This window comes from Lagenorhynchus albirostris, chromosome 9 (assembly GCF_949774975.1).
Source record: "Lagenorhynchus albirostris chromosome 9, mLagAlb1.1, whole genome shotgun sequence".
Classification (NCBI taxonomy): Eukaryota; Metazoa; Chordata; class Mammalia; order Artiodactyla; family Delphinidae; genus Lagenorhynchus; species Lagenorhynchus albirostris.
In genome coordinates, this window is record NC_083103.1 from 103,192,077 (window position 1) to 103,313,972 (window position 121,896).

The 121,896-nt window shown below is 49.4% G+C and overlaps 1 protein-coding gene across 1 annotated transcript; it reads left to right on the forward strand.

Moving 5' to 3' along the window:
- The first annotated feature begins 8,483 nt into the window (after positions 1 to 8,483).
- FLI1 (Fli-1 proto-oncogene, ETS transcription factor) lies at positions 8,484 to 121,591 on the forward strand. The gene is made up of 9 exons (XM_060160758.1): positions 8,484 to 8,817; positions 70,451 to 70,662; positions 79,630 to 79,784; positions 83,917 to 84,120; positions 92,312 to 92,377; positions 114,860 to 114,925; positions 116,569 to 116,628; positions 118,495 to 118,542; positions 119,607 to 121,591. Exons 1-9 carry the CDS (start codon positions 8,800 to 8,802, stop codon positions 120,134 to 120,136), a joined length of 1,359 nt encoding a protein of 452 aa, XP_060016741.1. The 5' UTR covers positions 8,484 to 8,799; the 3' UTR covers positions 120,137 to 121,591.
- Positions 121,592 to 121,896: the final 305 nt, after the last annotated feature.

Below are 121,896 nucleotides of genomic sequence, written 5' to 3' on the forward strand. Positions count from 1 at the left end.
CTGGGGGCAGAGGATTCACACCAAGAGCTTGAACGCCCTGGAGCTGTCGGAGTCCAGCCCCTGCTGGCGGAGCAGGAAGGGGTGTCTAAGGTGGGTGCTCGTTTGCGAGGGATCTCTGGGGGTGATGCAGGGTCACGGCTGCCTGCTTGAGGTGCAGCCTGGAGGCTTTCTGGGGCTCCTTCTCTCATTCTCTCCCAGGCTTTCTTTTCTGTCCTTTTTTCCCCCCTGCTCACTCTTCTTGCAAATTTCACTCCAACTTTCAAAGAAAATGGGGAGACTCTAGAGCAAGGGCACCAGGGGAGAACAGTGAATGGGAATCTAGGAGCCTGGAGAAACGTACCTGGTCCCTGAACTTGTGTGTCTGTTGTGGCTTCGGGAGCCAAAAAGCTGGAATTCGTTAGTGGGGAGAAAAGCGTTTTATCAGAAACACATTGGCTGCTGTGGAAGCTGTGCCCTGCCACGTGAGAGATGGCTTAAGAGAAGGAAGGGAAGGAAGAGGAGAGAGACAGCCTCCAGACTTGGCCAGGCGGGGAGAGACTCACGCAGAGGCACCTGGCCTCCTAGGGTAGCTTTTGCGCCCTCCAGTCCAAATAGTCAAACTTCAGGCCCCACCTCCCCTGCCACTAGAAATGAGGCCTCCTCATTCATTGCCTTTGTCTCTGCTGGGAAAACTCGATTTCTTCCAGAAGCGGTGGCGGTGAGGGGTGCGCTCTGGGAAAGGGGCCTCCATAGACCTCCAGAACCTTGAGCCAGGGGCCCTTCTAAGCGGTCCCCCAGCAGGGAAGAGCGAGACAGCTGGACGCTAGTGGAGCCCTGGCGGGTGGGGGTGGGTAGGGGAGTCAGGCAGAAGGTCTGTGCCCCGAGGGCCGCAGCGTGGGCAACTCTGTAAATATCTGTTTCCTGGAGCCTCGGGCTGCAAAGCTGAGGAGACCTACCTCTATCCTGGCCACCTTCTCTCCTCTGGCAAGGGAACACCCCTATCCCCACCCCTGCATCCCCAGGTATGAAACTACGCAGGCCCTGGGGGAGACGGGCGTCTCCGGCTGCCGATCGAGGGTTACAGGACTGTAGGCAAGAGGCCCAACGATGTGAGCTGGCTCTCACCACCACCCCTTAGCCTGGAGCCTGGGGGACAGAGGCGCAGGGAGGGTGACGGGGCCTGCACCCCACCCTCCCTCACTGGTCCAGGTGGATGGGAGCCTCCCAGCCCTCCTGTCGTCTCTCTTTTGCTCTCCCACTTCACCCTGCCCCCCACCGTCTCACCCTTGCTCCGCTCGCGGGTGACTGAGGTTTCTCCCACCCAGGTTGGTTCTTGGGCCTTCCCGACCCTTCCTCACCCACCCAGGATGTTTCAGACAGTCCCCGACACATCGTCTTACGTCAAGGTAAGACATGACAGCGTTTTTAAACAGGTAATGACCCCCCCCCAGCATCCCCCGACCCTCTCCCCGGACCTAGGGTTCCTTCCCCCTTTCCGCGGGAAAAGAGGCGGGTGGAGCGGACCACGCTCTTACCAGATGGGTGTGGAGCTGGGGCCACTAGCTAGACTGGATGAGGATGGCGCAGACCCTCGGGAATCCCTGGTTGAGGACCAAGCCTCTTGGCCGCTTCTCTTTGGGAGAATGGAGGTGGGCGAGCCTGGTGAGGGCCGTGCAGGAAAGCCCAGACGCCGGCACCAGGGCCCGCGGGCCAGCGTCCGGTCCCGATGGGTCATGCGCCCACGCCGCGCCGTGCACAGCAGGTTCCCCGAGTCAGGGGTCTGTGTGGACAAGAGTGTGAGGGTGTGAGCGCGTGCGTGTGGGTGCGGGCAAGTGATCGCGACGCGCTTCTCTTACGGGTTCGACACCCCCGGTCCTCAAGCCCACCTTCCTCGGCTCCACCGGCCCCTCAAAAGCGCAGATTCCTGTATTTGAAGGTATATCGAAGGGGGTGGGTTTTTTTTTTTTTTTCCTTTTCCACAGCAGTTCCCAAGAATGTAAACAAACCGAGGCCAGGACATCTGGGTTACACGTTTAATGAAAATCCGCCAGCGAGGCGGGCCGAAGGTGCGGAGCTGCCCGGGGTGGGGACCAAGGCGAGGTCCTCTCGCATCCCAAGCGCGACCTCCCGCCTTCCGGGTAGCAGCCCAGATCCTTCCCCAGCTCCGAAAAGGAAGGACCGCTGTGGCTCGGCAAACTAACTCCCACCTCCTTAGGTCTCGGCTCCGCCCCCTCCTTCCCGAAACCCCGCCCCGAGAGGCCCCCGCCCCTCCCTCCTGGCCCCCTCCGCTGCGTCCAGCATCCGCGAAAGCCGGGCGGAGTGACCGTCTGCGGGCACCGGGCACCTCGACGGCGTGGGGACTCTCGGGTCTTATCTGGGCGCGTCAATTATGCGTCCAGCCCTCCTCCTGTTTCTCTCAAGGGAAATCTGTGGACACCAAGTAGCATCTTCCCCGCCTGTGGTCTGAAGGAGGCCACATAGTCACTTTGGGGAAGCCAGGTTTTGGAGGCTTGGCCGGGAAGGGCTGTTTAATCTATCAGTGATGAATGAATGAAAAACGAGTCAATCAATGGACGGGTAATCAGTAAACGGATGGGTGGATGGATGCCTCCCAGGAGGTGGCAGAGCAGACACAGACTACAGCGAGCTCGGTTCGCGGCGTCCAGGTTTCCTGGGGGGTTATGGGCGCGGTAACCCCTCCCACCCCACCGCTCCCGGGACGCGTGGCGCAGCTGACCCGGCTCTTACTCCCGGCTCTGCCCCGAGGGCCGCGAAGGTCCCCGGGGCGGGGCGCTGCAGTCTCTCTCCCATCCACTGGGATCCCCGAGCCTGCACACACCCGGGGACCCAAAACCTTAAGGATGACCCAGAGGGGCAAGCGGGAGCCCGGGAGCCTGACCCAGGCCAAGAGTCAGAGAGAAAGCAAACGGGCCCCGGCGAGTGGAGGGAGCCGCTGGGGGAGGGGGAGAGGGGCGGCAGTCTATGAGCTCCGGCCGCCAGGGGAGCCGCTCGCCGCAGGAGCTCCTTTCAAGGGGAAAAAATGGATTTTTCGGCAGCCACAAAGTTTGTATTGTTGCACAAAGAGGTGCATTGATGAGGTCGGGAGGTCCGCGTGGCGGTGACAATCTTGGGTCTGTTCCGCAGACTCCCTACGCCTACCATTTGCCAGAGGGGCACAAACAGTCTCCGGCCGCCAAGCCCCGGCCATCCCGCCTCAGCACTCGGCTCCGATATTATTGGCAAACACGGCAGGTCCAGGCGCCCGGGGCCCCAGGAGCCAGGAGACGAGCCGGGCCCTGGGGAACCAAGGGTGCCCACTCCACCCGGGCAGCGATCTGGGTTCCAAGTGCTCAAGGAGGACCGCGCAGGAGAGAGCGTAGGGCGGATTTGAGGCTGGAAAGAGCAAGAGAAAGGTGAAAAGGGGGAGAGCATTGTATTTGTACTAACTTATTTAATATTAATAACAACCCTAGGAGGTGGTCCATTTTGCAGATGAGAAACTGAGGCATTGAGAGGTTAATGTAATCTAGCTTGCAAGGGGCAGAGCCAAGATACAAACAATAAGGGCGAAGTTGTGCTGACCGCCAGGCGAGTTCTAGACACTCACTCCATCTTTACAACAGCCCTTTGAGGTAGATCCTATTATAAAGCCAACGTACAGATGCCACATTGAAGCACAGAGAGGTTAAGGAACTTGTCCAAGGCCACAGAGCTGGTAAATGCAGAGCTAGAATATAAACCCAAGGAGCCCGGTTTCCCAATGCGAATGTTCGACCAGGACGTTCCACTTGCAGGTATCGATATCGGGGAGAGGCAGGAGACCCAGTGGAGGAACCCTGACCATGTCCTTGCGAGGTGCCCGCACTGGGCAAAGCACTTGGCAATTCCAGCGCCAGGAGCACATCCCCGAAGACCTCTCGCCGCCCCACTAGAGACTGACAGGGTCCCCCACTTTCCCTCTTTACGAGTCTCCCAGACTCCTTGTTCTCGCTCCCCCTCCAACCAGCGTGCTGGTTCAGCCCACGCTGCATTCTGGGGGAGACTCCCCCCAACCAGAGGAAAAGAGGCTGGTAGCCCCAGAATGTTCGCAACGGCACGGCCCAGGGGCAGCATCTGGCCGGCAGGTCCTGAAACGGCGTTTCAAGGACACAGGTCTGTACTTTGCATGCTGTTTGGGGCGGCTGGGAGGCAGGGCGGCTGGAGATTTGGAAAGGCTGAATTCTCCCTTCCCCCAAAGCCCCCGTCTAGGCGCCGCCACCGGGTGAGGGTCCCGGCACCTGGCTGGTCTCCACCTCTTGTCAGCCTGCGCTCTCTGGTCAGTCTCGGACTCCCTTGGGATTTCCTCCTCGACGCCGCGTGGTCTGGGGACCCGGCCCCGGAGCGCCAGGGGCTCGGGGCGCAAAGACCCTCCCCCTCCCGGGCCCTCCCGCCGCCGCGGCCTCCCACGTAGCGTTTTGAACCCTCTTGGCGCTAAGGCAAGAACGAGCGTGGGGAGCGGGCAGGGCCAGCAGAGGCTCTAAATCTTCCTTCAATCTGTGAGTCGATGAAGTCTGAGAAACAAATTCAAAGCAGGCGCGCCTGCAGAGCCTTCCTGCAGAAATATTCCCCGGCATTCAAGCGCATCCAGGGGCGGCTCGAGCTGCCTTGTTTGGCTAAGGTCAGACGAGACTCGAGTTCTCCAATAAAAATAAATCTCAAATTAATTATGGCCTCGAGCGAGGGGCCAGACACTTGAAGCTGCAGTTGTGCAGTCTGGAGTTTTGGCGCTCGTTCGCCCGTCCCTCCCCCGCGCGCCCTCCCCCACCCCCCTTGCCAGCTCGAATACCCGCCGAGGACGCCGGACCGGAGGGGCCGGGAGGAGGGAGGACGAAAGGGGAAGGACCCGCCCGAGACGCCCTGCCAAGCCTGGCATCTTTCGGGGTTTCAAGTGACCGGAGGTCCCGAGGTCTGGAGGCACCCCAGGGACCCGGCTCCGGTTGTCGCGTCCTCCCACCCCCAACCCGGGCTGGGACCGAAGAAGCCCGGGAAGCCGCGTCTGGAAAGTCTTGACCGGGTCAAAAGGGCTGACATTGAGCGAGCCAAGACACGTTTCACCCCGCCGCTCCCCTCCCGGGGGAAGCAGGACTTCCGCATCTTTGAAAATATTGTCAAGTGCGGATGGTGCGAGGCAAGTCGCCCCACCACAGTTGCAGTGAAAATGCTCCAGGTCCAAAGGTTCCCTGAGTGCTCGCCCCCGTGGGCATGCGTTCTGCAAGTGACCTTAGACTCAGAAACGTGTGGTGGGCTCTTTTGTTGGTTCCCCCCCCCAACCCCGACCCCCGGTTGCTGGCTTTTGTTTTCAGTGCGGGTTCGGCTGTGAGCTTCCCCTGACTTGAAAGCCAGCCGGGGCTGGTGGAGTGGGCAGGACGGTATTGGGCATCAGCTCCTGGTCACCAGCCCTGCCCAGTCTGGGAAAGGGAGAGGCAGGACAGTCTCTGGTGAGCCAGGAAAGAGGGTGTGAGCAAATGCGTGGGCTGGGGTAACCAGCCCCTAGCTGGGCCAGGAGAAGGAAGAGGAGGGGGAGGGGAGAGGGCCGAAGAGGGGTGAGGAGAGAGAAGGGGAAGGATTCCCCTCCCCAGCTCCAAGACCGTTTTCATCTGTAGCTGCTTCACCACAGGCTCTCTATCAATTTGTCTCAATGCAAACATTCGAAATATTCTCTCTGGCTGCTCGTGAAAACAATGTGAGCTGCCAGGATCAAACCATCTTTCCAGATGTCTGGTGGTTACCACATTAAACAGGGCAGGCTTGTTTACTGTTGTGTTTGGTTAGGGCTTTTTTCCCCCTTCAGGATTTAAAAAAGCAGCAGCAGCAGTGGAGTGGGACATCAAACCCAGAGTTACATAAGTGGGCAGCCCTGCCCACTGCCATGCCAGTGCGGGTCACAGGGAGACTCAGGTTCCCTCAGAGGGCTCTCCAGAGTTGGGGGGCTCTTCTTTCTGGGTGGAGGACCTTGTGAATAGACAGGAGCTTCTGACAGAGGGGCTGGTAAACACTAAAAGCCGCGGCCCCAGTGCCAGTCAGTGAGTCACTAAGGGGTGACATCTGTACCAGTGCCAGCCTCTTCCCCTCCCCACCATCTTCAAAATTACGAAATTGCCAGAAGCTTTGGTTTTACAGGCAGAAACGGAAAGTGCTGTTGAGTTCCACAGCTCAAACAGGAGGGCAAGTCCTCATTTTAATCTAGTTCCACACTGAGTTCTCCCTAGGGGAGAGGCAGCTCCTGCTAAAAGGAGTTGGGGGTACTAGAGATGTTGGGGTGACTTACTGATCAGGGCAGTGAAGCCAATCTGTTGTTTGCCAGGCTGGACAGGAGGTGGAAAGAGACACCTGGCCAATGTTTTGCCACAGAGGTGCCTTCTCACGTATTAGGGAGACCGGGTGTAGAGGGGGAGACGCTGGCTGGCCTGCGATGGCCTTTAACGGCCTGAGTGTTTGCCCAGCACCAGGAAGGGGGCCTCCGGCGGTAGACTGGAGTTCTCTCTGCCTGAAAGAGGGGGAATGTGGCCGGGGGTGCCGGGTTTCTGGTCAGGTCCGTGTGGGAAGCGGTTTCCCCGCTCCCTTCTGAAAGGCTTGTTGTCGTTTGAAGGTCGGCAGAGTCTGGGCTGAAAAGGAAACAATTTGGGGTTTGAAAGGATGTAATTCATTCTTCCTTTCCCTTTAACCTCTTTCCTCTCTGGAAAGCATGTGGAAACGCTGAAGGGAAGAGAGAGAGGGCGGGCGTCGGGGCCGAGGGGAGGAAAGGGTTAAGCCTGATTTCTTTTAATTGAACTCCAGAACTGGTGGCCCCAGGCAAAGGGGGGGACTGACCCCGCTAGCGGTAACCAGATGTGGCGGGCCCAGGGGAGCCCCCGAGCAGACCCCTGGATTGAGAAGCAGACAGGAGGTGGGGGGGGGCGGCCCGGCCCCCATCCCACCCCCACCCCATCCCCCCACCCCTCTCCCCCGTACGCACACCGAGTCACAATTGCTGGCAAGCTACACCCGCCACTCCAGGTCTGGTCACGTTCAGACCCGTGTCTGTATTCGAACCCAAAATTGGAGCTGAATTGATGAGACTAATTTCGAGAAGGGGGTGGGGGGAGGGAGGGAGGCCAGCGAGCTCTTGGGCTCAACTGCTCCTGAAGAAATAAAGAATTAATAAGTCACCTTTTTCGCCGCTGTGGACACCCTTTTGAAAATTTTTCTTTCCAATTGACTCGGATCTCCTCTGGATTTTTTTTCCTCTTTCTCCGGGTGGACTCTTAAATAAAAGTGAGAAAGTCCAAAGCGTGGTCTGGAGAGCGTGGACAAGGTAACCTGTTTCGGAGGAGGTCGGGGAGAAGCGAGTCAGGCCGAGAGCGCCCGGGGGTCCCCTCGCTGCGCCAACTGGAGCGGGCGGCGGCACTGCAGAGGGACCCGGGAGGTCTCCGGGTGGTGGGGCCCGACAAGGCGGGCCGAGGGGAGGTTGGCCTCACGGCGGGGTGGGGATGATGGTCTGGAGCCCCGGCCCCGGGGGTCTCACCCGGGAGAAGTCTGGGTCGGTGTGGGGATGTTGCCTGCTGTGCTTTGGAGACCCGCCGGCCAGCCTGGAGGGATCGTCTCTCCGCAGTGTAGGTTTCTTGGGGCCCAAGGTGGCATTGCATAGGCGGCTTTGACCCGAGTGCCAGGGCTTGGGCCATCGGGTTGGGGTATGTGCCAGGGAGTTGACCCTAGAAGGCGCGCAGCGGTGGTCTGGGGTGCCGCAGGTCCCGGCCCTCGGCGGGCGCCGGGACCTCCCCAGTAGCAGAGGGGCCGAGGTGCTCCTCCCCGCGTGCGTCCCTCCGCTCACAGCTCGCTGGGAGCCGAGTCCACGCCCCCGACTGCCGGGGTCCGTCCGAAACCGCCCCGAGTCCGCGTCGATGGGTGAGCCGCTCCGGGAGTCTGCGCGACTCCGCAGCCGAGGGCCCGAGTGGAAAAATTCCCATTGGATGCACTTTCTAATGGTTGGTCGGCTTCGGTCTGCGTCCGGATCTTCCCGGGCAGTAGGCTCCAGGTTATCCCCAGCCCGAGTAAACTCTCCTGCCCCCCGCCTCCCCCCCAACCCCAGAAAAAGTTTGACTCGGCTGGAAAAAACATTAATGAACGTATCTGTGGGAAGAAACGGAAAGTGAATGAGTCAGGAGGGCCACCTTCGGCCAACGGCCCCTGGAAAGGAAGGAGGCCAAAGGCGTTCGGTGTTGGACTTTGGGGGAAGGTGTGGGGGGGAGGCATGCAGACTGCGGGAATCAGGGCGCGGGCGCTGGGCGTGGACCCCGGCATTGTTCCCAGCTCGCTCTTATCTCCCGGGAGCAAGTATCCTGTGGGCGCAGCGCATGAATGTATCTGGGCATCTCCGCGTGTATTTATATAGTGTGTGTGATGCGAAAAGCAGGACCCGCGGAGGGGAGGAAGAGGGGGTGTGAGGGGGGGAGAGAGAAGACGAGGGAGAGCATAGGAGAGAGAAGAGAAGAGAGAGGAGAGCGAGAGACAGAGAGAGAGAGAGAGAGAGAGAGAGATAGGACTTCCTCCCCATTCGCAAAGTGAAGTCACTTCCCAAAATTAGCTGAAAAAAAGTTTCATCCGGTTAACTGTCTCTTTTTCGCTCCGCTACAACAACAAACGTGCACAGGGGAGCGAGGGCAGGGCGCTCGCGGGGGGCACGCAGGGAGGGCCCAGGGCGCCAGAGAGGCCGCGCCGGGCTAATCCGAAGGGGCTGCGAGGTCAGGCTGTAACCGGGTCAATGTGTGGAATATTGGGGGGCTCGGCTGCAGACTTGGCCAAATGGACGGGACTATTAAGGTAAGCGACCGGGCGGTGGGCGCGGAGCGCTGGGGTCTGCCGGGGCGGCGAGGCGGCGGGCAGGCTGGGCGCGGGGCGCCGGGGTCCCGGAAGACGTGGCCACGCTCCCTTCCTTCCGCGCCCCGGCTTCGCGCCGTCTCCTCCCGCGCTCGTGTGGCGAGTCTCGCAGGCGGGGGCGAGCCGCCGGGCTCCCCGCCGAGGGCGATCTCCTCCTCACCCCTTGCCCGGAGCGAAGCCCGGCCCCCTCCCACCGCGCTGCCGGCCGGGCTGCGGGCGGCGGCGGCGGCGTGAAACCCGGGGAGCCGGACGCCGATCGCAGCCGGGGGCCGGAGACCTCCGGGGCCACCACTCCCACCCGGCGAGCCGGGCACCCCGGCCCCGGCGCTGGGCACCCGCCCGGCGGCCGGCTTCCTCTCTCCCGAGGCCGAAGACGGCGGGGGCGGGCGGGCAGCCGCCAGCAGCCCGGGCCCCTGCCGGGAGGGCCCAGGGGCAGGCAAGTGGATTGCTTGCAGGCGGATCGGGGTGCGAGTGAGTGTGTCTGGGGCTCTGTGTGCGCGGGCTGCTCCAGATGGAAGCCCTGTTTACATGTCAGCGCGGGCCGGTTTCCCTTCCTCTTGGTACTTCTGTTGCCGGGCTTTCGGCGCTCGGGAGCTGCCGGCTCCTCGGGACTAACGGGCCGGCCTCGCCGCTCCTCCGCCGGGGCATCTTTTTCCCGGCCGGTCCGCGCCGCTCCGCACGCCCGACTCCCGCGCTCCGCGCCCGGGCTCCCACCGGCCTCTCGAAGAGGGTCCCGCGCCTGCGGAGCCGCTCCTCCTAAAGTGAGCGGCCCTGAGCCGGCGGCCCGGACGACTGCCTACTACCCCCCAGCCCCTAGCCTCACCCCGCGCCTCGCGCCTGGGTCCACGTTACCAAGTGCAGCCCAGAGGGACGGGTGAGGGTCCGGGTTTCACCGCAGACTTCACGAGGGTTGACTGCCTGCTCCCTCTGGAAGGGGGAAGTGGAGCCAGAAGCAGAGAGGAGGGACAGCCCCTAATGAGACTGGCCTTAAGAGGCCCGAGAGGAATGAATGGGACCAGCAGTTGGCTGCGAGGCTGTCCCCCAACACCAAGCCCGACTCGGTCTGGAAAAGCTATTAGGCTGGTGAGGTGGGGACTGGCAAAGCCCGCCATTCCCAGAACCCAGAGGAATCAAGTCTTTGCTCAGGGCTGAGGAAGAGGATGTTGGGCTTGGAGAATTCAGGAGATTTTTATCATTTGGGTGGGGTAGTGGTTTTTATTTTCTAAGTTTTTTTTTTCTCTCTCTCTCTGAAAGTTTGAAATATGCTGACTTAAGTAAAAGGCACCAACAGCAGGAACTTGAAAATGTGGAGATGAGATTACTGATTGTATTGGGTTGAAGGGAGCCTCTGTGAGCCTGGGTTCCTCCAGTTTAAAGTGCATGGGTGAGAGGGCATTCCTGTAGGGAGGTGGTCACCCACCGGTCATTTCATGCCAGTTTCTCTTCTCATTGGTGGGTGCGTGCAAGTGTCTCAGTATCCCTGGTTTAGTAATAAGATGCTCCGCTCTAGAAAACTTCCCTCACTAGGATGCTTGCCACTTACCCAGAAGGCCCCCAGCTGACCCGGAAGGGTGGTAAGATGGCTCCGGGGTCTTGATGTGGACACCCTAAGGAGAAGTGCAGCAATATCTCCCCGATGCTCAGACCCCTCGGCACAGGCCCTGAGGGTAAGGAGGAAGCTGTGGTCTGTGAACCCAGGATGTGCTAACCTCTGTAGCTGCAAATACAGGGATTGGCATGGCCGTCAATGAGAACAAGCTTAGACCAGGACCCTGGCACGTCATGCCAGGGTGGGAGTGACAGCATTCCTTCTCACCTGGGTGATGGGAGCCTGTGAGTCCTGTCCAGACCCTTCCCCGGAGCACCCTTGTCTCTGATCCAGGTCGCCTGGCTGCTCTTCTGGTGGGCAGAGCAGTGACTTTTCAAGCAGGCTTCTTCACTGCCCAGCGTTCTGAAGGATTGAGTGTTTAGTGTATATTTTGGTATTGAGACTGTGTGAAAGCCACAGTTTCCTGTTCACGGGTGACCTTCGGATCTCGGGGTTCCCAGACCCCAATCCCACATTCGTTCAAACGCTGTGTTTGGAGAAGACAGTGGACAAGGAGAGGCCGGGGACTTCTGGTCTCTGTGCGAGAATGCACAGTCCATTCAGCCAGTATGAGCTTCAGACTCTTTGTAAAAGTGAAATAGTGGGACTAAATTACATCTACAGTAGTGCCTTTCCAATCCTTTCAGTTCCTAAAATATCACGCTCACATGCTCTTGCAAGAACATGTACCTACATGTCCACGAAATCCAGTTCTAGGCTGAGAGAGGTCAGAAGACACCACATACCATGTCGTATTTGTAGACACAGATTCAGAATGTGTGTTCCCAGTTTGAATGGCCTTGACAAGTCATCTTTGACTAATTCTGGCATGTGATTTTTATGCACCTGCGTATTTCTTCCTTATACATGAAGCATACCTTATATTTCAAAATACCTCTGGGTCTCATCACTGGGGAGCTGTTTGGTCCAGAATGCCAGGGAAGTCTGGATTCCTTTGTAGAAGCTCTTTACTTTGTGTATAATTTGCACAACTTCGTGTGATTACAAAATCTTAACTTCATCACCCTTGTTATAGTAAGTCCTTCTGTATTACGCTCTCTTCTCCTCTCCAAGAATGTCTCCTGGGAAGGCTCCGAGCATCATGTTGGGAGCACCAAAGTTTGCAGGAGGCCTTCTACTGTTCTTCTGCCACAGATAAGTTAGCCTAAATATTAAACAACACCCTATACCACCCTGCTCCCCACGGTGATGGTATCACTTGTTGAAAAGCACGTGATACTGGTTGCTGCCTTAAGAATGACCTGGTTTCCAAAACTGCACCTTAGTTCTAGGCAGTCTTCAATTGAATCTACTTATTTCATCTAGGGAAGCTTGATTCAGTCAATGCACATTGTACCATTAAAGATGGGGAAACAGTCAGAGAAAATGCAGACCTGGTGAATGAAATAGGGAAATGAACTGGGGACTCCGAGTCAGAAAACCTGGGTTCATTCTCAGTTCTGCTGCTCAGTTGCTGCGTGTCCTATAGCAAGGCACTAAGCTCCTGGAGGCTCAGTTTTCTCATCTGTAAAATGGGGCCAGAGAACCTCCTTACCACAGGTCACAGTAAGGATTCAATAAAGTCTGGTACCTTCGTTGACTGTACATTAGTTGAATTTCTCCTTGGGGACAGGGCTTGTGGGGATTGATTGGCCAGAAAATTAGATCATAGGTATGGATTTATTATAATAGAGTATTTCATTAATGCTATGAATCTTAATTAGGGGTCTCTTATGTTCCAAGGCTCTGGTTTATGTGTTGAGGATAAAACGGGTCAAAACCCTGCTGGAATTTTACACTCTGGCGGAGGTGACAGACACATAAATAAATAATTCTATGTCCAGGGTGATACAACTTCTGAAGAACAGTAAAGCAGGTTAGGGAGTAGAAAGCGATGTGGTTGTATCAGCCAGAATGGTCAGGGAGGATGCTTGCAATGAAGTGGCAGTTGAGCAGAGATACTATCAGCTTTCACCCTTTACCTCAGCATCACACAACCAGTACATGTTGGGAGAGCAAAATGGGAAAGGAGGGTTGAGGTGACAGCTGGGCTTTGAAAACCAGCAGAGTCAATGAGCCAGACTGGCCCAGACTGCAGGTTACCACTGACAGTGCATGTCCAGACGGGAAACTTCAGGATGGGATCCCGGGAGAAAGCAGCAGAGAGATGGATACCCGGGAACAAAAGACTTTACTTCTGTCATTAGAAGTGGATGCTGCCTTCACTCTGAGAGTGAACCGCTCACCCACCTGCATCTTTTTTTTTTTTTTTTTTTAATCTTCGTATTGCCTAGATTCACGAGAACTCCAGGCAAAACAGGCTGTGTCTTTTTCTCTGTCCCGTGACCACATAGAATTGCCTCCCTCGGGGAATTACCCGACAATGAATCCTATTCGTTTGTGAATAATTTCTACCACTTAAGCTGCTGTGCAACTTCAAGTTTTCAGGTTTGCAACTTTAGAGCTTTAGAGATTATTTAGCTGCATATCCTCCCTTTATGAGAAGGGAAACTGAGGCCCAGAGTTTACTGAATTATCCAAGATCTCATGGTTGACTAGTGACAGAGTCAGGGTGAGAATGCAGGGCTCCTAACCCTCAGGCTAGTGTTCTTTCCACTATACCGTGAACATTTTATTTGCTTTCTTTACATTTTTATGAGTTATAGAACCCTGGAGGCAGTGTGTTTCTGTGTGTGTGCGTGTGTGTGTGCGAAAGAGAAACAGACAGAGGGACAGAAACAGAGGCGCACAGAGAGAGACAGAGAGATAAGGTTTTAAAAAATATCATGGAGAATCTGACTCTTTAGACTAAAGACACTTCTGTTATTTAATGAAAAATGTACTGCTACCATCTTGAATTATTTCCATAATTCATAAAAAAATCCCAAATTTCTGAATAGGATTTTTACATAATATTTTTTTTATTTTTCCAAAATAAACCCTTCTCTTTCTGTAGACAAACAAGGTCTCCATAATCAGGAGACAACAAAAAATAGAGTATTTTACTTAAATAGCCAATAGGCCGCTCTACAGACCAGGGACAGGTGGGCTGAATTCCTATTTCAATTCTTTTAATAATTGAATATTTGACTATTTAAATAAAATATATTCAGATGCATTAGAACATATCTTGTGGCCCAAGATATGTAGTCTGTGTATTAAGTAGGTCTTCAATAATAACCACATTATGTAAGATTTAAGATTTCGATATCTCTTTCTATTTGGGGTCAACCAGTTAATTTGGTATTGGTTTTGAAAGGTGGTTGATTTAAACCAAACCTCTTTTTTAGAAATGTAATATTAGACAAATGCTAGCACTGAGTTGCCCCAGCCAAAAAAAAAAAAAAAAAGAGTTGGGAAAATTTGATGATGATGAACCACCAGGCAGGATTTCGAATGGTCTGAGGCCTTTATCCTCCCTCAAACGTCAGAAAATATCCCCAAATTGTAAGTCAACACTCAGGCCATCGGCAAGGTCCTCGTCTTCTGTGGGAAAAGTCTCATTCTACCTGAAGCTTGATAGAAAGATTTTCAGATTAGGGTCCAACTGTCTAGAGTTAGAATGAAAAAAAAAACCCCTACTATTTTCATTCATTTTAGACATGCAGTTGCATTATGTAGGTATAGAATATTTTTTTTGTTTTGTTTAGTTTTGAATAACAAGACTTTCTTTTTTGGCCTGTCTTGAAACAGTCTTTTTATCTTTTGTTTGTTGTTTTGTGACAAACTGAGAAGACTAAAGGCCATTGGCCACTATCTACACACACACACACACACAAGCTCACAAAATCTTCAGCCAGCCATAATAGCATTTTTGGAAATCTCAGAGCTGCGCAGGTGTCTTTCTCTCTGCAGAAGACTACACACTGTTTCATTTTCTGTTGCTTTAATGATGTTTATCTATAGTGTGCATCCCATTCATGTGCTAATTCATCAGTGGGACAGTATTACTAAGTGATGTCACTCTAATTCTTCTACTGACCTGATAGACCCAACATCAGTAGCCCACGGACTTTGAGATGTTTCCCCAGAGGCAATGGATGGGGTGTGTCTATCCCCACATTATCACCCGTAGGACCAATATCTTGGACATTTGACAGAATTAGACAATTTATGGAATAACCCTTTTCCGTACAAAGCTAGCTGGCCTTATGGGAATTTGTCATCTTAACCCCATTGGCATCGTAAGCTGATGCCAGCTGTAGCAATGCAGGTCAGTAGGTCTGCTGCATGGCTGTTAGGCAGGAGCTGAACTAGGTATTAAATGCTATCAAGGGCTTCCCTGGTGGCGCAGTGGTTGAGAGTCCGCCTGCCGATGCAGGGGACGCGGGTTCGTGCCCCGGTCCGGGAAGATCCCACATGCCGCGGAGCGGCTGGGCCCGTGAGCCATGGCCGCTGAGCCTGCGCATCCAGAGCCTGTGCTCCGCAACGGGAGAGGCCACAACAGTGAGAGGACCGCGTACCGCAAAAAAAAAAAAAAAAAAAAAAATGCTATCAAGACACCAGGCTGGTGGCAAAAGGGCTGCTGCCCTCGAGACAGAGCAGGAGGAGAAGCCGTGTGTGTGTGTGTGTGTGTGTGTGTGTGTGTGTGTGTGTGTATTTGCACAGCAGAATGCAGTAGTGTTCTGCTAGCCTCAAGGAACGAATGAGCAATTTCAACTGGAGAGACACAGAAAGACTGAATAATGAGAGTTATGTGTTTAGTCCCTTCTGTTTACAAAGTATTTTCACATACACCCTTGCATTTAATCCTCAAAACAACCCTATGGGAAGTAATATCATCACAACTCTGTTTTATCGGGGAGAAATGAAGGTTCAGAGAGGTTAAGTAACTTGCCTAAGATGACAGCTAATAGGTGACAGATTTGGTTTTCAAGCCCAGGGTTTCTGTTTACAGAATACTTGTTTTTTTCTACACACCAGTCACACTGCCTCTTGGCTTTGAAGGATGGGTAGGACTTGCACAGGAAGATATGGTTCAGGGGCTTTCTAGGAAAGTGGAATACTTTTGTTGCGGGGGGGGGGCATATGAAGGAGAAGGTAAGAGTGGAAATATTGGGTGGAATTAGATTATGGACGACCTTAAATACCATAAGAAAGAATTTGGGTCTTACCAAATACATAGAAAGGAGGAATCACAAAATTTTTAATAGAGGGGTGATCTAGGTAATTGTACACATTTCAGAAGACTTCCTGTTCTCACCCTGCTCCTTAAGAAATGGAGATGGAAGCGGCTGCATCACTTATCAGAGGCCATAAGAAGTGAGCAGCAGAAAGGATTAGAAAACCAGTGATAAATTCAGGCCCCCAGACCATGCTATCAGCTGTGTTTAAAGATGTTTGTTTATTAAATATGGAGTCAAGAGAGGGAGGAGAAACTCTGTTTCACCAGATCTCATAAAAGTGTGATTATCCTTTCCCTCCTTTGACTGTGTGTTCTTTCGTAGTTGTTCTAGAGATTTCACCACAAGCTGTCTTTTCAACGGGGCCATCTATCCTGGGCTACCACTTTAGTTCCTTTTGAGAATGAGTCAGCAGAGAGTAAGTGAGAAGAGACAAAAGGAAAAGTTGTTTCCCTGAAACTCAAATCCCATTTCTATGGAAATTCAGACAGATCTGACAGACTTTCATCGGTTTGCTGGGCCCGTCACCGCACTTAGAAATACTGACATTTCACCCAAGCAAACCAAAAACTCAGAGAGTTAGCACCATCTTTCCAAGCAGGATCAGAGATTGTGTGTTCAGATGCACTTTCAGATAATTCAGATCAACTTTATAACAGCTTCAAAATGGCTTATACCCACAAAAATGAACCAAAATACTGAATATTTGAGACAGTTCTCATCTTTGGGGAGCAATGTGCCTGCCATTTAGATCATGATCAAAATTCCAGAGTATGTAATTTTTCAAGCCACTTCCAAGAGAATGCAGACTTGAAATGTGAAATGTGTTCCCCACGGCAGGGCCCATTTACTCAGACAGTGCCATGTGTCCCAGGTAACAAAAGACGGTATGTCACATCCCAGTGCACACTTGCAAGCGGCCAGCATTACAGGTGTCACGGGAACTTTAACTCTGCATTTCTAGACATATGTGGTTTTCTCGTGTCTACTGGAATCTAACATACCAGGAGCAGGGTTGGTAGGTCTGAATATATGGGAATTCACTGATTTTTCATGGGAAGAAGTCTGAGAGTGAACAATTTTGCAATATTGTTCATGTAGCAGAAATGTGAAAACAAACAGGTTAATATTATAAAATTACTCAGCTCGTGAGTCGTCAGTGCTTTTGCAATCTATATAGATGGATATACTTACATCAAAATTCTTATGCCTGAGAGTCCTTTTGTCTTCAGGTATTTATCACTTAATTCATATTCGTGCGTTTACTCATTCAACTAAGTGTTGAAAACTATTGCGAGGCGCCGTGCTCCACAGAACTCCACATAAACGAACAAGAGCCGGATGCCTTCAACTGTTTCTTCCAGGCTTCTAGAGAGTAGAAGTTTCTCTGCTTACTGATTTTAAGCTCTGACTATTGGAGTTTCCAAAAGAAGCAGTACTCACTGGGGGAATCTTTATTTGTGGCTTTTTATTATAAGGAAATGTAGGCACATTTTCCCAAGAGTAACACCCAGCTTATAATTTCCATTGACCCTTTATTCTTGGCGATACTAGTCCATTGTATGGACATTTTTGGAAGTCTGGGGCTTCAGCCAAGGAAACTCCTTATTATTATTATTCTCCCTTTCTCAGCTCTAATTCCTCTATATATTAATGTAAAGAAAAATGCCATAAGTCAAGTGAAAAGATAAGTGAGAAACTGAGAAAAAAGATTTCCCATACATCAAACAGAGGGCACGTGTCCTAAGATATAAAGGCCATTTACAAATCAATAAACAAAAGGTAGACCTCTTAGCAGAAAAATAGGCAAAAATGCTACAAATAACTGCTAGAAAAAGGAATGCAAATGGCCAAGAAGCATATGAAAAGAATCTCAAGCATGTATATATTCAAATGAAATTAATGAAGTTCCAACAGTTATTACCTATGAGGATAGCACAGATTAAAACAGCTTAATAATGCCTCATGTTAGAAAGAATAAGGGGAAATGTCGCTCTCTATCCCTGCTGGTGGAACTCTAACTTGCTACACTCATTCTGGAATGCAATTTGGAAACAATTATGGCGATGTTAAGTATTTATACAAATTTGATAATAATTCCAAATCTAAAAATGTATCACACAGACATGTTCACTCGGATACCAAAGATACACATACAAGATGTTTATTGTAGCATTGTTTGAAATGGCCAAAACTGGAAAGAATCTAAACGTCCATCAATACGGAACTAGATACATAAATTTTAGAAGACTCATATAAAAAAAATGATGCAATTGTTGAATGGAATAAAATCAATTGTCTATATACACTGACTTAGAAAGTTCTCCAAGGTATACTAATACATGGGAAAATGCAAATTACAAAAATGTGGTCCCATTTCTGTAAAAAAAATTGAAAATATTTATTTATTTATTTGTTTGTTTGTTTCTGGATAGACCCTTCCAGAAATTGTCTATGCATAAATAATCATACATATGTGTGCGTTTTCAGTGTTTTGCTTTGTTTTGGATTTTTGTTTTGGTTTTTTTTAAACAGTGGCTGCCTTTGGGCAGGAAAAAGTAGACTTTTACTTTTCACACTATAAACATGTGGTGTTTGGCTTTTTCAATCACTAGTATATATTACTTTTATAATTTCAAAAACTGATGTAAAAAATGAAGAGGGACAATTAGAAATAGATTTGTAAAAAGTAAGCTGAGCACCATCATTCTAGCCCCAATGTGCTGATCTCAGAGATTTGGGGAATCCCACTTTCACAGTAAAATATGGAGAAAAATTGTCCAGCCAAGAATCCGGGGACCTGAATTCTAGCTCCAGTTCTACCCCAAACGAGCTCTGAGATCTTAAACAAGTCACTTCACGCCATCAGCATTTGTGTAAATTTCCTCACGTTAAAGATGTTCTCATCTATAAATTGAAGGTATGATTTCGAAAGTTTCTTTTAGCTCCCGTGTTTATAAGACTCTGATCCCAGGCAGGCTTTAAAAGCATTTCTTATTTGGGGACGTGGCGACTGAACTTCTCACAGAAGTTCCATCTGGGCCCATGTGGCTCTTCTCCACAATCCCAAGGATAAGTCATAGAGTGTTCTTGCAGCCAGTTGGAGGCTGGGGGTCTTAGGAGGTGCTTCCTGAATTTCTGTGAGCTGGTGTTTTTATTACCAAGTGACACTGGAGCTGTGTTAATCCCTTTGCATTAATGTAAGCTAACAATGGGGCCTGACTCTGCTTTGGGGTCTTACACTCTTTCCCAAAATTTGGTCTCATTTAAAACCCAAAACACATTTGGTCCCAAGTGCCTTTTCCTTGGACTTTTTAAAAATTCTGTTTAATTGAAGGGAAATTGAATTCGTCTGGTTTTGATTCATTTACACTTACTCTTTAAAAAAAAAAAAAAATTTTTATTTTGAGGACATATTTGATGTCCAGAAAGAATTTTGAGCCTCTTAATGAGTTTTCTGGGAGGCTTTTTTTCTTCTTCTTCTTAAAACAGGAAGTAGTGCTAGGCTTTGGGCAGACACAGTCAACCCTGAAAGGCCCCAGTTCAGCTGGAAACCATATCGCCCACCATTTTGCATGAGCCCCAATGGCCCTTGCTGAGGCCATTTTTTCCTTACCCCTCACCTGAGAGTAAGAGATGCACTCACCTTCCATCTGAGGGGAATAGCGTTGAGGATGGGTAATCACAGTCAGAAGAAGAAAAAGAAGGAGCTGTTTATCGAGCTCTTACTATGTGCCAATATCTGTTTGCACCTTTATGGACATACTTTTTAAAAAATTTATTTAATTCAGATATAGTTGATTTACAATGTTGTGTTAGTTTCTGCTGTACAGCAAAGTGATTCAGTTATACATATACGTACGTTCATTTTCATATTCTTTTCCATTTTGGTCTATCACAGGATACTGAACATAGTTCCCTGAGCTATACGGTAGGACCTTGTTGTTTATCCATTCTACATATAATAGTTTGCATCTATTCAACCCAAATTCCCAATCCATTCTGCCTCCTTCCCCCCCTCCCCTTGGCAACCACAAGTCTGTTCTCTAGGACACATTCCCTTTTGATCCTTGTAACAATCCTATGCTGTATGTACTCTTTTCATTTTGGAGAGGTGAAGTGACTTACCCAAGGCCATCAAGATAGAAAGTGGAAAAGCAATGATTTGGACTTTATCCTGTTAGCCTCTGAAATTCATAGAGCTTAGCCACTGTGATCCGTAGCCAGTTTGCCACACACATGTCCAACCCATCTCTCGAGGACCTTGCAGGTGGCAGTGGTGTTTGTCTAAGAGACTCCCACCCTCAGTCCGCACTGGGCAGATTCGTGGCCTCGCTCCACCCTCCACACCCTCTCCTGAAGAAGGCCTCAGCCCTCTATTCCCCAGGTGAGCGTCGCTGCCTGACTTAGCTGGCAGGTATACTGGAGAGCAGGCAGGCAGGCGAGGAGGAAACCAACAGGTTCTGTTTTACTTTAATGAGCTACCAAGATGATTTAAAAAAAAAAAAAGTTTTGTAGCTCAGTAGAGAATAGCATATTCTGTGACTTGACAATACCTCCTTCTGTACCCTTCTGTGTTTTCTCCTCCTCTCTCCAGCTCTAACTCTTGTTGTCTTTTTCATTCTCTTTCACTCATATACACACACTAACTACACACACTAAAAGAAAGCCCTGGTTTTGGGGGGGTTCTATAAAACACAAAGAAAGGAATGTTTTGCAGGGTTAAAAGGAAATCATCGAGAAAGGCTAACTTCAGGCTCCAGTTTCTCCTGAATAGCATTTCTTGTTATTTCAAGGCTGATTGACTTATAACTGCATCCCCAGCCACCTCACATCAGTTCCTTTTATCAGCTCAAGTGAGACTTCCTGTGGACTGGCCCAGCTTCCTGATGTATTTCCTTTTTCCTTTGGCAGAACAAAGAAAACCATAGCTCCAAGGATCCTTGGAACCAAACATCATTTAGCACTGAAGAACCTATTATTTTAAACTTTTCATTCTCAATGCGGAGGCCCAGTGCCTGGCTTTGCGTTTTTTTCCTGGCACTCTGTATGGCATCATGGTGGACCCTGGGTGCAATGATGAGGGTCAAGGAGGCACTCAAACTCATCATAGTTGTAGTTCGATTTCTTTCAAAGTGGGAAAATTAACCCATTCTCCTCACTGACACTGCATGGGCCCCCCGACCCCGTACACACATACACCTTCAGGAGTCACATGGAATATCTCTGTGTATAGGGCTTGTGCTTTTGTTACCCTGATTCAACATAATCCTTCAGCAAAGAAACTCTCTTATTTAGAGATTTCAGCCTATTTGTGTTTGAAGTTCTAACTCTAGAAACATGCGTATAAGAAAAGAAGCTTCAAATTATATCCAAAGGGCCATTGACATCAACAGAAGAAGACATTCCAGAAATTGGAATAAAGGCTCTGCTTCCTTCTTTGGCCTGGAGGGTGCCGTATCACCCCTTACCACTTGGCCTTACCTCTTCCTCTACACGTTATTTCTGAAAGGCCTTGAGTGTAATCCCGGGGCGAGAAGAGAACACTAAGAGAGCCGCTCGTATCTCTGTCAAATTCCCTAATGCAAATATTGCAGGTTGCCAACTTGAGTACCCCTGAGATTGTTAGAACACAAGAGGCCATTGCACAGAAGAGGTAACTGAGTCTTCAAGGTGTGATGTGTCTAAAGATGAGAATTGGGCAGGAGACCCTGGCAGCAGAACTCAGGTATCCATTCCCCTAAACCACACATTCCACCATAAGGGTGTTTCCAGAAGCAAAGACAGCAAGACTTATCGAATCCACAGGCGTTCCTGCTTTCTTTGCCTTTCAGTCTTACTCCCTGGCCGTTGTGTAATTCTCCTGTGGGATCAAACACCGCACTTTCCATAGGAGCCACCCAGGCAGCTAAGCAGTCATGCAGCCACCCAAGTGCAGCTCTTCTCTTTACAAAGATCACTGATTTGAAATAAAAAACAATTGAAACTGAAATGTAGCTCCCCTGGCAAGAGAGGTATTTTTAAGACAAGAGGAATTATCATGGGGAATTCATATGGATTTTTCCCAGCCCAATCCTCAGCGTAATCATCTCTAAGTGTCAATGCGCCGAAGAGGTGATCTCCCAGAGGAAAATCACTCAGAAACTATATGGCGTGAGGGGAGTGTGTGAGGGCAGGTGCTAAGCCTCACATAACCTGCTTTGGAGATGCCAGGGGAAGAGGGTTAGCATGTCTGCACCTATACATAAAAGCAAGAGATCTTTCTTCTCCCAGCTCTGTACTCTGCTGCCAGCCCTGTACCTAAGTCCATGACTGGTCAGGAATCCTAGAAAAAAGATCCATGCGTTTTCTCTCCCAGCCCACAAAATGCTGTCTGTAGAAAATCATATAGGTACAGTTATCCCCCGGTATCCCCGGTGGGTTGGTTCCACCATGGATACCCAAATCCGCCGGTGCTCAAGTCCCTTACAGTCAGCCCTGCGTAGCTGCAGCTTCCCCGTCCACAGATTCAACCAACCGCCGGTCAGAAATACTACTGCCTCCGCGGTTGGTTACACCTGGGGGTGAGGAACCTGCCGAAAGAAGGGCCGACTGTGCTGACCTTGGCTTTCTCAACAGTAAGAGCATATTCGGTCAATGGGTATAGGTAATCGTGCTCAAATGGGGTCCATGGTGCAACACAGGACTTCCCCAGAGGTCAGGGACTTGAGGGGCACCTGTACTTGCTGCACTTTTCGAGAAAGGGGAGGGAGGAAGGGCAGACTACTTTTCTGGAAATGTGTTTCAGGAAACTGGCATGCGGAGAATTTTCCCAGGGTGCCTCAGGAAAGGCATCCAGACATGTGGATTTGCGGCTCTGGACCTTGGGGCCTCTAAGCTCTTCCTTCTGGAGATCTGTGGTTCCCTATGTACTTACTGGATCTGTAAGGCCAGAAAGGGAGACTGTGGTCCCCGCTCCCTGCCTTCCCAGAGTTTGCATGGGAAGATGTTGCAGAGCGGGGCTGGGTTTGGAGCACCTCGGAATTCGTGACTTCTTCCCATCAGTTTGGACTGTGTATAACCCAGATTTTGTTCTGCCCAGAGCACCCTTTATAAAAAAAATTTAAACCCTGTGTGTATTTCATGGGAAATTTCACCTGCCTGTTTCTGATTCATTTCCAATTAAAGGCTCAAAATGCTGGTTTTGTAAGAGCTCTTTGATGATTCAGATTCTTGTTGGTTCATCTTTTTTTTTTTCCTCCTAAAAGTCCACAGAAGTTTAATAAATGTTGCTCAGACATTTGCATGCTTAACTGTTCAAAATAATTGGAAACAGGAGAGAATGTTTACTGTATGTGCACAAAACGAGCACATTTACGAGGCGAAAGAGAGAGACAGATGCCTCGCTGAAGGTGGCTCTTGTGGGAAAATAAGGAATATGACCGAAGGTAGACACCTTGGTGTGCCCACCGCTGGGAGGGAGGGGTGCTCTGAGCTCAGTTCCTCTGGAAGGGTCAAGGGAGTGTTACGGGAAACACACGAGTCCCTCTTAAAGCAGCCAGCCAGCATCAACAAGCTGTCAGTGAGGCAGTCGGTCTCATCAGAGATGGACCGACCGGGTCGAGTGGCGTTTTCCACAGGCTGATGCTTCTTCCAGCTCCCTTCTGACCGGAGGGAGGCAGTTGTCTGCAGTGACAGCAAGCCTCATCCTCCACCCCTTCCTTCAATACTCGTTAGAAAGCCTTGATGGTGAACCTACCTGGGCACAACTCTGCACTAAATGCAGAAGAGACTGATGAAGCAGGTCCCCCAGGACACCTGGGAGAGGTCCCAGGTTCTCCGTTTGTACCAGTCCCCCTAAAGTGCTGAAGTGGGCACAGGGTGTGGGGTAATCTGACCTCCGCTCCTGGCTTTGCCTCAGGTTGGCTGGGTAACATTGGACAAGTTCCTCTCCTTTTCTTAACTTCAGCTTCTCCATCCACCCAAAAGGATGAAGAGGGGCCGCAGTACAAACCTCTTCTCCTGTGGCTTTCGTGAAAATCTGGATTGACGAGTTGCTTTGAATTTCTTGAAGAAAAGCATCAATTAATGACTACCATTTGACTAACAGTTGGGTGGCTCGTTACGTGGTTGTTGTCAATTGTAAATCATGGATCATTTCCATTCCTGAGCCTTGTATGGACATCTTACTGAAGAGAGATCACCCTTCTCTCTTTATTGTTAGGGGCTGGTTAGCCCTCTTTAGCCAGAGTTACAAAATGTGACTTTGTGTTCACACAGTGTAATGCAGGGATGCTGTGTGCTGGCTGGTGCTTCTTGCCTAAGAAAGGTGACACAAGACTTTTATTCGGGTGGGCAGTGAGGTGCTGTAATGTTTTGCAAATTATCGTGACGGTGGCAGAATGGCTCTGGGAAAGCCCTGTGCAATTCGAAGTGTGAAAAATCTAGGTTTCAAATTGGTTGTATGATCTCGGGCCAGATATTAACTTCTCTAATCTCCTCCCTTCCTAACTGTAAAATAAGACTAGTAATGATCGTAATAAGTAATATTAAGTTTTCCACCTGCCTTACGGACCAATGATAAGAATCAAAATAAGTGTGGAAGGAAAACCACTTTGTAAAGAGCTTATGTAAATACTGGTTATTCTTATCATAGATATGACTCTAAGGTCGACATTTGAACATAACAGATAATAAATGTTGCTTAACTTGAGTCCACTGGGCTGCTTTTTTCTGGCTTTCACGGTTCCCAAGACTGACTTGCATTTGGTAAAATTTGTCAATTAGCTATTTCATATCTTTGCCAGTATAGACATTCTCCCCTATGAATGCACCAGTACAGACCAAACATCACCTATTCCTCTCCCCTCCCTCACATCCGGTCATTGTTCTCCTCATGAAACTCCCAACCCCATCAATGGGAGTTTTACGTAAAGCCCCGATGGCAGGATATGAGTGCAGCTTCAGGAATTCCAGGCTTGTGCTGCTGATAAAAAGAGCTGTGGACACTGAAAACACCAGAGAAACAAAATTCTCCTGTCCAACCTATGCTACTCAGTTTTTTTTGTTTTTGTTTTTACTTTTGTCTCTGCCTATAAAGAGTGAAGAGCCCTCCTAGAATGTAAACCACGTATCTTGTACCACGTCCCCTTGTGAATGGTTTTTAGATGCCCATCTAGCGAGCCAGACACCTGCTGCCCCGTTCCCAGTTGTCCACTTAGGCCACCTCCTCTGTCTTCTCTGTGTCCCTGTGGTCATGGGTTACGGGGATGTAGGGCAAGGCCTGACGTGGGTTGATTCAGAGGGAGCTAACATTTCAGTCCTTCTATGTGCTCTGCTTTACCATCCCCTTCCAGAAAGAAGAGTTTTCCAACCTAGGAGGGACTGTAGGACTGAATGGTCCTGATCAAGGAATGTGATTGTTTAAGTGTGGAAGGAACTGAAAGATTTAACCTACTTGAGTGTGAGTGAAGGGGCAACAGTGTGAAAGAAGTCATCTGCCTTGAAGGTGGTCCTCTGCTGGGGCAGAGGGCAGGAATGATGGTGTCTCTTCCCCCATGTATGGAGACTCGACAGGCGAGCTTTGTCTTTGTTCTCATCCCGCATCAGTAATATTTTAGGAAAGCTTGTATCTCTGTCTTCCATGTGACACTACACAACCAGTATGACTGTGTGACCAGAGGTGGAGTGAAGGGGAAGAACATTTGCCCCTGTTCTACCCACACTGAAGTAGCTAAGTGATGATGAGATTTAAAAACTGGAAAATGAAGTTGACTCTTTTCATTTTAAACTGCTGATCCAGACATTTAAGATTGAGATTAAGAGCTTCTCCTGACATCCTTTTTCTGAATGTGTTGAATTAGGGATTAGGGTTTTCTTCTTAGCCAACAGAATTGGGATTTCAAAGTCCATGCGGAGGGCATTGAGCTGCTCAGACACTGATCTATCAGCTCTTTAGGAACCTCAGTCCAGCTAAGATCACCCTACTGCTTCTTTCTCCGTGAAAACAAATGACCTCCAAGATCTGTACGCTGTATTGAAGGAGCATTCTGTGTTTTTCTACACCAAAAGCACCGAGTGGAGGTAAAGAGATTAGAGAGCGTCTCAAATATATATTTCAAACTATGAGGAGCATCTCGCTCATGGAAATTAATTCAGCCTTGCAGAAAATTCATTTTGTTTGACAAATGGTCTCCATCTTTGGAAGACTGGATTGTATAAAGGTTCTGGACACCCATCCTACCATCTTAACCACAGCCAATGTCTTGCCTAAATTTATTACAGATTTGGAAATAGCTAATGTAACACTTTCTCATCTTCTTCATATAGCACTAAATTTCTGGTTTTAAATTGTTATGGGTGGAAGGGAGAGCGATATTTTCTTGGGCTGCAGAAGGCTCAAACATCTCTCTTTGGAAAGTATTGATGTATAGGAAACCTCATGAGAGATGTAGCTCTTGTACAGTTTTTAGGATAAGAGATTTGGAAAACTTCATCAGTACTTCTCAACTTACTTAACCTGATCTTAAAGGCAAAGCAAAGTGGAAGATTAAGAAAACTGTCATTATCTGGGCTGTCCAATAGAACTTTCTGCAAAGGTGGAAATGTCCTGTTCTGTGCCGTCTAATATGTAGCCGCTAGCCTAGCTATTCAAGCAGCTGCTGGGCACTTGAAATGTGGCTGGTGCAAAGAGGAACTAAATTTTTAATTTCATTCTATTTCCTCTTAGTTATTCTACATTTAAATAGCCACAAGTGGCTAGTGGCTCCCGTATTAGACAATAAAAGTCTATATATTTCAGGTCAAAAACGTCTTAAAATCTGCATTCAGTTGGAAGGTATATTTATGTGGATTATTTTTATCTGAGTCAGCAATGTGTGGTCCACATGGAGACTAACACTTCCACTGACTCTTATGACTGATATTAAAGCAAAAACAGATGAAGGGTGGATGTCCAGCGTTACCCAGGTACTACCAGTGCTGGCCTGGAGCTGGAACCAAGGTAACCATCTAGTCTCTCGGCTTCATCACCAATTCTACACTGACCTTTACGAATATAATGCTTTCTTTTCCCATTTATAAAATGGGTGCACTTGGAATCTGCCACAGGGATATTCACAAATTATGATTAAACGTATACTGGGCTTGTCAAAGAAAGGTGTGGGCTTTTCCTGTAGATCTTTTCATTGAAAATGACCTCAGCCAGAGGGAATCCTCTACAGCATGGTGATTTCAGTTTCCTCATTTGTAGAATACTGGCATTGTGCTCAACTGTTTTTAAGGTCGTTTTCAGCTCTAATGCTTTGTCCTGCCGTGAATATATGATTTCCTTTTACAGAGGATTCCATGCTATTAACAGAGACTTGGCTTTTCTAGTTCCAAGATCCTTATTCTTTGTAGGTAGATTTCTCCTTAAGTATAAAGGTGAGCAAAGCAACTTACTTAGCAAACAAGTAGCTGGAGTGGTGACTTTGAACCTGTTTCCCTCCAGTGAGTGTTCCCTGGGCTTGCGTTGCTCTGTGGTGCTCTAAGTCACTGAGACCCGTGTGCTTGGCATGTCCAAGGCATGGAGCAATTTCTCTCCTTCCTTCCTGGCCCTCACCAGTGGACAATCAAATGTATGACGTGGTCTACCTGCTGTGGCTTTGGAATGCCCGTGAGGAATAAACACCCAGTCCTTCTCTGGGGAGATCTGACCTCCTTCCTAAGGCCTCTCTAACGAGCAGAGCTTTGGTGGCTTTTGCTTTGGAAGTCTTCAGTTGGATGTCACTGGGAAGGTCCATCCTATGTATATCACTGAATCAGTGGCACGCATTTCTGAGTTGAATTGTTTAAAATCAAGATGGACAGATGCCACAGAGGAAATAGGGCAGAGGTCCCTGCAGTCTAACTGTCCATGATGGTTTTAGGGGTGATGAGCCATTGTGGTCCTGCTTCTCGCTCACACTTGCCCTCCAGAAAGGAGAAAATATGGATCAACCCTCAGGCCCCTGTGAATGCCCAGTTCGAGTCTTTGATCACCTCATGCTGATTACGTATAAAATCCATCATTAGTCCCATATTTCTAGGGCTTATGCATTTGCAGAAAGATCTCTCTGCAGTTTGAAATCTTCCACCTTTGTTCTTTTCAGATTGCATCTGGAAAAAGGGGAGGAAGTGTGTGTAGAATACGATTCTGTGACCATGACAATTCTGTCACTCCTGGTACATTGTGGCGAGCATCAATGTGTGGGTTTCTGTGGTTTGCTGTCAGCTCCTTGCGGGCAGGCACTCTACCAGTTCGCCTTTGACACCTTAGCACCTAGCACATATTTGTGTGTTTATTGAGCACCTTCTGTGTGCAGGTGCTGGGGTACAGTGGTAAAAAAAAAAAAAGACAGGCAAGGCTTTTGCTGTGACAGAAATTGTAGTGAAAGAGATATTGAGCCAGTTATAAGTGCAAAGAGCTCGGTGAAAATGGAAGTAGAAGATGCTTCAGGAGAGTATACTATGGGGACCTAACCTAGTCTCAGAGGTTTCAGGCTTCCCCAAGGAAGTGACATTTGGGCTGAACGCTGAGTGGTAAGCTGGGGTAGGCATGGAGGAGAGCAGGCCTTCGAGAAGTGTTTGCTGAATGAGTGAAATGCAGTTTTCCTACAGCTCTGCTAAATGGAGTGTCACAAACCTGTGACTCTGACTGTAGTCCCTCTAGGCATTGTCTGTGGGTCCCTAAGCCATTTTCTTCAGTGAAGGCAAGTAAAGTGGAATAATGAACATCGTGAGAGGACAGTAACTTTCAAAGTTTCAAAGACGCTATCAGACTAGTGTTTGAGCACATAGAGTACCTTTGCATCGGTTGGCATGCGTTGAATATGCAGCGCATCCAGAAAGGTCAAGGGCAGGAAGAGTCCAGAAAGCTTACTTCCATCTTTGAAGACTTCAGCCGTGTTTGGGACGGAACTGTCCTCAGCTTGGTGGACCTCCTGACTGGCAGAGTGAGGCAGCTCTTGGGCACACAGAGCTCTGGAAGCTGTGCTTGCTGGCTTTGGTATGAGCTGCTCTCTGCTCTTCAGCAGGTCCTGGATCTCCTCATGCTTTGATTTCCTCAACTGCAGAGCAGGGAGATTCTGCCAATGATAATTTTACCTCGAAGCAATGTTGTAATAAAGATGGCCATAAATGCATTTTGCAAGTTCAAAAAAAGAACTAAAAAAAAAAAAAAACGCCCACTGAAGAGGCATGCTGTCTATATGTGGTGTTTGCTAGAATTTCAGAGGAAGCTGTCTGATCTAAGACAGTATAGAGGATAAGAACGGGGATTGGCCTTCAAGATCTTTTCTGGAGTGGCTGCGTCCTTTACCTTATTATTACTTGGAAACAATTTTCACAGGAGATATCAGTAATGTCAATAATAATATTATTATTAATATTATTTATTGAGTAGTTACAGATGAACCAGGCCCTGTCCTGAGCACTTCAGTGCATGTTAGCACTTCATTTCCACCACAGCCTGTGGGATACATCTATCATTAGACTTTACCAGTGAGAGGAACCCAGGCACAGAAAACTCAAGTTTCTCATCAAAAGTTATGCAGCTCGTAGGGTCTGTCTGATCCCAGAGACTTTATTCCCTACATATGTGAAATATTTTGAACTTTTCAGAATAAGAGCTCAGGGTTGCTAAGTGACTAAACATATACAATTAATGATTCCTGCCCCAGAATACAAGCGTGTTAACATTAGTAGTTGTTTTTACAATTCCTTTGGCCTTCTGGTGTTCCACGTGCCTCTTCCTGACTGGACAGGCAGACCTCCGAGGTGTCGCGGGTTCGGTTCCAGGCCGCAACAATGAAGTGAGTATCACGGTAAAGCAAGTCACAAAATATTTCGATTTCCCAGTGTGTAGAAAAGTGACATTTACACTATCCTGGAGTCTATTAAGTGTATAGCACTGTGTCTGAGAATCTTTGTTAGAAAATACTTTATTGCTAAAAAATGCTAACCAGGATCTGAGCCTGCAACAAGTCGTAGAAGAAACATTGAAGATCACTGATCACAGATCCCCGTGACAAATAGGACAATAATGAAAACGTTTGAAATATTGCAAGAATTGCCAATGTGACACAGACACAAAGTGGGCAAATGCTGTGGGGAAAATGGCGCTGACAGACGCGCCTGATGCAGCGTGGCCACAAGCCTTCAATTTGTAAAAAATGCAGCATCTACGAAGGTCAGTAAACAAGGTGCGCCTGTGTTGCTCTCCTGTTGTTTAAAGCGGGGAAAAAAAAATCTTTTTCAAACTTGTCCAAATACAAATGAATTGCATTAAAACCAGTGAAAGCCAGCCCTGAAGGACCGAAGTTGAGGTGTCAATCACGTTTGATGAGAACAGATTGTGTAAATGGAAAGAGAATGGGAGGATCTAGGCTACGTTTTATTACCAAGACCTTAAACTAGTTTTAAGGGTCCTTTTATTACCTCCTCTGTCCCCCATCCCACCTCATTTAGTTGGACGCTCTAGGGAGAAGACAACATTTCTACCTTCTTGAAATGGAAACAATAGACTTTGCCTGTGCTACTTTTATTTCCCCACTGGGGAATCTGAGCGATGACCTGATTGAATTCCACCCGTAAAGGTCAGGCTTTGAATTCAAGGCAGAGGAAAAAGCGAAGAAAACATTTTGCAATGATACCCCCCGGGGCCCGAGCCCGCAGGGGCCTTTGCTCACTGCACTGTGGTCTGCTGATAAGGATAACTTGGATGACAAGTGGAACATTTCCAGGACAAAGGAAATTCCCTGTTTCATTGTTCAAAGGAAGCCCCCCCCCCGCCCCCCCAGCCCCCCCACCCGTCCACTCGGGAGAGCAAGGTTTGGGGCACATGTCGGCGGACAGGAGAGGCAGAGAGAAGCCAGGGGTGCAGTGAGACCAGGGAGCCCCGACGGGGTGGGAAGTCAAGAAGGGGTCACTGCGGTTTATGGCATTCATCGAAGTCCAGAGCCAGACTGTTAGTGACGGGGCGCATGGGCTGGGAGGGTTAAAAGCCTGAATCGTACAATGTGGCCCATTGAGGAATTGCAGAAAAAGCACCAGGAGATTTAGAGAAGTTGATCTGGTTTTGAGTTTAAATTTTGGACCTCCGTCTCTCCCCACCCCCTCCAAGCCAAAATGTCAGCAAAGGGCCTGGTTTCCCTTTATGGAGTGCAGAATAAACAGATCTACAGCGGCAGGAGAGGGGCCCAGTTCCCCAGCCCGTAATGCCAGAGCTGGGGGTGGAGGGCTGTGGGGAAAAGCAGTTATTCTTCTGTCTGGTTAGTATTTGGCACTGACTTTCATTTTCTCCAACCTCTGTTTTCTAGAAGCTTGCCTGTACGGGAAGTACAGGAATAAAAAAGCAGCTGATCTGAGGGGGTTTTCTTTCCAGACTTCAAAGGAGGTAGACTTTTGGGTTTTGATAGTTTGGGGAGGCATTTGCAAAATGAACACTGCTTTGGGGAATTGAACCCAGAGACCAAGCTCTCAGCCACTGGCACGTCGGAGCGCACGGCTCTTGCCCTGGTGGATCCCAGTGCTCTCTCCTCCCTGCTGTCCTCTCCCAGCCCCCGGGAGTGCGCCGAGCCCCGACACGGCGGGGTCAGCTGTGGTTAGCCTGGCCGCAGGACTCTGCATTCCTTCTGGGCTTTGCTTGGTTTGGGTGGGTGTGACCACGAGTTTACTCTGGAGAAAACTGAGACAAAGGTCTAAATTGGGTAGGATCTCGAATCTAATGACTTGTTTACAGATGCTGTACTTTTTCCAGGGCAGGGAAGAGGACAGGGCGAGCTGGTCACTGCAGGCATATTGTTGTTTTTGATTCTAAGGAGGTGGGATCGTTTTGGAAAGCAGCAGGGCATCTCCTGGCAGCCAGTGGGCAGAGTGGCACTCTGTGTAATTTTCCAAGGTGGGGAGGAAGCAGCAGAGGCCGCGGCCTCTGCCCACCAGCCTGACTTCCGGGGCACAAACTGCTCTGGGGAGAGTGCGCGCTCCTGCCACATGAAAGGCCCTGTGTCCTCCTCCTGCAGCTTCCAGTGATGGGGAAGCTAACCCTCTTCATCCTGCTTCAAGTGCACCCCAAGCCAGGGTACCCAGCAAAGGATGTGCACCTGCTACGCAGCCAGGGAAACAGGGCAGGACCTGTGTAAGGAGAGAGGGGATGCCCACAAGGCCCTCTCTAGTAGTAAAGCAGGTTTATTAAGGTTGTGCTCTAAGGTGGCATTTAATGATTGCTAAGCGTAGGAAATTCCTCCCCCTAAAAAGTGCACCGCAGGGCTTCCCTGGTGGCGCAGTGGTTGAGCGTCTGCCTGCCGATGCAGGGGACACAGGTTCGTGCCCCAGTCCAGGAAGATCCCACATGCCGCGGAGTGGCTGGGCCCGTGAGCCGTGGCCGCTGAGCCTGCGCGTCCGGAGCCTGTGCTCCGCAGCGGGAGAGGCCACAACAGTGAGAGGCCCGCGTACCGCAAAAAAAAAAGTGCACTGCAGATTGGAGGCCTTCTGCTTCCAGATTCTGGCAGTTCTAGAGCACGGAAGGGCTGCTTCCAAGACACTTAGGCCCCCAGGGTTTACCCCAAAGGGTGGGGTTGGACCGCAGGGCAGGCAGGAAGTGCCCACGCCCACGGGTGCCCTGGGGACTTGATTGGGCCCACACCCACCCACGAGATGGATATTGCACTTAGCATTTTATGAGGAGGAAACTGAGGCCCAGAGATGTTCAGTGATTCACTCAAGGCCACACAGCGGCTACATTTGCTACCCTGCCCCTCCTCTGCACCCAGTTTGCACAGATTCACAAGGCGAGGCAGGGACCCACGTGTGCCTGAGCTCCTCAAACTGAAAATGGGGTGAAGTGGGTGGCTCTAAGGTGGGGTCTGCCCCTCTCCTTCAGTTGGGTGTGGCTGATTCAAAATTGCACTTCAAGAGCGCGTGCGCCAGTCCGTGAGGAGAGGAGAGGAGAGGAGGCCAGACCACAGGGCACTGAGGATTCTTGCTCTGCAGAAGTCCTCCAGATGTTGCCCTGGGGGCATCTAAAGTGGTGTGGGGGTGGTGAGGGTAGGTGTCCCTGGGAGCCTCTGAACCCTCCAGCAGGGAAGTCTCAGAGATACTGGCATCCCCAGGAGACTCTGGAATGGAAGGGGACTCCAATTAAAAATAGCATCAGCTGCGATAACCACCCACTATATAAATACTATAACAGCTAATGTTCCCTTTATCCTCTGTCCCTTAAAAACTCTGTGATGCTGTTCGCTCATTCGAATGCTGAGAGGTGGCCAGGGCAGCTAGTATAGCTGGAAAGAGAGGCAGCCTGAAGCCCTCCACCCGGGTTCTAATCCCAGCTCCTGCCGTCAACTAGTTGGGATACAGAAACGATTCTCCCCATCTCCTGAGGCTTCCCCAAAGCTGGTGACCCAGACCCGCTGCTGAGCCCACCACCTTCCCGTCCTTTCCCACCCCGGCTGGGGTCTGACCCGTGGCGAGGCCAGGTCCAGGTCTGCGGGAAGGAGTAGGTGGCAGGATTCCTCTCCACTTGTTTCCTGCACCTGGAAACAAGCACAGCCGCCATTATTTGGATGCCTTATTGTTTAGAGCTTTTGTTTGTTTTAGTTTGGCTTTTTAAAAAATTTACAGAAAGAAACGTGCAGATTTTTCAAATTTCAGTTGCTCCCCTCTACTGCCTGTCCCAGCTCACCACCTTGCCACTGGCCAATCGCTGGATAAATCTTAGTTCATAGCCACAGACTGTGTTATTTATCTGTGCCCCCCGTAGGTGGAGAGTCAGTGAAGTGGGAGAAGCGGCAGAGCAGCTGAAGTTGGACTCAGTGGAAAATCCAGCAGTGCAGATGTGGATCCAAATTGGGCTGAAAAAATCTCATGAGATCAGGCTTTCTTGGACTTCCTGCTTTTAACCCAAGCAGTATGTTCAACATAAACGAACTTTCGGTATTTTGAAACTTCCGTTTCTGGTCTCAGAACCTGGAAGTAAAGAGCTGTTGTGAACATTTCCACAAATTTTGTCATGGTTATTCTGGAGGCCGAGTCCAACCCAGTAATTATGGAGCTTTCGGGCTCACTGGGACCACAGCAGCCTGCCAGGATGGCGATAGAGGAGGGGAAAAGGCTCTCTGCTGAAGGGTCTGGGATCGGGAGACACAGGGCTGTGTTCAACTTCTAGCCCTGCCACTTCCGGCTGTGTGACTTAATCTCTTAGACACTTGGTTTCCTCATCAGTTAGATGAAGAAAATATACCATTTCATAATGTTGTGAGGACAAAATTGTGTGTGTGTGCACGCGTGTGTGCAAACCTGCACGCTCAAGTTCTCTCCTCTTTGCTCACATATTTGTGTATGATGTGTGCATATATGGCTGTATGGTACATACATGTCTACGTGTACACGTATACTAAATAGAGGTATGTGTGCCTGTGTGTCTATGTATTATTTATTTATACCTGGAATAAGTTCCCCCAGGGGTCTAAGGCAGCCAGTTTCTGATAGATGGGGCATTCGGAGGTCACTGAGGTCTGCCTAATTCACTGTCCAGTGTCCCTCCACACCCAGGCACTGATGGCTCTGGATGCAAAATGCATGAGAGCTCTGAGGGCCTGGAAGGATCTCAGGCAGTTTGGAGTAACAAGTGAGACTTACTCTGGACTTTGGAAGCTGAGTTAGCTTCATCACATGTGCGTTTGCTTCTAGGGCCTCTTGTTTCCTGGAACAAGCTAACAGGAGTGTCAGGCAGGCAGGTGCAGTAGGAAAGCAAGGTGCTGTCGGAGCCCTGCCCAGGCATTGGCTGGAAGGAGCAGAGCTGGGTAGGGGTGAGAAAGGAGGGGAGAGCGAGCGAGAGAGAGTCAGGGACAGGAAGGTAAAGTGCGTTAAATCCACCCAACGCTGACCAATCAGCTGCCTTAGCAAGTCTGTGCTGCATAGGCTGCTACTTCTTTCCTTCTCTGCTTTTTGGCTTAAATTTTTCTTTTACTCATGAAATGTATTGCTTATTTTTATGTATTTTTTAAAACAATAATTTCCAAAGCAATACACATCATCTTTGTATAAAATTTAGAAAATACAGAAAAATCACAATTGAAAAATACCAAAGCGCACCCCCAGTCTAACAACCCAGAAAACAACCTATTAATATTTGGTGCCTTCCCTTCCAGTCTTTTTAATACAAATATATAGACACACATGTCTTGCTTTTATATAACCAGAATCGTACTGTTTTGTAATCTCCTTTCATTCTCTTCGTATTCAATTATGGCCATTTTCCGGTATCTTTAGGTATTACTGTAGATCACTGTGTCTAATGGATGTACAGTTAAACCATGCATAAATGTTAAGTGCTGGGCTTTTCGATAGTATGTGTCACCTTGTTGCTCTCCAACTTCTGGACCTGGGATGGCATTTGGTAACAGGGCTAGACTTCTTTCTTTTTATTTTAATAAAATATTCTTGATGGGCTTGAGAAATGAGCCCATGTGAAATGCTGAAAATGGGATGTTAAAGCAGACGCAGGATCCCCCTTGAGTCAGAAAATAGGGGCTGGGCTCAGCTCCTTGCGTCGCCCAGATGGAAGCTGGCCCAGCCCAGGGCCCGATCTGATAGCGCCAGGACACCCACAACTCTGAGTTTCCTGCTACCATGAGGCCTCTTTTTTGCATAGGCTGTTTGACTTACACATACGTGGAAAGCAGCCACTAATAATAGAAGAGCTGCCTCTTTCCTTCCATCGTCAGGCCCCGCCGCGACTGCTCAGCGACTCCGCGTCTGGGGCAGCTGTCTGCCACACCTCTGCCCTCCCAGCAGTAGGGTCAGCCGGGCTGCTTGTCAGAAGGAGGCCAGGCCCTCCCCGCCCGCTCCATGTGTGCTGGAGGCTGGGAAGGTAGCTTTCTGAGGGCTCTTTGTCTAGTGAGGGAGCGGGACCTCTCTGCAGCAGGAGGCCCTCTGGCCACCCCCCTGCCTGTCCCCCTCCACCCAGCCAATGATCGTTCTCCTCCAACCTGAGCTCACTCAGCCAGCCTTGAGGAGCTTGAACCTTCCGGCAGCTTCCGGAGACTCAGTCCTCCCTGGCTGGGTGCTGGGAGGCTGTGAGGGAGCACCAGCAGCTGTGCCACTTCGCCCAGGCATGGTGCCTCGCAGAGCTGGGCCAGCCAAGCCCTTCGTCAGAGCCTGGACTCAGCTGGTGCTGCTTTGTCCATCATTCATCCATTCCACCAATAAGTACTTTTTTATTATTATTATTTTTTTGTGTGGTACGCGGGCCTCTCACTGTTGTGGCCTCTCCCGTTGTGGAGCACAGGCTCCGGACGCGCAGGCTCAGCGGCCATGGCTCACGGGCCCAGCCGCTCCGCGGCATGTGGGATCTTCCCGGACCGGGGCACGAACCCGCGTCCCCTGCATCGGCAGGCGGACTCTCAACCACTGCTCCACCAGGAAAGCCCTACCAATAAGTATTTAGTGCCTCCTGTTACAGGAACTGTGCTGACAGTATCGACAGGATGGAGGATGAAAGAGGCCAGACCCCTGCTCTCATGGAAGACACAAAGAATATAAAGGGAAGCAACTAGAGTTGACGAGTTTATGGGGGGGGGGCTCTCAGGGGAGACACCTGCCAAGTTACAAAAGACCCTTGATACCCCTCTGTCTTAGGGTTCACACTGGGAGCCTGCCCTTAGCCGGCTGCACAGCCTCTCCTGAGCGCACAGCTCTTCCAGCCGCTGAGCTGCAGAGACACCATCTCTTTGTGCAAGATCAGTTATTGGCTCAAGCGCACAGCCCCACAGACCCTTGTGGTCAGGGAGTTCCTAAATGAACTCGAACTTTGGGGGCTGGGATCTGTTTACTCTTGGCACACTGGGATTTCCTGTTTCTAAGAAAATGGGCTTAGATGCTCAGCTGCATTAACCAAACAACATGTTGACGCAAATGGATCTGAAGCTTGCCAGCTCCAGATTCTCTAGAAGGTCGGACTTGGGAATGAGGCATTCGGGTGACTTTCCAAACCCTGAGTTCCAAACCAGAAGACTCAGGCTAGGTATCAATTGGGGAGACCTCCTTTCCTACCTTTCCAGACTGAACTCCCCCCAAGTGACCTTAAAGTCAGAGACTCCCTGGTCATCTTGAGGCAGGGATGGGGTGTGGGGACCTTGCCCCTGTCCACAGCTGGCCCTAGATACAGGCATCCCAGTAGCTGTGCTGGGCGGCTCTGAACGATCCATTCCCTAAAAGTCTCCCTCCCCAGTATCCCATCTGCCTGAAATGATCACCATGAGCTGATTCCTCTGAGCCTCAGGAAGCTCATGTCAAAATGCAACTTACTCATTGACGTGACTGTCTGAGCTGATCTTAGCAAGGTCCTTTGACTGTGGCAAACCTGGCAAATTCTGACTGGGTGTGGGGAGGGAGAGAACAGGAGACGTTGTCAAGGGATGCTTTTCAGAGAGGCCCAAGCCAGAGAAGGGAGCACAGGAGGGGGATGTTCAGACCACGAACAGGACAGGCTGGGGACACCTTGGTTGAGTGTAGACTCCAGAAAACCACCTGACCTACTTGGCTACAGGTGGCCCTCACATGGGGCATTCCCTCTCTTTCCTGTGGCCTCGGGGTCCCGGCACACTCTGCAGGGCCGTACCAGATCAAGGTCCAGGGAGAACAGCTCTCTCTGCTGGGGAAGATTCTACAATGTTTATCGGTATTTGAACCGAGGGACTAAGTAATATGGCTTCCACAGGAAAGCGCAACTATGTGAGTCAAAAACGTGCCAATTATTGGAGAATTTTTCCACCGCAGGACTTAGAGTCATTGAGATGTTGCTGATTACTATTGCCTGACCAGGGGCTGGTCGGACCACGTAAAGTTCCCTTGGGAAAACCCACCATCTGAGGAACGTGAACGTCAAGGCACAAAGTCAGCGGAGGAGCATCTACCGCAGTCGCTCATTTTGTATTCTGATCGTGCATCAAGTATTGTGAAGTGTGCTGGGGGGACTCTCCAAAGAATCGGGAGAAAAGAAATATCCGTTGACAACTGCATGCAAGTCCAAAATAACAGTGGAACGGTGAAAGGGAAGGATCGGGCAGTATAAGCGGATAAGCCAAAAACAGATCAGAAGAAAAGGAAAGTCCCTGTGGGTTTGGACTAGTGTGGGAGGGCTTCCTGGAGGAGGTGTGCTGTGATTCAGAAAAGCTCATCTTCACGGGAGTCTATACCATTGGGTAATAAAGGGCCAGAATCAACATCTTTACAGACATGGGCGGCCCGTGAGCAGTGGTGAGCAGCAACGGCTGTGGGTGATTCTGTGGAGCTTGTGCACAAGGATAGAGACATTTCAGAAGTGGAAATCAAAGAATTGTGTCCCTGGTGCCATCTGTGTGCTGAGCGCCAGGAGGTGGCCACATGTGGGAAAGAGAAGGAAAGGAGAACAGGTGCAGGAAGACCCTGCTGGGGTTTCCAAGGAACAGATGGATGGAGCCCATTCTTTCTTTCATTAATTTCATCGTCAGACATTTATTGAGCATCTGCTATTTCCCAGCACCTTGCAACATTGAGAATGCAATGATGCGTAAGTCGTGGTCCTTGTCTTTGCTGAGTTCAGAGTCTCCCGATGGACACAGGCGGACTTGAATACTCACTCTAAAGAAGGGTAAGTGCTTTCACAATACTGTGTACTCAATGTCACAAGAGACCAACTGAAGAAACAACCAACTCTGCTGGGAAGAGCTGGGCTTCGCAGAGGGCAGCTCACGATGGAGTTTTTTGTTGTTGTTGTTGTTGTTGTTGTTTTGCGGTACGCGGGCCTCTCACCGTTGTGGCCTCTCCCGTTGTGGAGCACAGGCTCCGGACGTGCAGGCTCAGCGGCCATGGCTCACGGGCCCAGCCGCTCCACGGCATGTGAGATCTTCCCGGACCGGGGCACGAACCCGCGTCCCCTGCATCGGCAGGCGGACTCTCAACCACTGCGCCACCAGGGAAGCCCTGGAGTTGGTTTTTTAAGTGACTTGGAATTTACCTGGCAGGGTATTCCAGGGAGAGGGAGCGAGAACGGAGGAAAGAATGCCAGTAAGAGCACCGTACGCATGGCAGAGCTGATAGGGAAGCTGGAACATAGCTAGGGCTTGTGCCTAAAAACTGTAACTTTTATATCAGGCTCTAGAGAATTTGGATTTTATGTTGTAGACAACAAGAACCTCAGTACATGTTTTTGTAAGAGAGTATGACCAGCAATATGCTCTTCAATTCTGTTAAATAAGCATTTATAGAGCGCCTACTACACTCACTCGCTGTGCTGGATAGCTTTATGGGTCACTCAAAGAAAACATATTCCAAGCCTTCAAGGGACCCCGAATAATTGTGGAGAGGAGCGATGGAGAGGGTGAGGAGAAACGAGCGCAAATAACTTAGATGCAAGGTTGTTCCACAGGGGACACAGGTCTACGGAGGCAGAGATTCGCAGCAGCCCCATGTGTCCCTGCCTGCTCAGACCTGACCTCGAGGCCCAACCACTTCCCATTTCCTTTCCTCGGTAATAGCCCCAGGATTCTCCCTCTTCCCTCCAGCAAAAGCGCTTTTATCAGCCCCCCAGAGAACTGTGGGGTTCAGGTCGGACTGCCAGCAAAGAGGGGACGCCCCAAAGCCACCCAGAATAAGCCTGACAGCTCCGTGCCCTGACTGGCCTCCACGCCCAGCCCAGGGCTGTGACTTGAGGCTGGGACTCTAGGTGTTCGGTTTAGATAAAGACTATAATTAGCTGCCCCAAACACCCGTGAATGTGAGAGGGGGAGGGGGAGACCTGAACGTGAATAGCTGTTTCTGGAGTTGTTTATTTCTGGCTCTCCTTCTTGCCTGGAGTCTGTGTGTTCAGCTAAATCCTTCTGTTTGCCTATGCAAAGGAACCCACTAGGTGGGCCTGAATTGGACTGGGAAACTCAATCAGGGTCTTCCTGTGTCTCCCCCCTCCTCCCCCTTCTCATCCCAGCCTGCACACCTCGCTGTCCCTACATGCACGCACCTTTGAGCAGAGCCAGGGAGCTGGCAGGTCCCCTTCGGATCCTAACCGAAAGTCTTGGCCTGTCACAACTCACCTGTGACCACAGGCAGCCAGGGGCCGGGGATCCAGGGCCCACTTCCTCAAATCCACCCTGCCCGCGGACCCCCTAAGAGCCTGTCCCCAACAGAAGCCTGCAGAGCTGGCCAAGCAAGGCCGAGACGGCTGCACAGACCTTGTGCGTGTAGTGCATGGGTTATAGCAAGACAGCTTGTCCTCCCTTTCTGTATTCTCTCTCCTTTTCTTTCTTTTCTCTTCTTGCTCTCTTTTTGACTGAGTTGCCTCAGGGCTGGTGGTTTCAAAACTAGCAGCTGCAAACTTAGGAAGGAAAAAACCCAAACCACAAAAACCCGTCTTGTGAAAACTGTGTACCAGTCTAAAAGCGGCAGGCCGTGCGGGAGGAGAGCCTGCTCACGCGCCAGGAGCACAGAGCGTGAGGGCCACGGCTGGGGGAGGAGAGCCTGCTCACGCGTCAGGAGCACAGAGCGTGAGGGCCACGGCTGGGTCTTGACAGTGGCAGGGACTGTAATGTGTCCAGGGCCCGGGGGAGTCAGGGGCAAGGCAGGAGAGGCCTCTGGAGGAGGGCAGAGTCCTAACCGGCCAGGGAGGCTCTCAAGAATGGCTGTCTGCATCGGATGAGCTGTCTGAAACAGTCTGGCTTCCCAAATGCAAATCAGACCAGCTGTCACCACCACGTTACTGGCATCTTCCGCCAGGAGACCTGAGGCCCGGCTTCTACCCTAAGTCCACTCAGAAGCTTTTGAAGCACCTGTACGTGTGTCCTAAGGCCTGTCTCAGTCCCATCGTCCCCAGCTAACACCCACTCACACTCACCTATGTGTTCACACCTTTTGGAACACCCTGATTAAACAGAAAGGTACCTCCCCAAACCCAGCCCCAAACTCCTACCCTAGTTGCTAGTTTCAACCTACCACTCAAGGTAAAGGTGTAGGAAGGACCTGACAGGAAATCCTAAGACCGTTTCAGAGAGAATCAAGTCCTTTTCTGGCCCAAGATTGGAAAGAGTAGTCCTCAGAAGTTTCACTGAATGTTTAGGCTGGACAGGGGAGCTCCTGAGTGACATTGACTGACCTGGGCTACTTCTTCTGACCTCCCTCCCAAACGCCACACCAGTATCACCTTTGGCCAGAATGAAGGGGGTGCTCGCATCCTTTGGCCAGATCACTGGGAGATGTGCTACGGACAGCAAGAGCAGGCCATCCGTACACCCACACACAGAGACCACCGAGGCCAACCCCGAGAGGCCCCCGTGGACCACACTCATTGCCAGGCCCTGTGGGAAAAGACAAAAGACAGGGGGCAAAGCACAGCTCAGTGCAGAAGAGCCCGGTGGACTCCAGCTGTAAAACAAGGCCAAAGAAATCTAGGCTAAGTGTATCAGTATTTGAGGAGAAGCGAAGTTGGTGAAGTGATCAACGCTGGGTGGGGTTAATGACAAAAGGCTTCAAGGAGGAAGTAAGTTCTGAGTAGAGGTTGAAGGAGGGGAGGGACAACGGCCCCGGGTAGAGGAGGGAGAAGAGGAAGTGTGTCCTGTGGGGGGAGGGGGCTGGTTTGGGAAGGGCGAACGCTGCTTGCCTGGTGGCCCTGGGAGCTGGGCCACGCTTGGTGGTTCCACCTAGAGTTAGTATCATTTGCGTATATTTTCAGGGCAGGAAGAACGATTTATTGACAGTAGCCCTGCTATGTAGTGGCAAGAACATAGACTTTGGAAGGAGCACATTTTAGCATCAGCCATCTGGGTTCACATCTTAGCTCTGCCACTGGTAAGCCGGGGAACCTCGCAAGCCTCACCTTCCCGAACTATAAAATGAGGGGATTATTTCATACGGCTATGGTGAGAATGAGATGCAGTGAAATAACTTACGCAAAGTGCTTGGTCCTGTACCTGGCAAAGAGCAGCTCTTAAATCAATAGTGACCCGTCGTGTCGATTGTATAGCTTACAGATTAGAAAGGCAGCCACAGAAAACTGCTTGAAGTCCCCAAGGGAGAGAGTGTAAGCAATTGGACTCACGCTCATCTCAGCAAGTCAGCCCTGTGTCAGCCTTTCGGTGGGATTAAGTTAGCCAAGGTTTGAGTCAATCTGAGTGCTGGGTCCACAGCAGTGAATGTGAACAGGGCCGACACATCAGCTTCAAACGCTGGCCTGTTGCAGCCAGAGGCCCCGGGGCAAGGGTTCAAGCCCCGTCTGATGGAGAAGCAGGCGCCCGCACCCACATGTGCTGATAAATGTTTAACAACCAGCTCTCCAGGGTGTGTAACCTGTTTCCATGGTGTCAACACTCCCACCGTGGCCGCCTTCAAGCTGCCAGCAATGACACTGAACCTGGGGCTGGGAAGAGACACGCGCGGTGAGGTCTCCCGATGGGAACCCGGTCCAGCATCTATGCCTCCCGCGTCCCCATCCAGGTGCTGGGAAGGGTGCCCGTCCCCTGGGCCGGCCTGGTTTTGCTTCTTGTTTGTTAAGCAGAGGGTGAGGCGTTGAAGGGGGAGAGTGGTATCCCTGCCGTCTCCTCTGTCCTCCACTGGGTAGAAGTAGAGTTTCCCTCCCAGGACCAACTTCCCCTCAGGCCACTTCCATCCTGACTAGCAAGTTCATTTTCCTCACAAGCTAAAACAGAACAAAACAAAACAAGTGCTCTCTCCAGGAGGCCTTCAGCTCTGCTTTAAGAGGGGTCAGCAGGTGCAGGCCCCAGAGTCACCACCCTTGTTCTGGGAGCTAATGTCCCCCCTGCTTCGTGCTCCCTGAGCTGGAGTGGCCGCTCAGGGAGTGATGAGGCTTCATGTCCTTTGCGGAGTGGCCGCAGCGTCTGACCTCGTCCTCTGTGAATTATCCGGCGGCCGCCGGCACAGGTTCCCGGGACGCCAGAGCTGGGAGTGGCTTAGGGATGGTCTGTGTGCCTACCTGCTGCCAGGTGAGGGGATGGACGGGGTCAACCCCCTCAGCTGGGGCGGGTCTACACCCAGACCTCCTTTTCTTGCCCGTGTTTTCCTCAACCATTTCTTCCTTCATTCCTGTGGCCCCTGCAGGTGTGAACTCCCTTGGGGAAGCCTCCTCTTTCTTGTGTGTTCCCCACAGGCACCCAGCACAGCCCTGGGCAGACTCGTGGACTAGCTGATGAGCAGATCTGCTTCTGTTTGCAGTAAAGGAAGTGACAGGAGTGGTGGGAAAAGGAGCAGAATCGGGGCAGACCCCCCAGCAAATTCCGTCTTGGGATTCCTTCCTTCAGTTACCGGAAGTATCTTGTTTCCACTCCCCATATACCCCAGCGGGCATCACCAACTTTACCTGAACACCTGGTGTGCTTGCTTCACCCACACCATGCTGAGGGATGCAATAAACCATGTAAGACTAACCACAGTCCATTAGCACCCTAGCTGGGGGGTGGGCTGAGGGAAAAACCTACGACTCCCCGAACCTGTACTCCAACCACCGGAGCCACGCCTTCTGCCTGGGGTTCTCTTATTCCTCGTTGGGCTCCACGGTGATGGTACAGCTACCGGTGCCTGTCTCGGTCCACGAGGAGGTGGCTGGGCTCCTGTGTGAATCCTAAGGCGCTAGAGATGGGCAGCCTCGTAGTGTCACGCAGGGAGCATCTGCCTTGCACCGGCATCTCACTCCGTGACCCGGTGTGGATAAGGACACGAAGGACGCTCGGCCAGGCTTTGCCAAGAGACCTTGTTAGGCTCCGTGTTTAAAAGAAAAGAGGTAGGGGGAGGGATTAATAGAGCGACAGGAAGTGAGCTTATTATATTTATAAACAATGAGCCCATGTTCGCATTTCAGGTGTCCTGATTCATCTCGCAGGTGGGTGGGAGGAACCGCTGGCAACCTTTCACTCAGGGGTCCGGGTTTTGGAACAGGATTTCCTCTGCAAGTTGTCAAAGATCAGATAAAAGTCTTAATCTCAGGCACACACAGCCATAGGCCTTGGCCCCTGCCACCGTGTGCTTGACTTTCAGTAATGAGACTGAACAATGGTTCAGGACTCAGGACGATTAAAGAGGTGGGAAAAGAACCGGGGGAGGCTTGGGGGATCTGGGGCTTTCCATGAGAGATGCAGGCCCACTTAGTAGGAACCCCGGCTGCATCCAGCTCAGGTCTTTTACTCACTTTGCCTCCATGCACCGAGGAGAAAGTAAGCAAAGGAGACACACATACCTCCCACCATTTTTTAAAGGATGGAAACGAGAGGCATTCACTTCTGCTTCTTGAGCTGGGTTCTTTTGAACCTGCTTGGAGAGCACGTCCCAGCGTCGGCTGGGGGACTGTGAGATGGGGAAAACTTGTAAACTGTTCTCCAGAATCCTTGTGCTAAAGGGATGCCTAGTTTTTCAAAATGCATCTGTAACTTCAACGTCTTTTCAGAGTAGAAAGAACCAAAACTTTCAGGAACCCCCTTTACTGAGTGGCACGCTGCTAGGGAGAGCTCTGCGATGCTATACTGAACCACACCTGACCTCCCAAGCTGTTCTCATCTCCCAACACAGAGTTTATCTGTGTTGGCTGAGCCAACTGACTCAGAGCAAGAAGTTGTGGGTCCTAGAAACGTTGAAGAACTTGAAATCAGGGTCTGTACGCTGCAGTATTCCTCCCGCTCTGAAGTCCCATTTTGATTTCTGTTCTCACCGCCTCCATTCTGCCTGCCGTGTATGTCTTTGGTTGTATGGGTCCCATGCTGAAAACTTCACCCATCCTCTCTCACCGCCTCGTGATCCCCATTTTACAGATGAAAACCTGGTCTCAGAGAGGTTTCCTAACTTGCCCAAGGTCCCCCGGTGCACATTTTAGACCAAAGCATTTCCATCCATGCTTCACGGGACCAGTGTTTCAATAGCTCCACTGTCCCAATACTCGTCCCGTGTTCATTCAGCGGGGAGAGGAACATGGTGAAGGGCGGACCTCTGCTGCTAAACCCATGGCCCAGCTCAAGAACGTGCATTTCAGTCCAGATGGTTGATAAATAAGCTGGTACTCCCAGGAAGCCACTTCCAGAGCGCTGAAGGGGGCTCTGCTCAGAGGACGGACCTGGGCTGAGAGGTCTTTCTCCTTCCCTTTGACTGCTCTTGTGTGAGATCAGAGGGGACCCCCCAAGTCTTGACACCGCGACTACCCTGTCAGCCCTGCCTCTGCTAGGATTCTGTGGACTAGACCAAGGCTGTGTGATGAACACACCACAAAGGGGTGTGCTTAGTTATTTGCCAGGAGGCTGTGATGGGGAGGAAACAAAGCCTAATTAGTGAGTTTCAATCTGTGGAATGAATGATTTTCCCAGATGGGCTGTGTTTAGAGGCTCCTGGAAATCCTGCATTTTTCCACTGCTGTTTCCCACCCTTTCTGAGCCTCAGCTGAATGGATCCGGAAATCCTCTGGAAAAGAAAATGCACGGGTCTGTTCACCTTGAAAATGAAGAAACCAAAGAGGCGAAATGCCCCTCTTCCTTCTCAGGTGGAGCAATTACTTTTACAAGCACCTAGGAGGCCCCGAGGAAAAGGCGAATGCCATGTCCTCTCCCGGTGAAAAAGCGCACAAGAATCTGTGCAAAACAGCACCTTTGGATAAACACAATGTGGCTATATATATACCGCGGCCGTTTCCTGTTGCTCTGCAGCTCGCACAGCAAAGGTGGGGTGAGGCCGTGGCCATAAGCCACACGGTGACATGTACATTAGCCGTGCCCTCTGCTTCCTGTACTGCTGACTGCCCGGGTGGACCAGCTCAGCACTGTTCAGAGCTGCCCAGCGGCAGGGAGCCCCCAAGACCTGACTTGGGGTGTCTATGGGTGTGTGCGAGGTGCACTCCCATCCTCCCCGTTACCGACTGCCTCACTGCAGATTGATGTCAATGCGAAAAACACCAAAAAGCCAGCAGCCAACATGCGTGTCTAACGGTCTGCTTGTGTAACTCCTGCACCACAGAACGAGAGGTCAAGTAAGAAAGGGTGGTAACAGATGGAGCGGCCCCTGTTCTGTTAAAGGGGCAGCTTCAGTAAAAACGTCCTTAGTGAGGTTGTATTAAAAATCATTTGGCGAAACCCAAGGGTCACAGCCACGTGCTAGAAACCCACAATGCCAGGAACGGCAGCCATGATTGGACTCTCAGAGTGGCCTCTCAGCTTAGGATTCCAAATGCTTGAGTAGACATCTCACAGTGTCATTTTGGAGCTGCAGACAAGACTCCCCCTTTACTAAGCAGGGAAACGTAGGCACCAAAAATGCAGAGACCTGCCCCAAACCTAGAGCAAGTCAGGAGAAGAGACCGGCAAAGGATTCACCAGGACCCACCGTTCTCCATCTCCTAGGCCAGCGATTGCCACCTCACTCCTGGGCACTGCCCCCCTCCTCATGCAGGAGGTCTGGGGTGGAACCTGGCATTTATTTAAAAGCTTTTCAGGAAGTTTTGTTGTGCAGACAGAATCACTGTAGCTCTCAATCACTTCGCCTGACATGTTCTCCATGAATTGCTAAATTAAAACGCTGTAATTTACCAAGGCAACAAGTAAATACTGAATGCTTACTGTCTGCCGGGCTTGGTGCTAAGGCCTGGGTGCAGGAGTAAACAGACTAGACCAGCGATTCTGCCTTCAAAGAGTTCTGTGTAGTGGGGGAGAGACCTTAATCCCACTTTTGCACAAATGAGTGTTAAATTCTAAATGTGGTTCCTGTGATGACAGAAGGGTAGAGAGAAATAACTCAAGGCTGGATGTAAGTTAGTTTGAGGAGTCACAGCAAGGCCCTCTGAAGATAGGATATTTACATGTAAATGACAAAGAAGGACCATGGAAGGAAGGACCATGCATCACTGCTTTTTCAACACAAAACCAAAGCAAGTTATGATTCTAAGAAGCAACTACTTACCAAAAAAAGAGAAATGATTGCTCTCTCTCTTTTTTTTTTTTATAACTAGCTCATCTCAATTTTTTTCTATTTATTTATTTTAGGTATCTATTTTGGCTGCGTTGGGTCTTCATTGCTGTGTGTAGGGTTTCTCTAGTTGCGGCTAGTTCGTTGCGGTGCGCGGGCTTCTCATTGCGGTGGCTTCTCCCGTTGCGGAGCACGGGCTCTAGAGCACAGGCTCATCAGTTGTGGCGTACGGGCACAGTTGCTCCACGGCATGTGGGATGTCCCCAGACCAGGGCCCGAACCCGTGTCCCCCGCATCGGCAGGCAGATTCCCAACCACTGCGCCACCAGGGAAGCCCGAAATGATTGCTCTCTTGAGTTCAAGTGCATTTGTCTTTACCGAGGGAACCATGCCTCCTTCTCCCAATAGTGGAGGTGGTTTATGGCCGGAAAAGAGGGGAAAAATGAGACGCAAGGAGGTAGGGTCCGCCGATGACTTGTGATAAAAGTCCTATTAGGGCACATCATTGCTGGGAGGGAGTGAGTGAGTCTGCGAGGTGTTCACAGGTGCTTTATGCAAACAGGATTCTGTGTTCAAATTAGTGTGGGAAGTACTGGCTTATACACACATACAGAGGCCTAGGTCTCAGGACTTATCAGAACCTTGCCTGTGTTTCAGGACTTATCAGAACCTTGCGCACGCTGATATAGATCATGAATCTCTAAGGGAAGGAGAGGGGCAATACCTTCTGCAGTGTTTTCCAAAAATACGTGATGGTGAACATTTTTTTTCAATGAGCACTTAACCTAAATTTGCTTCTGCCTGAGACCCACTTGGGGAGAATAATAAATGCTGATAAATAAAGGCTGATTCACTCCATCTAGAACGGTCCCGGCAAGCTTCCTTTTTAATCAACACCTCAAGTGATTTTGAGGCAGCAAATCCGGGAACCACACTTGGAGAAAAACTAATAGGACTAGAATTCCGCGGGGCATCTCAGCAGCTCGGCTTACTTCCGTGACCAGCCTTCCTGGCTCCCTGCACTCCTTTAAATCTGGTTTATGCTGGGTGAACACAGCTACGTTATTGGGCCAGGACAGACTTTTTTAAAAGTAATAATAATAAGCAAAATAAGTCAGAGACAGCAAATTTGCCCTTGGTCTAGAATCTGTTGGGTGTCACACGTGGAGCTACAAAGACCACCTTTGTCATTTGGACTCGGTTGGCAGGAACACGTGTGCGGTATACAGCGTGTGGTATACGTACGGTGCTGCGCCTCGAAAATTCCTGAAGCCGTGCAAATACGGGGTCCAGCAAAACTGTTTCTGCAGGATGCGCCCGGCCTGTCTTTGTATAATTAGCCCTGCTCTCTAGCCACCTCCCTTGCTTTCAGATGGAACAAAAGTGCTCAGAAAGACACTTCTTGATGCATTCATATGCAAAGAAGTTTGTGGGTTTTATTTTCTCTCCCTCCTGTCCTGGCCAACAGAAGGAAAAAGGGTGGAGAAAGGGGCTCTTTGCGGGGGGGGGGTGGGGGGTGGGGGGTGGGTGGGGGGGGTGGGGGTGGGGGTGGACTCTCCAGGCCCCTCCTATCTGGGTTGCAATCAGCATCCCGAGGAGGGGGGACCGAGCACGTGACCGGACAGGGCTTGCTGCTAAGAGGCAAGGTTCAGATTACTCACCTGGGCCCCAGCAACCCCCCAGAGCTCCAAGGACTCCGCAGCTGCAGACAGAAAACACGGTCGGTGTCATTCCTAAGCCCAATTTGCCAGAGATTTGAGTTGGTTAAAAGAGAGACCGGAGGTGGGAAGAGGAGACACAGAAAGAAAAATGTGAGGAAAAATAGTGTTTTCTTGCACATTCAACAGCCCTGCCTTGTTGAATTTTTTCAGGACAGTCAGCCAAAAAATTGAGGGAAGGCTGTACTTGTGTGTTTGCCAGAGACCGAGATTTTTGTGCAAGGCAGGTCTAAAGATGAGTTTTGTGTAAGAACACATACATAGAACCTGGTTAAAAGTTCAGGGTGATTGTGACCCAAACCATGGTGACAGAAGAAGTGAAGTACCTTTCCTCAAAGATAACTGCACATTGAATGTGTTTGTCTTTCTGACCCGCACGGTCTGCATCTTGCTGTGTTTTGCTTGGTTTGCACTAATGCTCTAGCTGGTGGTCATTTGCTCTTGGTGGCCAGTTTCGCTTCCTGGTTTTGAGAAAATGGCAGTGAGGCCTGTCGCTTGGGCATACTGTGTCACTGCAGGAAGTGTGCAGTTTTAAAATGTCAAAGCCAGCAGCCTCCTGTCCGGTGCATGCCATCCATCAGCAAGTGTCTCTGGACCCCCGAGGAGCCCACTGCCAGTTAAAATGGTAACTGAGAGATAAAGATCTCGCCTCAAGACTGCCTACCATCTAACCAAGGGCGCGAGATCAAAAGGGAAGGAGAAATGGCATTAACAGAAAAATAATAAATGTACTCATTGCTACAGTGTTTTGGGGCACAGCATGCATCAGAGAAAGGGTGGCCCCATGGGAAGGGCTGGGTTCCTGGGGTTCAGAAGGTGGGCTCACATTCTTCTCTGACCAGAAATGAGGTCTCAGTCTTTCTGTACCTTCCTTTCTTCATCAGCAAAATGGGGGAGGGGAATAATACTACCTACTTCTTTAGTTTATTATGGTGATTAAATACGATTATAGGTGTGGGAAGGCTTCTATTCGGATAAATGCGTTACACTATAAAATAGTCTAAAAGTTTAGTTATTATTAATGCTATAGTAACAGCATGGAGGGAAATCAGTCTAGAAGATGCATCTTCTGCTATTTCCACTAAAAAGAGAGAGAGGCAGAGACTGAGCTGAGTACAGGAATTAAACCAGCCCAGGACTCTGTTCTAGCCCCTCACTCTTTGCTGAATTCCTCTGTAATAACTTAAAGGTAATCATGGTTATCATTTGTATTGAAAGATTTAGGATGAACTTATCATGTCTAAGATTTGGAGAAGATAACAAGAAGATAACATACTTCCTAAGACACCATTTGGTTTTAATTTTCAGGGAGCTGACCTTCAATTTAGTAGAACTTTGTGACCGTGTAGTTGGTGTAATTCCTTAAGAGATCAGTTTGATGATCAAGAAATGATCATAGTGATTATCAGTATTATTAGGTGTCTAGATAAGAGAGGCGAATATAAGGTAACTTTATGACATCTGTGTGATTATGATTTCCTAGGTAGCTAGATGAACCAGGAGTCTGAATTTGGCTGTAGTTGGAGAATAAATTGTGAAATGTTAATGAATTTCATAGGCCTTCCCAAGCCTTCACCACCCTTATGTGCTGGACCCCCTTGGAAATTCATCTGATTCCCACAAGCAGAAAATAGGATTAAGAATAAGATTTTTTTTTTTTAATTTTCCTTCAAGGATCTCATGTGCTGGTCTGAGGAATTATTTAATTCCACTTTAACGGGAAGACAGAGGCCAGTCGAAACAAGCAGCTAGAATTGGGGACGGGTTGATCCTGAAGATTCCTAACACTAAAACTTGCATCTGGTATCAGAGGCCAAATCTGTTCCTTGGGCATCACCAAGGAGGCCATCTATCTGCTTGAGCACTGAGACTTTCCTATTTCAATCGTTCACCCAACCCCACTAAACAGGAAGTGCAAGCTGCTCGAGCTGAACAAGCAACCGCCCCCCAGGGCCCCCCTCCCACCCCACCCAGCATAAGTACATTGTTCTTTGCTTTCCATTCATTATGATGAGCTGTGTACATTCATTTCATAGATGCAAGGCAATCAGAAGTTGTTAGAAACAGAAGACCCGGTGATAATTCTTATCCTCAGGAATTTTACTCTCAGGAGACTTCCAACAAAAGGAGTCATACGAATTGATAAACTACAGCTTTTGATGGTGATATTAGCAATTCTTAGATATTACGAATTCTTAGGCTACGTACTTGTAGCAGGCGCATCAGATCTAAGATTCCGATTGTTGGCTTGATACCCTGAATCGGTTTGTCACTTGACCAACTGTGGAGAGGCGAGAACCTGGAGAGAGTTCCTGAGACACACTCATTTCAGACACTCCCGAAACGTGCCAGGTACAGATAAAGATCTCCACTCAAGCTATGTCATCTAAAAACAGAAGCCTATGGCTAATAGGACACCAATAAAGTGTGTTGTTTAATGGCTTTCCAGGGCAAATGTCCAGTAAATACTGTACGATCAGAAGAAAACTAGAAAGAATGGTTATTTTTTTGATTCTAGAAGAGATAGATGACTGCCACTTTGTCTATGTGCATTCTTTCTGCTGTAATACTATTTGCATACGTTAAATATTTATAGCTCAATTTTTAGTAGTTTCAAAATGCATTGTAATTTGTGGGTATCTGTGCGTGTGTGTGTGTGTGTGTGTGTGCGCGAGCGCAGGTGTGGGGAGGGCAGTGAAAAAGATTAAGGCCTCTTGTCGTTGGTGGGAGAGTCTGACTCAGCACGCTAGACCAGTCCAGCCCAGTTTCCAAAGGACGATACTAACCAGATGAGTCTCCCTCCCCAAACTCCAAGCAAACATATTCTAAAGGATCAGTGTATGTATAAGATTATGGGTGTCTGAGTTCTAGAGGCATATTTCTGCAGTAGATTTAACTCTTATAATGACAGGGACTTCTGAAAACCCTTAACTGAACTTGTTGAATCCAGCCAGCTACGCAGTGATGATGGTGTGGGCTCTCGGTGGGAGCAGGAGATAGAGACCAAGGGAAGGAAAGGACCTGGGGCCAGCATAGCTCCATCCCCACATCTGTAGAGGGGAGGGGAGCCTCTCTGACCACCTCCCAGCATTATCTTCCGGTCTGTCTTCAACTGGGAGCTGAAAAACTAGACTAGGAAGCACAAAGTCAGGTATTCATGAGTGAGACTGGTAGGACAGACACAAATGGGGCACATTTGCATCTCTCCAGACGGCCTCCACCGTACCTGCACACTGGCCCCTCTGCAACACCGGGCTTCTCTCCAGGTTCAGCAATCTTGACCCAGTCCTAAGTGGGGATCTCATCCAGCCCCACCCCCTCCACCTACTCTCCAAACCATGAATTCAGCCATGAACAAGATGTTCCTTTTTCTACCCTTCTTTTCAATTTGATTTTTAATTAAATAAATAACACGAATACATTCCTGTAAAAAAAAAAAATCAACTAAAGGCAGAACCCCCTGAGTCTGGGGTGAGACCACACCCCAGTCTCACTTCCCATCCTAGAAGTGGCCATGGAGGGTTTATTGAGGGGCCTAAGACACATTGTACAAACGGTATATCACTTTTTCCCTTAGGAAACTTTCTTTTTGGCTGAGTTCCAGTTACTCTTGCTGTAATGTGACTTGTGAGGTTTTTGTGGAGTTTACTTTCTATCCAACTGCAGATGGTCAATAGTACGTATAATACTGAGGCTTGACAGTCAGGTGCAGAATTGCTTAATTAAAGTTTGTGTGGAAATAACTCGTTATCTTTACGGATATAAATAGCCATCTGTGGTTCCTTGAGCTAAAGACTTCTACATCGTCACCCTAGAACTTGGGAGCTGGGAGGGATAGCCAGGTTCTACCGCTGAGCTTTCCGTCTTAGTCTTGGCAAATCTTGTCAACATTTTACCCTAGTATTGCCTTTGTGGTTGCATAATTTTTAAGAGAATGTGCTCATGGGGAGAAAACGCTCTCCGTGCTATCCTCACTCTCCCCCACCCTTCTGCATTAGGTACCATCTTGTCCCACTCTTTCATTTTACGAAGGAGAAGTGGAAAATCAGAGAAGCAACCTTTGCTTAGGACCCCAAATCAGGCATCACCAATACATTGAAACCTAGGACAGCCAAGGCTCTGCCCTTTTTGCATTACTCAGGTGCTGCAAAGCTCAGAGCTCCCCTCCACCCTGGTTCATCCACCGCCACCCAAGCTTTCCAGATCCTTCCAGATGCCATGCCCAGGCTCAAGGCCATTCTGATTTCTGAGTATCTTCTAGCTACTGAGCCACTGCATGGGATAGAATGAACAGAACCCAGCTTTATAGCCAGAAAAATCTGGGCTTTCCTTCTGCCACCCCACTTCATGCTGTGTGGCATTGGATAAGTCATACCGCCAAGCCCAGGCTCACTTTCTTCCCTTGTAAACCATCTGTCCTCCTTAGAGGGTTGTCATGAGGGCCAGATAACACAACGCCTGTAAAAGCACTTGGGAAAAGAAAATGTTGGAGATAGATAATCATTGTTATCAACGTTTGACTCATCCTTTTATGTACAGGACTGAAAATATTTCTTCCATTGATGTCAGAACAAAAACGTTGAACAAAGCAAAGACCCAGGGCTGCATTTCTGCTCTGGAGTCCCCTGTGTTACAGCATCCGTGTTGGGCTTTCCAGTGTGTAGACTGAAACCAAACAAAACAAAACAAAAAAGAAGAAGAAAAAGCAGCAGCAAATACTGCTTGGTTTTGCATTTTCCCTTCTGTTTTCTGATTAGAGTCTCTACGGCCTGTGAGTGCAGAGAGAACCTCAAAAGATTGTGCTCGCTGCGGATAAGCACCCAACCCGATGTTTATCAGCACTTATCTCCTGCAAACTCACTCTCTGGAGGCTTCAAAGACGGGGGAGATCTCTCAGCCTCGTTCTGAGGAGGGGCAGGCCCCTGCAGGGCTTCGGCTGCAGGTGTGGTCCCAGAGCCCTTGCTCCATCTTTCGGAACATGGCGCTTTTGTTCCTCCTCGTGCAAAAGAAGGAAGCAGAAGGTTTACCCCATGTTCAGGGATGGGTACTGGGGTAGAGGGAGCTGTGGAAGGAAAGGAATATTTTGAAACAAGCTCTGAAATGCTGAAAAAGTAGGTGAAGCTGGGGAGGGGAAAGCAGACTAGCCCCCCACCTTCCCTCCATCCCACCCGCCCCCCCAGTCCTTAATCTGCCGAACAACCCATCGCACCTTCCAAAGGTGTTTGAACTCCCTTCATTTGCTCCCAGCTCACCTTCCCACACCTCCTCGGGGGCACCCACAGCTCGCAATGCAGAGCAGTCGTCAGCCCAGTGGGACCCTGGGAGGGAGGGAGGGAGGGAATGGGGTGGGGGGAGGGGGGAGCCAGCGTTTTATTAGGCTGTTGAATTTGATTTATTAGGGGGGAAAAAAACCCTTCGCTCGCTTGCCACACAGGTTATTCTCAAAGTGAAAACTCTATTTTACTTTGAAAAAAAAAATGGTGAAACTGCCTACAGTTATGAATGGAGCTCTTTGTTACCTTCCAGATCGACAAGACAGACTGTTTGGTTCATGTCTGTGAACTAGCAAAGAAGTGCGGGGGCCTGGGAGACAGATGTGGCCTTAATTGCATGGAAATATTAGAAGATCTTTAAGCCGTTTTGACAGGATTTTCCTCCTGCCGCAAGAGCAAAGGGCCACGTCTGAGCTGCATCAGGTCTGGCCAGACCCTCTGGCTACGCCTCGTGTCCCCACGTGTGCGGGACACATGGTCTTGATTCACGTGCTCTGGTGTTAGAGGGAAACAGAGGCCTCCTGGCCGTCAACTTCTATGTATGGCTGTGCTCCATGAGTGCAGAGAGTAATCTCCCAAGAAACCCTCTGACCCAAAGTGGGAAGGGCAGCTGTATATTGAAATAACTACTCGGGATATGTGTACACACGTGTACAGGGAGGGTGGTGGTCAGATGGTCTCTATCGGAAAGGTGTGCTCGGAAAGCTCTCGAGGGACCCACACGGGGTCTGAAAGAGTAAATGTGCGATCACAGCAAATAACGGTACCTAAAGACAGCATCTTTCCTATCCTTTCCCCTTGGCGCTTACATTTGGTGTTTATAGAAGGACTGGCCCATTGGGAGTCCTGACATTAAGCCAGAGAAATCCTTGAACACTGTTGGGCTGTCAAAGACCAAGACCCCATGAATGTGGTCAACTTGATTTCCTGTCAGCCGGCCTGACCATGGGCCCACCATGCTCTTACCCCCTCCTCTTCCCCTAATCGTCCCAGTTAGTTTTCTGTGTGCTTAGAGGATGCATTTAAAAAAAAAATGTGCCTCTATTAAAAACAATTAAGAGGATTTATCTGCAGGGAGGGAAGGGGAAACCCCTCTAAAACTGTAGCGGTCTCTTTGGAATATAAGAGTGAATATTTCAGATTAACTCTTTCTCAATGAGCTCAGACCATCAAATGTTGACAGGTGGGACCTGGAGTGGGTCCGTGCCGTAGGGGCCTCCCTTCAGAGGCTTAGGTGAGCTGAGGCATCCTAATGGTCGGGTCACCTCTCAGAGGTGAGTTGGGGTAGAGTGTGGTTTGGTCGCTTAGTTGATGTTGGGCCACGGCCTGGGAAGGATGGGGACAGGGTGGCCAGAAAGGAAGGGAGAGAAGGTGCAGCGGCAAAGATCCTGTTTGCATGCAAACGTTGATGTTATGGGAAGAAGGGTTTCCAGGCAGAGCTGGCACCCAGAGCCCTGGGCTGCGCCCTTCAGAGTTGCCGGTCTCCTAGGGGCTAAGCCTTCCAGAAGCACCCGTGATGTGTCACGGGGCCAAGAGTGCAAAGGCTGAAGCTCTGGTTTAAAGCACAGTCGCCACGCACTGGGACTTGGGCTCTGGGGCTGAGCAGCCTGCCAGGGTGCAGGGAGTCTTACTGTGGGGTCCTCCCACCGTGCCTCCGGATCGCTCAACATCCGGGTGTTGTTTGAAGGCCCTGCAGTGAGAGCCACAACCTTTTTCTAAAGGGAGAAGGTGCCCTTCCAAATCCCTTAGGAAGAAGCCTCCGGAGGTCGGGGCGCTGTGTCTAGGCCCCCTTCTCCCTGCTCTGTGCTCTTTAGATAGGGGATGCAATGTTTCCGTGAGGTCCCAGCTGAATATTTGTGACCAGGAAGGTCCCTGCCGTACATTTATTGACAGGCAATAGAGTGTTAACACCCTCCCCTCCCCTCATTCCTGCTCAGTTCACTGCTCTCCCCTCCTCTGAAATCCCCCTGCCTTGGCAGTTGTCTTCTGTCTACTTCACGCCCTGCCTCTTTCTCGGGACGCACTGCTCAGCTGCTTTATCGCTTTCGGAGATGCTACACCAGGGTATCTGGGAAAGCCGTCGGCCCGGATTGTTGCATGAGCTCACGGTAGCATTAAAAGGCAGCGCCTTACACTTTCCAGAGTTCTTTTGCAGACCTCGCTCTTCTTTAATTTGGTCCTCACAACATACCGTAATTCCTACCGTATTTAATTCAGGATGTTCCCCCATCTCCCTCTCCCAGCATCACCTCCCCCCGCCCTGGGCACAGTCGTGATTGCACAGCAGACTTGGAGAGGCTGCTCACTTCTCAGGGGACCCTCTATTCACAAAATCACTTGCAGGCATTTACTTCACTACGCAGACACAGCCAGATCAGCAGGAGGGAAAGTTTCTACAAATCTCCTAATTCCATTGCAATCAACAAATGCTATTAAAACTCTCTGATGTCATTTTCCACAGACACATTCTTGACTTTTTATCACAGTGCCTGGAACAAGGCACATGTCCAACCAATATGAATGAATGCCTCAGAGAAGGAATGCTTTTTGTGACAAATATGTTTCACGATCCCATAATGAGACAGGACGTGTTCAAGAAATATCCAAAGTGACCGTCACACATTTTGAGTAGTACGTAGACCGGCCACCAAGCACGAGTGTCTAGAGCCCATGCTGGTTAACGTGGCAATCCCTAGCAAATGTGGCTATTTCAATTTAAATTAACTAAAATTTAAAAATTCAGCTCCTCAGTCACACGGCCCACATTTCAAATGCTTGTAGCCACCAGGACTAGTGCCTTCTGCGTTGCACAGTGCAGACTGGAGAACGGTTCCTGTCGAAGAAAGTTCTACTGGACAGCGCTGGTCTGAAGGACCAAATTCAAGAGTTTAGTTTCTTTCTATGTAAAGGGATCATAGGTTTATGTAAACAGTTTTTGTGTCTTAATTCCGAGTTTATCACAAGACTGAGGTTGAAGAGGATACAAACCCTCGTTCCTCCTTTCCACAATCTCTAACACTTTTTTAAGTCGTTCAGGATGGGAGACCTGAAACCTTTCTTGGTTTGGGATTAGAGAGAGCAAGGTGACGACGGGTTCCAAGAAGCGCGGGGTTGGGAAGGTTGACATTGTTGGCTGTGGCCTTCTCGTGAAAATCACCAAGGCCTACAGAACGTGGGAGATCCCAACCGTGAAGAAACCCAAGCAGAAGTAGCAGCATGAGAATTGACGGTCATCGACAGTGGATCCTGAAGTAAAGGGAACCAAGCAGGGAAAGGAGCTGAGAGGCTTTTTTGATGAGGTTTTGGACACCTCCTCGTGGCTTTCCCACCTAGGAGAGCGGTTTCCCATTTCCCATAAGTTTTTGGAACGTCAAGGATTAAGCCTTACTGCCATCATGACTCCTGTCCTTGGGACAGACAGACAGGCGTGGCTTCTACGCGGCAAGGCCGGTCCTTCCAGAAGCTTCCAAGAGTCAAACACTAAGTACGCTTTATAGAGAGAGTAACCAAATCAGTCCCAAGTCCCTAGGAACTGTCAGGGGGCTTCAGCTGGGTTTTCTGCTCAACCAGCTTTACTGAGAGTGACAAAGAAAATACCTCCATGTAATCCCACTGAGATGTTTTCATTGGAAGCCCTTGGCAGGACTTGTTCACAAAATATCTGCTTTTCCTTATAGATGGATGCCGAGAGACAGGAGGCCCAATGCCAGAATGCCTAGGCTTGGCACTCAAGTCAAACGAGTATGAAGGCCAACCCAGTGGGTGAGTGCTTTGAGGGTGGCTGCCAGCCGAGAGACCAGCTGTGTACCAGAGGCAGAGTCTGAGCTCCAAGAGGAGCGATGCCTGGCTTCTTGTGTGGAGACCAGGCTGTCCTCGTTTCCCCTTACCTCTTCCCTGGAAGGGGGAGGGCAAGGAGCTGAGGCACACTGCGATCTCTGAGTTACCATAGATGGGGCAGCCCCATAGCGCATCAGACAAACCAGGATAATTTTGAGAGTGAAAGGAGGCATTATTAAGCATTTTCTGGCTCAAAAGGCATCAGTTGGGACCGTCGCAGGCAAATGAGGCTATAGGATCGATCTGCTAATCGATGATAGGACTGAAGCACTGGCTCAGAACTGGCTCTCGCCTAATTCGGTCTTTCGTGTTTTGGTAAAGAAATAGGCCCGGAGAAATGAAGTGCTTTTCCTATCTTAAAACCCGTGGATTAGAATAAGAAGGTTAAGCTTAAGGAGTGCTTTACTGTATGACAGGCATGAGTTAGCATGCTAATATCATCATCGCTATTTTACCAAAAAGGAAACTGTGGCACAGAGAGATGAAAGAATTTGCCTAAAGTCACAGAACTAACAAGAGGTACCAGAAGCAACATCTCTAAGGGGCCAGCACTGCGCCGTTCAGAGCAAGGACACAGTGGGGAGCCCTTCGCCTCACCCCATCCCCACATTAACCCTTTGCAGTAGGTTCTGTCATTGTGCCCATTTTAGGGATGAGGAAACCAAGGTATTCGTAAGTGTTAATAACGTCTGTGGGAAACCACAAAGAAAATCCATCTGTGCGGGATTTACTTTCTGGAGAGACAGAGCATCAACCTGTGAAAAACTACAGTATCCAGAAGGAGTTAAATACAAATAAAAGCAACGTGACACGGCAGTCTAGAATAAAGTGCTGAATCAGCGATGAGATGGAAAGTACTACAGACTTCAGCAGACTGAGAGGTTACTGCGGTGAGCTGCAGGGTGGCAAAGCTTCCTGGAAGACGTGGTGGAACTCCAGGTGTTCTAGAAGGTCCCTTCCACCCCCCTCAGGCTCTACTTCCTCCAGGAGGCCAACCCCCAAGGCCCTCACTCACTGCCCTCCCATCCCCCCCACATAAGTCCCCTACATAAGTCAACCTTCTCTCCAGATTGAGCACCTTGGGGCGCATTTGTCTTTGCATCCCCTGTACTGAATGCCTGACATGTAGAAGGTCCTCCATAAAGGTTTGGTGAAAAGCTGAGATTTCATGAGGCAGAGGGGATGAGGAAGGGTCTATGCAGGGATGTCTGGATAGAGCAAAGGGAGAAGAAAGCTGGTGTCCACATAGGTGTTTGCAGACACGCAAAGGGCAATCAGAAATCTGTATTATAGAGATGTCTACAGGCCAAGCGTGCTGGGGAGAAAGGGGTGGCAGGTCTTATATAACAAAGGGAGAAACTATTGAAAATAGGACATTAAGTCCATCAACAGAGGAACGGATAAAGAAGATGTGGTACATATACACAATGGAATATTGCTCAGCCATAAAAAGGAACGAAATTGTGCCATTTGCAGAGACGTGGATGGACCTAGAGACTGTCATACAGAGTGAAGTAACTCTGAAAGAGAAAAACAAGTAACGTATAGTATCACTTATATGTGGAATCTAGAAAAATGGTATAGGTGAACTTATTTGCAAAGCAGAAGTAGAGACACAGATGTAGAGAACAAATATATGGATATCAAGGGGGGAAGGGGGCCGTGGGATGAATTGGGAGATTGGGATTGACATATACGCACTACTATGTATTATATAAAATAGATAACTAATGAGAACCTGCTGTACAGCACAGGGAACTCTACTCAGTGCTCTCTGGTGATCTAAATGGGAAGGAAATCCAAAAAAGAGGGGATATATGTATCTGTATAGCTGATTCACTTTGCTGTACAGGAGAAACTAGCACAGCATTGTAAAGCAACTATACTCCAATAAAAATGAATTAAAAAAAATAGGACATTAAAATTCAAGAGAAGGAACAAGAAAGGGGGAAACGAACAGAAGGTACAAATGGAGTAGAGGAGCAGAGTACAGTAAACCCAGGAGGTGGGCAGAGACGGGACCAGGGTGGCTGAGCCAGCCCAGAAGACGGACCTCTGTGGGCACCTCCTCTGGTCACTCCCATCCTTGTGTTGCTGCAGCAATCTGGTAACCATATGCCCTGGGGCCACAGAAGAACTAAACACCTTGGCTAGAAGAGCTGTGAATTTCCAGATGTGAAAGTTGGAAATCCCGCACACTCGGGACTAGCTGGGCCTGAGGTCACCCAGCGTGGCTCCTTGGGCATGAATCACAGAAAGGAAACAGCTATTAAGCACTGGGAAATGGATTCGGGATCCTCTCTGCCCAACGCCCTGGAGAAAGTGAAGTCAAACGGAGTCACTCGTGCTGGGCCCCGGGTGTCCATCAAGGTGAAGTGGACTCTCCCTTCTCCCTGGCCAGGGCCAGCAGGGCTCACAGATATGGACACCCTGCTTCTTGAGGCTGGTTTTGCTTTTGCCCCCCTGCCAGGGTGCTCCCTGGGTGTAGCTGGAAGAATAGATCGAAGGGCCCCTACGTGCTTGTTTCCTGCCGGGCTTCCTGTGATTATGAGGGCACCCGTTGCCACGGAAACCATCACATGAGGAAATCAGCAGATAAGATCACAGCTTCTAGGAAAAGGACCTCGAGTGCTTTTTTGGTGGGGGGGTGCGGAGTAGTCGGTGGCTTCGTGTTTAAATTTGAACAAGAAACGGTCACTGGGTGCGGCGGGTTAAAAAAATGGACAAGCCTGGGTGCAAGGCTTAATGTCTCGTGGCCGAGAGTGAGCCGGAGGTCTGGCTGGCAGCAGAGGTGCTGGCGGGAGAGGGACGCTCTCGGTGTTTCCCATCATGCTCTGGGGTTCTTAGCCGTCAAAAAAATCTGTTGCACACCTGCTAGGTGCCAGGAACTGTGCAAGCTGCTGGATGCAGACAGTGACTAAGATTGACGTGGTCCCTTTCTTTGGGCTGCTTCTAGCAGCAAAACTGGTCTTTGAGACAAAGGATGGGAAAGTTCCCAGGACCCGTGGCGTTGGAGAAGCACCCAAGGATACATGCCATCTACATTTCCTCCTTTCCCAGATGCTTGCAAAAGATGTCAGAAGGCGTCATCAAGACTGGTAGACCAATGTCTGCTTCCCCTGGGGTAGCCCATCGTTTCAGACCTGAACTGCCTCCGCCCCCTTCTTCCCTTCATCACTCTCTTGTCACCACTGAGCTCGCCTTGGTCCAGCTAGCAGGCCAGAGCCATAAAGGTCAAGCCTCAAGGGAAACTGTTAGAGCCCCCCACTCCACTCCCCAGTCTCAGGAACTGCATCCCATCCCCCGGCCCGTCCCATCAGGCCACGATGGGGGAAATTCAGACTCTGTGAGGACGCACTGCGGCCACTCCCCACCAGGATGCTTCTTCCAAGCTTTCAGCTCTCCGTGATCAGGGCAGTGAGGCCATTCATCATCGTCAAAGAGCATTAAACGTTCAGTAGAAGACGGTTAAAATTTGCCAGGAACCAAGAGGTTAGGTAATTTGCCCAAAGTTGCACAGCCAATAAAGCCCCGCATTGACCCAGCTGGCAGCCTGTGCCTTTTATTGGAACGGATTTTACAACGGCACCCAATGGAGTGAAGAGAGCGGAGAAGTGGTTTGCTTCCTTTGTACCCTTTGTCTTTGACCCCTCCTGCAGCAGACATGCTCGGGGACCCTCTGGGGGACAAGGCGGCTCCCAGCCCGTCTCATGCCACCACTTCCGCAATCGGAAAAACAGGGCAAGGACAACATTCTGATGTATAACCACTCACGTGGTGCCTCGGGGGCACCAGGGCACCAACTCCTGGTCTTGGAGCAGAGTCCCAGAGGACCCGCGGTGCCAATCTTCGACCCTTTAGTCATCATCATCCCGGGGCAGAGAAGGGCAGGAGGGGGCTCAGAGCAACAGCACTGAGCCACCAGTGTGGAAGCATCCTGTATTTTTAATGACTGGTACAGCCACTGCTGTGCAACCAGGCAGAATACAGTCCCAGTGCAAGGGACGAAATCCATTGGGAACTACGGCTGGTCCGGTGTCCAGGACGGCCGCCTTGCCCGCCTGCTTCTCCCCATGGCATCTGGGGGTGTGTTTCGATGGTTGACAGTTCTCTCTTCATCATCACCCCTTTGCACCTGGCAGGGCTTTATTTAACCCTTCCAGCCAATCAGAACTGGCAGGAGAATATGGGCTTGATTTCACAGAAGAGAACATCTAAGCTTGCCAGTTACAGCGAGGCCGCACATCCCACTCTCTTGCCACCCTGTCCCTTGGGAACCTCGGGGTCCACCTTTGTGGTCAGGTCACTCCTTATTATTAGAGAGGGGCTTGGTCCCCGGAGTGTCAAATGTAACAGGTTATACACAACAGATCATGGCTGGCCTTTTCACACTCCCCATCGTCATTGAGGGAAAGCAGCTTGAAGAGTGGTCAGCCCCATTGTAAAGAAACAGAAAGGGCAACACACTGTAAAATGTTCCCTTCTTGGAGCTCAGACTAACCTTCTATCTGCCTTCCTGTTAGTATCCACATTCAGCACTTTTCTTCTTTTCAGCATTAAAGTCATTCTCTGTGGGAGGAGAATGTAACTTTGATCTTTAGAGATCCCTTTAAATGTGGTTAGGGTCAAAAAAGTGACTGTGAAAACTCAATGTCAACAGGCAAAGGCAAATACCCATGGGAGACGTGGAGAAGCATCTAATGGGAGACGGTGATTAACAGGGGCCTCCGGCTCTGGATTCTGTTACATGGCCATCTTTATGGAACGCCAAGACCCTCTCCTCTGAACTCATTTAGGCTCATTCCCTTAATTTATTAAACTCCATTAAATAAAGTACTTTCATCTGCAAAGGATTCCCATTCCATCTTCTAGGGACTTGGCTGGCTGCCTTTCTCTTGGGCGGGCCACAGCAGAAGCCCCCTCCCCAGTCAGTGAAGATCTAAGTGACAAGCAGTGGGCATGGAGGCCTGGGGGCGGGGCGGGGATGAGGTTAGAAATTTCAATAAGCTGCTTTAGAAATCAGCCAAACACGCTGAGTTTCCAGGGCCGATTTGGCCGTGCGGCAGAGCCCAGGATAGGATTAGACAGAGTTAGCAAACGGGGGACAGTTTGGGGGCAAGAGTATAAGCGTTGCAGTCAGGCTACGGGTTGGAGAGTCACTAGTTCAGGTTTCTCTACAGTAATAGGAGAATCCTAACTCACATCCTAAAAGGCTAAATGAGGTGATGGTTGTGAAAGTTCCTTGAAAGCTCATGTTATCACATTATACTTGTTCTGTTTGTTCTAATTTAAAAAGTGGTCCCTGCTTGTTGTTTGTTTTCTCACTGTTGTTTGTCTGGGGTGTTTCCCCTACATGGTTCTCAGAGGAGTCAGGCCTTATGGCTCAGTCTGACCCTCCCTCACTGTACGAACCTGGAGAGGTTAGGCTTTGGGCCTCCGCTTCCCCACGGAGTCTGTCCTGGTGCTGACTGCTGCCAGCCCCTGCCAGGAACCATAGTGAGAAGGTTACTCACACGATCCTCCTCTACCTCCTTTGAATATGGATCTCTTGTTGCTGATTAAAGTGATAGGAGATGCTCCCGTCGCTACATGAGAAATCACCGCCAAATCTAGTGGCACAAAACAATTATTAATGCTTATGAGTTCTGTCAACCTTCACTGAAGGTTCCTCACTCCCAGGCCTGGAGGCTGATGCTGGCTGGTGGCTGGTGGTCTCAGCTGCTCTGTGTGTGGGCCTCTCCATGTAGTTTCTCTGCTCGGGCTGGTGTGGGCTCCCTCACGGGGTGGTGGCTGGTTTCCAAGGGCTAGAGGCCCAAGAGAGAACGAGAAGCAGGTGGAAGTCGCAATGCGTCTATCACCTGCCCTTGGAAGTCCTGCAAGGCCACTTCTGCCACCTTCCACTTGCTGAGGCGTCATAAAATCTCCTCTGGGTTCAAGGGGAGGGAAATAGACGCAGCCTCTCGGTGGGGAGTGGCAAAGGTTGGAAATACTGATGTGGCTGTTTTGGGGGCAAAGGCAACCTTCCCGACCTGAGCAGGGTACCTGCGCAGAAGAGCTTTCAGTTAAAGTTGGGTGACTGATCAATGTTTCCACCGTCTTCCTTATCCAACTTTGCAGAACATTTACCTCCTCTTCCCTTTGGCACCTGCCCTCTGTGGGATGGAAATAACGGGCAATATTTGGGCACAGGGCTGGCAATTAGAAGGGAGGGAGAGACCACAGTTTTGAGCAAACTCACAGGAGCCACCTCTCCTGACACTTCAGATGAGAATGTGCTGACCAACCCCCCAGCACACACACACACACACACACACACACACACACGCACGCGCGCGCGCGCTGCTGCAGAGCCTGCTGGTTTCCCAAAACAGAGAAGACAGAGGACTTTGCTCCCTAGAATCCTGTCTGCATTTTGTATGCTCTCCGGCTGCCAGGAGAAGGGACTTCACGTCATTATGCAAAGGATGTAATCAAAAGCCACAGCTCGCGGGCTCCCTGCGGTGACCCAGGGATGAGCTTTCCAGAGGCCTGGTCTGGGAGTCGTGGACCCACTGAGCAGGGGCAGAGGCAGGGAACTCAGTCTGGTCGCTTTTGACATCTTTTTCACTTGCTCCAGCAGAGTTCCTGAGCCACTGAGAGCTGTCCTTACAAGTTTCGGGGCAGGACGGGGGAGAGGAGGGGAAGGAAACAACGTAGGGTCAGTTCTTCTCAGGCCCATCTTTTGGGTCATTCCCTGTGCTAGAAATAAATACTCAGCCTCATTGTAAGAATCAGGAAAGGGTGGGGGGAAATTGGGTCTTTTCCTTCTCTAACTCCATTTGGCCCGTCACCGTGGCCTGTGTGTGTCCTTGCTGCACAAGGACGACGGCAGACATTTCTTCCATGCACTCCTGCAGAGAATGGGGAGATCCTCACGGCACCCTCTCCAGCATTTTCCCCCTCTGCCTGCATCTCTGCTAAGGTCTTTGGAGATGCAGTTGTTGGCTCACCCCTGATGTCAGCCCGGCCATCATGTGGCCATGCTCTGACCACATCCCCCATCACTCAACTGATGTGAACATGGAAAATATCCTTTGCTTAATCTAAGGGAAACAAATGGTGGAAGACACATCTGCTGGTATTTTTTAAAAAAAGGAAAAGCGAGGGGAAAAAAAGTATATATGGCAAATTCCAAACTAAGGGAAGTTTATTTATTAGTGAGTTCACAGTTATGCACGTGGCATTCTTCTGATATTTACTACATGCCTGATGTAGGATGAGTGGGTGCTGGCCACCTCCTCCCCTCGTTTGCAGGATTATTTCAGTGCCTTATCTGTGCCTCCTAGAGGCCTGAATTCAGAAGCTAGAAAGAGAGAGAAGGCTGAAGCTGCAATGGAGCAATCTGATGGTTTGCAAGGAGAAGGAGAAACATAGATTAGGAAGTAGGTTCTCTTTTCTAGAAGCCCATGGAATCTGCATTTCAAATCCAACTATTATCTTCAAACCCTTTCATTTTGAACCTTGGGCAACCTTGGTTACTTTTAAGTAACCAACACAGTTGAGAAGAAGGAATCTCTCAGGCTTTATCTGTCTCCCCTCGCCCTGCCCCCATCTCCAACCCAAAGGGTCCCAAGGCATCTCTCAGCATTGTGCTTCTTTAAAAAAAAAACTTTTTTTTTTTTGTTTTTTTTTTGTTTTAGTGTTTGCTGTGTCCTAAGAACTTTAGGCTCTTGATTTAGGGAGTTCACTTACCTCGTTTTATATTTATTCAAAATCTGCCAGATTAGGTACTGTTATTATCACCATTCTACAGACGAGGAAATGAAGTTTGTAAAGTATAAATAAATTGCACTAGGTGGTGCATTGATGACTAACTGATGGAACTTGGACTGGAACTCAAATATTTCTGACTCCAAAGATTGTGCTCTGTGTACATCTCAACAGACATAAAGAGTTACCCTCAAAGAAGTTATAGTCTAACTGGGAGGTGGATGGTAATGGTTAAGTGCCCAGACAGCAGATCTGAATTGGAATCCCAGGTCACACTCACTTGCTACATCACCTGAGCTAGTGAGTTCACTTCTCTGAATATCCATTTCCTTATCTGAAAAATAGAGATGATAACAGTACATCCCTCGGAGAATTGCAGGGAGGATTAAATTAGATCGCTCAGGGAAACTGGATTGGCACTAAATAAATGCTATGATAATCGTCTGCTACTTTGATCTGTTTTCTATAATGATGACAGGGATGTATTATAAGTGATGTGTTAAAGGCACCTTAACACAAATTGGGTAAGAAGCACCGAGACTAGTGCCCTCTGGCCGTGTCCATCTGCTGGCTCCCTGGGCCAGCAGGGCATCCTGGGAAGGAACGCTGACACAGTTTGGTCAGCATTTCTGCGACCAGTATGACTATCCGCTTAGCTCGGAAGTCAAGCTGCCATTCCAAGTAGTTGCCCTTGCCTGAGTTCTCTGGTAAACGGGTCAAGTGGGATACTGTTGTGCTGGACCACTTCCCTGCTTGGAGTCAAGGGGCCCTGTGCCTCCCTCTGGGTCTAGGTCTCAGTGGCTGAGGGACCAGAGCATCCTAAGTGACAGGCCTTTCCTTCCCAGCACTCAGCAGAGCAAAGGGATGTGCTTCGCAGAATCCAGTTACTAAGCAAGTCAGGGCTGGCTTCCCAGGGACAGCGACAAGGGCCGAGAGAGACCCCAGCCTGAGCACCACACGGGATTAGGGCCACGCCCTCTGTCCTTCCCAACGAAGTCAGTTTCCCTGCCATGTGCTCTGCAGCAACCCGGACTCAGCAAGGCTTTAAAGGATCATTTGACTTCCTCTGAATGAAGGGATCAGTGTCAGGTCCAAAGTCAAAAGGAGAAGTGAAGGAACCCAGCCACCCCGAGAACAGTGTGTGAACGTTTATGCTGACGTTCTCTCTGTCTTCAGCCCATCATCCTGGAGGTAAACACCCAGCAACCATCCCTCTTGAACCCCAACTGTGTACTCATTCCTATAAAGAGTTTTAAGTACAAGTAACAGTTTCATGTTGAAACTTTTATAAGTTTTAAGAATTTAAGTAAAAGTAAACAGCTTCTAAGACATGGGGAAAATAACAAGAGGCACAAGTGTGTAACAGGCTACAGGCACGTTGTTGATCTGACGGCCAGCTGACAGCTCCTCAGCTGGGCAAAGCAGCTCCTTGGTGCCGACGCCCCCATCAACTCTCCCCCAGGGACTTCCGGGACCCCCAGTGGGGACAAGGTTCTGTCACACAAGCACGACGGCCACACTCACCTCAGGCCGTGCTCCCGTCGGCCTCTTCCTGCCCCACGCCCGTCTTCCTACAATGCGCCGCTGCCCCAAAAGCAGCTTGGAAAAGGCTCGCCACTGCCCGTTGGGAACGTGCCGTGGGCTTGGTCTCGGGACACCCCCAAAGCTCCAGCCTTGAATGGCAAAACGCCGTTGTTTCCTTTCAGAGCCAGTGTGAATCTTCTCCCCAGCTCTCACGCTCCACCAGGTCCCTGAAGCAGCTTGTCTGGGGCCTGGTCTCCCCAAATCTACGATCCCCACTTCATGGTCCTCATCTCCTTCCCCTGCTCGTGTTAGGTTTTCTGATCCAGTCCAGGAGGCCAGACAAGGAACCGTTCTCTAGCATCTTCTCTCTCCCCAGCTTCTCCCAGCCACCAACTCTTTTCTCCACCACGTGATGAAATTTTTTAAGAAAGCCTTTTCCCTATCAATGGCTGCAAACAGAAAAGTGTGTGTGTGTGTGTGTGTGTGTGTGTGTGTGTACGTGTATGTTTACCCAAGCAGTAGTCTCACTTGACCTTTCAAAGCTCAAATGAGTCACAGGGCATCATTATCAGGGAAGGTTTCATGGAGCAAGGAAGATTTCATTTACCTACAAAATGGGAAGAATCGGATGTGTGTCCGGAGCAGGGGGCAAAGAAAGGATGCTCCCAGCGCACGGGCTCACAAAGTCTAAGACACAGGAGGGCACTTGAAGGCCTGTTTAGTGGAGCAGTGGAAACAGCGAGCCTGGGGCAGGAGGTGCAGCCTGGGCGTCGTGAACGGGGAACGTGGACGGTGGGCCGCCGGGGCGAAGCTGAGTTCTTGGAAAACAGGCAGATGAGAATAGATTTGCGATGGATGAAACCGAGGATGCTCTCGGAGGGAGCTGAGCCGGGGTTGTGGCAGATGACGGTATTTACAGCTTTCAAGGGAGCTGGCGGGGGGAACGTGCAGGGTGGGCTGGGTGAGGGACTGGGTGCTCGCTCACGGAGGAAAGAGCCTGAAAAACACAGCAGGGGGAGCCGAGGACAGGACTGGACAGAAAGGGGAAGGAGAGGTGTTCTGGAGTAAACCAGGGTCCTCTCCTCCTGAGACGTGGCCCCTTTGACTGGAGTTTCCTTTGATTGTGAACTGAAGGAAACTTTTTTCCAAAATGAGTTCAAACCGGTTTTGTACCATTTACCACACTGCACTTTGTCCTGTAAAGCATTTTTTCTCATCTACTTAAGAAGTCTCTCCTTGGTCAGCCTCCAGAAATCCCAGCTTGGTCTTATCTGGCCTCTGTTGCAACCTCTTTGCTGTGAACCCTGGTTTCACCATCTGCTTGGTCCCTCTGACTTGACTACCCTGCTTCTCTGCTCCCTGACCTGCCATCTCGGGGGATAATGATGGTAGGGAACTTTGCCCGAGTATCACTATCCCCGGTCCTGCCTCCCAGGCCTCCTGGCCTCCGTTATTCCATCATCCTCTCCCCCAACCCAGAGGAAAGGAGATGGAAGAAATACTTTAACTGGAAACGCCAAGATTTGCGCATGATCAAGCAAGCATGTCAGCCGCTCTCCACGGCGGAAGATGATACCTGATTCCTTAGGTGTAGTCTGTTTTTGTAGCAGAACTGGTGACTGTTATCCGTCACCAAAAGGGCATTCGTGAGTCCTAGTTGGTAATGCATCTCCGCTCCTAGTGTAGAACCCCAGGAAGTTCATGGGCTCAGATTCAGGCCTCTGGAAGATGACAGTGACTTTTCAAGTTGACTTTTCAACTTGGAACCACTGTGTTCCTGGAGGACAGTTCAGATCCCTGGTTCGGGGTGTGGAGCCAGCGTGGATCCCCAGTTGAAATGGACGATGGATATCATAACCAACAGACAAATGGTTCCAAGAAGCACAACTTTCCTCTGAGTATGACACAGGGCAGCAGGTGGAAAGTGAAGGGCCCCAGTAGATTTTAGGTCTGAATCAAGGGACCCGCCCTGTCCTTTCCATACTGTGCAGGCAGCTCAGCTTTGAAACTGCCGTCTCCGGCCATGTCTATACTCTGCAAAGCCTTCTGGTGTAGGAGCAGACTTCCCGGTCTATGTTCCAGTTATTCTTTCCTGATCCCAGCCGGAAACAGCTGCAGAAGAGCCTCTTCCTTTGAAGTATGGCTGTCCTCCTGCTGGGGTTGAGAACAGCCGTGGGAGAAAGGGCGACACTTAGCTGGTAGAGCAGATTGTAATTTTATGGGTATGGGAGCGGGGGCTAAAGTAAAGGTGCCACAGTAGGGCTGCGATAGCAAAATACCACCGACAGTGTGGCTCAGGCAACAGAAATGCATTTTCTCCCAGCTCTGAGAGCCGGAAATCCAACATGGGGTGCTGGCGGGTCCTGAGGCCTCTTCTTGGCTTGCAGATAAGCTGCCCCCTTGCTGCTTCCCCACATGGTGGTCCCTCTGTGCCCACCACCCCTGGTGTCTCTCCACGTTTCCAAATATCCTCCTCTTATAAGGACATCAGTCATGTTGGATTAGGACCTACCCAAAAGGCCTCATTTCAACTTAAGCATCTCTTTAAAAATCTTATCTCAAAATACAGTCAGATTCTGAGGAACTGGGGTTAGGGCTTCAACATATGAATTTTAAGGGAACGAGTCAGACCATAGCAGGTGGCCTAAGAGAATCTTTACTGGAAGCTAATAACCATCAAAGCTAACTTTACTGGGTGTCACTCTGCGCCAGAGACTGTGCTAGACATTTCTTCTGTATTATTACGTCACTTCTCCACGATTACAGATTGTGTAATTATACTTAGATTATATTGATTATAATTAATTCTAGATGGTGAATTACTACCTTTTCTGAAACGTGGTCAACTTAATTTGGTGGAATTGTGTGATCTAGTGACGATCACACCCCAGTCCGCGACCTGGGTTGCTGTGATCTGCCATGAGCTGGATGATGAGGGGATCTCACTACCCTGCTTTGGTCGGTAGACCTCCGGAAAGGGCAATGCTGCCGCCTTTCTTCGTCCGCCGTCTCCACCTGTCCCGGCAGGTGATGGGACAGTAGGCATGGGAAGATCAGCCCTGACTCCTCCATCCACATAGCTGGGATTCCGCCCTCTTTCCTGGGCAGGCTGAATCCTCACAATCAGGGCTGGAAACTGTCATCTGAAGGAATCAGGCAGGAAAGGATGAAGGAGCACTGTGTCCCGGGGAGGCAGGCAGCCTCCCATCTGCATCTCAGATGTGTAAGATGCCCCAGCACATCCTAGAGCACCTCTAAGCAAACAAGCTAGACACCTGTACCTAGGTCTTCTCATTCAATCACCTATCAACTCTGAAAAAGCTATTCTTATTCCTGTTTGCAGAGAAGAAAACTGAAACTGGAGGGGACCACAACCCTGGGCCTCACCCTTCTTCCCTGGTGTGGCCTTGAGCCACATACTTAACCTCTTCGGGTGTGTCTCACTGGCCTCACCTGTAAAAAAAATGTCCCCACTCCTATGCCCCATAGCTTGACTGCTTCCCCAGCTAGTAAGGGGCACTTCTGTTTATCCCGAGAGAGCCCAGGGTTCAACCACCACCCCAACCCGCGCGTGTGCTCTGTGTGACCATTCTTCCTGGCCTTCCACTCCCCACACTCCTTTCTGGGGGTCCCAGCCTATAGACCCAACAGATGGACACACTCCCGGCGGTCTGCATCCCCGCTCCACTCCCCAGACTGCCTCATCACCCAGGGTACCCTGCAGAGAACCCATCAAATTCGTGCAACTGGGCAGCCCTGGGCCAGCCTGCCGGTTCCCAGGGAGGGTGGGTGGGGAGTGGTGCTGGCTGAAGAGTGACACCGGGCTTCTGTCTCCTCTCTGCCCTCCAGGAGGCTCTGTCGGTGGTGAGCGACGACCAGTCCCTCTTCGACTCCGCCTACGGACCGGCGGCCCATCTCCCCAAGGCCGACATGACCGCCTCCGGGAGTCCCGACTACGGCCAGCCCCACAAGATCAACCCCCTGCCCCCGCAGCAGGAGTGGATGAATCAGCCCGTGAGGGTCAGTGTCAAGCGGGAGTACGACCACATGAACGGGTCCAGGTAAGCCCTCCAGGCCTGTGCTGCCCAGGGTCGGGGGCTGGGGGAGGCTGGGCCCCCTCCCCTCCCCACCCCCGGCTTGCTCCTCTGGGGCTGGGTCAGCAGATTTGGCACTGAGGGGTGTCTGCAGCAGATGGGGCTCTGGTGCTGGGCCGGGGAGCCCAAGCCAGTCCCCAGAGAGCTGGGGTGAGAGGCCGGAAGCCCCCCTGCTCTCTGGGCTCCGAGGCAGCCTTCAGGCCCGCGACACTAACGGGCACTTTTGGAGCATCTACGTTACGCCAGGCCCAGGTGCAGCCCCTCTTAGGGATAATGAAGCAATAAGATACTCTTCCGTGTCTTGTTCCAGATACTTGGCCTCTCTGGGTGGGTGTCACCAGAGCAAAGATGACCAAACCATTCTTGGAGTAGAAGTCCAGGATGATGAGGAGGGTGAACACATCTGAGGGCTCCCCGTGCGAGGGAGGACACGTCACACTTGGAAAGTGTGTTGGGAGTTAGTGCCGCCCTGGGCCGGGAAGACTTTGCAGATAGAGATGGACAGGAGAGGACTGAGGAGAAGAAAATCATAGCGACGAGGGAGAGCACACCTGGGGGACGGGTGGCCCAGGGTCCAGTCCTGCCTCTGAACGTGGGCCAGTTACGGGTCCTTCTGAGCACCAGCGGCCTCCTTTCTGCACGGCTGGAGCATTTACTCTTCCATAGGCTTGTTACAAGGGTCGACAGTGATGCTGTAGGAGAAAGGACCCAGGACAGGGCCCTGGACTAGGAAAGTGCTGGATATCCCAATAGTGACCGTCATGAGCCAAGGTCGAAAATAGAGAAAATGGCACCTCGTTCATGAAACGTCAGGGAAGCCAAGGGGCCTACAGCACAGGGAGATAAAAACGGAAATTGAGAGAGAGCCCTGGGGCTTCCCTGGTGGCGCAGTGGTTGAGAGTCCGCCTGCCGATGCAGGGGACGTGGGTTCGTGTCCCGGTCTGGGAGGATCCCACATGCCGCGGAGCGGCTGGGCCCGTGAGCCATGGCCGCTGAGCCTGCGCGTCCGGAGCCTGTGCTCCGCAACGGGAGAGGCCACAGCAGGGAGAGGCCCGCGTACCGCAAAAAAAAAAAAAAAAAAATAGGGAATGTATTCCACATGCAAACGCCCACTTGAAACATAGACGTGACATCTGAACATCATCAGATCTGTGACTTGAAAGCTAAGGATCATTGTACACAGAGAGTGGGGAGGGGAGAGTCGGAAAGATAAATAAAGAAGTTAGTGAAATATCCCAGGTAGGAAATTAGATGGTTCTGAACTAGAGTGATGGCACTGATTGTGGAAATAAAAGCGGAAAGACACGTGAGGGACATATCCGGGTTATAATTCACGGGGCTTAGGTGGATAAATATTGCACTGGGGGGAGGGGCTTGTGAGAGGAAAGAATGGAAGATTGGCAAAGCTTGGATGTTTCCAAGAAGGACAGTGCCAGCAGCAGCCACGGGGGCAGGAGGAGGACGCGCTCTGAGTAGGGCTGTCAACGTTGCCCATCAGATACGTCGGGAGCAATCAGTAGGACATCCAGATAAAAACATCTACGAGGCCCCGGGAACCGAAGCTTAGATACTACTGGGGTTTGGAAGCTAGGCTTGGGCATCATCGTGGAAGAGTTCTAACTGTGCTGGTGGATGAGGTCACGGAGGAAACAAGTCTAGAGAGAGCAGGAGGGGTGCACGGGTGGTGGGGAGGCCCCCCCCGATGGCCCTGGTCTCGGACCTGCATGTGGAAACGCCCGGCCCCAACACACTCCAACCCCACTGACCCAAACCAGCCACTGGGACCCCAGCCAGTTCCCCAGCCTCTAGGATTTCAGGGAGGCTCAGGGGGTCCGAGCCAGGAACCCCTCCGGTGAGTGAGAATGAGGGTAACGACCTGCCCCCAGCGCAGGGAGGACGGAGTGTGTCAAACATCTTTCCACGTTACCATTTGCTCCCACCACTCTCCCGTGAGGTCCATATTGTAATTGCATCTTGACATACAGAGGAAAAGTGGGCTTTACGGTGCTAAATGACTTGCCTAAGGATTCAGAGGAGGCGGTGCTGGCCCCGGAGCCCAGGCTCTCGGATCCCGGCCCCCCGCGGCCCACCTTTCCGCCCCCTCTGCCTGCGTGTTGTGCCTTTGCCACCGTCTCACGTCTGCCGACACCCACCCCGCAGCATGGAGGGCCGTGCAGCAAGGCCTCCCAAACCGGCCTGAACACAGGCACTCCCGATGCTTGCCGGCAATCCAGATCCACCCTTGGACAGGCTTTGGTCTGTTGTAGCCTGAATCCAACCCCCACTCCCCTCCACTGCCCTTGCCCCATCCTAGCACCTATCCTTCTAAGCCACCTGGGAGCACCCTTCTTCCTCCCACTTCCTCTTGCCTTCCTGAAATCTCTTCATCAGACGGCAGCCAGAGTCCTCCTTTCAAAATATTTAACTTTCTTGCTCAAAATCCTTTAACGGCTTATGACAAAAATCCAAAGTCCTTCAGCAGCCCTCTGACACCCTCTTCACCCTCCACCCCCGTCTCTCTCCTTCCGTCCACACCGGCCACACAAGGCTCTAGCTGCTTCTGCATGCAAGCACGTGTGTTCCTTCCTTCTGGAACATTCCTACTCCATCTGGTCTTCTGACTCTCTCCTTCACTTGTTTTACGTCTCTGCCAGAATGTCCCCTTCTCAGAGGCCTTCTCTGACCACCAGATCTAAAACAGCACCCGCCAGTATTCACCCTGCTTGGGTCCTTCCCGGCTCTCGGCACGCCCCTCACTAAAGCGTGGGCAGGGCTTCGATGGTTTACCGGACAGCACCTGGCACGTGATCGTTGGCTGTTCAACACACGGTTGGTAAATATGTGAACGAACGCGTGGCTAACGCGAATCAAAGGTGAAGATGTTCCTCTACAGTCATGTAGGTCATCCGTGTACGAGCTGGGACAGAGACCCAAGTGAGCTGGCAGCGCCTCAGACCAGCCTGTGTCTGTGCTCAGGTGAGCCTGCATTCGTGAGCTGACTGCTCCCTCCCCTACTGCCAGGGAAGCCTCAAGCACTGCAAGATACTAATCCTGGGCAAAGAGGGTCCCCCAAGGAAATCAGTTTTCAGAACCCCCTTGCCAGCTCGTCCCTGGCTCCGGTCACACCAGAAGCCAGCTGGAGACGAGTTGTGTGAAGACCCCAGGGACCAGACGTGATATCTACCTGGCCCTGGTTACACAGAGCAGCCCCTGCTTTTGATCTGCCCGTCTTGACCAGAGTAGGTTGAGACTGATATAGTCTCACCCCTCCTGGGAAACAAAGAAGATCCAGTGGACTCTCAGAGCCAGGCAGGCGAGGCACAGCCATCACTGGCACCTCATAAATATCCTCTAAGTGCCCACATGGAAACTGGACTGGTGGGCAGCAGGGAGCAAGGATTTTCAGAAAAGATGTCTTTTCTTAAGATGGAACCACGTCAGATCCCATTATTTGAAAACTCAAAAAGAAACAGTGTGTTGAAACAGATGCCAGCCTATTCAAATCTCTCACCTGCCACTCTGTGCTTCTGTCCTCCAAGTAACACTGATGATGGTACTTTTAATGCAAAAGATAATTCCTAACTTCAGATGAAAAAACCAGCGTGTAAAATTTGGGATCTCTTGGCTAACAGACTGAATCTGTGCTTTTCAAGGCAGTAGCCACTGGTCATGTGTTGCTTTGGAGCACCTGAACTATGGCTTATGCAAAATGGACAGGTGCTTGAAATATATTTTAACATACTGGCTTTAGAAGACTTAGTGTAGAAAAGAAGTGAAATATCTCATTAATTTTTTATATTGTTTTTATTGAAATGATCATCTTTGGGTGGTATTGAATTAATATATGAATTCATTTTAATATATTATTAAAATTCATATTACCTTGTTTTTTTATTTTAAAAATGTGGCTACTAGAAAATTTTAAATTATATATGTGGCCCCTTCCATTGGACAGTGCTGGGCTAGAATGTTTTGGACCGTCCCGTGATTCACTGTGAATTCTCTCCATGTTCTTTGTTAACTTGGGATTCTGAGTTAGTTGATGCTTATCAGAGACCCCACAGCTACATGTGTCACTGGAGGAGGTATCCTGTGCACCTAAAGCTACAAGACCCTTCTTGCTTCCTATGCCGCTGGCAAGTCACAGGGCCTGGTGGAGAGACGGAGGTCTGAGGAGCGCATCGAAATTCGAGCTTGCCCGCGTTGAGGAAGGTTCGCTCTCTTTCTCTGTACCTTCCCCTTGTTGAATCTGTTAGCATGAGTTGCTCTTCAAACAGTGTGGCACACGGGCTCTGTGCTGGATGTAGACTTCAACATCTCGATCCAAGCTGTGGTCTGCAATTAACTCTCAGCTTCATCCTGTCCCAACCACGGGTTTTGGGGATAACATCCCATGAAGGAAGAAAATATATATCAACTTATAGAGGGGGAACGCAAAGACCCGCTTGCCTGACCTGCTGGACCAGAGTTTAGCATTAGTCTGCCCCGACGCTCCCTAGACCGGCCAGCAGGATCCAGATGCCCTTATTCAACACCTACAGACTTCAGTTCTACATACAGGAAGACGAGCCTCACACACCCGGTCACTTCTGCCTCCAGATGCAGAGTCCCTTCCTAAGGTGCTTCCTAAAGTTCTGAACCGCACAATATGAAGCATGTCACACATAAGCTGGTGGGAGGCGTACTCAGGGTTCTGGAGAAGCTGAGCATCTGCTACGTACGAGTTAGGGTGATGGCTTCACTACAGGTGATTTCTTGTCTTGAAATTTGCTTTTAACATATTGCATCTCCTTTTCAAAAACAAAAAAGACATATGCACACATCTCCGCATGGCTCCTACGGAAATCCTAAAGACAGCACAGATTTGCTTAATTTCCGTACAGTGTACACATGTTGTGGAAGACACACATGATGTGGAAGACACGCCTGATAGTCCTCGTGCAACCACAGGGCTCCAGTAGCCCTTGGGACCTCACGTTAACTGTCAATGGATATCGCGTATCCATTGACAGTAAGCCTGGGCTGCAGATCTGTGGGTCTGGGTGACACACCCTGAGTTAAGTTGCTCTGAGTTGAAAGGGAAGGTAGAGAAGATGTTTGCATAGTCTGAAGGGGTTATCTTTGGGCAAAGTCTTTGAAATCTCCTTTTATCCGAATATTCAAGACTTCTCATCTTGTTTTAAATCACTTGACAGTTTGCAAGGCACTTCTGGAAACCAGCAGTAGGCTTTTTAAAGCAATGTTCCCTGAACACACACAAGTAAAACCAGAGGAGTAAAGAGGGTATGTCCAGTGGTGAAAAGAAAGGACAAGATTGCAGGGTCACGACTCCTTTGCTGTGGCCTCCGCTGCGTGGCTTTCTGAGCCACGGCTGAACGGGAGATGCTCTGAGTTACACTCTCAGAGCCACCACCTCCTCCCCGCTCTATTGTGGCAGCCCCAGGCCCTCCTGTCACCTGTCCCAGTGCTATCAGCTGCCTGTGGGCCCTGACCCCATGCTAGCTGTAAGTACAGGTCTCAATACAAATCAGCAACATTATGGGCAAGCTGAATGGCAAAAACCTCTCTCCCTCCGTGCGTGCCCCCCCTTGTTGTCATCGGGCCTCTTCACGGGCACCAGCTGCCTCATTAAAGAGCAGCCTTTATGCTAGCCCACTAACGCCCCCACCCCCTCCTCGCAGTAGCTGGGGAGGCCTCGAGAGAGGCCTGTGCTGCCTGCAGAGTCACAGAGCCGAGAGCCCCAGCGTGGAGGGGAGCGCGGCAGGTGGGTGGTGAGGGCATGGCTTTCCCTCCTTCTCTCCCAGAGGTCGGAGGAGGGCCAGCTTGCGCAAGGGCGGAGTCCAGGGTGGTGGCCAGGGCTTCTCCCTTAGGGCGCCCCTTTGCGGATCTTAGCGTCTGGGACCAAGGACAGGGCCTTGTTCCCGGAGGAGAAGCAGCCAGGCGGGCGAGAGGGCAAGCAGATCACCTTGCCCCGCTGGGGAGCAGGTGCGAACACGGGGCGGGGGAGGGGTTGGACCCTGAAATATGGCCGCTTCTTTGCGATAGGAAACGAGAAGGTTCCCATTACTGGCCGGCCCCCGTGGTCACCCTAGCAGGAGAACCCGGGGCCTGACCCTGTTCAGATGTCCTCCCCGGGGATCTGGCCTGGCCACGTACCCCACCCCCCCAAGAAGGTGCCTCTCTCACCGCAGTGCTCAGACTCCTTACCAGGTGACATACCAGGCAGCTTTTACCAAACAATTCCTCTTTCCAAATTTATTTTTCTCTCCTCCTGGCCCCAGGGACTGGCCCTGCCCCAGGCACCTATGGCATAAGGGGTCATTTCATTGCGATGCTTTCTGAGGTCTGACTTTTCACCACTGCATGGCAAGGGGTCCGTTCTGGGCACAGAAATCCCCAGAGGCCCAGCTGACGTGGAAAAGAATTTTCACAACTTGTCTCCCCGATGTTCCCAAAGTGGGGCACAGCCCGCTGAAGGCAAGTTCCCTTCCGCCACGCCCGCCCCCACCCGACACCGCCCCCTCGCAGAAAGTTCTCTGGCCCCGCCCCCTCGCAGAAAGTTCTCTGGCCCCGCCAGGGGAAGTGTGTGCTCTGGCAACCTCACCCTCTGCACTGCGTTCCCAGCCAATGAAAACGTTGCTCTCTTGGTTAAAGGCCAACTTAATCCTCCAAACTTCTGCTGCACTCGGGTTGTTTCACCATGGACAAGTATGCTGGGAAAGGCTGCCAGGCCGTGGTGGTGTGTGTACGTGTGCGTGCATGCATGCATGTGCGTGCATGCGTGCATCTGTGCGTGGGCCTGCATGGGTGGCCTATGCGCCTGTGTGCGCATGCGCCCACTTGCGGTTAGCCTTGAGGAGGGTGAAGGAGACCCCGCCAGCTCCGCAAGTGCTGTGCTCAGACGCAGCACCAGGGTCTTTCTGGGACTGCTTCATCTCAGGCCAAGTCTTTCTCCAGCAGAAGCCAAAGGGCCAAACTCTGGTGCAAAGCCCCGATGTGCTACTGCCTCCTCTCAGACTGCTATGGGGACATTAAACCTTTAACAATCTGGGGCTCTGACGGCTGGTTCTTGGTTCTCTGCCTGGAAAAACAGTAGGCGAATAGTAAAACCTTAAATTCTAACATGTGTAAGTTATACATCTTATTTTCATTTTCAGCCCATGTTCCCCTCTGTAAGACATCAGGAAAAAATTACCATCTGACTTCTAATATCTCAGTGGGGCATTTATCTCCCAGCTATGATAAGTGATCTTCAATATTTTTTTCCTTTCAGATTAAGAAACAAATTCATTTAATTTTCTTTATTGAATGTGCTCTGGCCTCCCCCACCCTGCCGAGTCCCCGCCCTCCCAAGCCGTTACTCCCTTCTCCCGGCTCAGCGACTGCTCTCCTGCCCGCGGGGCTTCGGCCTTTGCAGGACAGGCGGGTCGACCTGGCACAACCCTGGTCCTTAAGCCTCGGGATGGTCTGTTCCTGCCCACAGCAGAGTGAGGGAGGGCAGCGGCCAGGCCTCTGGAAAGCCCTGTGAGGTTCTGAGGCCCGGAGTTGGCTGGCGGTAATCTGAACCTTATCTGAACTCCCGGGTCTGAAAGCCTGGCTTGGAGCTCTTGCAAGGACTGGCTGTCTCCCAGGTTGCCAGAGCTGATGCTCCCTGCTCCAGACAGGGCCGCAGCCTTTCCTTGGCCTCCAGTCACCTCCCTCAGTCCTGCTGCTGCTGGAGGGGCTGAGGGGAAGCGAGGGCAGGGTAGGAAGGCACTGCCTGGGCGTGCCTGATGGGGGCAGTTCCATGGCCCTGGGCTCAGGGTAGGCAGAGTGTTCTGCCAGGCTGCTGTGGGCACCAGGTGGCCACAACTGAGATGTCAGCTCAGTCACCGGACAGATGCTCGTCGCTGAGCTGAAGCCCTCTGCTCCCACACTGCAAAGTATCAGGGGCTAACCTGGCCGTGTACTTCTCTGGTTTCCTTAACCATAGAAAGGAGATATTAACCCTTCCCATGCCTATCCTGGCGGGTGATTGGGAAGTTCAAGTAGAACATTGTATGAGAAACGCTTTAAAATGATATGCATGCAACAGAAATAATTCACTCCAAAAACAGTGATGGCTCACCCCCTCTGTAAGGCACTATAGAGAGGGTTTAAAAAGGTGTATTTGTCTAAAACCCACTTATACGGGGTGCCTAGAATAGTCAAATTCATAAAGTCAGAAAGTACACTGGTGGCTGCCAGGGGCCGGGGGATGGGGGCGGGGAAGGGGAATGGGGAGGCAGTGTTTGCTGGGGACAGGGTTTCAGTTTGGGAAGGTAAAACGTTCTGGAGATGGATGACGGTGAGAGTCGCACAGCCACGTGAATGTACTTAGTGCCACTGAACTGTCCAGTTGAATATGGGTAAAATAGTATGTTTTATGAGACTTTTACCATAATTTAAAAAAACTTAAAAAAAAAAAAAGTCATGGCACCATCAGGAACCTCCCAGTCCAGCCAGGGGAAGGGCACCTGCCAGGCTAACCATCACATCATGTGACAAGTCCTAGAGCCATGGCAGAAACAGGGTGCTCTGGAGCGGGGAAAGGCCTGTCTGGGAGCGAGGTCGAGTGCACGCGCCTCGGGACCATAGGTCGCCTGGCCACAAGGCTAAAAGTGTCAGCTGCAGGCAGAGCGGGAGGGCAGCAGCGCCGAGCTCAGAGGCCCAGACTCCAGTCTGAGGGCAGCGAGGGGCTGCCAGAAAGTGTTTAAGTACCGTAATTATAGGACTGGGCTGGGATTTGGAGAAAACTCTGGTGGCCGCGTGGATAGAAATAAAGCAGCGTCAGCAGCGTCCTCGTCCTCGTCATTCCACCAAATGGGGCTGGGCAGCGGCCCCACGGGTGTGCTGGTGGCAGCGGTGGCAGTGACGCTGATCACTTCCTCTGGGCTTTGTCTTTTCTTACTCCAGGGAGTCTCCGGTGGACTGCAGTGTTAGCAAGTGCGGCAAGCTAGTGGGCGGAGGCGAGTCCAACGCCATGAGCTACAACAGCTACATGGACGAGAAGAACGGCCCCCCTCCCCCCAACATGACCACCAACGAGAGGAGGGTCATCGTCCCCGCAGGTACTTTGGGACCCAGTTCGCTGGCTGCCACCCGCGTCCTCAGTCTTCTGGGCTAGTCGTCCCAGTGGGCACCTACACCTTCACCTGGTACCCTGTTCTCTATGGACATGCTTCCTTGGGAAAGCTGCACTTCCCACTTTCTTCCCTGGCTGCCCTCCAAGACAGTTTCCCAAATGTCACCAGAGCCCCGAAGCGCAGATTCTGGAAGCCCTGCCCTCTAACAGGTCACATCACAGAGTCTAGCCTTGGCGCCTGGTTCCACAGGACGAGGCCAAAAGGAATCCCGGGGACACCCAGATGTGCCCACCCTTGCCTTTAAGGAGAAGAGCGGCTACAGAGGTCTGTCCCGTCCATCAGGCAGGCGCTTCCGGGCAGCTGCAGGGTCTCACCTCTCCAAAACTGCAGGCAGCTCTTCCAGATTCAAAACAGAAGTAACTGTATTTAACAGAAGGAGAGGCTGAGCATGTGTGCGGCGAGGTACGTCATGAGGTAAAAAGAGGCGATTTTTCCGAGGTATTGGTGCTTTGGGTTACAGAAGATAAAATCATTGTTCAAGCCTTCCGTGCATTGGCTGGACCCTCCGCCTCGGCTGGTGAACTCAGCTGCCTGGTTGAAAAGGGAGGAAAAACTACCATGTGTAGAGTCCATGCCAGGTAGAAGGAGCCAGGGTGTCCAAATCTGAAGCAAAGTGAATGACGTACCAAAATCAGTTTACCAAGGAGGCCAACCCCTTCCATTTGGAAAAGTGTAAATGCAGTTGTGTCTGAGCGCCAAGGATTAGGTGTCTCTTTGAGGTAAATCCAAAGGAATCCGCGGCTCGGTCTGGAAGGTGTGGTTTTGTAACGGGCCGCTCCGTCCTAGGCTCTTTGTACGTTTCCCTTCCATGGGAAGTGGTGTGTCACCGTCTCCTAGGAACACAGCCACATGCTTGTATTCTGGGCTAGACTCAAGGTGGCAGGCGCGGGAGGTGTGGGAACAGGTGAGGCAGGAGAGGGGTGGACCAGCGGGAACTTTTCTGTGCCCGGCAGGACTTGCAAACCGCCCAGAAAGCATGTTTATTTCCTTTCTCCACAAGCGCGTGACCTCACAGAGGAAGGGGAAGAATAGCTCCGTATACTGAGTGCCTCTCGGTGCCAGGCGCTGTGCAGATGGCCTCATCCCTGTGATGCCACTTCTATCTTGTAACGTCCGATCTCCCCTCCCCGGGAACACCAGCTAGGCGTGTGTAGCTCGGGTGCATTTGTGAGAGGCAAGAAAATGGTGCCTTCTCCTTTATTATAGAAAGAAGGCAGAAATGACGCTGAGCTAAAGCTGGCCTGGAGGGACACTTCTGGACTCCCTGCATCGGAGCCGAACCTCTCCAGGCCTTTGCTGACTTGGAATCAAACCCCACCCTCCCACCTGCCCACTGCTCCTCTAAACAGCGGCCAGCATGGGGAGGAAATCTTGAGGACAGAAGAGTTAAGAGGCCAGAGGTTGTCTCTGAACCAAATGTTGACACCATTTCATTTCCATAGTCACTTTTGGGCGGGGGTAGGGAAGGGGTGGGGGGGAAATGACCAGACTGTTTGGTTGACCCTTCAACTCTGAAGTGGTGTTGAAATACTTTCAAAAGGAGTATCAGGATGGCAGTCTTAGGGGGCGAGAGTAACCCCAGCAGTAATAATGAAAATAGCATAAATTCCTATCAAAGGGTTTCCAAAGCACTTGGTGTCATGAATTCCCTACCTAGGGATTCACTTCATTGTTTCACCTCTGGCTGGGTCCAGAGGTGAAGCGTTATCCTCACACATGTTGGTCAGCCTCCTGGACATAACAGAAAGTCTCCTTTGGGCAAGTCCACACATCAAGGCAATAAAGCATCAGTGGAACAACCAGCTGAATTTATGGTGGGATTTTAAGACGAGTATAAACGAGGTCCCTAGTTCACCACCAGTTCCAAGTTCCGATGGGAAGAAACTAGGACTCAATCATCCAGGAAATATATTTGGAAGAGCTTAGCATGCTCCACAGCGGAAAATTTATAATTCAGTGTGCTGTAAAAGGAAGAGAAAGAATATTGTGACGGAGCCCAAAGCAAGGGAGGAAATAAGAAAATAAATAAAATCTACAGTGTAAAATTGTATTTGAGGCCTCGGATACTCAAAGTGAGGAATTAGGAGAGGCAGAGGCAAAGCTGATGAAAAAAAATTAATATGCTACGTAATGCAAGTTCCCCCAGGACACTTTTCTTTAGAATTCTGAAATGGTGCAAAATTATTTCCATTTACCAATGGTCTGTGCCTGATTGTTCCTGGAGAGCAAGAGTAAGACAGAGCAAGAAATTTATCTGAGAGACAGAGAGAGAGAGATACAGACTTGTACAATGAAGCCCCGAGTAGCTCCGCTTTTTGGGGTGATGGCAGAGGACCTCCTCGGGGGAGCTAAGGCAGGATGGTGAGAGGGGGGAGGAGAGGAGGCTTGGGGTGGGGGACCCTCAACTAAGTGCAGTCCTGGGAGGATTTTGACTGGAATTCCAGCTCAGACTGGGACTGAAGGTTGAGCTGGGGACTTAAGCCTTCAAGGCGCCACTTCCCAACTGCAAAACGAAGAGAAAAGCCACCTTGCAGGCTTTTCTTGATGAGTGAAAAATGGCACACGTGGAGCAGCGGGCATCTAGGAGGCGTTCAGAATCTGGAGTGTCATGAGTTACCGGGCTCTGGGTGGTTGGCATAAACCTTGTTTCTTTCCCCACAACCCCTCCTAATCATTCAGACCTGCTCCCATTTTTGCCAAGAGCCTTCATAGACCCTTAGAATGAGAGGTGAGGTGGTTGAGAGGTAGCACAGATATTCCTACCAAATGAGCAGTCCAATAAGACAGGCCCAGTAGAAGTTGGGGACCATCAAATCTCCCCTCCTCCAGGAAGCCTTCCATGACTCCAAATCCACAGTGACCCCTTCTGCCCACGAGTTCTCGAACTGCCACAAGAAAAATCTGCTGCTTAATTCCGCGCTTTCCTGCCCTAGTGTTTTGTGTGGATTCTCTTCCATGAGCGCAAGACCCATGTAGTTTTCTTCTGTGATAAGCATATTTAACTGCATATTGGACTCTAATAATTGGGGGCCAAGGAAAGACATGGTGATACATGATAAGATATAAGGGCTCTGCCTAGCGTGGAACCTGCTAGAACTCATCACCAGCACTCAAAGTACACATGCTCCCCATATACACACACCTGGCTGGGGAGGAGTCTGAGGGTCCCAAGTGGAGACCTTAACAACCTCAGTCCTTACATTATGTATGTTCACTTGAGAGCTAAAATGTTTTCTCCCTCCAACACCATTTCCCATCTTTTTTTTTTTTTTGCTGTGCTGGGTCTTCATTGCTGCACGAGGGCTTCGTTGCCCCGCAGCATGTGGGATCTTAGTTCCAAGACCAGGGATCGAACCCGTGACCCCTGCATTGGAAGGCGGACTCTTAACCACTGGACCACCAGGGAATTCCCCATTTCCCATCTTTGGGGATTTAAATATCCTAAAAACTTTGTCAGGATGATTTTAAAGAAATTTCAACACAGCTGTCTCCAAAGGGAGAAAATCCAGATTGGGGTTAAGTTGTTAAGACTAACACCACTGGGTTTTCCAACTGCACACATGGAATTGTGGTCCAAGTGTCCACGTACATCTTCTTTTCTGCAGCCATCGGAGAGATCACTGTTCCTCCGTGAAATCACTGATGTTCTTAAGATACAGATGGTGGCCCTGGGTGTTGGAAACTGTGCTTGTTTTCATTTTGATGCCACCATTTCTCAGGCAGAGGTTTCGGTTGCCCTCCAAAGGCTTTAAAGAGAACGTCCTGTCCAGATGCGTAGTGAGGCGTCTAAGAACCTTTCCAGAGCGCTAAGTGGTTCAGGCAGCGCCAGATGTGACGGGCCGGATGGGCATTCTGGGAGGACCATCTGGGAGGGAACCACTTTCTCACTGGGGGGAGGGGGGATTGAGGGGGGGAACGGAGGGGAAGAGGAAGGGAGGGGAGAGAGTTGGAGATGGGGAGAGAGGGAGAGAGGAAAAGACAGAGGAGAGAGGCAGAGACAGAGAAGGGGTAGAACCCTGCGTCCTGCAGCCTTGCTAACAGCCCATCTCCCCTGCAGACCCCACGCTGTGGACGCAGGAGCACGTGAGGCAGTGGCTGGAGTGGGCGATAAAGGAGTACGGCTTGATGGAGATCGACACATCTTTCTTCCAGAACATGGACGGCAAGGAACTGTGTAAACTGAACAAGGAGGATTTCCTCCGAGCCACCTCCCTCTACAACACGGAAGTGCTATTGTCACACCTCAGCTACCTCAGGGAAAGTAAGTACCTGGTCCTTTTCCTTACACCCCAGGGGCTGCAGCCCAAGCCCCCAGGGCTGGGAGAGAATTCCGCCCAGCCGCTCAGGATGAAGACTGGGTCCCACGGAGCCAGCCCAGGGAAAGGAGATAGGGTCCCGGGCTGTCGGTTTATGCTGGGCGGTTGCTATAGGAGCAGCCCATCTGGGTGTCAAGTTGCCAAGGTCGCACTGGCTCCCAGAGACCCTGCGAGGGGACTGACCCAGTCCTGCCATGACAAGGGAAGGAAAACGAGGAATGGAGAAAAAGTAGGGAGCTGCAGCCCCGTGGGGTCTGCCAGAGGCGAGTCACACTCTTCCCATGAGAACAACTTTCCAGAAACTACTTTGCCCCAAACTATAAATAGATGGACACCCTGGCTGGTACTGTCTGGAGCGATGATTTAAAGTTCCTACAGTAAACTCTAGATTTACGTTTTGGAATATTTACACGTTAAGTTCCTCTTATTCTTGGGGTCACTCTGGTACCCCCTAACCCACCTGTACCCGCTGTTACCTACACACCCTTCCCAACTAAACAGGAGGTGTAGCAGATGCTACAGCGGGGTTAGGATCTGTTGGAAGCTTTCTCCTGGCAGAGTCAGAAGGCAAAGAGCTTTGGAAAGGGAGAGTTGATGAAAGAAAGTGTGCGGTTGTTCAAAGGATTTATCCGATACGAGGCTTCTCTATTGCCAAGTCCCATCAATTTGATATGAATTTCATCTGATACGAAACATACACATCAGAGCAGAATTTTGATAAACGTGCTAATACCCTCAGCCTTAACTCTTTACCAGAAATACAGGTGGTATATCGGTGACCCCAAGTACCGAAGGACTGTTCTGTGGCCAGAAAAGATGGTCCTAAGATGGGGAAGTTGAAGCTACAGGAAAACAGTTGTGGATTCATTCTACAAGGGGGCTTTCTAACAGTCAGCCCTGCCCAAAGATCCACTGGCAGCCTCAGGGTGCAGTGTTTGCTGTCCGTGGCTGCTGGGAAGCTTGCAGGAGTTCAGCTTCGGAAAGAATGAGGTTGATAATTTTAAAGCCCCTTTAACGCTGAGATCCTTGGACACTGCCCACGGGCCGCTTTCCCTGGTCTCCTGGGCTCTGGGTTAGTTAGTTCTTCATCCGTGTTCCGTTGTCCAGTGGGTCTTCAGCTCACCGTTCCTGTAATCTTCTATCTCCTGCAACAGTGTACTCTGTGGGGTAGGGGCAACACACCCTGGGTGTAAAAATGAAAGAATTTGAAAATGCCTTCGGAAGTTTCCACTGATGCCTCTGGGCTCCCCAGTCACCCTCCGAGGCGTCTGGTAAGCAGTGGGATTGTGTGGGTGATGCCGTGTATGTTAACACCAGAGGAATGACCTCATGTCTGAGTCTTGCTGCAGCATGAGGTCAGCCCAAGAAATGACAATTTCAAAAACGGGGGCAGTTTTCCACCCAGTTTTTCTGAGCTTTGGAGAATGAGCATTTTCTAACAATCTGTATTTCTTTCAGTGTTTATAGAATTTTTTTAGAAAGGATCTTTGCACAGAGTCCTGCAGTAATGCTAGCTGGGCAGGGCAGGAGGTGGAAGTGGGCACACAGAAGCTGGGCATGAGAAGGAGAGACCAGCAAAGCCAAAACGCTGACCGATTCTGCCTTTCTGCCCCTCCTGGTGTCATACGGCGGGAGGTCTGGGAATCACTTTGTGGGAGAAGAGATGGACGGCAGTGTGGACAGAGAGCTTGGAGCACTTAAAGGGCCCAGTTATCAGATGCCCTTGTTGAGGGCATGTTCAAACACGTTCTGACTGATGTGGGGAGAGCCCATTCAGACCGTGTGATTCCAGGCCCTGCTTTCTGGCGGGTCCATAAACAACTGAAGTCCCTGCTGGGACTTCCTCTCACAGAAGAACCCAAGCCACAGACCCTGAAGCAAGACCAACCTATGCTCAGAAGGCCAAGGAATTTCATAAGGTGGTCGTGGGTAACTGTTGAGGAGGCTTTCTATCGGAGGAGAACAGATAAGAAAGAGCAAAGCAATAAGCAGGCTGGGAAGAAGTGGACGCCAGAGGGTTGGGTTTCTGGGTGTATGTAGCAGGGCATGAAAAAGGGTGGATTTCTTCTCTTCGTTCTTTCTAAGAGTATTTGTAGAATTAAGGAAGATGCCCCCAAAGCAATAATAATATGAAGTTTCCAGAAAGGAGCTTATTAGCGGAGCAAATTTCCAGAGTTGAGTGGAGATGAACAAAGCACATATATGAGACAAAGTTGAGTGCAACAGCAAAATATAAAGGGGTCTGAGCAACGACGCAAAACCATGTCTGCCTGCAAAAACAAAAATTAAAATACTTGTATTAAGGTTCAAAAAAACTTGCCCCAGCATAGTGTTGTACTGCTCTAGAGGCCTTTTGAGGAACCTAGACTTAAAATGATCTGCTATCATGGAAACAATTTTTGATTCATGCCTCTTGTTAATTGGGGTCCACTTTCAGCTGCAGCCTCTGGGACCCCTGGTTGTGGGGGGATCCACTGAGACGCCTGCAGGAGGTCACGTGCATGGTGGCTGTCTGCTCTCAGGACTGCTGGGAACCCCGCAAGGCCCACCGACTTGCCTTCAAACACTGTATTGTTTTTCCAGACTTACTTGCAGTGGATGTTTTGTGTGGAGGCAGGGAGGCCAGGGCTCTGGGGAGAGGCTGGGGCAGCTGAGTTGAGGCCGGGAGAAGGGTGCTAATGCCTCGTGCATTGTCATATGTCCTTTCGTGGAGGAGGGGGTGGCGTTCAAACAGTTCCACTTTGGCAAGAGGTGGAAGGAAAAGAGCTGAGCTCCTCAGCACAGAGGGCGGAAGTGCAGTGGGGCTAAGGAGAGTGGATAGAAGAGAACTGGAGCCCTTCTAACTTAGCCCCGGGTCAGAAGACTGCAAGGCAGCTGCGCCTCTCCAGAGGCGTCTGAGCTTTCTGGACTTTAGTAGAAAAAAGGACATGGTAGGATTGAGAAGCTCTGACACCAGATTTACACTTTCACCAAATGTGCTCGAGTATTTATTCGGGTTGTCAGAACAGGAGCTATACTTTCAAATTTTAAAAACCAAACTTCAAATTGAAAATGTATTTTCCAGGGTGGAGAAGAAATAACAAGTGTCCTGAGCCCCCCTGTCTCGTGCTAGGATTTACCTGGCCTGCCTGGAGGTTCCTGTTCTCCATACCCTGGCTTTTCACTGTCCCAGACGGAGTGACTGTACCTTATACCATCCCTCTGTAATGTCACCCGCACTTGAAATGGGAGGAGGACAGTGGGGGCCGGGTCTGGGGAGATGCCCACAGTTCTTGGGAATCATTCCGGAGTCTCCTGGGGACACCCGGGCGCAGGCTGCATCTGCCCAGGTGTCATTCACTTTACGGGACAGACAGGGTGCCCCCTTGTGGACACCATGGACAACTAATTATAAATCCCCATTTTAAAGCCAAAGCAAATGAGGCCTGGAGCGCTTCGGAAATTGGTTCAGACGTGCCCAGCCCCTGGAGAGCAGCCTGGTGTCCGACCCAGGCCTCCTAAGGCCCGGGGTGCAGCTATGCCCACAGCCTCACGCTCTGAGGGCAGAGGCCCGGCTGCACAGACAGCGCCCGCTCACCTGGGCCACCCGGTCTTTCCCTCCCCTGCTGTGGAATTAGCCTCACGCCCCTGGGGCTCCCGTGTGGAGGGCCAGGCCGCTTTCCCCACAGCATTTTCTGTTTTCTTTTGTACCCAGAGATAAATGCTTTCCGAAAACTTCCCTGTGGCCTCCTGGAATGAGACCGATTAAGCCAAACCTATCTGCACGCCAACTCTGCCCGTCTCTCTTCCGCGCGGCGCCCCACACTCTGGACCTGACGGGCAGCCCCTTCAGTATCTCATGCAGGCAGAGGCCGTATTTACAGTCTCGGGCTGTGGGAAATGAGATTGGGTGTCACAAGGCAAGATTGGGACGGACCTCAAAGGAAGTGGGAGCTGTCCCCAAACGGCAGTTCAGACCCAGGGCCGCTGGGGGGAGTTTGGGGTTTCTGGGAGTCCAAAAGGTCCTGGGTGGGGCGGCCAGAGGCAGAAGGAAAGAGCCTTTGTTCATTTTACAGAAAGTTGTGTTCCGTCTGTCTGTCTGAGTCTGACCCATGAAAAATGCTAAGAAAATGCGTTTGGAAATAGTGGCAGCGCTAGAGAGATGAAATATATGGGGTGACAGGGAGACCACAGCAAAGGTATCTATCTTGATTCCCATTTTTAATTTAAACATAATGGAAAACACATTTTGCGTTTTGTGGTGTCCCCACCGGCTGCCTCAGATGTTCCGGCAAAGGTGATGGCTCTGGGCAATTAAGCCAGTGAAGTATTATCCCTTCCAGGCCGGGTCTGACCGGTGAAGGAGAACAAAAGGCCAGATTTCCCGGGACTCAGTCGTCAGCCAGGCCTGTTGTTCAGGACACAGAGCCTCAGGAGGGAGGAGATATGGGAACATATGTATATGTATAACGGATTCACTTTGTTATAAAGCAGAAACTAACACGCCATTGTAAAGCAATTATACTCCAATAAAGATGTTAAAAAATTTTAAAAGAAAGAACACAGAGCCTCCTCCCTGCCCGCCTCCACCCTCCAGCCAGAGCCATTGATGGCAGTGCAGAAAAAAGGAAGCCCGGTTTCCAGAGGCTGGCAGTGGGGCGCGCAAGGTGTCTGCAAGGCGGGAGACAAAGGCTTTGGCGCTCAGACGGCCGTTGTCTCGTCTGCAGGTGCCCCAGAGGAAGGCCAGGTCGGCTCGTGGGAATGTGGAGCTGGAGAAAGCCCGATTGCTGGGCTCCACCCACACCTGCAAGCTTCACTCTTCATTTCCATCCTCTCTCAGATCCCAAATACTGTACCAGTGATGGATGGACGCGACAACGGGAAATTATTTTGTCCTTGTGCTTTCCCATTGGGGAGCCTATTCCGTTCTCAGCAGCAGCTGCTCCGTGCTTTGCGGGGCCCCAAATACATAGATACACATAGAAGCCCTCATGTGTATGTAAATACGTAAACAAATAAGGCAACAAACGTTTTAATTAAAGTATCACAGAGAGAGAGGTGCAAAAACCATAAAGGCACATGTCAAGGAATTATCACAAAGTGAATCCACTCACTCGTATGAGTCCCTCCAGGTCAAGGGGGAGACTAGAAGCCCCCGTGTGCCCCACTCCATCACCCCCACTTCCTCCCCAAAGGCAGCCACTGTCTTGATTCCAACACCATAGGTGAGTGTTGTCTGTTTCTTCGATTTAGCCTGGAGGCTGCAGGGTCTGCTGGGCTGAGAGCAGATTTTGTAGATAGACCAGAATGGGCATCCTGCCTCCTGGGCTTTCTGGCTACGTGATCCTGGGCAAATTACTTGACTTCTCTGAATGTTGATTTCATCATCTGTGTGAGAATTAAGTGAGAGAATAGACAGAAAGCATCCGGCGCACCACGACAAGCATCCCGAGAGTGTTGGCTCCCCTCCTAGCATCACAGCCTGTTTCCTCTGACAAGGTGGTGTTCGCCCCACGCAGAAGGTGACTCAAAGGAGGAGAGAGAGATATCCAAAGCCACAGAGTGAGAGGTCAGGCTCCAGGGAGGACCTTCTTGCATCTGAACAAATTCCCTTAAGGAAAGAGTGTGCCTTGCCACTCTCTGTAGCCTGAGGAACTGGTTAAGTAAAAAATGGGAGGAGAGAAGGGAAAGTTGGTCCCTTGGGAAGGAGGTCAGACACCCCAAATCAGCCCCTCCACAGGGAAGGCAGCCTCTCCTTCTAGGAGTGAAATTTGAACCAAGAACAGTCTTCAGGGCAAAATCCTTCTCCTAGGTTACCATGAAATATGTATTTCATGCAAGCTTTGCAGAGGTCAAACGACCCTTCCTCTTGGCTTTCTGGGAGTTTCCTCTGGAATTCACGTGTGCCCAAGGAAGAACTTTCACCGAGGGGGAAATTTAATAAGTGCGGTTTATCTAAGCTTCGTGCTCTCAGCTACATCTGCACTAATGACTCAGGCAGTTCGGTCCTCCGAGACCATCATTTTTCTTTATTTGCTCCAGCCGTGAGGTTTCCGCCTGAGGCCGAGAATGTCAGGGACAGAGAGGCAGACATTCTTGGTCTTACTCCAGAGACTGTTTTCTCTTCCCTTGGAACACTTGTTTCCATTTCTTAACCTCCTTCCAGTCATGGAGGATTATTTCTCATTGCAGCAGAACCCATTCATAACTCTAATTCCAGAGAACAAGGCAAATGCCCAGCAAACTCTTTTATAAAGAGTTTATTGTGTGTCATTGTTGTGTCTGTGGGAGAAAAGATACAAAAATAGTCTTGATAATACCTAGCATGTATTGAACATTCATTCTGAGCCAAGGTCTGTTCCGAGCAGTTGTGTGTATTATTTTATTGACTCTTCATAAGAACCTTATCAGGTAGGTGTTATTATTAGCCTGTTTTATATAGGAGGACCCTATGGCTTAGAGAGATTGGGTAAATTGATGGAGGTCACCAAGCTAGTAAGTGGTAAGAAGCAGGTCTAATTCTAAACTCTCATGTGCATAAAAATTTATATTAAACGAAGTGCAAGAAATCACTTTGTCCTTGATATTTTTGAGAATGGAAGAACCAAACTCATCTGATTCTCGGCTATTCCAAGCGCATGACCGCCTCCTTTCTAAAGGTGTCTCCACACAGCCACACTTTGGCATGGAGTTCTCTCAGTACCATCACCACCCCTCTGCTTTTTTTGTCTGGAGCTGTTGCAGAGCTGAAAGGAATAGTTGCTCAAGCCCAAAGTCAGAGGTTCTAGGCAGTTGGATGACTCTTCCAAAATTCTCTCTTCGTCATCTGGCCTGGAAGGGCGCACAGCTTCTCTGAGGCACGCAACCAAACGCCCACAGCTGGGTGAGGCAGCCACTCCACTCCCGTGTCCCTTCCGGGACTTGAGACTAAAAATAGGAGTGTCTGACAGCCCATTCCCTGTTCCAAGCCCTGGCACCCGAGTCCGTCCACTCGGTCCCAGGGAGCAGGCAAAGGATGGTTTAGAAGGATGTTTTAGCTCCCAGCACCCATGTCAAAAGCTTCTAAAAGCAGATCCCAGCCCACTTGATGGTGCTTCAGAGGTTCCACGGGAGAGCCTCAAGGAGGACAACAAAAATGCCTACGTTTCCAAAATAAAGCTCTTGGATTTGCTGGAAACAAAGGCACACGTCTAGTTTTAGGAAAGAAGGGAGACGTTTTTTACATGCAACAACAATAAAAAAAAGAAAATGCCCAGACTAAATCTACTAGAAAATGCCCAGACTAGAACTACTTTCAGTGCTTGCTAAAAGTAGCTCTGCATGAACATTTAATTCTAAAAGATTGTATATCAGCACCCTGTGATGACAGAAAATTCAGCGGCTTACGCCACACGTTGAGTTGTATTCTCTTAGCTGTGCATAAAGGGAGACAAAAGTTACTCCAGGGAGCGCTGCCAGCCCCACCCCTTTCCCAGCTCCTAGCACCCCCTTCACCAAGCGTGATGATCCAAGCATCTTGCCCACCTGTAAACCCAGAGGACATCACAGTGGGAAGAGAGTGGCCGGGCTTCTCCTCCGGGGCGTGGCGATACAAGCTGCTGTCCAATCTGGCCAGCGCTGGCCCATGGACAAGACAAAACAAAAACAAAGAGGAATGTGCAACAGAGGCCATCTTCAGTCCGCAGAGACTAAAATACTTACTATCTGGTCTGTATAAAAAGTTTGCCACCCCCTTTTGTCGTTCAAGGCGAAGAAATCAAGATCCAGACACGTAAAGTCCCTCATTCACGGTCACACGGGAAGTCGGTCGAAGGACCAGGACATGGTGCCCAGCCCCGTGTTTCTGCTGTGACAGTGTGGACCCCAAGAACTCCAGAACCTTAAACGTGGCTGCTGGGAGGGCTGTGTGTGTCCCGCCCACGAGCATTCTGTCCTACCTTCCTCAGACCCTAACTCCAGGAAGCTATTACAGTCCTGCGTGATTGGCCCCCCAAATGGGTGACATTAACTGTTTCTTTCTCTCAAGGACTCAGTCATCTGTCCTTCCATCCTTCTCCCTGTCTCCTGCCCTCCCCACTCACTTCTCATCCCATCTCCTAGTCTTGATCTCGGAAGAGTGTCTCGGTTATAACCTGATGCTTTTGCTTCACCTTTCAGGTTCACTGTTGGCCTATAACACAACCTCCCACACGGACCCGTCCTCACGACTGAATGTCAAAGAAGGTGAGTCTGTTGTCTCACATGTGGAATTGTCCTCATTACCAGCCCAGCACAGTTCACGATGGTAAGACTGCGGTGGGGGAACCTCAGGTGGGTGTCCCAACTCTCTTGTCCACTCAGCTTTTCTAGAAGCCTAAGCTGATCCCCCTTACGCTGCTCATTGCAAAAACATGACAAGGTTGTAAAATATCTTGTGATAATTCCATAAAGATGCGACTTGAGGTCGTTACTCCATGAACGAAAGCGTGTTGCTCTTGGAAGGAAACGGATGCTGCTCACTTTCAAAACCAAAAGGCGGGGGATTTCTTTGTTGAAGGAAACAAAATGAAGATTTCAAGGATTCTTGCAATGTCATATTTTCAGGGGGGTGTTGGTAAGAAATTTAAGTGATATCAATTCATTTTTAAAGTGGTGATTTGGAGATTTGGTCTAGTTGCTTTGCTTTGGTTGAAAGAGAAAGAAAATGGTCTCAGCCAATGCTTTTCGCCAGTGAGGGTTTTAGCAAACATTACAATACATTTCTCAGCATCTTTATTCATGAAACAACGTTGTGGAGATTTCCTGCTCCAGACACTGTTAGATTCCAGGCATTTAAACAAGTGAATGATTCATGGTACCTGGTTTAAGGGAGAAAAAATGGGAGTGAAAAAATTCTGCCTGAGGCAGAAGAAAAATTCCATGGAAGAGGGGCATTTTGAGTGGGGCCTTGAAGGATGAGTAGGAGTATGAGGGGCACTCTCTTCCTTGGCTCTCTCTCTTTCAATACTTTTTCTTTAAGGCACACCTGCTGCATAGAATGAATGAAGGCAGAAGTTTTCAGTATTGGTTGCATGGAGTTAGCACAGCATAATATTTCAGAGAAACATAAAGCTCTTCTAAGAGAAGAATCTTAGAGACATTTGGTTCAAAACTGTCTTGGGTTATGGAGGAAACAGAGACCCAGTGAGCCTGGGTGTCTTGACCAAGTTCACACCTTCGATCACATTAGACTTCCTGTTTCCTGTTAACAATTTATAATCAGATGATGACCAGACAATTCTGTGGAGGAAAAATTCAACATAATGAATATGTTTGTAAACTTTCCTGGTTTTCTGTGACTTTCTTCACCTCTTACCCCAACTTGGGCCAGTCCCTGCTACTGTTTTCTTTCAAAGTCAGAGTTATTGGCTTTTGCCATAAAAAATCTGAAGTCATATTGACTCATCATACAGTCCAAGCCACATTTTATTAGGTGACCCATTTACCATCATGTTGCAAACGTCCATAAGAGACAGAATATATTACAGTGTCAAACATATTAGATTGAGGTCGGAGCACCTCTGGTTTACTTTGGGGAAATCACTTCATGCCCTGAACCTCAGTTTCCTGTCAAATAAAAGGGCCAAACTAAACCAGTAAGAGTCACCCCTGACTGTCGAGCTCCTGGCTGCTGCAAGTGAGGGTCTGCTTTCGTCCAGGGCCCCTCTGCTCTGATCTGGTTCACTTACTGAACTTCGTTTCGTCTGCAGATAGGGATCCATGTCTTGGAAGGAAGGAGGGAGAGAAGGAAGAAGGAAAGGAAAGAAGGGAGGAAGGGAGGCAGGAGATCCCTGAAAACTCCTCCAGTTCTGCAGGCTGGGACCTGCTAACACCACCAGGATTAACCAGGGAGACTCTGGGGGCAGAGCCAATGAGGCAATATCTGATATTGGACGTAAAATACAGATTTTCGTTAAGAAGCAAGTTTTTCTGGGTTGAACTGCGCTGATAAACGCTTCATTACTCCTCCAGGGGTCCTAGCTTTCAGCCTCTCCCCTACCTGCGCTGCTGTTCCTTCCCTCGGTCCTTTTGTGAGTTTGTAATGCCACGCTGGGCTCTTTGGGGCTTTTGCAGGAGCTGCCTCTCTTCTGAAATGAATGAACTGCAGTATCCAGGCAAGTGCGCACTGCAAAGCCCTCAGTCAGGTGGTGCTGGGCATTTATCTCCCAGCATCGGCCCTGGCCTCCAGAAACGGTTATGTCTGCGCTTTGCAGGTGCAGCTTTTGTCCCCAGTAAAGCTTTCCACTTGAGCTGTCTTACTGCTCTGTCGCCTTCCCCCTCCTGAGGTGGTCTGGATCTGTCTAAACGGCCCATCGTCCACCAAACAAAGTACATTAGCAAGACAAAGCTAGCCACGCTCCTCTCTCCCTGCTTTTCACCCTCCTCCCCACCTCTCTCTTCTGCTTTTCTCTAATAGCTATCTTGGGTTCTTAAAATATTAAATGGAAAAATAAAGAGAAGACGTCATGCAACCTTAGCTCCGTCTTGTTTGAATAAGGCACACACACAGCCCCAAACAAACCGAGTCCAACAAGAGGACCAGAGCTCTGTGTGTGTGTGTGTGTGTGTGTGTGTGTGTGCATGAGTGTACGTGTTTATTTCACAAAGGACAGGTGCTGGCATCAAGCACAAAAGAAAGAAGTTGAAGAGGTAAATGCTTCTATGAATGCTTCTTCAATGTGCTTATCAAATGAGTATGTCTTTTTACTTTAAAATGGGATAATCATCCTTCCAGCTTGTCTCTTGAAAACAATTGCACTCTCTAAGGGTTATTGGTGCCCAAGAAGTAAGGCTAGATTTTAAAAATTAATTTGTAGCAGTTTTTAAGCTTTTTCCAAAATTAAATATTCTATGGTCACAGATTGGACCGAGCTAGAACAATTATGCTCTCTCTACCGGATACCAAGGCTAATGCACTTAAGAAAATAAATGAGAATGGAAGCAACTGCTACCCATTTTCAATGCAGCCGCCACTGTCATATGTATAGGATTCTGCAATGCCTCAGACACTTTCACGTGCTTTGCCTCTGCTTTTAAGCCCGGCAACATCCCCGAGAGGTAGATTGAATTAGCCCCATTTTTCAGACAGAGAAAGTGAGGTTCAGGACTATTAAATGGCTCCCTGAAGGGCACACAGCTATTCAACAGCAGAACAAGGATTCAAACCCAGGGTGTAGGATTCAAAATCCCTTACTTCAGATAGTCTCCCTGACAAACACAGCCTTTCCCTTCTAGCTGGCTTTTCATGAAAGCAATACCTTGCCTAAATGTCGTGTGGGTGGAGATGTGAATTTTTTCCATTATTTTTCTCTGTCCCTGCAGTTTTTCTACTATCATCTCCATCCACATCCCTGCACTATCCTCTCCTCCCAAAGATGAATTCATACATAACCCCTGCTTGGCACTACCCTCTATTCCTAACTGCACAGAGAATGAGCGGGAGAACTTTTTAAAATACTGATGCCCTAGGAAAATATTGTGTGACTCCACTCATAGGAGGGACCGTAAATGGGCAGATTCACCAGAATCACCAGAAAAGTAGAATGATGGTTGCCAGGGGCTGGAAGGAGGGAAGAATGGGGAGTTATTGTTTAATGGGCCCAGCGTTTCAGTTTGGAAAGATGAAAGAGTACTGATGGTGATGGCTGTGCAACGTGAATTATTTAATGCCACTGAAATGTACACTGGAAGATGGTCAAAATGGTAAATTCTATGTGATATATGTTTTACCACAATAAAAACTGCAAAAGCACATGAAAAGATCTCAACACCACTAATTATTAGAGAAATGCAAATCAAAACTACAATGAGGCATCACCTCACAGCAGTCTGAATGGCTGTCATCAAAAAGCCTACAAATCATAAATGCTGGAGAGGGTGTGGAGGAAAAGGAACCCTCCTATACGGCTGGTGGGAATGCAAATTGATGCAGCCACTGTGGAAAACGGGATGGAGATTCCTTAAAAAACTAAAAATAGAGTTACCATATGATCCAGCAACCCACTCCCGGGCATATATCCAGTAAAGACAAAAATGCTAATTTGAAAAGATACATGCACCCCAATGTTCATAGCAGCACTAGCTATAGTAGCCAAGACAGGGAAGCACCCCAGGGGTCCATCAACAGATGAATGGATGAAGAAGATGTGGTACATACATACAATGGAATATTACTCAGCCATAAAAAAGAATGAAATAATGTCATTTGAAGCAACATGGATGGACCTAGAGATTATCAAGCTAAGTGAGGTAAATCAAAGAAAGACAAATATTATATGATACCACTTATATGTAGAATCTAAAAAGTAATACAAATGAATCTATTTACAAAACAGAAACAGATTCAGACACAGAAAACAAACTTATGGTCACCAAAGGGGAAAAGGGTGGGGGAGGGGATAAATTAGGAGTATGGGATTAACAGATACACACCACTATGTATAAAATAGCAACAAGGATTTACTGTATAATACAGGGGGAAAATATATATATATATCTCTCTGAAAAAAATACAACAGAAGTAAAAATAAAAAATGTTTTAAAATACTGATGCCAAGGTCCCAGACACAACCAACTGATTCAGAATCTCTAGGAGTGACAGCTGGGCATTGGGAATTGTTTCAAGCTCTCCCCGTTACTCTTAAACCTGCAGCCAAGATTGAGCAGTGCTGACCTACACGGCAGACAGGAACCAGAAAGAGGAAAGGGAGACCCGTCTCAGAGCCACCCAGGTTGTCTTGGAGACACACTGGGAGGTTGATCTTTATCTTTCCTGGCCCCAAATTGACCTAGAAAAGACAGAGGAGGACCTCATGTTATACTAATGGAAGAGCAGGTTGAACTGACCACTGGATTATTAGTTCTTTTTCATCCTTGTCATTGATGAGGTTATAATTTTTATTGATACTGATTCCAACAGCTTTACATGAGTCCATCACTTCAGCTCTCAGAAATCCCATTCTTATATGTTCTCATCGTGTGTATCTAAGTAGTCATTGGGATTGGTGTTGGTTACCTGATCTTATCCGGAGAGCACTGGGGTTCTAGAAGTTAAATGGCCATTCCAAGTATTGGGTTGGCCAAAAAGCTCGTTCTGTTAATGAATACATTGTTCAATGAAGTTCTTGGTGAAAATGAAAGATGTGTCTTATTTTTGCTTAAAACTGAACGAACTTTTTGGCCAACCCAATACGTGGGAGTCCCGGGGCCCGGACTGAGGATTCTCTAAACCTCGAGCTCCGACCTCCATGCCCAGGGATGAGTGTGTCCGCCCGGGATGCAGGTCAGAGCTCCACCGTGTTTCCAGGCAGCCTTGCCCTGGGCCCTGCCAGTGCATCCCCTGGACGGGCAGCAGCGCTCTGCTTCAGAGCTGCTTTGCATCCTAAACCCTCATTTCCTTAGCTCCTTGTGCTGGATCTGTTTAAATACCTCTGAGTCTCCAAAAGTCAGAGGATACTGAACTCCTTGTTTATTAACTCCTGGAACTCATAAACCGGCCCGTGGAGGCTGAGCCTCTAGCCCCCGCCCGGGAAGCCTTTCAGGACCCGCTGTGAAATGCAAACCCACGCAGGTCACCTGCGGCCGGGGGTACAGCCCTGGCCTGCAGTCACCTGGGCTAATGGATAAAAAGTCTGTCTTCTTGCACGCTGAGTGTGGGAGAGAGAGGGGGAGAAACCACCTTTCCATGTCCTTCAGAGTGAAATGCCTAACCGGTGCTGAAGATTATGCTAATGAGAGCCCTGCTTCTTGCAAGGAGATTTCCAGATGGCAGGACCTGTGCACATAGCCGGGACCACGGTTCTGCAGCCCTTCACTGTCTGCCAAGCGTTTGCACATCTATTACGTCGTTTGCACCCCTCACCATCCCCGTGAGCTGGCAGGGCTGATATTATTATTATCCCCGTTCTGTAGATAATGGAAACAAGGCACAGAGATAACAGGGTCCGTTTGAAGTCACCCAGGTCTTAGGATAGAGCAGGACTCCAACGTAGGTCTTGCTGTTCACTCCTCCCTCCAGGCTGCTTCTCACCTCATCATCTCAACATATTTCATTCAAGCATCTGACATCTTTTTAAAAAATTTATCTTATTGAAGTATAATTGATTTACAGTGTTGTGTTCATTTCTGCTTCACAGCAAAGTGACTCGGTTATACATGTATATACATTCTTTTTCATCTTCTTTTCCATTATGGTTCATCACAGGGTATTGAATATAGTTCCCTGGGCTATACAGTAGGACCTTGTGGTTTATCCATTCTCTATATAATAGTTTGCATCAAGCATCTAACAAACATCTTAAACCTTCTTTAATTAATGCTCTCCATTTCCCCAAGGCAGGTATTTATCTCATATCTCAGCCTTAGAGCATATTGGTTCAAAACCCAGGCTCTGGACTCAAACAGGCTGTGTGACTTTGGTCAAGTCACTTACTTTTTTCTGCCGCAGTTTCCTCACGTATAGAATGAAGGCAATCTTAGTGCCCCTTCAAGAGGGATATTATACTTGGGAATCACTTACCAGGGCATCTGATGCACCAGGAAGTACACAATATGCTTGCTCCCTGGATTACAGTAGTAATTAGGATTTTATCACAGAATCATTAGAATGTTCTTGAGGGTTTACCACATGCTGACACTACGCCCAGGGTTATGAAAGACACCATATCAGATGGCGTGGTAACACCGTAGATGAGATGGCCAAGTTGTTTAAAATCTTATTTGGGAGATTCACATATGGAACGATTAAGGAATAATATGAAACTGCATATAATCAAATAGAAAAATGCATGTGACCTACAAGAAGTTCCCTAAGAGAAATGAAGGGATGAAAAATCATTAAATGTTAAAGTGGACCATCCACTCCAAACCGTTCATGGAACAGAGGCGATAGGAGGCCAGGGAAGGCGTGGGTTCCCCCAAGACCACACAGGAAGGGAAGGGCTTCTCTCAGGACCTTAGTCAGGACTTGTGCCCCCCTCCACCCCGTTCACACATCTCTTCATTTATTAAGAACCTACCATGTATGGGACGCTAGGCTGAGCCTCGGAAACGTGGTACCCAGCCAGCTCCCCTCAAGAGGATGTAGTCAGAGATACAGATGGGCCTGTAAGTCAGTGCTGCGTCTTGACTACGGCTGCTACAGCACCACCTCTCGGCACTTTCCCCTGCCTTTTCATCGCCTGTGGGGTGTCCTTGATGATTTAATGATAGAGGTCGTAGTGAAAGATGGGAGGCCTCTGGAAGGACCCAGCACGGTGGTGCTGGAAATGGGTATCGAATGAAGGGAAGGTGGGCATCAAAGACCCAGCATGTCTGGATCTATCCTGTGCGGGGGCTGCGTGTGCTCGGGCTGGGTTTGGGGGACGGGACCAGGTGGGCTCCCGTTGGTATACCTGAGTGTGCCCCCTGGGAACACCAGGGCCTGGGTATGTGACGCGAGCATGATGGGGGAGCCTTGGGTGGGACTCTTAGCGGTTTAGACGAAACCGAAAGACGGGTATAGTGTCCCTGTGTGACAGGAAGCTCAGCAAAGGAGCCAGGGATTTGCTTCAAAATAGTCAGGGCAGGGAGGGGGCATGGGTGGGGGGAGAGCTGAAGTCAGGTTGACCGTGAGTTCATGCTTGTTAAAGCCGAAGGGCCCTTCGGGGTGCAGTAGACTTTCCTCTCTGCTTTCCTACATCTCCACATTTTTCCGTGATTTAAAAGATGCCCCGAGAAGTTTTGCTTTGATGGAGAAAATGTAGATGCGTGCAGAATGTGGATTCCTGTGCCCTGTGTGTGTGGCAGTGAACAAGGGTGGCGGGTTGGGGGCCCAGCATGGGGGGTGGGCTCGAGGCAGCAGCCTGAGTCAGGGTCTCGGGGGTGAGCGCGTGTTGGGCGGGGCCTTGGGCCGTGTGCGTATTGCCCTGTGCGGGATGGCCAGTGCGGGTGGGTCTGGAACACGTGTGCCTGAGGAAAGGCCTGTAATGCTGTGAGGTAATCGCCTGTTATTTTTAGGGAGTAAATAACATCTCTCATGGAGCAGGTTATGTGGCTCCACGGGCTCTGTCCGCTAATGTGCACTTAAAATTTGAGGGTATTCAGGCCTCCCAGGAGAGCCTGTTAAGAACTTTGTCATTATATGTTTTTCCTTTATGATGAACTACCCCTAATCCATTTTTAGCAAAAGCAGGGATGATTGCTGAGTGTGTGTGTGTGTGTGTGAGTGTGTGCTGTTTCTGTGTCCAAAGGCAAGATTTATGATTATAGAACAGACAGTAGCTTGCTCTCTCCGTTTTATTTTTTTTTAATTGTTTTCCTTTGAAATTCCAGACTTAATGTTTTGTCTGCTTTCAATCTGACCCTCTTTGGAGAGCTACATGTTGTGTGTGTGTGTGTGTGTGTGTGTGTGTGTGTGTGTGTGTGTGTTTTCACCAGAGAGAGATTGAGAGAGCGAGAAAGAGAGAGAGAAAGAGAGAGAGAGTGCTGGAAACAAAGAATCTTTGTCTGTAAGCTGTAGCAGGCAGGAAACCCCAATCCCGAGGGAGCTGAGCCAGCCAGCCCTGTCCTGGAGTCAGACTCCAGCTCTCTGAATTCAATTTGACAGCTTGTCTGGGACACTTTCTAAGTAACCATTATCCTTCCTTTCTCTGAGTAAAAGAACTGTTATTTTGTTCCGTGGGTGTGCTGTGTGCGCTGTTACCGCATGTGTGGGTTCCACAGCGACTAGAACACACTCTCTCTAAATTATTGGAAACACTTAGCCTGTTTCCTAAGACAAGTGTAAATTTGTTCCAGGATAACGATGCAAACGGCTTTCCGTGTTGCACGTTAGAGGCAGGTAAAGGGATTTCGCTGGGGCATTTTGTTTAGTCCCAGTTACGGCACGAATCCCCTTATTTGAAGGAGCTCTTCCATCTCAGGAATAATTCAAATTGTGTACGTTTTATTCCTTCGAAGATTTTTTTTTTGAAATATATATAAATATATCTTCCGATGATCGTTCCCCTCAGTTTCTGTGTTTGATCGATTAATTGATAATTTTTAAAGAAATCTACCACCATAGGTCTCTCTCATCTCGGGGAGGGAATTCCAAGGTAGGTGGGTGTCAGCCATGAGCCCCCAGGGTTTGAGACAGGCAGGCACAACTGGGTGACCCCCTGGAGTAAAGCAGGCACTGCTCTCCTTTCTCCAGCCACTCACATCAGTTGACTGCCGCAACCTCATGAGGGATCGTGAGGCAAAACCCGCCCTTTCCGGAGTGTGCAAGTTTGCAGGCTGTCCAGGTCCCGCCAAGCAGGATGGACAGAGGTACCGTCCAGCGCGGCCTGGGTCACTTCGGGGTCTGGGTGGAGTGACAGCTTGGCCAGCAGCACAGTTTTTACCCATTTAGGTTCCGACCAAAAAAATGTGTCCTTCAAATGTGAATGGATTCCTGTCTAGACCATTTCAAACAGAATTTTGAATGTTTCCCGTTCTCCCATTGCCTGACATACCATCCTTGGCTGTCTCGCTGCCACCCCAATCCACACCCTATGAGCCACACTCACTCTTGGTGGCCCAGGTCAGACGATGTCTCCTCAACCACCCCTGCCCCCCGGCGCTTTGCTTGTACCCACTGTCTTCCCAGTGAAGCATCCGACAGAGTATATCCAACAGCCTTTGGTCTTGCAAGACCTGATACATCTTGGAGGCAGGGACAGTGCCTTAGAAAAGGCCATGTATGTATGTATGTATGTATGGATGGATGGATGATGGATGGATGGACGGACAGATGGATGGATGGATGGATGGATGGATGATGGATGGATGGATGGTTGGATGGATGGATGGATGGATGGACGGAGGATGGATGGATGGGTGGATGATGGATGGATGGATGGATGGATGGATGATGGATGGATGGTTGGATGGATGGATGGATGGAAATTATAGACAAATTGCCTTAAACTACTCCCCAAGGACTTACTGTAAAACTCACCCTTCATGATGTTTCTAAATCCAAGAGTGATGTTTTGGCCTCGTCCACTGCAAAGATGGGCTCAGGACTTGCCTTTCCCTTTCTGCCACAATTTCCCCTTCATTTGACCCCAACGTGATTCCTCCCAGGCTGTGATTGGTCCCGTCCAGAAGTAGAGGGAAGAGCTTGCCGAGAGCAGATTTCAGTAACAAGGTGATGGTTCCACATCACCCCCTTTTGCCCCATTTTTTATCAGCTTACACTCCCCTTGGAGGCCCTTCAGATTTGGGTCCTCTTGCTACGGGTGCCACTGAGAAAGAGGCCAAGGACAGGACCAGGACAAGGGAAAGTCATATTGCAGGAAAGGTTAACTCCTGCTCATTCAACCCTCCTTTCCTTACCTTTCTTATCAACCCCCCCCCCCCGCCCCATAACGATAACAACTGCCATTGATTGAGGGCTTATTCTGTGCCAAAAACTTTTCTATTCACTTCATTTTTACGCTTCCTAACCACCTTATGTAGTTGGTACGATTATTATTCCCATCTTGCATATAAGAAAACTGGGGCACAGATGCGTTAAGCTCAAATGGCAACGCTAGTAGGAATCAGAAAGCAGCACAGAGCCTGTTACCGCAGCCCACTCCCCACCCAGGCAGTGCCAGGCCCCCAACTGCATCTCCCTCTTCCATCCAGCACAACATGGAACGGCCCATTTCTTCCAGGAAGCTGATGTCATCTAGTTGTTAAGATGATATGGTGAGATTCACTGATTTCTGCTATGGTCCTCAACTCATGACCCTCACTCAGGGTACTCGGTTCTTGCATTTCAAGAAGCATATTAGGTGGCTTCACAGATGTCCTTTTCTTTATTGTGCTTTATAATTTACACAACATTATACATTTTGTGTGTTTAATATTACATTTTTAAAAATCAAAGAAAGAAAGAAGAGATTTAGAAAAGGAACTGCTATCCTGAGTAACACTCTGTTGATCAATAAGGATTGCAGTAAACGTAACTTAAAAAAACAAGGGTGGTGGATATTAGCTCGATACATCTAGTTGTGAAATTTCCTCAGATTACAAGAGGTAGGCAAGGCCTTGCCTCAATAAGCTTCATTGACCCATGGCTCTCCAGGAAAAGGAAGGAGATCAGCATCGCCTGGACCATTTTAAAGACACAAGCCAGGCTGCTCCAGCATCCCAGCCTACACCCCCTTCTCCATCCATAGGTGCCCTTGGTTGGCGAAGTTGGAGCTGAGTGTTCTGAGAGTAGGCGTCTCCCACTGCTTATGAAATTCTCGCCCCACACATCACCCCGCCACCGAGAGCCAAGTTTTACTTGAATACTTAACAGAGACAAAGTGTGCCTCCGTTGCTCTGCATCGCGTCCTTTCTGCCACTGCGCCGTTGGTCTCTCCTCTTCCCTGTACCAGCAGGCATCCTGGCCCCTGGTATTGTTCCTGGCTGCTTCGAAGTGCCCACTTTGGCCTTCCTGCCCCTTGGGCATCTTTCGTCATGTTTATCAAAACTGCTCTTACATGCTTCCTCGGAGAATCTGCTAGGCGCCACCGTGCTCTGCAGCGTCAGTGAAGGTGACAGTGAAAACATGAACCCAGCTGCACCTTAATAAAGAAAAACGCTTTATGTACACCTCAGAGCGGGAGGGGAAGAGGTGCAAGGCTGTGGGAAAGGTATCTGGGGCCAACTTGACCTCCAGAGCACCCCTGCAACTGGACTCGGCCAGACAGCTGCTCCACCCGCCAGTGCCAGGGAGGGGTGTCCCGACGGTGGACACTCGGTGGGTGAGGTGGAGCGCCACCACAGCTCCACTAACTTGTCAGTGGCGTTTCACACTTACTGAGTGGGCCGTTTGGGTTTTGCATTTCCAATTCATCTCCAGACTCTTGACTACTATTATTTTAGCCCTCCCGTCCCTACCAGGTTTCACTTTGACTCAGACATGTCATCCCATTCCAGATTATAGAGCTCCGACTCAAAATGAAATTGGCCTTGGTTGATGTAACTCCATTTCCATGACCGCAGGGTCTTGGTTTGTAATAGAAGCTGGAAGTGATGGCTGTTAGCTGTGTTGAGGAGTGGGGGTCCCAGAGTACTCTGGGAAGAAAAGGCGAGGTCCACAAGTGCTCTAGGTAATCCACTGGTGGCCACCTCCACACACAATCTTCCAAATGCATTTGTTCTGCAAAATACACTGATTTTTAGAAATTCTACAGAGAGGTTGTTTGAGGGTCAGTAGTTGCTGAAAGTATTTAAAAGAAGTTTGTTTATTCCCACGCTCGTAAACCAAATTTTTCTCCATCTCTCTTCCCCTCTCTCTCCCTCCCCTCTCCCTCCCCCCCTTCCCCACCCCAGAGAAAGAGAGAAGCTTTTCTCCTGCCAGACAGAGGTATAGGGACTTGGGGAATCTTCTAGTGAAAAGCCAGGGCATAGATAGCATCATTTGTTATCTTAAGATAAAAACCTTTCCCAAGTTCTTTTTATAGATGTAACATCATACTCTCTTCAGAGAAGCCCATATCTAAGATAATAAATAATTATTTCTCATGAAATATCCTTCTGAGAGAAGATAAAGTCTCTGAGGAAGAAATACTATGGTTAGAAACACTAACCCACGTGGGCTTCTCCCCTCCAGCCTCAGAGATCTGTAAGCAATCCCATGTGAGGATCAATAAAAAGTTTAACACACCTCTGATGAAGTTCAAATTCGTGTGTTAGGCACATTCTAAAGAGAAAGTGGTAAATTACGCGAGATTATTACTTTATCAAAATCCAGGACATCCTTCAAAGCCCAATTCAAGTCCCACCCTCGTCAGGATACTTTTTCCTTACCCACAAAGACTACAGTCTCTTCTCGGGACCCTATCTCAGTCACTAGCCATCAATGGACCTAATTACAGATTATCTTATCGTCTTTAATGGTGAGTTTTGTCCTGTATCCCTTTTTTCCAGCCCTGTAGATATTCAGTAAATAACATTGACAGCTGATAGATTCACTGGGGAAGGAAAATCTAGTTTGTCAATTTAATTAAATATTTACTCAGTCCTTCTGCTTCCCTAAACAAAGAACCAGAAGAAATTAGCCTTGGTTGACACAAGAAAGATTAACTTCTTCCCAAGGAATAAAACTCTGGAAAAGAAAATCAGCTATAATCTTAGAAGACATTTGGAGTGTGTAAAGCATTTTCACATGCATGATCTCATTGATTCTCAAAAGAACCCTGTGAGGATTAAACAGGCTATTTGCTTTTCCAAATTCTTAAATTTTAGGAGAATCGTTTTTTCCCCTGTTGCGGATAGGTTGACAGATTCAGAGAGATTGTCACTTGCCTAAGTTCACACAGCTCATAACTGGCAGAGATGGGTGGGGAACCAAGGAGTTCTGAACCTCAATCTAGAGTTTTTTTCCATGGCAGTGAACTGTTTCCCTGTTTGGAATGGATTAAAGAGAAATCATGGAATTCCTTCCCATGAAAATCTTTAAGAGCCCTTAATAACACCACAAATGACCTTAGACTTGATAAGATTTGGGTACCCCTCTTCCAAAGAAATGAAAACCGTTCTTGGTATAACTATGAAAACTCTTCGAGCTTCAAAAGTCTTTGGCCTGCCCAATATCCTAGAGGAGTTGAGAGAAAGGCAGTTTTTCTGCTATGAGTCATACTTTCAATTTCTATTAAAATTCTTATATGGCCACATATGCTTTCTCTCAGGCTTTGGGCCTCCAGGCCTGTGCTAATTTGCATGTCTGGTTTAGATAATGACTGAAGTCCCCTCCAGCCTGAAAAGAAACCTCGGATTCTATTATATAAGTGAGACCACATTCCACCTGCCCAGAGTTGATGGTTGTCTTTAACTCCTGTGCTTTTTGATGTGTGGGTGCAGGACACAGAGGTGGGAGTGTTCCAGGGCTCACCTGCCAGGCCACAAAGATGGAGTGTTCCTTCAGGGAGAACTCACCTGTCCGCTTCTCAACCACACTGACCCCCTCAGAAACGCCCTTTCCTGCAAAACGCTTCAGAGGCAGGTCAAAAACAAATCCTAGGAAGCGCTGGGATTTTAAGTTTCTTCATTTGAATGGCCTTCCTAAGTCAGTGTGATTCTAAGACAACAGAATTGGCAATTACCCTGATTCTAAATATGCAAAAAACTGGTGAACGCTTTAATAGACTAAGCTCATCTCGCCTTTTACTATCTCTCACCCAGACATCAAAACGCTACTGTCAAGTTTTTTAGCTTATTTTTTCGTCTTCCAACATAAAGTAATTCTCACAAGGTAAAGAGCTGCTAACGAGGGATTGCCTTTCCAGAAGGGCTTTGAAATCAGTGTTGGGCGACCCAGTCACTTTTCATAAGAAAATTATGGCACTGTGGAGAGCTTTATTGCCATAACATTAGGTAGGTCAAGTCTTTGTTCAAATTGTGTTGTCAGCGAGGCCCTCCCTGTCCCAGCACTACCCGCTCCCCTTCACCTGTTTTCTTTTTCTCCATACCACTCACCACCTTCTTAGATACGATGTCGTTTGCTATTTGTTTTGAATGTCAGCTCCCAGAGCAAGGATCTATGCCTGGCCACCATTGTATTCTCAGCACATAGAACAGGGTCAGCACCATTGTAGACATTCAATAAAATGTTGTTGAATGAATGAATGTGAGTGGGATGTGAGGTATTAGCTAAGCCCAATAGCTGGTGCTGGGAAGAGGAAGAACCTGGGGGCAAGAGAAGGAAGCAAGGTGATAAGATACAGTCCGTGTCTTCCCAGAGATGCTCACCAAGAAAGGGGCATAAGCGCACAAAGAATTACACCAGGAGGCTGAACAAGATGAGGGCAATAAACGCGAGACCTTCACCGGTGAGCCTTTGCAGAACTCTGGAAGAAAGAGATGCAGAAGCTGAATCATGCAACAGATGCAAGAGCATCCCGTATCGCCAGAGAGTGAGGGCGACCCAGCTGAGGAACGCGGATGGGAGAGGATCAGACCCGGGCTCTCAGCAGAGCCCAGGGGGCTGAACACAGACTGCTTCTCATTCACCTTCAAGCCCTCTTACCTAAGTCAGCTGTTAGGTTTTCTTTTTCTGACCCAGAATCCTCTCAAACCTGAGGCAGATTTGACCCAGGAAGGCTGCAGTTTAGTTGCGTCTGCATGGCCCACCATGGAGGGGAGTTTGGGCAAACACCCAATTAACTGAGTCAGTATAAATTGCTTTTCCACACAAGGCTGGCCCCCAAATCCCACTTTGAGGCCTCATCAAAATAAAGAGGTCGTTTAGACTCGTGTGTCATTTAGACACAGAGCCCACAGGAGGGATGAACTCGAGCGAGGGTTGGGGGAGCTTGGTGGGGAGCCTCGTGAGACCGTGGCGAGGCTGTGCCCACAAGGGTGCCACTGGCCTCTCCAAATTCTCATCCTTGAAAGCCATCCATTCTTCAAGCATTTCTCTCACGTGTCCTTCCTTCCCTTTGCACGTGGAATGTCTTAAACAGTAGTTTTATTCTCCTCTACGCAGCGGGGCCGGCTCTGAGGCTGAGGGGCTGTTTGGATTCCAGGACAAGATCCTTGAGCAAAGGAAATCTGATCCAGGATGTTTTTTTTCTGTGCGTTCCAAGTTTAAGGAAAGCCTTCCCTAGATATTGCCCTCCTCCTGAGATCTCCGTGGAAGCCAAGATCCTCTGCTGCTCTTTAGAACATAAGATGCCCCTGAGGTAAAGGCCAAGCTACCCTTATAGACGGGGTTGAAAGGAGGTGAGGACCCAGCTTGGAGCTCCGGGGCTGGCTGGGCAGGGAGCTGGGGGAGCGGACCGTCAGGGGAGCAGGAAGGATGCCGGGTAAACCCTCAGCCTGGTAATATACCAGCAGGCACCAGCCAGAGCCAGCTTCCCGGCCGGCGATTCTAAACTGGGATACAGGATAATCCATTTCTTCTTCTAAAAGAGAGCCAGCGTTTATTCTGATTTGGGAATCACTGATCTCGGAGCACAGGAGTTATGCTTCCTCTTTCGCACTTCTCTTCATTTTCAGGGCCTCCTCTAATGACTTTTGAACCTCAGTTCACCAAGGTCAGCATCTTAGAGGTGCAAACAAGATGGTATAGACCACGTGTATACTGTGTATATTTTTACGTTGCCATTTATCGAATGCTTATTTAATCCCCTTAACAATCCTCTAAAGCATTTGTTATTAATCCTTTTTTTATTGTGGTAAAAGTCACATAATATAAAACATATTATTTTAACCATATTTAACTGTACAGTTCAGTGGCACTAAGTACATTCACATGGCTGTGCAGCTCTCGCCATCATCCATCTCCCGAATTCCTCACCTTCCTAAACTGAAGCCCTGTCCCCAGCAAACACGGCCTCCCTGTTCCCGCTCCCGCCGGGGCCCTGGCAGCCACCGGTATGCTTTCTGACTCTATGAATTTGACTATCCCAGGGACCTCGTATAAGTGGAATCAAACAGTATTTGTCTGCACCTCATGTATATTGGAATGCGTTCTTAAGGCTAACTTAGAGAAGCAGAACCTGGGGTTCAAAAAGAGGAACCCTTAGACAGAGATTGTTTGGCACAGTAGATGGCTGAGCTGGGGTCCCAACCCAGGGTGGACTGATTCTAAACGCCACATCGTAACCACCCACCTGCCAGAGAGAAAGGATGTCTGCACTAGGGCGTCCTCGCCCTCCACGACCTTCCATAGCCCGGGCGCCAGTCGCCTTTGCACAGCTTTGGAGGTGGGAGGCCAGGCCAACCGGTCAGACATCTGGTAGTGGTCGCCGGCAGGGGTCGTATGGAGACAGTGGCAGACGAGGGGCCGGTCCTGAGTTGAGAAGGTTCGGGAAGCAGGGCAGGCTGTCCCGGGTGGGCACCGCAGGAGGGAGAGCCCAGAGGGAAGCAGAATGGGGTTGGTGGCCAGTGGGGCCCTGCTTCTCCTCAAAGTCTGGGCCTCTTCTAACCCAGGGCCTCAGAGGGAGGAGGGGTTTGGAGGAACATCTCGTCCTCTGCCAGCAGCTAGGATGTTGCCCCCGTGTACAGGCTTCCCTGTATGGGGGAAAGTCTGGGCGATGCGTCTTCCTCCTGGCGGACTTGGCTCTTTTTTGGGAAGTTTGGGGCTTTGGGTTCAGGGTCCCCTTTATTAGAGCTTTTCTCCTTTGGCATCCTCAGTCTTCCAAGAAAAGAGGTCTGGATCGGACTGAGAGAAGCTTCTGCCCTGAGCAGGGGCGGCCTTGCCCGTTCTGCTGAAAGGTCTGCATTTAGAAGCCGGCCTTTCCGAGGATGAACAGGACTATAGGTACTGCCAACCAGAAATTCGAAGAGAAGTCTCAGAGAAAATCCATCTTTTTCTATCCAGTAATCGGGAGCACGGTCTCATGTCATAAGGGATGAAGAGAGAGGCTTTTGTGCTGGTGTCTCTGCCTCTTTGGCCTCCAGGTGAGGGCATGACAAAGTGTGGAGCTGCGCGTTGCCTGGGACACTGGGCTTTCAGACAGCGAACCGTCGGCATCCGAGCAGAAAGAGATGTCTTTCCGGAGATGTTTGGCCAGGTTTCTAGGACCCGTTTAACAGCTTCACACAGAAGCTGAGTTAACGCTGGGACGTCTGCGAGAAAGTCACGTCCAGAGAAAGTTTTCCCCTTCCCACAAGGACTTTTCAGAAAAAAATCTCCATGCTAATATTTCTCCATCCCGGGAGGCTCTCCTGGAATCTAAGAGGCCATTTAGGGTCAAAGTCAGCCGCACCGGGCATCCCATGATGGAGATACTGTTCAGACTGTTATATACTTGAAGCTGAATTACCCACAATGCCTGGCAGTGCCCAGATTCCCCAGAATAAGGCTCTGGTCTCTCTTTGCTTTGGCAAAAATTGATCTCAGGACCGCCTGAAACCATAAGCTCCAGGCAGAGCCCTTCTGGGAGGACTCCTCTGAAGAAGCATCACAGTAAGATTCGTCATCAAGCCAGGGGTACCAGCCTTCACTGAAGTAAAAAGTGAGGGTCAGAATAGGGGTACTTTTCTGCTGCTCAAGCGTCTGCCACCACCCAGAAGTTCTGAGACCAGCTGCTCTGTGGGTCTCTAACGGTCACATTTTTGCCCTCTGTGCCCTTGGCCACTCCCTTAAGTGTGTGTTTTGAGAAGTCAGTTCTCAGAAAGCAGACAGTATGCACCCTTTTCAGGGTGGGGGGCCCAGGGCATGCTCAGGCTGCCTTGTGGCCGGGCACACCCCACTGGAGAGCAACCCACGTGCTGACCGGCAGCCGAGGGTCAGGGAGCTCGGGCGCAGTCAGGCGTCAGGCCCGGGGAGGGAGAGTGTTTGTGCAGGAATATGAGTCGCTGGGTAGCTCCGGGTCCAGGATTTTCCATGTTGGTTGTAGACATATTTCTGTCTGTGTGTCTGGGACTAGAGCTGACCACACAGCTGAGTTCTCACTGGTATGACTTTTAGGAGGAAAACAAGCCCTCGTTCCAACAATGACGTTGTTAAAACATATATGAAACAAAAAGCAGGCCACCTGAATGAATGGCGTGTAGCCCTGGGCTTCCTGTGGGGACAGGTCTCAGCCTACGCCCTGTCATACAGGGACTGTTGTCCATTCTGCTCAGAGGGAAACCAGGGTTAACAGTCTATAGTCATCCATCTCCCATCACCCAGACTGGAATGCCCTGAAGACTCCATTTAGTGGGGAGCAGCTGGGGTAGAGGCTTTGAATTCTCTCCAGCTAGGAAAAGAGTGAACAACAAGAGGAAGTGTGTATATTTAGCAAGAAGGAGAAAATAATTGGCCCAGTTATTCATTCATTCAACAAATATTTAGGGGGTGCTTATTCTGGGCTGGGTACTGTTCTAGGTGCTTGGTTCTATCAGAGAACAAAAGAGGGGTCCCTACCCTTATGGACCTGACGTTCAGGTGGGAGATGTGGACAATAAACATCATGGATTAATTATTGATTAAATTAGGTGATAAGTGGAAAAATAAGAAGTAGAGCAGGGTAAGGCGGATGGAAGCAGGAGAGGGGGGTTAATGTGTATTTGGTAGGGCTGGCAAACGTGTTTCTGGGTCTGAACATTTTAAGGTATTTAATGATGCAAACACAGTAATAATGTTACTTGCTGATATTTACCGAGTTTGATGCTGTGCTGGGCGCTGGGCCAGCTGTTTGCTTGGATATATAATTTAATCTGCAAGGCTGCCCCAGTACTTCCAATCTCTAAGGCGGAATGCCAGACCTTAGCTCTTGATCCTGGCCTTCTCCATCTTCAGCTTTGTCTTTGCAGTAGGACTTACTCCAAAAACACTGGCTTTCATGTCAATCTTCCATTTAGGAGATGACCCCACAAACCCCAGGGCCCACAGAGAGCATTTGTTAAACTCCCCAGTAAATGGACCCAGGTGTCCTTTGTAGACTCAGGTGCCAGTGGCAGGATTTTCCATGCAAGTGGGTAGGAATGAAAGAGCACATGGGAGGGAGCCTGGTGGCCTTTGCTGCTCTGATTCTACACTCTGCTCCGGGACCCTTGGCTAGAGACGCCGGCTCACGGCACGGCCCGCTGCTGTTTATTGCTGTTAACTCCACAGGAGGACACAGTTCAGGCTGATTGCTGGTGGCCTCTCTGTTTCTGTCCCTTGCTTTTTTCACCTACTAGGGGACTTTAAGGTTGGTTGGGACCTCGAAAGTCCTCCCGGTCAGGCTTCCCCTCCCAACCCCCAAGGCATCACGGGAAAGATGGGGCTGCCAGACACTTCTCTGATAAAGCATCAACTTCCAACATGATTGGGCACTCAGAGAAAGATCCAGCCACCACCCGCCCTCTGTTGGTTAGAGGGAATTCTTCCAAGCATTCTCTAGCTTTTGCCTGTCTGCAGTGCCCCCAGAGCTAGAATAAAAGAATAGGAGGAAGAGTTGGCAAGACGTCAAGGATAACTATAGCCAAAGGCCATAATTTGGACTAAGAAAAAAGGTTTTTCTGAACGAATATAACATAGCTTTAGAGAAGATGCAAGAGAGGATGGAAGCCTCCGGTAAACTAAGGATTGAGAAGAAACGCTGATTAGAAAACTCTGAGTCAGAGATATTATCAGTGCAGTAAGTCAGAAGTTAAGTCACACCAATTCCTGGAACTTAGCGATGTGCTTTTTCTCTTTCATGAATTTGTCACTTTCTATTCCACTTTCTGTTCCGTTCCTGCTAGCTTCATCTCCTTCCCCCGGCACCCACCCCATCCATCCATCCTACACATCACCACGAGCTGCACTCTCCACCACACCGTGGGTTCGTGGTAGTGCCACCTGCCCCAAGCCTCTCCTGGTTTCTTCCATGGCCTGTAACCCAGAGCCATTAAGCTGGCTGAGCGGCCGTGGACCTGGCCATGAACCTGGCCTCGGCCCTCTCTTCCGTGTCCCCCCACTGCAGTCCCACAGCCCCAAGCGTGGTTCCCCGCATCCGACACGTTAGCATCTCACTGCTCACTTCCGCCATATGCCCGCCGGGTATGCGCACTCTCTCCTTCCCAAAGAGGCCTCACTCAAGTCACCCCAGACCCAGTCACACTAGCCTCTCCCTCCTTCACCCCCAGTATCTCCAGCACTCCTTTGGTACACGACCCATATTTCTTCACAATCTGTTATTGTCTCCTATTTAAAGGCAAGCACCGGGGACTTGTGTCATATTCGTTCACATCCACTGTATAGCCAAACACACAATACATGGCAGAAATCAGTCCCAGATAAATTGCTGGAGGCCTAACCAGCATCCCCCTCCACCAAAGAGAAATCTTGGAAGAACCCGGCCTTTCCTCGAGGATACCCCAGCCTCGCACACACTCTGCAGACCCCTGCAAGACAGCCCAGAAGATACCCATGAGAATCTACAACCGCATCCCCAGCTTGAAAACAGCTTAGGTTCTTTGTTTGTTTTTGTTTTATTTTGTTTTTAAGCAAGCACAAGAATCTATTTGCAGGAGGAATTGTGAAAAAAAAAAAAGTCAAAGAAAAATAAAAACAGACGACTCAAACGAGCCGAGCTTTGTCTCTCTTTTGCCCCCTTCCCTCCCCTTCCTCCCATCTGCATCCCCCTCACTTTCTGTTTTGCTTTTCATGCCAATTGCTAAAGACTGTAATTTTAAAACTGCACTGGCTTTTCCAGAGCCAGGAGGAATGTGCATCCGCACGTGGATTTTTCCACAAGGAAATCATTCCTGTCTTTTGGTTCTTCTTAGCCAGAAACAACAAGAACAAGCCATGGGACCAGCCGGTCCGTCTTTGCAGTTCTTATTCTAATTCGTTTGAGAGGCTCAGAAGGGGTGGAGGGGGATGGTTTGCGTTTCACCCTGCCTGACCGTTGTTTGATGAGGTTTGTGCTCCATTTGTTCAGATGTTTTTTATGGTTTCTTTGTTGTCCATGGAAAGACTTTGAAAGTCATCATTCTGTATCCTTAAGCTCTTCTGCTATTCCTGCTCCGTGTCTCAATGGGACTCACACCATGAGAAAGGAAAGGAGGATGTTTCCAGCCAGTCGGTTAAGCAATTTCTGAACGGGGTTAGGGAGGCATGTGTATTCTTTCAAGAAAGGGGTTGGGATCACGAATGTTCCATGTCAATGGAGTGTCCGCCAAGGCGATCTGGAAACCTCTCTGCACTTCCAGGCAGGAAGCATCTCTCCAGCCCCTCGTTTCTGGTTGCAGCCACACCTCTGGCTTTTTTCCTTTCTCTGTGGTCATTACCCAGCCCTCTTCACTATCAGCAAAAAAGCATGAGAGGCCGAGGAGAGCCCAGACGTGCCCACAGCATCAGTGTGCTGGAGTGAGGGGTTGGAGCCGCCACCAGGGTCCTCACTGCGAGACAGTCTGCCCGTGAGCCTTTAATCTGGACGTGACCCATCTCTCCAGAGCTGCTTAAAGGGTTTTGCTATACAGCTTCAGACATTTTTTTCTTGCTAAACTTAGATGATATTTGTAGAATGCCTTATAAGATGCTTCACACGTGCTATCTCATTTGATCATTACCTGTCTTCATCCGTTCCGGCTGCTGTAACAAAGTACCATAGGATGGCTGGTTTACAAACAAAAGAAACAAACTTCTCACACTGCTGGAGGTTGGAAGTCTGAGGTCAGGGTGCCAGTGTGCTGGTTCTGGTGAGAGCTCCCTTTTGGATTGCAGACACCTGACTTCTTTTTGTGCCCTCCCATGGCAGGAAGCAGGCAGACATGCTAACTCTGTGACCTCTTCTTGTAAGGGCACTAATCCCATTCATGGAGGCTCCACCCTCATGACTTAATTACCTCCCAAGACCCCCGCATCCCAATACCATTCCACTGGGGGGATTAGACATCAGGGTATGAATTTGTGCAGGGGACACAAATATTCCGTTGATAACATCAGCACAACCCTGTAAGGTAGGTAAATCATGTAAATTTTTATTTCCGTATTTTAAAAAATTGAGGCCCAAGGATGTCTGGATTCATCCAAGGTCTCACAACAAATGATGGAAGGACAGAATTTGGAACCAGCCCTATGACTTCAAATTCAGGGTTCTTTCCATTACTTGGGCTCCCAATCAGTGTGTCAATGCTCCTTCCATTCATTCCCCTTTGTCCCAGGGGAAGAGTACACTTCTGGAATTTACTGATGCTTGAAAAGTTATTGCAGAATTCTCCAGGTCACTAAACGACAATCTTCACGCAATCTTTCTAAAGAGCAGGAGATGCTGATGTACCTCTATTTGTTTTTTCCATTAGACCCTTCCTATGACTCCGTCAGGAGAGGAGGATGGGGCAATAACATGAATTCTGGTCTCAACAAAAGTAAGTAAACGTCACTTTATTCTTTGGGAAGAAAACCTTTTTCTGAGGACAGGGTGGAGAACAGGGTCATAAGATAAAGGAGGAGAGGAGTGAGCATGTTGTTTTCCTGCTTTTTGAATGGCCATCAAAATTAATTGCCAAGGTAGGACCTGTCAGTGATACCTAGTCCTGGAAAGATGGGATTTTCACTCAGACCTGTGAGTTTTGTTTCATTGCATTTGGCTTTAGAATCTTTGAAGTTGGAAGCTTTCTCTCATGAAAAGGTCTGTATGAATGAAAAATCATCAGATTCGGACTCTGTCGTTTAAGTTATGACAATGACCCTCTATGGCTTTGCTTTTCTAATTGTCAAGATGGAGTTATACCAACATCTCTACCCCAATTTCATGAAAGGCCGAGAGGGAGGATAACCTGATGAGGGGATGGTAGGGGTCTGACACATCAATTTGTGCTGAAATCTGACCCGAAATCTTCCATTAAGGGAGTAGTGGGAAAGACTGACTCGTATGGTCCCGACCCAGAATGTGTCAATCTTGCCATCTCTAGGAAGTAAAATATCAAACACAGAAATGGATGGTGAAGGGAATTCTTTCAAGAAAGAGGTTGGGACTGAAAACCAATGCCAGCAATAACCACCATCCCTTTTGATAATATGCCTTATCTGTTTACTCTGCCCCCAGCCCTTGGCCCTATGGGGTACACAGTGTTGAATCAGACATGGACCAATCTCTCAAGCAGGGGACAGGAGTCATGCACACATATAACTCTTTCCCTCTGGGCGGTTTCAGGAAGACCAAGTGGACCTGGGGCCATATGATTTGGCTCTGCAAGGAGAGGCAGGATTTGGACCCGCAGCAGTGGGGCGGACTGGGCCTCCCAGGAGAGGTGGGGCCAGGGAAAGACATCAAGGCTGACATGTCTGACAATCAGGAGGACTTGGGTTCCTGGGGTTTAGGATGCACGAAGGGAAATAAGTCTGGAAAGGTAAGGAAGGGAGGGCAAAGATGCCAGGAAGATAGACCTCAATGCTTCAGTCGACAGTGAGTCACTAAGGTTTTTGGATGGTGGGATGTAGTGTTTTAGGGAGATGAAACTGGCTAGATAGCATTTGATGGGTCGGTGGGAAGAGAGAGAAGTGGTGAGCACACCAGTCAGATGAGTCCATAGACGGTGCAAGAAGCAATGCAGCTCTAACATGGAGACATGATGACAGGGGTGGAAAGGGTGTACCTAGGAGATGCCATGGAGGGGAGCTCACAAACATGGAAACGCAGGAGCAGGTGACCTGTGCTCAAATGTCACCTTCTCCTTCAGGACCTTTCTAAATTTTCATTAAAAATGAAATCCGCAGCCCCGATACCGTTAGACATGCTCTTCTACATACTTACTGCTGTTTATCATTGTCTCCCCATTAAAACAGGAAACACTGGTTCAGTGCTGGGTTCTCTAGTATCGAGAGCAGTGCTGACACAGAGTAGATTCTGGATAAATATTTATAAAATAGAATGAATAAATGAGTAGCGTGAGCGAATGAATGAATGAGAAAGCACATTTGTCCTCCTTCCGGGGGGGGCGTTGGACAAGGTGTTCCCCTCCCCTCGTGGAGAATGGCCCCACTTACCGTATTTCTCTTCTTGCTGCAGGTCCCCCCCTTGCAGGAGCACAAACAATGAGTAAGAATACTGAACAGCGGCCCCAACCAGGTACCTGTCCATGATGTGCGAACCCTCCTTTGCTTCCTATGTGGCCCTTGGTCCCACATGGTCAGCGGAGGAGGATTTAGACAATATACGGCATTTGTGTCTTTCATAGCATCCTATATTTGACACTATAATAGATCTGTGAATTGGGTACCTGACACTGGAATCACATAGAGACTCGTGGAATATCAGAGGTGAAAGGAGCCTAAAGATTAAAATGCCTCATGTTGTAAAATAAAGAAACTGAGGCCCAAAGAGGTGAAGTGATTGCGAAAAGCCACACGGCTGGTTTATGGGAGAACTAGAGCTACCATCCCAGACTCTCAAGTTGCTCGACCAAACGTTCCCTGTGGTGGATCTAGTTAATTAAGGCAGAGGAACTGTTAAAACCATGGAATTGGAGGCTCTTAGTATGGAAAGGGAACCTAGAGACATCTAGGTCTACAACATCCTCCTGTAACATCTCAGTCTTATGATTACCTCACCTCCACTTGAATACCTACAGCAACGGGGAGTTCACTACCTGGCTAGGCTCAATTCCACCATGTGAGCCAAAGTCCCCCTCCCTGTATCTTCCATTCAAGCTTTCCAGTTTGCCCTCAGGAGAGGTCTTCCTCCCATTCTCTGTGAAGGTCCTTCATGTACCTAAAGACAGCTGTTGTGCCCCTTCCAAGCCCAGCTTGGTCTTCTCTGTGGGACAGAGCTAAGAGTGAGCTCCAAACAAGCCATTGCTTTGGGATGGACAGACATTGTTTTCCATCTCCACTGAGGATAAGCGAGAGAAAGTTGACCTACATTTCCTCAGGAAGGCTGAGAATTTGCTGACTGTGAAACACAAGTCAGACAAAGAGGACTTGACATAGGGGATTTAAAGAATCCCCAACAACAACGAAATTAGACATTACCTGCCCAAAATATTTTAGTTGTCATACCGTGTGGATAAACAGGGGTAGACTAAGAGGGCTTAAGGACTCTTCAAGTTAATTTGTGGTTGTAAGCAAAACCCCCAAAATTGTGTCGATTTTTAAAATTATAATTATGAAAATTGTAAAGTATCAAACTTACGATAGCATGGCCAAGTTGCGATCCAGGTCTCCACCGTGATTCCCTCGCCTGAAAAAAAGAAGATAAACCTCACATAAGTCAATATTGCCAAGATTTCTTCTATGCCTAAACAATCACATAAGTTTTAAGTAAACTGAGATATTAAGAAGAATCATTTCATAGCTAAAATCCAAATTCTGGTTGCTGTTGACATTTCCAAGCTTAAAATCAGAGAAGGTTATTCTAGAAGGGAACTGGGGAATCCAGGAACCCAACCCATCATTTTGCAGATGAGAAAACCGATACCCAGAGATTGTCCGATGAGTTATTTAGTTTATAACTTTGCTGGGCTAGAACCCAGGCTGCTTGATTTCTGGGCATGTGTTTCTGCTACATCAGTAAAAGAGAGACGTGTAAAGTTGTCAGTAATAGTTAGAGCTATTAAAGTCCAGTCATCATTAGACTTCTTTAAGCCCATTTAATAAGCCATACTTCACCTTATTCATGACGATTGAATATTAGCTAGCTCCCTTCCAAGTGGTTTTACTATTCTGTTTTAGGTAATGACAGCATTACCTACAAATTTTAGACACCAAGTATGAAAAAATGATACTATTTCACGTTGTTTCTGTAATTACGGGGATAAAGACGGTAACTGGTCAAGATCTTTGAGGTCTGCAAAAAAAGGCAGTGCAATTTTCTGAAATCAGGCTTTCCTATCATATTGAAATAAAAGTGTAAACCCTTGGGGTATTGTCATTGTTAATGCTGTTGATTCTATCTTTTTAATAACAGTGAAGCAAATTTCCTTTCTTGTTTCCTTAGATCCATATCAGATCCTGGGCCCGACCAGCAGTCGCCTAGCCAATCCCGGTGAGTTTCCTTTGACCTGAGAGGTCGTCTTCCAGAATGTTCCATAGCTTTGTGTGGTCACAGGGACCTCCTAGGTGTCCTCAGTTCAGACACCTGACCTGGGAGTAGCATGTACTTCTTTCCTTGAAATGTTCGACCCCTGTTTCTCTGGTGCACACGGGAGAGGACAGGACTTGTCATGATGGTGATAATGTCCGTTAGCTGGAGATGCTTCTGGACAGCAAACATTTTAGCCCTGTGTATCTGCACTGAGGTTGAGATAAGTTTCAGTAGGGAAAGATGGGGGGTGGGGTACCAGGAAACAGTTCCAGCCAGCTCACGGCAACCTTCCTCACGTAAGTGAATACATATTCCAAACGCGCTTTAGTCTTGACTTTAGAAAGTATTGCAGCATTATCTGGCTACATGAAAGAGGTTGCAACTAAAATAAACTTGACAGTGTATTTTAAGGGTCTGTGATTAAGCTAACTCTCAAGCGAGCTCTAAACGAAACTCACCTCCTGTGTGAGCTAATAGGCCCTTGCAATAGAGAGACGGGCACCCAGGGAATTCCTGCTGCCTGTGTCTCCAGGCCGGTCCTGCTCAGAAGGCTGGGAACGCACCAGCTCCCTCTCCTCTGGTTTCCTCTCTGCCCAAGTTCTTCTCTGTAGAGCTTAGAGCCAAGAGCCAAGCACGAGGGCTTAAGGAACAGTCCAGGTCCCATCAGCCTAAAGCGTTGTCACACCTTCCCCCCGGGACCCTGAGGGACTTCAGCACTGAGTAAAGAGAAGACAGTGATTCAGGCCTTTATAGAGGAAGAGAGTCAGCACCTTGCCCAGAAGGGTGGGGAGTGGCTGGCCCAAAACCACACAGCTGGTTCTGGGCGAACGTCACCTGGCCCGGGGCAGATTAGCTTACCATCTAACCTTGCTGATCACACCCGCGTCAGGGGCCAGTGGGCTCTGACCGTAAAAATAAATCAAGGGATTCTTAACCAGGGTGAGAGGACCCTTGCACTTCGGAAATTAGGTTCTGACTTCCCAGGCTGAGCCTCTGTTTCCTCCTGTCTGCCTCGCTGCCTGCAGGGAGCGGGCAGATCCAGCTGTGGCAGTTCCTTCTGGAGTTACTGTCGGACAGCGCCAACGCCAGCTGCATCACCTGGGAGGGGACCAACGGGGAGTTCAAAATGACGGACCCCGATGAGGTGGCCAGGCGCTGGGGGGAGCGGAAGAGCAAACCCAACATGAATTACGACAAGCTGAGCCGAGCCCTCCGATACTACTACGATAAAAACATTATGACCAAAGTGCACGGCAAGAGGTATGCCTACAAATTTGACTTCCACGGCATCGCCCAGGCCCTGCAGCCACATCCCACCGAGTCGTCCATGTACAAGTACCCTTCGGATATCTCCTACATGCCCTCCTACCACACCCACCAGCAGAAGGTGAACTTTGTCCCTCCCCCCCCGTCCTCCATGCCGGTCACTTCCTCTAGCCTCTTTGGAGCAGCGTCACAGTACTGGACCTCCCCCGCGGGTGGCATCTACCCCAACCCCAATGTCCCCCGCCACCCAAACACCCACGTGCCCTCACACTTAGGCAGCTACTACTAGACGCTTCATCACCGGTGGCCTTCTCGCTGAAGTCCCCCTCCTCACACTTCTTGTTGGACATACGTGGCCTTGAAGAGAAAACAAAACTGGATGCTCTCTCTTGTTGGATAGAACTTGTGTACCTGTTCTTTAAAAACGATTCTTTTTTTTTTTTTTTTAACGTCGGTAACTCCTGCTTCCTCTACCTTGAACAAAGAGATGGATAACTCCATGGGCCAGTATGCCAGTTGGGAGTCTCAGTCTCCTGTCAGCCTACGAGTTGAATATTTAGATTACTGGAATAGTTGTGTCATGGTTCTGGGAAAGAAACTGTAGATTTATATTTTTAGGACCAAAGCAGTTACTTATCGACACACGGGTCTCATCTTGGACCTTGAAGGGTTCATAGGATAAAGAATCATGGACTTAACCAGTTATGCTCTGGTTTGAGACTTAGTGAAAATAGAGGCAGGAAGCTTATCATCTTATCTTAGGAAGACCTAACTCAGTGGATAGCAAACTGGAACATTGGTTGTAAGGCTAGTGAAGTTTTCACCCAACTGGAATTTCAGAGAAAGAACAAGTGTGTATTTAAGAAGCCACGGGCATTGCAAAATCTTTCTCAGTGGGCAGTAAATATGCACTAGGCTGACCATTCTCTCTGGAAATAGTCAAGATATGAACTAAGAAATGTTAATGCAAATGCAGACATTCCTGAAAGCCAGAGAGTTAAATAACTTTTTTTTTTTTTTTTAAATAATGACAGTGGGTCCCAGAACTTTGAAAAGTCCTAGGGATTTCTAAACACAAACAGATTCGCAAGTGCTGTGCGCTTGTCAGATCAGTCCAGGGTCCACCAACCAGAAGGCAACTTACTGTATAAATTATGCAGAGTTATTTTCCTATATCTCACAGTATTAAAAATAAATAATTAAAAAGTGAAAAAGAGTAAAGAAACGAGTTGACCTCGGTCACAAATACAATGTTACTATCAAATCAGTCGTTATTTTTTTTTAATGTAATTTGTACATCTTTTGTCAATCTGTACATTTGAGCTGTTTGTATGTTTTTTATAGCTGGTTTTTAAAAAGCATAATGTGACTTATTGCGGAAAAGAACACAGGACGTTCAAGTCACTGACTTACTAGAAAGAGAACCACTGGTGTTGTTATTTAACAAGTGAGCAGAAGCAAATCAAGGCAAACTCTTTAAACCATTCCTGCTTTGGAGATGTTTGTAAATAACCGAACTGCAACAATCATAACTTGGAAAAGAACAACCAAACTTTCCCTTGTGCGTACAAGGGATCTTCCTGCCTTATATATGCAATATATTTTTTAGATATTAAAATATATATAATTTTGCAGGTAATCATTGACTTTTTTAAACTATATTAAGTGTTAAGCTGACAACTGTCAATGAAGACTATGTTGTACAATAATTTGACTAAATAAATTGTGCCTTTTTCTCTCAGAACCGAGGACACCGTCTTCTTATTTACAACCAGCATTCTCTCCCCTGCCCCCCCAGGTCCAAGGGTTTTCCCAGGGGAAGTTTCCTACTGACGTCTCCTGGCACCATGAAAAGTTTTTCACATGTACATACAGCAGAAAGTGTAGGATCAATTCGGTTTTTATTGTTGTTTGTATTAGTCAGGGTTCTCCAGAGAAACAGAACCAATGGGATTTATACGGAGATTTACTATGAGGACTCGACTCATGTGATTCTAGAGGCTGAGAAGTCCCCCGGTCTGCAAGCTGGACACCCAGGAAAGCCAGTGG

Excerpts from the sequence above, each read along its gene's own strand:
- FLI1 (XM_060160758.1), top strand. Across the intron at positions 92,378-114,859 it reads ACGACTGAATGTCAAAGAAG|ACCCTTCCTATGACTCCGTC; the intron begins GTGAGTCTGTTG and ends TTTTTCCATTAG. Across the intron at positions 114,926-116,568 it reads GAATTCTGGTCTCAACAAAA|GTCCCCCCCTTGCAGGAGCA; the intron begins GTAAGTAAACGT and ends TTCTTGCTGCAG.